At 43.6% G+C, this 143,050-nt stretch overlaps 4 protein-coding genes and 1 long non-coding RNA gene across 8 annotated transcripts in view; 2 read left to right on the plus strand and 3 right to left on the minus strand.

Annotated features, from left to right (window-relative positions):
• The first annotated feature begins 7,735 nt into the window (after positions 1-7,735).
• SESN3 (sestrin 3) lies at positions 7,736-53,291 on the plus strand. 3 transcript variants are annotated; one of them, XM_027677391.1, is made up of 10 exons: positions 7,736-7,869; positions 30,938-31,003; positions 34,066-34,263; positions 34,952-35,134; positions 35,545-35,781; positions 37,275-37,443; positions 39,693-39,808; positions 42,188-42,378; positions 43,651-43,795; positions 44,681-53,291. In XM_027677391.1, the coding sequence occupies exons 1-10, from the start codon at positions 7,774-7,776 to the stop codon at positions 44,765-44,767; spliced, it is 1,488 nt and encodes a 495-aa protein (XP_027533192.1). In that variant the 5' UTR covers positions 7,736-7,773; the 3' UTR covers positions 44,768-53,291. The 3 variants fall into 3 exon arrangements, with proteins under 3 accessions (XP_027533192.1, XP_027533193.1, XP_027533194.1); XM_027677392.1 differs by having other exon boundaries at positions 7,739-7,869; positions 37,296-37,443; XM_027677393.1 differs by lacking the exon at positions 7,736-7,869 and adding an exon at positions 28,972-29,007.
• On the minus strand, positions 53,061-70,433 carry ENDOD1 (endonuclease domain containing 1). Its single transcript, XM_027677394.1, has 2 exons — positions 69,614-70,433; positions 53,061-63,887 (listed from the first exon to the last, which is right to left on the minus strand). The coding sequence occupies exons 1-2, from the start codon at positions 69,905-69,907 to the stop codon at positions 62,754-62,756; spliced, it is 1,428 nt and encodes a 475-aa protein (XP_027533195.1). The 5' UTR covers positions 69,908-70,433; the 3' UTR covers positions 53,061-62,753.
• Positions 70,434-74,274: 3,841 nt separating this feature from the next.
• LOC113964753 lies at positions 74,275-82,759 on the minus strand. The gene is made up of 2 exons (XR_003533283.1): positions 78,077-82,759; positions 74,275-77,496 (listed from the first exon to the last, which is right to left on the minus strand). It is a non-coding gene; the product is annotated as an uncharacterized LOC113964753 (long non-coding RNA).
• Positions 82,760-82,784: 25 nt separating this feature from the next.
• CWC15 (CWC15 spliceosome associated protein homolog) lies at positions 82,785-101,264 on the plus strand. 2 transcript variants are annotated; one of them, XM_027677395.1, is made up of 7 exons: positions 82,785-82,870; positions 85,616-85,754; positions 87,513-87,625; positions 88,528-88,616; positions 89,366-89,476; positions 100,168-100,286; positions 100,818-101,264. In XM_027677395.1, the coding sequence occupies exons 2-7, from the start codon at positions 85,624-85,626 to the stop codon at positions 100,945-100,947; spliced, it is 693 nt and encodes a 230-aa protein (XP_027533196.1). In that variant the 5' UTR covers positions 82,785-82,870; positions 85,616-85,623; the 3' UTR covers positions 100,948-101,264. The 2 variants fall into 2 exon arrangements, with proteins under 2 accessions (XP_027533196.1, XP_027533197.1); XM_027677396.1 differs by lacking the exon at positions 82,785-82,870 and adding an exon at positions 83,420-83,438.
• A 26,206-nt stretch (positions 101,265-127,470) lies between these two features.
• Positions 127,471-143,050, minus strand: part of AMOTL1 (angiomotin like 1) — a 52,457-nt gene continuing 36,877 nt past the window's right edge. Inside the window, exons 7-13 of the mRNA XM_027677397.1 lie at positions 141,848-141,993; positions 136,427-136,576; positions 132,731-132,921; positions 131,313-131,438; positions 129,641-129,867; positions 128,652-128,921; positions 127,471-127,698 (exon numbers count right to left, since the gene is read on the minus strand). Coding sequence (XP_027533198.1) covers positions 127,595-127,698; positions 128,652-128,921; positions 129,641-129,867; positions 131,313-131,438; positions 132,731-132,921; positions 136,427-136,576; positions 141,848-141,993 — 1,214 coding nt within the window. The 3' untranslated portion in view covers positions 127,471-127,594. The remainder of the gene's footprint in view (positions 127,699-128,651; positions 128,922-129,640; positions 129,868-131,312; positions 131,439-132,730; positions 132,922-136,426; positions 136,577-141,847; positions 141,994-143,050) is intronic.

Below are 143,050 nucleotides of genomic sequence, written 5' to 3' on the forward strand. Positions count from 1 at the left end.
TATGACTCCAGTGGTTATAGCAGAGTGGGTCTGAATGTATATTGACAAAACAGAGAGCGGGAATTTGGCCCAGCATTCTCAGAATAAGAGCACTAGGACTGGTTGTGCCAGGGAAGAATTTGGTCCATACTGTTTCTGAAACAAGAGAGCCAAATAATACAAAAAGGAAGCTGATCTGTAGCCTGTTTACAAGAAAATCCATAATCTCTAGTGATTTAAAGAGTCGAGATAGAAGAAGGTTAAGTTTCAAAAGCAATACCGCATTACTAAAATAAGTTATTTCTCCCTGTAAAAGGACATTTTAATAAAAATGAGAATAAATAAAATTCTTAAGACATGACCTTGCTGTGGAAATATAATCCTTTCATGTTTCCATCTCAGATCCTGCTCCTATGCTGTACAAAGACATCACTCCACTCATAAAGCAGTCATTCCTCTGCCTCTGCTGTTCAGGATTCTCCCAAATCTTTGTCAATATAAACGCTTCAGTGGCAATAGTAAGTAATCCAGTCTGTATGCCTGAGGTTCAGTTATACCAGATGGATCTGGCAGTTAGCAGAGCAAGATGCAATGACCCTTGTTATTATTCATTTATTTGCCTAAACAGCAGTTGGTTTCTGCCATTTCCAGCTTGGGAGTCCCAGTATTAAAGCAGTGACTGCCAGCACCGACAGAGCAAGGTGCATGGCTTAGACTCCTTTTTTTTCCTTCCAGACTGAGCCTCTCTTTTCCCTCTCCTAACATTATAAATAGAGCTCACATCTACTGCAACACCAGGCTGAAATAGGTCAGGAATTCTTCAAAGGAAAATCTACATGCAGGAGTCATGCATTTCCATCCAGCAGCAGGCTAGAGGAGACGGGAGCAGAAAGGAGTTGGCTGATGTTGGTCCAGGGGAACTGCTGCTCCTTTTCTCTTGCTCTGAAGTGCCAGATGGCTGGGTCCATCCTGCTTGCTGTATTTTGGTGTATCGCAGCAGGCACCACCTGGTTGTGCTGGAGGGAGGGAGGCAGAAGTGCCAAGGTTAGCAGGTTGCGTGGCTCAGCACAGGCGCACTGTGCTGCTGATTCAGTCAGTCAACTCATCTGCAGGGGTCTTTCTTTAAGGCTGAATCTCAGAATTTAGGACCTCTCCTGTCCAAAACATCCCCACCATCCAGATAGCGATCAATGAAAGAAGAAAACACACCATGCAAACAAGCCTTCAGCACTTCGCTGATTTTGCTGGGAAAGATTCCATGTGCTAACTGCCTCCACTCACGCCTAATTGCTTCTAAGTATGGTACCTTCTGAGAAAATCCCAGTTGCACTGACACTCTGGTTTTCCAGGGTGTAACCATCAGAAAAATAATGAAATAGAGTGAAAACATTTTTAAAATAAAAATAACCAAGTCAATAACAGATGCAAATCTTTCAGCACTTCAGCTCTTCTTTGTCTAGAAACAAAGAATAAAACTCTGCCATAATTCAGCCTGATCTTCCAACATGTTTATGTTCATATCTCATGGTCTTCAATGAGAAATGGACATAAACTATGTGCCATATCCCAAAAGTTGCTGAGTTTTGTATTTGTTTTTTTCTGTATTTGTATTTTGTATTTGAAAATAATGAAAGCCATAACTTTACCAGTGAACACAGGAAGCTAATTTCACCGATCAGCTCCATCCTTAATGTGTCATCATGCCGTACCAAGTGCTTAATTTTCAAAATACAAATAGACAAGTTCACTGCTTGAGAAATCTTAGGGTTTTTTAGTCAGACAAAGACATTTGTGTGCCTTGCACTGGCCGGGCACAGATCTGAGCCAAAGCAGTGGGAGGAAACAGGCAGCAAAACACCAGGTTCCAGTTCGCCTCCCCAGCCAGCAAGTAGCTGAACCAGCTGTGTCCTGCTTGCCTTCTTCTGTCTCCTTGGCTTTTGAACTCTTGGCCTCATGGTACCCTGTCTGCAAAAGGAAGGCTCGAGGTGCTGTACCCAGCCTGACATGGTTAGGTTGTATTCTTCAGTAATAGGTAATGTAGCCAAAGCAATGGAGCTAAGGCAGGAGCTCCACTTTCCAGCCAAAGGCCAGCAGCATTTCTGTCTTCTTGAGGAAATCTTGCTGCTTGGACCCAGGCCCACAGCACTGGAGGACACCTGCATCTCACAGAGATGTCGTAACTGCAGCTTTGATGCAGGCACACATGTCTAGGAGAGGGATGAAACCTCGGGCACATCCGTCCCAGTGCTGCAACTCATGCCTCGTGTTATGGTTGTGCAACCAGTGATGAGACCTAGACGTGTCCCTGCTCCATGTGTATGACCCCAGGCATCCATGTCCACCCTGTGAACTCCATCTCCAGTCCTGGAGGGGAGAGGCATTTCTGTCACCAAAGGTAGTCCTGCTGCTGTCATTAAATCTGCATGGTAGGATTACCTTCAATATGAATAGGAATACATTACAAGAGATTATTTGAAATTCTCCTTTTGCAGGGAGAAAGACCAGGCTACCTTTGTCCTGCTTTTCAGATACTTTTTTTTTATTTAGTGCATTTCCCCACTGTATCACTCCCAAAAATTCTACAGGCTGAAATACTTCTGAAGTTAACTTGAAGCATAACATATTTTTTTTCCAGATGATCCCTCTTTACAGACTCGCAGCATTGGCCAGTGTGGTCTCAGAAGGCTGAATTGAAGTAAACAACATGTTGAAATATATTTAGCGAATTGTCATTCAAACCACAGAAGAACATGAAGAGAGAGAGAGGAGAATAGGTTTCTTGGTTGTGTAGTGATTTCATATTTTTTTAGAGTTATTTAACTGTCAAAGAAATTAGCTATTAAAAAGGCATATTAGGTCAGTGAGAGCAGCTCTCCTGGGCCAGGCTATAATTGTTTTTTATGATAAACATAATTTGAAGTGCTTTCTCTAGTCAGGGTTTAAACTCTGCAAATGAAAAGGCATGTACCCCCACCCTCGAGGAAAAATTCCACAAATCATCCCATCTCCCTGTCTCACACAATTATCTGAACATCCATTTTGCAAATTAGGATGTGTAGTTGCAAGGATGGGAAGTCGTTTTGTAGTGGCAAAGTGTGCATAACATCACTCAGGGCATAAACTTCATCTGTTGCCCTTCCTCCTCATAAAAACACAATATAAATGCTGTGCAAATGATATTAAAACAGTGCAACAGAAATTATGATAATGACGGCAGGACTATCACTCAATTGACATCATGTCAAGGGGCTGGATTTCTTGCCTGGAGCAACTACATCTATTTTCCTGTGTATACCTGTTCAGTATGGCTTTACTGAATGACTCATGGAGTCAAGAAATGTAAGGCATGTGACATGTGTCAATCACCTCGTTAACCGATGCACTTTACTGTGGCGGTCAGACAGGGAGAGTGGTTAAGGCTCCAGAGCTAGGTGCTCAGGCACGCTCTCTCTTCCTGCTTCTGGGCAAAACTTGAAGATCTTTTAATTTCATGTGGGATTTCTAGTCTTGCAGCAGTCCAGTCAGAGCTATTGCATGGCAGCTGCCCCCTCCCATCCTTTCTCTCCTAGCTGCTGGATGCCTGTGTATCCCAAATGTTTTCACTGCATAACAAATTTGATTTTACAGCACTTGATCTTGTCAATCCAACCTTTTCAGGAAGCATCAAGCTGTTCGTTAATGTATGAACAACAAAAGCACTGCTCGCTTTTAGAGTAGGTGCATATCTTAGGGAAGCATCTTGTGGATTTTGCAAGCACTCACATTGCACCTGCACAGCACATTGCAGCTAGGCTGACTGTTCTGGGACACACAGCATGGTCAATACCGTACAGTCAATCTACAGAACATCTTTTTCCTCTTGAAATAAGTAGAAGTTTATCACTCTGTGCTTTCTCGCAGAATGGTTGTGCAGTGGATGGTTGTTGGATGCGATGCTTTCTGGAAGACAGCAGGGATGCGTTGTGTCCAAATTCCTGGTGGATATATTGCAAAAGTTAGAAGCTGGCATCTCACTGTTAAACAAACAGTATGAGTACTTGCTCTGAGGGAGGAAAGCGGCTCGATGTTCGGATGCACCTATGTCTCTGAGCTGATCCGTTTGAACCATGTTAGCTTGAAGGCTGCATAAGGTATTAGGAAAACTTTGACCTTCTAGCGAAGGCCATCACACCTCATCCACTCCTATGGCAAGGGCAGCAGTCCATGCTTGGCTGCAATGTGTCTACCAAAAATGTATCTGATGATTTCAGGAGGCAGAGAAATCCTTACTTCCTTTGGAAGTTTGTTCCTGCCTTGTTGTTTCATCATGGTGTTTGGTTTTTTAAACTTTGAAAAAGTTATGATCATTGATGATAAAAGTCTGTTTAAAACAGGATGTGATGGTCTCAAGCCAGTATGCTCCATATCATCAAGATGGAAAAAAAAATCTCCACCTTACCCATACACAGCAATAGCTCACAGCCTGTCTAAGTGACCTCAGCCAAGAGGACTGGTTTGGTCTACAGAATTGTTAATCTTCTTAAAATTTTGAGGCAGGTCAAGACACCATGCTGCTTGTAACTCAAATAGTTTTTAATTTCAGCATTCTACTTTCCTTAATGACTCAGTAGCTGGGAAAAAACTGAAGGAAATCCACAGCAGTGGATGGCGAGACGCAGTTGGATCATAAAAACTGCCAGACAATTGTAAAGAGAGCACTGGATATTTTTGCATACTTCTTTGAGAAATAAGTTTAAAAGGAGAACTTTCAAGAATGTTGATATGTTCACCAAGAAACCAGCTTGTACAAAGGCAGGCTTTTAATTCTGCAGTACTTATGCACATGTTTAACTCAAAATGGAATGATTCAAGAGCTCAAAATCAGGCCCACACATACAAGCCTTTGCAGGCAGCAGGACTCTGCAGATGGCACATACACAGTGTTTTACACGGTGTCACATGGATCACAACAGTTCATTTCCAAACACTGCATCTAGACAGAGTTCAGATGTTTTGAAAATTCTGATACTCTCTCTAGTTTATACACTAATTATCTGATACCAGGTAAGCACTGTGTCTGGCCCTGTTAGGTATACTTCTGATCTCTATTAGGCATTAAAACTCTTTGTAAAAATAAAATGCATTGGGAAAAATAAACTTCAGAAAAGATGTCCAAGAGAATTTTTGTTGGATGCAAGAAAGGATTTTAGGCAACTTCCATTTGCTGTATTGTTTCCAAAAACAATGAAACCCTTTCAAAGTTTATGCTTCTCTTGACATTTCTCAGATACAAAAGTACTGAAAGGCAAGACTGGGAGCCACAAAGGTACTTAAGTGTTTATTGTTTAAGTGAGGGTTACTCCACCAAATACTTCAAGCATCTGGGCATGCATGTCTCACTCTCTTTCACAAGACCTTTGAGGTACAACAGAGACTAGATATCACATTTTTTTAATTTTAAATTGCCTTACAAGTCAGCCTAACTTTCATGCCTGGCTAATGCCAAATTTTCCTGGGTTTAATGGACTTTGCTAAAGATCTGAAGTTGTCACTCAAGGTAGAAATAATTTCAGCAGGGGAATGGGACCCAACTACATTTCTGAGGACATCTAGTCATGTCTACTTGCCATTGCCAATATAAAATAAATGAATGGATGCTATTAATGAAATCTGAGTATTTGCCAATGTTCCAATGTTAAATGTAAGGAGTAACACAGCTAAAATCTCTCACTTATCTGTGTTTCAAACTTGCCTGCTACCATCCTTGCCAATGGGTTTGAGTTTTGAATCAGACGCTTTAACAGCAAATGATTCAAAGCGATCTTGCTTGAGCTGAAGAGTGAACTCTCCTTTGCTTGTGGCTTAATAACTCTAATCCTCCTCTGCTTCTTTTAAAAATTCTTATTTCAGATAACATTACAATGGACTTCAGCAAGAAATAAAAAGCCATTTACATCATATTGTTTACTTAAATTTTAGCATTACATTCATATTAGATGATGGAAACTAACCTGTTTGGCTACACGTCTTCCCTTGTTTAAATAGCACCATGCTGCAGTATGTGGGATTCAGACATGGCACAGCAAGTACCTCCACTCAAGCAAACTGTTTTCTCGTGTTGGGATACCATTTCTAGTACACTGCTTGGGGGGGGGGGGGGAAAAGACAACCCTTCTCCATTTATTCCTCTCCAAGCATTTTGTACGGCTGCCTGTGACTGTAACATTTGGATGCATTCCACACTGAATTCAATGGCAATAGCGGAGTCCACAGAGCGCCCGTCTGCTGAAGGCTTCATTGCCTGAGGAAAAGATCCCTTTGGAAACGCATAGAGGGGAAAGGATGGAGGAGAATGTTATTGTGGATGGGGTTTTGTTTACAGTGGCAAAGTCTGATCTGAGAAACGCTTCAAAGTTCTCAAAGAGAGATCTAGGTTCAATTAGTCTCCTTTAAGAGATGTAAATTACTAATTGCATTGTGCTCTTTTTAGCCAGTCAGTTGACTAAATTACACAACGCTTCGTTTTGCAAAAATACAAAGTATTCCCAGACAAAGCAGATCACAGTTCTCAAGCAGCTGATTTAAAATTGTTTTGCCGGGAGAAACCTTGAAAACAATATAACTGCAAATCTGCTCAGAAATTTCATAGGGTAATAGCATTCTGCTCCCGTAAAATACCCAAATCCTTCTATACCATCATGTTTCAAAATAGGAATTATATAACGCTCGACACTTAATGAACTTTTATTGACATCGGTGCGACTACTCATGTTAAAGCTCTTCTATGCGCATTTTAAAGCTGAAGAGCACACGGGCAAGGGAAACTGCAGCCATGCCGTGATGCAAAAGAGAGGTTTGTAGCATAGCTCTCCGAGCCTGCAGATTACAGATTTGCCTCTGTCCTAATTATACACTCCATCTCCGCGCATTAGCATGGAGCCCAGAAAACCTGACTCATCATTCCTAACAATCCCGGCGACCTGAGGCAAACACACACACACACACACTCGCATGCGTCCTCCCAGCTTCCCCTAGAGCAAACACCTCATCCTGCTCTGCCTGGCAGCAGGGCAGTCGTGTCCCTGCATGTGCAGCCCGCCGCCCCGGGAGTGCAGCCTGCCCCGCGCACAGGCAGCCCCCCGCCCGGGGGAGGGGGCACCCGGCAGGATGAGGATGGTGATGGCCCGGCACTGGATCTGGCCCCGGGGCCGGTAGGCAGGCCGGCAGGCAGGCCGGAGGGCCGGCAGGAGAGGCGAGGCGGGAAGCTGACCCCAGGCTAGGGATCCCTGGGGACCCTCCCGGAGGGAGCGGGAGCGGCGGGAGCGGGAGCGGCTCAAGGGAAGGTGCTGCCGCCACCGCGGCCCCTGCCCTAGGGGCGGGGCCTCCACCGCCTCGTTTGCATAGTGCCCACCCTATTGGCCGGGGGAAGGCACGCGCCGAGGCGCCGACCCTGCCCCGCTCTCCCGAAGGCTGCCCAGAGACGAGGCCGGCCCCGCCCCTCAGTAACTGAGGCCCCGCCCCTGGACCCGCCCCCTTTCGCAGGCTGCCCGGAGATGGGAGCCGGGCAGGGCGCTGCCCATTGGCCGGCGGCGGGCGACCCGTCGTGATTGGCCGGCAGCGTTGGCGCTGGGCGGGGAGGGCGTTGCGGATTGGCGGGGCCCGCGGGGGTGTGCGCGGGGGGCGGTGGCGCGGAGCGGGCGCTGGGGCCGCGGCCGGGGATGGGGGCGGCCGGCGGCGCGGGCAGCTGAGCGCCGCGGAGCCGGAGCCGTCCTGCGCCTCCCGTCCCGCCCGGCCCTCGCCGCCACCGCCGCCACCATGAACCGCCTCGGCTCCGGGCCCGTGGGCAGCGCCGCCGCCGCCGCCGCCGGGCAGTACCGGGTGTGCGGCAATTGCCGGAAGGTGCCGAGACAGGTACCGGAGGGCGCCCGCTGAGAGGCGGCGGGAGCTGCGAGGACTGTGGGAGAGGCTTCCAGGAGGGATCGGTGGAGCGGGCGGCGGTGGGACAGAGACTTGACGGGGGGGGGGGGAGAGGGGACACACGGACAGCGACAGTGGCGTGAGGAGAAATGGGCCGTAGGGCAGCGGTACGGCGGGGTGATGGAGGAGGGCAGTGGGAGAGCTGGGGGGCATCTCCCCAGTGGACTGGGAGCTCTGCCGGGAGGTGAGTGCCTGGGGAGCGTGGGGTGGGGGGCAGCGGAGGGGCGAGGAGGATGTAGCCCCAGGGGGTGCCCAGGGCTGCCAGGTCCGGGCCCCCATCGCCCCCGTCCCCCTCGGGACGGCTGTCACCGGCCCCTGCCCCGGGCGGCCCCCCCCCCATCCCGAAGGGTTGGAGGGCGCCCAGCCTCCCCGAAGGCTGGGATGGGGGGGGGTGTCATGGAGCCCAGCCGCGCTTAGAAAGTTTATTATCCACGTATTTCAACGGTGGAATTCACCACCGCGATCTCCGTCAAGTGGGGGGGGGCTCCGAGCTTAGAGCTTTAAAAAATATAAAAGCGCTGAAGAACCCCCCGCCCCCCAGTCCGCTAAGCCCCCATCCCTGCAGTGCCCAGCCGCTTCCCTGCGGACCCCCTGTGCCCCCGGAGGGGTAGGATGGCTGCAGGTCCTGCTCCCGACATCTGCCTCACGGGGAGCATTAGTGGAGGTGCTTTTTGTTTGTCCAGTGCAAATGAATTAAAATTGCTGAGCTGTTCAAACGCGCCGAGTCCCCGAGCGCCCAAGATGAACGCGATGCCGGTTTGGTTTTATTTTAATTCAATCTCTCCCAACACATTTTGCTCCAGGTTGGTTCTTGCAATTGCTAAGAAAGCCTGTAAGTCAATGAGCTCAAATATTTGCGCTCTTTGTCCAAAAACTGTTTTTCTTCCTCTGTGGGTCAGGCCAAGTGCCAATCAAAGTTGTTTTTCAAGCCTCTCTTCCCTGCAGTAGGACTGCTTTTTTTCTTTCTTCCTTTTTTTTTTTTCTTTAAGGGTTTGGTTTTTGGAAAGGAGGTGTGTATTTAGGGGAGGGGGAGGAGAAACGTTACAAATCGGTGGAAGAGAGAAGCAGATCTTAAAAATCATGTTTCTTGAATATTTTAATGGAAACAAAATCTTATTAAATGTGCATGCTTGGTATGTGCAGTTATTTTTTCCATAAACTCTTGGATCATATTACAGTTGATACTTGGTGCTCAGCTCTTAGCTCAGCTTGCGAGAAATGTAATGGATCAGAGAAGCACACATCAGCAGAGTCTGATTTTTAACCATTTCGTTGCAGGATCGAATCCCTTCTTGGCTTTAGCTTGCTGCTGTTACTGCTTTAAGAAAAACAAGTACTTAAAAGAGAGAAGTTCTGCAGGGTTAAAGCCTGAAACAGCTTCAGACTTGACATATGTCTAAAGACATACAAATTAACCGGTGCCAAATATGTCTGTGGAGAAAGCAGGGAGGGAGCTTGCTTTGTTCTGCCAAATAATCAAAATATTTTGTTGACAAATAAAGTGGTGCTTGGCAGCGCTTGTAGATCTAAAATTAAATTTAAATGATTGAATTTTTTGTGAAGCTGTAGTCCCATCCTGTTGGGTAGGACTTTTTTTGTATACTTCTTTAATATCAGTGGGAGGTGGGAGGGGGGGACAGGGCTAGATGGCATTTTTCTGGTAACAGGAAACTTGCTGCATTTGATTTTTTTTTAAATTTTATTTTATTTTAAAGTAATTTAGGGATGGTGGTGAAACATAGGTACCCAGCTGGGTCTGTTGAGGAAGGCAGCTTAGCACTGTCCTGCTTTGTCTGTGGTCATTTCAACCACTCTCATTGCAAAATTGAGGAAAGAATAAAGAAACTGAGTGACAGCCTGTAAAAACCTCCTGAAACATAGTTGTTCTGTGCTTTCAGTGGTTGTATTGGGACATTGTTGCATCTGTGTTGTAGGCTGAACAATAAACATAGAAGTACAAAGCTTCTGACTACATCTGTAATTATTTAAAAGTTGGTACAATAAAAATCATTGTAAATGTTAACCTTTTGCACTTCATTGGCAAGTATGCAAGTAGAAAACATGAGGGGAAAAAAAAGAAAAGGCTTGATGGAAGCGAGGTGCAAATTTGACGTGAGTCTCAGAGTAATAATCTTCAGATGAGTGCTGCCTCATCTGTTCTTTTGATGGTGTTGGGGGTTTTTTTAATGCTCATGTTATAGCATACTGGAAAAAAATGATTGGCCTTGAAATGTGTTGAATCTCTTCTGCCCTCCTCAGCCTTAAGTCTTTATTTGAAGCCACTTGAACACTCACAGTTTAGGTAGTGCTGTTGTCAAAATTATAAGGAGGAAAGTAAGCTTTCTACTCAGTGGAATGTAATGAAATTTGAAATAATCCCTAAGTTTTTGGATTCTCATGGGTGAAGGTAAGTTTCCCTTTCATCAGGGAAACAGGAAAAGCTAAATTCAGCACTTTAGGTTTTGGCCAATTTCAAACTAATCGAAGTTACATTTTATTCTGGAAAGTTCTATCAGGGTAGCACTAAGAGTATTGCTAAGGATTCAAGGGTTAAATTTGCCTACGAAGAAGGTTTTTCATATTAAAAAGATACCATTTCCGGTTGGGTTTATTGTTACAGGACACTTTAGATAACCAGATCTACTTGCAGAACAATTGCTGCTAATCAGAAGGGCTTAGGCAGTCATAGATACAACAGCTACATCATTATTTGATTTAGGGGGAAAAAAAAGTGCTTAAAATGGCATGTGAGTTCTGTCCCCAAGAATTTCCTAGAGGTGGCTGTGAGTTGCTGCCATTGCAGGAACCAGGGCAGCTCCAGCTCTTCCATTTGAAAATGTGATATGTAAGGGAGTCCCTGGGCAGGGGAAAGCTCCTGGGTGTAACCCTGGAGGGGATCTGGAGCCTTATGGAAACCCAAGGTTCTCCTGCCTAAACAAAGTCAATAGTCCAAGCAAGTGAGAAGAAAACACATAGGAAGGGCTCAGTATTTCTTTGGACAAATAACTGCTTCAGAAAGGCTTTTAGGAATAAGCAAAAAGTCCTTGGGGATGGAAAAAATCTGATATGTCAGGAAGGAGCAGGGAGGGTTTGCCAACTGTTCAAGCTTAGTTGCAAACTGCAAAGCATGTGAAGTAAAAGGTTCTTTTACATGTACATACAGGTCGGTAGGATAGAAAAGAAAATAAGTATAAACATGGTTCCAGGATTAAATATTTGGTTTGTGTTAGATTTCAGTGAAGGAGATAGAAGGGCAATGGTAAAATGGGTGATGTAGCCATGCAGTTTAAAAAAGCCAAACTGCATTGTTGGCAAGGCGGAAATGAACCTGGCTTAGCTGACCCTCCTGGCTTCAGCCAGTCTCTGTGCTGGAGTCCTCATAAAGATGTAAGAAATCTAGGATCTGTTCCTACCCAGTCAGGGTGATCCTGTGAGAGGGGGAATACCTCTCAATATGATGGACAAAATTTTCAGTGCTTCTCATCCTCCCATGCCAGTCTCCTTCTTTAGTATAAGCTGTACAAAGCTACTAAAGCAAATATGAAAAAAAATATGTATGACATGATACCACCAAAAGTAGGTTACGCTAGACTAATGTAGTGGTCTTTTGTTAATAAGACAGATGCATGAGTGTCCTCTTCTGAAAGCTTTGGATGGACTAAAACTAGACTTCTTTCATTAAATATCTGAAGTAACATCAAAGGTTGAACTCGTCACTGCAAGTCAGCTCAAATTAAACTCTGGGATGTACTAACACCAAATGTTCTATATACCAAAAGGTTTGACTGGGATTGAAAAATATTTGGGCAAATTCATAACAGAAAAATTAAACAAGACCTGTAATATGAAATAGCAACACCCCTCAGTATAGTTTCTGTATACTTTCCTGGCTGTTATATGTCTGCTACTGCCCCCTGGTAGGGAGAGGTTACTGGGCAAAATAATGGCCCATCTTCGCGAACGAAGATTTGGGGAAAGGTCTTTTACCTTTCCAGCCTGCGCAATGGATTTTTTAGGTGAGACACAGCCTGCGCTGAACTGAGCCCACCCTTTAATCCTAAGGTTCATCTGCCGGGGCCAAGCAAGCTTGGACAATGGCAGTGAGGTCCTCAGGATGTAGGTTTGTTTAGGGTGTCCTTCTCATAGATGGATGGCCTCACAGGGCTAACGACCTCCATCAGGCCAGGAGACCGGGGAATCGAACCCGTGGTCGCAGCAGTGAAAGTCCTGCACGCTAACCACTAGGCCTAGGGACCTTTGATCTGACACATTTTGTGTGTTTTGCTGTTCCTGTTAATTACAGTGATTGGAAACTGATGGGAATGGGAATGATGATGGGCTGTGCTGAAAGGAGAAGTCACTGTGCTGAGAGGAGAATGCCAGTGGGTTTTCAAAGGATCGCTTGAAACTAATCTGGTTTAACCCTGTTTAGAATCACAACGAGAGTGTGACTATCCCTAAAAGACACAGCAGAAGTGGTAAATGTTGTTGGTCCAGGGAGAGAGGGACATTTCATGGAAAGCTGGGATACCTTGAGCACTGGCATAGTTAAAGTGGTGTGAAATCCAATGGTGTGAAATGCGAGAGTTACAGATTTAGCTGTTTGATACCCATAACTTTTAATAAGAGCAGGTCCTTGGAAGAAGCAGGGAGAAGGATGTTGGTGCAGGAGGACTAGCAGCTTGTGTCACCCTGCAGGGCTGTGGTGTTGGGGAGTAGGGAAGCTGGGAAAGATGGACTCTAATTAAACAGACACAGAGGTCAGCTGTCCGAGTGCTGGGAGAAACAGAGTACTGGTTTTGCAGAAGGAGACTGAAAGTTTGCTTTTTTAATCCAGCAAAAACAAAAGCTGAGAGGGGATATGGTCCATGTCTATAAATACATCTGATGGTGAGAGCCAGTGAGAAGAAATTAGCTCAGGAGCAGATGGAAGTAAAATGGTCATTAATACATTTAGGCAGGAAAATTGAAGTGTCCAGAGGTGAGGTTCTGGAAAAATTTGTTCTGGGTCTGTTGCAGCCAAAAAAAGCACCTACTTTTAAGATAGAAAAATGTGTGAACGTCATTAAATGATGCAGCGCTTACAATAGCACTAGCCTAGGCTCAGGGAGTTGAGGTCATATCCAAAAAAAAAAATAAAAAAAGACACACTTTCATTCACTTTATTGTTCTGTGTGGGTGAGTAAGAAAGTAGCCCAAAAGTGAACCAAAAATAGTTTAATGTCAGGTCTCATAAGCCCGTGTAAGCTAATATATATGTGTCACCATGAGTCGTGAAAGTGTATGGAGATGCTGTTACCTGTGCTGTAGAAATCAAGAGGCCTTTCAAGGACTTTCCAACTATTTTGAGGGAAGTCAGTCTGGTTCGATCTATTCTGAGCATAGGCAAATCAAAGTTGCTTGGAAAACACCCTGGGTTTTCCACAATGCAGCATCTATTTTTTTTTTTTTGTTGAGTTGCACAGTGTAGTTGGCTTTGGAAATCAGACCAACAAGCCTTGGCTGTCACAGAAAATCTTAATTTGTAGAATCAAGTGATGTCTTCTGTAGTTTGATGCCTCTTAATAATAGTTTCCTCACAGTACAGTTGTGAGAGGTTGCCTAGATGGCTTTGAATCTCCAAGTGTGCCTTTTCCTAAAGGAGTTCTCAGAATAGTCATGAAAGCCTGTCATGAAAACCCAACTCTGTTTGCATTGGTTCTAATTTTAGCAACATTCTCTTGTGTAAAACATCATGTCTGCCTTCATTGTTTGTGTCTTCCAGTCCCCTGGAGCACTGGTGAAACATGGTGAAACCAGCTCGGGTCACTCCTTCAACTCCTCCTGCCTGCACAGCTGGGGGGAGAGGATGGGTCTTTTAGGATCCAAAAATGTAAAAATATAAACCAAGAGCAACAAATCCAACTGTTTAGGGCAGTTAAAATTGGCAGCAACAGGCCCCTCACTCATAATTCATTCTTACTTTTTCTTGAAAGATTTGGTTGAAAAAAACAAACAACTAAGAACAGGACTATATCCTGTGAAATAAATGCAGTGAAAATCCAGAGTTGACCTGTTTATCTCTTTCTTCATCCTAACAAGTGTTTCAGTAATTTATGTCTTTTCAGAATCTGACCTGTTTAAATAATTGTTCTCCCACCTCCTGTGTAATTATTGTCTTTGTGTCGTGGAATCGAAGCGCAGTTTTGCTCTTTGCACACATGGTCCTGAGGGTTCCTGGGTTCTTTGATTTTTGCCTTAAAAGCTAGTGTAAAGAAATTTCCTTGTGTCTTCCTAGTCTTACAGGCTGAAAATGAGATGGCAGAACTATTAAATTTTCATTAGACCTGTAATGAGAGTGTCATGAGTGAAATGAACCTCTGGTGAAGGACGCTGTTTTGCAATGAAAAGCTGTAAGAGGTGGCCTTGTAGGAACCACGCTCATTTAGAATAGTCACTTTTATTTAAAAAAACCCACAAACAGAAGCACAAACACAGTCTTCTCTGAATTATAGGAAGGGAATAGAGGTGAGAAAGGAAAGAAAGTGGGGAGGAGGATTTTCTTCAGAAGAAACTTTGGTGTTTAGTGTTGGGGAGTGGGTTAGCCAAGAGTGGAGGTTGTCCTCTGCTAAAATTTACTTCTGCTGGGAGGAGTGGAGTGTTGCATTAGCCAAATTGTCTGTAGTTTGGAGATATGGACTCTGTGCTTTAAATTTATGCATATGACTTAATTAGGGCTTCAAATCTCACATCTCTTTAAATGGCAGTGTTTTGAAATCTGAAAAACATAATATGGTTCGTTAAGCATCTTTGGTTTTTTCTTTCTCCCACATTGGCAAGGGAGCTGCTAATACTCATTTAGTTCTCTAATACTCATTTAGTTCTTTATTTGAACCTTTTTTTCCTGGCTAGGGAGATTTGACTGAGAGAAGATAGTGGTATAATTCTCCCTCAGCTGTGCGTAGCTAGGGGAGTTGGTCTGGAGATTTTATTATCAGATTTCCATTTGCAGGGCTGGAGAATAAGGTGGGATCTCAGGCATAGTTTGCATGGCCAGGCTGAATACTGGCTTTTATCTAAGTGGGTCAGCATACACTGGGGGGAAACGGGGCATTTTTAGTAGAAAAGAAATTTGTACTGTCAAGAGGGAGACCTCAGTTAATGAGAAATTGCACCTCATCAGCTTTGGAAAAACCTGCATGGAAATAATTTATGCTGTTTAATTTCTCTGTTCTTTGCAGGTGTTCCTGTTTGTATGCAGAGGTCCTTCCCATTGTTGTCTCTGCAGCCCAGCCTGATAGTCTTTGTGCTTTAAGTAGAAGCTATAGGGAACATCATGCAGACAAGTCAAATATCTTGTGAAATGCCATTACAGGGAGGTAGGGATACTCTTCACAAACAATTTTTTTCTGACTCTTTGCCTATCAGTCAGTCTATGAAATGCATTCACAATAGTTCAAGACATTTTATGGGGTTCTTGGTATGCCACCCTGGGCAAACTAGTGTTAGTGATAATAGGGGAGGCCATGATCAAAGTGCATTAATTTTAAATGTCTCTCTTAACCACTAGTTGCAGATTTTTATTACAGGATGCTTCTTGCATATCAGACGTTAGATAACTATCAGTTGGGGCAAAATACTGGTGTAGATGGTATTTAATTAATTAAATTAATTAATATTACATGTTTATGAAGCTGAGAAACTATTTTGTTCTTGCTACAGACCATATCAACCAGTGATTTATTGAAATATCTTCATTCTCACATCTTATTTAAATTGAAAGTAAAGTGCTTTGAATCATGGGCTTTTTTCTTTTAGGGCATAATCCGTGTGACAGTCAGAAACTTAAGTAAGGGTTGATCAGGGTGTAAGTGATGGTGCTCAGTGTAAGAGATAGAAGTCAGTGCTCTTAATCTAGCAAGATATCATGAATCTGTCCTGAAAGTCCCTGGTTACCCAAATTAGGGTAAGATAAATAAACAGATACAGCCTCCCAATTAAACACCTTTTTTTGTTGTTGTTGTTGATGATGCTCATATTTCTCTCAAGGTAAGCATCTTGTTTTGTTAGAGCAACAATGGATTTCTAATGGATTCCAAGCTAGTGAACTTGGTAATAATGTGAGGCTATGAGCAGTCCCTTTCCTCAGGGGATCAGGTGGGAAAAAATAATAATAATGGATTGGACTATGAAGTATTCCTAACTTCATATGTTCTGAGGAGGCTGAAACAGGAGTAATAAGTCTGCATCACACAAGAATATTGTGTGGTCAGTGTGTGGATCAGCCTTTGGGTTCTGGTTTAAGTCTTTCAACACATACAAATGTTAGGTTAACATGTATGGAAGCCAGGAGAAATTGCATTCTTGAGAATTCTTTGGAGCCATAGGCCTCTGTTATCTCTTCAAGTGCAAAATACATTTGGAAGAAAAGTAAAAGGTGACCTGAAAATCAGGTTTTCATCTATTCAGAATGAGCAATAAAATCATAAATACAGTCAATATGTCTCAATTGCTGCACTTTGGAATCAAAATGTGTAATTGTGTATCAGTTTTAAAGCATATGAAATTCAAACTTAGTTTTGACATGAAACTAGAGAGAATTGTAAATTCTTTTAGAGTCATTTGACACTATAAAGGATCAAGTAAATTGTTCCTTAGAAGGGAAGCGTGGTTGCAACGACTCCTCACTTAACATTTTCAAAATAAGAATTCATGCTTCTGAGCAAATCCGCATAACCTCAGTAAAACAGAGATATGTCGATGACAGTGAAGAAGTACTAGCTGTCTCGGTGTAACCTATTCTTAGAGCAGTACAGAGCTGGTTACTCAAATTCATCTTTTATCTGTCTCTGGGCAGTTTAGTATTGCATTGGATTTGCTCTGGCTGATACTAACCAAACAATTGAAAGCCAGCATATGTTCTCTCCTCTGTATGAATTGCGCAGTTAAAAATTATTTAATAAGACAGTATCTTAACAGTGTTGAACCTAACTTAATAGCACGTGCTTGTAAATATGTTGAATGTCTCCTGCTTTAATATGTGGTGAAGGGAATATAGTTACATTATTGTCTAAATGTATCTGGAGGGGTTTTGGCCATATGGTTCTAAATCTGTTTTAAAGTAATTATGCCTATTAACTAAAAAAATAAAAAATATTCCCTCTGAGTTGATTGACATTCCTCTCTCTAAAGCACTCTCATTGCTGATTAGAGGTGTGGAAATAGTAATTTGTTCTAGCATTTAGAAATTTCATTAGACCTCTAATGAAATGGAGCGCCTACACGCTGTCTAAATATTCTACCTGACACCAGTTGGATCTCATCCAGCATGGAAGAACACTTGAAATGTTGCTTTACTACAATTTGTGTCTTGAAGTCAACCGTGCTGCCTGCATGCGAATACTCACTGGCTGTTCAGCAGGCAGAGCAAACCTTGACCCTTCCTGGAAATCAGCATCAGGATTTGATTATTCCATTGAGCAGTTACTGCAATAACTGGCTTACAGTTAGAAAATTAAGGCAACTGTTTATGGGGAAGCACCTAGACTTCTAACTCTGTCAGTCGGACTTCAGAGTGGCTGTGCACATGCATTACGCACAGCATATGTATATGAGGTAGGAACATGCTGAAGCTCACAATTTGTCACTGTTGTTGTCTAGTAATAAGGTGACAACAACACACTATAAATAAAAACTTAAAGCACCACATCTCTCCCTGTTATGAGCTGGTTCTTTTCCCTCCAAAAGCTAATTGAAACGCCCATTGGGTGCAGTGGCAGCTGTTTGAGCACCCATGTTTTTAAGTCCTCTTTCATTCAGTTGCAGCCATTTTCACTCCAGACCACTACTGCTAGAAAACTCTGAATCAGGACTCTGTTAGTACCCTGTGGTGGAAATTTCCAGTCGCTAGTGGTAGGAGACATTAAAACACTTGAGGGACACTAGAGGTGGATGATGTTCATTAATCAAAAGTTCATTTTGACTGGTTAGGTTTTCCCTCTGAAATTCAGAAGACAGGCTCTAATGCATCTACACTAGAATGAGACATGGCCTTTTGTGTTCTTCCTTATGGTTTTGTTTTGTTTTTTTTTGTTCTGTTTCTCCATCATATTTAATATTTTTACATTTTGCAGTCTCCACATTTAAACAAATGCAGTAGTAGAGTTGAACCAGAAAAACTCCCAACTACTTTATGCCATATTAATGCTTCAGAAAGTATTTTCATCTTCTGTTCCCTCCAGAAAACCCAAACAAAATATTCAATTACATTAATACTTCAAATTTTGCGTTACTGGATGAGGCAGTAATATCAGGGGTCAATCGGGTAGAATCTGCTTTGAAATAAGTGACTCTTATTGGAGCAATTTAAAACTTGTCTCGCTTCTGTGCTGGCGCTTCACAGGTAGTTAGGAGGAAAGGTGTGTTGGTCGAAAAGGTCAACTTAACGTAATTAAAGGTTGAAGGAGCCTGCAGCCAGCATTGTAGTTCTTCAGGGGAGATGGAGCTTGGGGCTTGTGCCAACCGAGCAGAGGATAAGTGTAAAGAGAGCAGGCTGCACCCACAGAGGGTATGGTGGAATAGTCTTTCATACATGGCTTAATAAAGCAAAAGAGGAATAGAGGTGGAAGGAAAGTGTCCCTCCATGCCTCTTCTCTTTAGGCCACTTATGCAAAAGGTATTAGATAAAGGTGTAGTTACTTGACCTATTTATCCAACAGAAACTTGTTGTACAAGCAAAAGCAGTTTGACTATCCAGTGCTGTTGCTGTTTTGTATGGGACACTCCTTTGGGTTAAGTTGTGTCTCATGAATACATAGAGGCAACATTCAGCCCTCCAACATGATTAATTTGTCTTGTTTGAGAAGGTAGGTCTATGGTGTTGGTTCTTCAGAACTTTTTTCTTCAGAAAAGTTGGAATAATCATTGCATGGATTAACCTTTGTCTGTACAGAGCTAAGCTGGTTGCAAGTGTAGGTTGTGAACTTACTCTGATGAAAAGGTCTCAGTTTGGGTTTGGTGACTTCATGAGAAGGAAGGACAAGTAAACTAGAACGCAGTGGAGAACCTCATTAGGCAGTGCAGGTTATTCACTCTTCCATAGCTACAGAAGTCTTTATTCAGGCAGGGTATAAAATAAGTGGGTTTATTATTTCTGTAGTACTTGCTGGTGCTTTTCTTGTAGAGTTGTTAATTCACCAAAATATAGCAAAAACCCTCTAAATAAAAGTGTAGGCAATAATCTGAGGGGGTGGTAGCACCATCAGCTCTGAGGTTGGAGGTAAATCTGAAATTCCGTCAGTCTGCTGGCCTGGGTGGCTGGAGAGAGCAGGAATAGCTGATCTGTCTCTGGACAAGTTTTTTTATTTACATACAATAAATCTTCTCTAACAGTTATGAGTCTTCATTTTTGAAAATCAGCATGTCTTTTAAGCTCTATGAGGAAAACACATTTGTACCTTAGGTCTTCGCTACCACCAGCTCAGCTACATTAAGTCAACATGTTTTGGAGATTGTGTCTTACTAGCGACTCACTTTGGTAAGATGTCACTTAAGATGCAAAATGTTCTTTAAAAAAAAAAAAAGAAGAAGAAAGAGGAAGAAACTGCCAGACTGCAAGTATTCTTATGTTCATTCCAGATTGTGAATGTGCTACCGAGATGAAGCTGTTCCTCTGTCTGTCTCTTGCCCAGACCTCTCCCAGACTAATCAAATATAAAACACTTAGTGTGTCAGCTCCCTGCTCATTGTACAACAGTCTCCAGCCTTTGCAAACAAGACTCCTTGGAGAAATAATTTTCTCTGATTGGTGACCGTTTTAGGATTTCCTATCAGGTGAAGAAGCAAAATGGCTCACCCGTGGTTTTCCATCTGTTGCCCTAGCACCCATACGATTTTTATGGACTTCTTTCAAGGAGACTGTGTAAGGAGACTTATTTCAGTAAACTCAGTGGTGTGGATGCCACCTCCTTCTGAAAAATGCTTACGAGTCAACTAATCAAAAGAGGCTTAAACTCCTGGCTTAGACAGCAAGGCGCTAGCTCTTGGAAATTGTACCTTTAGGCTAGAGGTAAAGCGTGTTAGTCAGGGAGATTTTATTTTTTGTCTGGCACGTTCTTTCTGTTTGAGTCATCGACCAAGGAAAGATGGCAAAAAAAGATGTTTCTCTTAAAGCAGGAGGACATTGGTCCTTTTGGATGTGCAGGAGGACTATCCCTTTCCAGGCAGAGCTAGGAGAACAGCATCAGCATTCCTTGCATTATTTGAACTGTAGCAAAGATGGTCAGTGGTCATCAGTTGTATACGAGCATTTGTCCAAGAAACTTGTGCCAAGGGTGCTTCTCATTTTCTTTTAAAAGTTTTTCAATGGATTAACTTAAAATTTAAGGAACATTGACCACAAATTTTGTTTGCTATAAATTAGAAACCTTATATCAGCCTCGTGTTTTAATATTTTGATGTTGTCTTGAATGTTAACATGAACAGCTTAGCTAAAGTTCTTCATGGTAGGGTAGCATAGCCAATATGTGCTTATTTTCTTCCAGTTAGATAGTATCCATCTAAACAAACATCACCTGCCCATCAGGTGAGTAGGGATGGTTTGTAAGTATATTGTCTTCACGTTTTAACACTTTGGGGTTTTTTTTCCTTCACCTTTTTCAGATATAATTTGATGGAACTTCTGGTGAGGTGCATTCAGAAAAGGGGAAGAATAACACTTGCTTCCTAAAACCAGTGCTAGTAAAGAATTGAAGTGTAATGTAGTAAAGATTCTGAAGTAAATTGTATAATACCAGCTGTGTTGAACAGACAGTGTATGAATGGGCTCACCCAGGCACTAAGGAGCTCCATAACATGTGCTGCATCTTCTAGACTGGATTAGCACAATGCTTATTTCTACAATGGTCCAGTTTAGCTAAAATATATCCTTGTTTGGGGAATGCCAATTCCTATCCCTATTAGAAAATAGGTTCCACTTTAAAATAGGATTTATAGAATAAGTAGTATTCTCGAACCAATCAGCTGCAGATATATGACAGCATTAGGGCAGATATAGTGGGTCAGGTTGAAACTCAGTGTCCTGTCTCTGACAGTGCCCAAGGGAAGATATTGAAGGAAGAGGACACAAAATGGAGTGGTTTGTCATGACACTTCCACAGCTCTGTCTCCCAGTCTCCCAAGTATTTGCAACTTGTAAACTTCCTGAGCTGGAGGTGATTTCACCATATTTAATAAACATTCTTGTAATTCTCTTCCATGAACTGGAACACTTTTAAACACGCTGACTTCAGGTGTCTGCAGCATCTTACAGCAAGGATTTTCACAGCTTAGTTGCACATTGTGGAAAAGGTTAAGTACCTCTGCTTGAGTTTGTCACCTGCTGGTTGGTTCCTAATCCTTTTATTGGAGGTGGTAAAAGCACACTATGCATGGACTGTGACAGCCAGGAGGCAATCAATTAAAATTTCTTGACATGCTTATGACAGCAAGCTCAGCAGTTCAGAGTTGCTTTCCAAGACTCAAGCGACTGTGTTTCACAATCCTATGTGAAAAAGATGGCAGAAAACTAGCTGGGGGAGCTTTAGTACTGAGGGGAGCACATTTCCCTCCTTAATCTGTGTGACAGGATTTGGTTTTCTGAATTTTGGCAAGTTACTTCCATGACACTTAAGATAGTTCCTGCACACAGATTTAAAATAACTGCTATGATCATTTTGTACATAAAGTATGTGGGAAAAACAGTTTGAAAACCCATGCTTGTGCCATTTGCTTGACTTTCTTATGTCTCAGAATAGAATCTGGTTGTATATAGTAGTTGGTAAGTGAAAGGTGCTTGAGAGGATGTTTCTTGTATCAGCTGTACCAGCAAATAGATAGTGTCCTAAAAGTTTTTATCGAGCTGAAAACATTACAAGGATACAGACTTATCAAAGGGAGTGTTGGCTGGGACACCTGCTAAGTTTATTTCTGGAGTGTGGGGCTTCTGTCCCTATTCTGTCCCTTTTGTCCCTATTCCTTGAGATGCAATGAAGAAGCACCTGTGATGTGCTCCCGATAATGAAATGCGCTTCTGCAGCAGGTTTGCTGCTCTTGATAAAATTCAGACTTTCCACCTAAATATCCTGGTTCAATGGCTGATCAGGGAAGCAGGCCGAGGGCGTCTCATCCAGAATTTTAGGAGAACAGCTGCAAGAGGAGAGAGCTGTAACCATATAGTGACACTGCTTGGTGAAAAGTAGTGGAAGTGCCTGGGAAACGGGGCTGTATGATCTGAGATCTCATAGCTACAGATCAAACAGCTTTTCACATTGGAAAACTCAAACTTTGCCTTCTTGAGTTAAACTCTGTGGTAGATTTCCACGCTTTACTAATGAATATTTTTCAGTGTCTGGTAGTTAATAAACAAGCAGAGGCCATTCACTCAAGAGCTGGGCTTAATGATCCTTGTGGGACCCTTCCAACTCTGAATTGTCTGTGACTCTATGTAGTGTTTGACATTAGTCACAAACATTGCTTGACTAACACATCAGCCAGCAAAATACCTTGTGTGGCCGGGACACCAGTGCAGCCTTGTTGCTTCTGCCAGCCTATCATGCAGGTAGTTGAAGCTGGGAAAGAAACAATTTTAGAGAGCTGGTGCAGGGGTCAGAGCCCAACTTCCTCCTGATATGCTAATCAGAGGAGGATATTGTTATTATTTTTTGCATTAAAGTGCAAAGGCAGGACTCCATACTCGTGAGCAGCTCTCTTTATGGTACTGTTCACTTCAGACTGTCAAGCTTCACCATTTCAACTGAAAACTCGGCAGTGGCTGACTTAACATTTGTATGGTTTCTCAAGCTGGTTGTGCAGCTGAGTTTCATGTGCTCACCTGATTTAAGAACTGTTAAAAAAAAACAAAAAACCTCCATACCCTAGACCACTTTCTTAACTGTAGGAGGATGCCATTAGACATTTACGGTATGGATGAATACCATTCTATTTTGCTTGCTTACAAGGCATGTATTTTCAGACAATACTTCTATTAAAAATTCGGTAGAGCATTCTTGGGAGACAGTTCTGCCAGGGATACATGATGGATTTGCATAACCCTAGGGGTCGTTCTCTCTTTTTGTTTTTTAATCTCCACCAGTTAGGCCTCTCCAATTGGCAGTATGCCCAATAAATCAAATGTGTGTTTGATGAATTGAAGTATTTAACCATTCAATTACTATATTGTAAAGAGGCTGTGCTCTCAGTGGTTAATTTAGGTATTAATTCAGGCCTGTCAAAGCAGCTGCTGCTCTATCTGCACTTTTTAGCAAACGTTTGTTGTACCTGTTGGTTTGCTGCATGGATCGAATGGGGAAGTCAATGCGATCTCTCCGTAGAAGAGGATGGAGGCCACACGCTTGACGACACAGTTGCTGCCCTTACCCACACTGAGCCTACAGCCTCCTGTGCACATGGGACCCCACTGTCAGAGCGAAACCAGGCTTGGTTAGATGTGCTGTGCTCAGTCAGGACAAGGTAGCCCTCTGCATGGGAGGCAGTGGATTAAAGGATATGCCATGCTGCTTCCGAGACTCTTCATTAACACACAGCACTATTGTCCTGGCTGATGAGGAGGCAGATTAACTCAGTGCAGTTTTTCCAAGTTAATGGCTAAAGGCTGTGTTCTCTAAACTAGATTATATTGGTCGGTCTAGTGTATTGTCAGATTTGGACTAAACCCGAAGGTGGAAGGGAGCCAAGGTACAGATAAAACAAGTCCCAGCTAAAACCACTGAAGTTTTCTGCTGTAACTTTTGCTCTTAATATCTGATGCTGTTGAAAAATAGAAAATGCTGTTCTGCTGTGCTTGTAGTATATTGAGTCATCTAGACACTCACTCACAAGATCTTCTGTCCTGAGGGCATTTGTTAGGGAGCACACAAGCTCCAGTGTTACTGTTGGGTGTGTGGGGAGGGAAGGAGGTGAAGTTCTCCAGGGACAGATGACAGAAGGATTGTTTCTCACTTTTTAATTACTTTTTCCCTGTTGAGGTTTTTGTTGGTTGGTTGGTTGGTTGGTTGGTTTTGGTGGTTTTTTTTTTTTTAATTTTTGTTTTTTGAATCCTGAAGTAGACCAGAAGACCATTTGTTGTCTGCTGGTGGTACATGCCTTGCCTAGCTTCAGATCACTACCTGCTTAGCCATGGATTCCTGTTAGTCTATGGAGGAAATTCAGGCCTTTCCATGGCACAGCTGATCTCATTCTGAGTTAGACATCACTTTTCTTTTTTGGTTGTAACCAGAATCCATCTGGCTTACTCTGATTTGGGTGTCTGATTCAGGTCAGTTGAGTTTCAGCCTTGGTATCTGATAAGGATTGGGGCATGAATACGAACTCAGATTTTGAGGTTTGGCTTAAATTAAATGGAAGTGATTCTCGAGCAACAAGAAAGTAGAAGAAGTAACTATTTGTCTCTCATCCTTTTTATGTGTTAAGAATCAATATTCAAGTTTGACTCGGCACCATTATTTGAGCAAATTTCCTTGAGGTCTTTTCATTTTTCCAGTCAGGAGCCTCAGCCTTACTTTCCCAGTTATATGTACTCCGTACTTCAGTTACTTCAGTCAATACTGAGATACAGGTGTGTCTTTTACTTGATATATTTAGGTCTATTCTGACAAAAATGCAAAATGCAGTTCGGGTTTCTTAAATAAAGAGTGTTTTTCAGATCATTTGTTACTCTGACATTTGACTTGCAGTCCTTACCTGCCTGCTCCCAGCTGAAGGTTGGTTTTGCTCCACAGAAATTATCTCCAAGACAAAGAGAGCAATACAGCAGTGGGAATAATAAGGATGCAGATGTAGACTTTCTTTATGAAAAAGGGGATAGGCTTTTCTGCCAGTAACTTCATGTTCAGTTCTGAGTTTTTCTTCTGTATGTCCAAGTGTACCGGATATCTTTCAAAGAACGAGGAACTGCTGTGGGACTTCGGCTGCCTGGCCATCCATCTTGAGTTGGGTAGAAATTGCTAGCCTTTGGTTTCTAATTAGTGTGAATTGTGTTCTTAATAGCTGGTGGAGGGATGGGAACTTGGGATAGGCTTCCTTTTATTGTGTGAAATCCAAAAGGTCTGTAACCTGTTAATAAAGCAAAAGCTCCCATCAATTGTACTACACTGGCTCTCTTCCCGGCTCTTTGCACCACTTCATCAGCTGTGAGGCACAAAAATGCCAAATTCTTAATGTTAAAAGTGACTGTTTAAGTATTTTGAAATGCTGTTCCATAAAAAAGATTTCCTGCTGTTTGACTTCCTCTGCTTATTTTCATCTTTATGGCTTAGTTTGCATTTTTGGAGTTGTACAGGCTGTTAAGAGGAAGAAACTGTTGCAAAATCACTTGAAATACCCCTAACAAATGACTGTAGGCAAGACTTTTACTTTGTGAACTCTTAACATTTTGACATAGTTTGTTCTGAACATCTCTCTTATTGCTTCTGGAGATATGTCCAGGGTTTAATTATAGGAACGGATCAGTCGTAAAGACGAGTTCTGGATTGTCATCAAATAAAGTGTTGTGCATCATTCAGATTATTTCTCTTCAAATTTTTGGGGTTTGGCTTTTCTTTCTCAACAGAAATGGTTTTGAGTAACAGCACATTGAAGTTTACCCTTCAAATGTGTATCCAAATTTTTGAGGTTGCAATGCAAACTTCATTTGAAATGAATTGCAGATATATTCTGAAGCTATAAAGCTCCCAATTTTATTACATTATCTGCCATAAACAGATTTTTTTTCTTAAAAAAAATGATGCATCAATAAATGTTTGTCAATAAATGTCGAAATTTCACAGCTTTGTTGAATACAGTTTTTTGTTCTTGTCAATCAGAGCCTCACAGGAGTACTGACATGTGAAGACAGGTAAATTGTGACTATTTAGTTTTCTTTTTAGTCAGCAAGATTACGTGTATCTTTACCTTTTATACTAATCCTCTGTAAATTTATGAAAAGTATTAAAGTTTCCACTTAAAATGAATTGGATGCATCCTAAGCTTTTTGCAAAGCATTTCTTCTGCCTAAACATTTCTATACTCTTCTTTCTCTGCCAAAATGCAACTTGGATGCATAAACAAAATCCCTCCTGCATCGTAAGGAAGGATTTGAATAAAAGTAGAAGCTAAGACAAAATCAGTGTTCAGACAACTTTATTTTTTTTCATGCTTTCTTCTGTCTTCATTGAGGATGGAATGAACAGATGGTCCAGACTGTAAAATTGTGTTATAATTTACTGAAACCTGGAGCATTTCACTGTGATCAGAGCCAGTGAAGGTAGACCCTGCTCCACAATCTAAGAACTGAAAGTGAAAATGTGTTCAGTGAGCAACAGTGGGAGTAGGAGAAACCAGTTTGTACGTAGGGTTTTAACCAGCATCAATAGCAAATAACGCTGCCTGTACTGTGTGAACCAAAACACAAGGCATTTGTGTCTGTCACGCTGAAAACCAAAAGTGGGCTCTGCAGCATTAAATCTGTGAGATTGAACTGGTGTATTTTGAGTTTGAAGAACTATAAGATAAAGGTGGGAAACTGGGAAAACCAGATGCCTTTGGGGAGATTTAGCCCCAGACAGGGAGTCCTATACCTAGTTCTCCACTCCCATCCAGGTGTCTCAGTGACAGACTTGATTCAGATTATTGCTGCAGATGATCATGTGTATTAAAAAGAGATAGAGCACTGAATTTAAATAACAAAGATCCTTATAAATGCTGGATCGTAGCAAAGTTGCTTGTAGATTATAATATAAGAAAAAGTGTAATAAATAATTTGTACTTACTACCTTACCCACAAAAAACATTCCTTCTTGTTTAAGAAAGAGTTTTTTCCTCAGGAAAAGCTAATTTTGTGATGCCTTTAGGGTTTATATGTGATCTGGTGCTGTTTGTTATCCTGATGTCTTTGTAGCGGTGGCAGGTTTTGTCAGAGGGGAGGCTCTGAGCCCCTTTATGAGTGTTTCTTGGAACTGCCCTGGGAGTTCAGGGACAAAAGTGGCAACATTGCCACAGCTTACAAAATTCTGTCTTGATGTGCAAAATGATTTTCTTTTCCCTAGAAGCATGACCACCTTGATGTCAATTTCAGGATGAATCAGTTTTTATGTGCCACATGTGTGAGAAGTGCCTGTGCACCTGCAGCAGTGTGACCACTTGCTTCTTGCCTATGTTTTCTGCATTCATAGGCATTCAGAAGTACTTCCTAAACCAGCTCTTTGATCAGCCCTGCCACCTAGCACCTCTATTCTCAAATAAAACAGCTTCCTTTTACAGCTTGCTAAAAATAGCCATTTTTTTAAAGCCTGAGGACACAGTGATTCATGTGATAGCAAAGAGGAAGAAGGGTTATTTCTTTTGCTTTAGGCTTTGGAAGGAAAGCTGTCGTGCTTGTTCCTGTGCCAACTGGGCTCTTGCTTGCTCCCACTTGGACTTCATGGCCGCATCGCCAACCAAGTGGCTCTGGCATCCCTTGATCTGCCATGGCAGCCCAGCAGCTATTTGAGATGCAGGTGCCATGTCCCAGTGCCCATCTTGGCTCTGGAGAGAGGGTGCGCAGTCACTGCCATAATTGAAAATAAACCCTTGAGATGGCAAGTTGCAGCTTTTGTCTCTGTGGGGTTTGTGCAGAGCTCACCCAAGGATGAAGGTATTTCTTGCAATTTATAGACAGGGAAAGGGGAAATACTTCTACTTTGTCACTGTTAAAATTCCTGATGAAGCTCCTGACACCATTGCAAGTGCAGTGTAAGGACAGGAAGAAGTCACAGATAGAGCTTACATAGGCCTGTTTTTTCATGAATTCCTGTAGCAGCTCTGCAGAGGTCTCATTCTGCTGTCTGATGCCACAGTGTATGACTGCTAAACCTGCTTCTAGGCTCTGGCTTGCAGCGGCCCCTCTCTCAATAACCTGCCCAGGTGCAGGTTTTTTTGCTTGGAAGCTCTTCATCTTTTCTTTTCTCCTGAAGAAACAGCCCCCACAAAGGCACTAGTCTTAATGTAAATGGAATTGGTTGCAAACCTTTTAAGATAATTATTCCTACTCTGGCAATGCATTTCTGGAGGACCATGACGCAGAAAATGGCTGGTATATGTGCATACAGCATTTTAGTTGCTGAGCAACCTCTTTCTTGCTTCAGCCACTTAGCATAAGAATCCCATTTCAAATAAGATACTTGGGACCCTGGCTGACTTAGTGATAGCTAGTGTAACCTGCAAAGACTACTTGGACAGGAAAACAAAACCACTTTCTTGAAAAACAAGAAGCTTTGCAAGAACTTTCGCCATAAAGGACCATATATCTGCAGTTTTGCTTTCTAATTCCCATACACAGTTTTTTATATTTGGGTTCTTGAGTAGACCTTAAATCACTGTTCTAGATAAAGCATGCCCAGAAGCAGTGGTTCTTATCTACAGCTCAACAAAGTTATCTTTCTTAATGCTTATAAGTTTACCATGTTTTTATTAATAGCATCCTGAGAACTTGTGCAACCAGATGATGTTTGCTCCTTTTCTCCTGACAAGCTTGTTTTAACCAGTTTTAATAGAATAAAAGCTTTGGCATGAAGGCAAAATAATCTTTTGTGTTGATGGAAGGGGGAAGAGTATACACTTCTAATATTGAAAAAACCAAGGTCCCTGGAAGTGTGCAGTGATAAGACTCACCAACTTGAATAATCATGTTTGGGCTTTTGTTTTTTTGTTCTTGTTTTGGTTGTTTGTCTTTTTTTTTTCTTTTCCAGGCTTGTGTTTGTTAGAATTGCCACCACCCAAAAGGCACTGGGTTTGTTCTTTTTGTAAAAGATTTAACACACATTTTTCATGTCTGACTATCTTCTTGGCTTTCTGTCATCATTCACAGGAATTAATTGTTGATACTTGCCTATATTCATCTACCCAAGTACCATTTCCTCCTTTCCTTCTCAGCAATAGCTTATCTGCAGGGTCAAAGGAGTAATACCAGTCACATTGAATGGGAAAACAAGGGAATGGAGCCCAGATCCTGCTAGAAGCAACATATGGATTTTTTTTGCCTTGGTCTGCCTCAAGGACCAGCTTTTGCAGAGCCTGAAGAAGGTACAGATCAGAGAGCAAGATGGAGAATTCAGTGGTTCAGCTCTGCTTTAGACCTGTGCTTCAGTGAGAGCTGACAGTGCGCAGATGTCCAAGTTGTGTCACTTGCGCAAGCTGCTTCCTCCAGGTTATTCAATATGAAATGAAGGTTTTAAACTTTAATTTTCAGATAACCTTTACAAACCAAGCAAAATGCAACCTTACTAGCAATCTTGGAAAGCATTTCTTTTTTTTCAGTGTTGGCAGAAATGACTGGCTGCTGGCAAGATTGTGTATTTAAAGTGAGAAGATGTCTTCCTTTGCCTTGTGTAACTGTGTGAAGAAGGGGTTGCATGTGCAGTACCCGGTATCTCTACATCCTACTTCAGATTGAGTACATTTTATACGTAACAAGTATTTTACAGGATTTTTGTTGATGTGACAGCAGGCAGCAGATGCAGTAAGTTGTCTCCTGGCTGCTAGGTTTCACTCAATTGATCCAGCTTGTTTCTGCATCTTTTAGCAGCTAATTGTTCCAAAGTCACAAACTCAATTGTCCTGCAAGAGTTTGCTTTGGAACATCTTTCCTGAATAATCACTGTTGATTTTTGCATGTTATTTTTTAATCTAATTCAGAAAGGACAGAATGTTTTTAAGGATCAGGACAATGATTATGCAGCTCCAGTGGCTTGATTTTCCTTTGTGGAAATCAGTGGCACATTCATTCTGGGACCGGCACTGCTGTTTGTGCACATGGTGGTTAAGCTTAAACCTCCCCGGTAGAGGTATTTAAGGGTCATTTGTTATGGAAAACCTCAGACTTTATGTTAGAGGCATGAAATATTTAGTATGCAAATCCAATACTGCTGTTTATGGATAACATATTAAGAGTCACCAATGCTGTAGTGCAATTAGGGACTTGAGACAAATGTGCAGTCACCCAGATAGGTGGAAAGTAACCATAAAGAGGAAAAGAAGAAAAGACAACAAGGAACTGCTTTAAATTACTGCAAGGGAAATTCAGGTTAGGCGTTAGGAAAACGTTTGAACAATCTGAGGGGTTAGTCACTGAAATAAATGACCCATGGAGACGGAGGAACCTCCAGGAGGATTACACCAACATTGGTCAGGAATGACGTGGACAGTGCTGGTCCTGCCTCTGGTGATCCAGAGGAGCAGGCAGCCTCCCCAGGTCCCGTTCACTCCTCCGGCTGACAGCAGCCATGCTGTAAAAGGCTCCAGACTTTATCTTAGTTCAGTTTCTTATCCCTAATAAATCTAAAAAGTCCTCTGGCTCTTGTTACATTATCAGCTTGTTCTGTACTAAATATATCCTCATGCCTCGTAGCTGGGGTTTGCACACTGAGGCTTGTGCTGCATGCATTTTTCTACAGGCTCGGCGGTGAGCAAGGTGGCCATTTCATCAGGTTTCTAGAACAAGCCTGTAATTAGGTCTTGCTAGTTTGCTTGGACTGTGCTTTTCTTGCCAATGTTTGACACAAAAAGTGTTTATGCTCTTCACAACACTAAAGATCTCATCAGATGCTGATATTGAAAAAAAACAGCATCTGGCTTATAATTTCCTGAGTGTGGCTTTTTTTCCCCTCAGTTTTCAAACTTCCATTCAGTCCAGTAAATGGCTAATTTTAGCATTGTGCCAGATGTTCTGTTGCTATTGTCTGTGTATCTTCAAGCTGGTCTGTAAACCAACTGGGATTAGATTTTTTGAGGTTTTTTCCTGCCTTATCCCTTGCCAAAATTGGTGCCGTTCCTTCATGCAAAGTACAGGGGATGCAAAGCTGATTTAAATGCGGTGTGGTGGCATCACCTCCTCAGTGGGCTGTAAAACACCCAAAAGGTGGCTTTGGGAAGAGAACTGAATCCAGACCTTGTGAGATAAAGCGAGTTAGTATGTTATTCCTGATGCTGACTGAATTATGTGACTGTTTTACAGGAAAAGAGAGTACAAGTCTCCCCGCCACTGACAAGAGGACCAAGTGCCTTTATACCAGAGAATGAAGTAAGTTTGCAGTTAGCTGGGCCAGGCGGGTGGTAGCTTTTAAAATAGCAATACTGAAAGACAGTTCTACGATCCTGCTTGTTCCATGGTACCCAGATGAGCTCCCTTGAGAGCAAAAGTGATGGTTTCTCTGGAGCAGGTTCCAGTGGGTAAGACCCACCCTGTCCTTGCACACAAGTGGTGCTGTTTGACATCTTTTCAGTCACCAGCACTCCTGGGGACAGCCACGAGTGACAGCTCTGCTCGTCTCAGGCAGCAGTTGAACACATTACTCATAATGCCAGACCTGAGGGGAGGCCTGTCCAGTATTGCAGCAGTACAATTATACAGCTCTCAGAGCAGTGTCTGACCTTCAGTTTGAGAGAGTTTGCAAGTATGACTTCACTCCTCAGACTGTAGCTGTGGCTCTTGAGAGAATTTATGGTTGAAAGGTATGGTTGGATTTCAGATTCAAGATTTCTGCCAATGACTGAATATTCGAGGTAAGCCCTGATTTGCAGTTTGCTGGAGTAGGTAGAAAATTTGCTATGGTGGTGTTCTCCCGTGATCTCAATCTTCACAGTCTTATTTATTAATTAGTTAATTATTTGGGGTGATTGACTGTAAAACCAGGACCTTTTGTTTTAAGTAGTTGCTAAAGACAGATAATTCACATGCCAGAAGGGCCAAAAAGACATTGTGAAAGATGAGATAGCTGCTGTTCTCTGAGTCTCTCTCCATTTATACACCAGCAAGGTTTGAATTTAAAACCAAACGGAGAGGGTGTAAAGGATGCCAAAAAGAAAACATAATTAAGCAAAAAGGAAGAGAGGTCAAAAAGAGTCTTTTAAACTTGGGAAGAGAGGAGTAGAATGAGTTCCAGCCAGTCAAACTTGTGGAGAAAACACCACCCTTTCGCATGAAATACAAGATGAAATTGAGATGCCAAATTTTGTAATGACCTAGTTTTTCTCATAAAGCCAATAATTATATTAAAAGTAGAAAAATAAATGTAGTTAAAATTGTAACATATTTTGAGAGAATTATTAATGAGTTTATTTCAAAGCTGAGAAGCTGAGACACTTGGTACAGGCACTAGCCAAGGGTGCAGGAGAAATCTCAGAAAGGAGTAACCCAAGCGGTTGCTCAGTACAAGCAGGGACCCTCCAGCTGTATGGATAAAACAGTTATTCAGTATCACCAACAAATGCTAACTGTGGTTTGTTAAGCAAATTACTACCTTTTTCCCTCACTCCTTGTCATGAAATAATGGAGCAAATAGGGAGGATTTAGTTAGAGATTAGTAACACACTGAATGTCTCACAAATCTTGATAATAACACTGCTGGTGTCAAAGCCTGCTTTATTGTTGTAATGGAAGGAATATGGGCAGAGCAATAACAACTTCATTGTAAAGGTTCCTTTAAAACTGTTAAAGTGCCATAAGGCTTTAAAAGCAGAGTAAAAAAATATGTTTATGGATGGTAATAAATCAGGAGGAAATACATGCACAGTGTGAAGAGGATAGTAATAGAGGTAAAGATAAATCTTAGAAATAATAATGTGGCATATTGCTATGCCTAATATAGCAACAGTGCAGTCCTATCTGACTATATTTTGATGCTGTCAGCAGAATTTCTATCCATAATTTATACTGTTACAAGGAAAATCCCTGGCAAGCTGAAGAAGATTAGAAGCCTATGTTTGAAAAGTATGATTTCCCCAAGAAAGCACTAAATGAGACAAAGATCTCTTAAATATACTTGCTGAAGAATAAGGGGGACTCCTTGCAGTAGAGCAAGGGATGTACAGTAGTAAGTGAGATAAAATGATCTCTAATGTGTGAATAAACTTCTGACAGTAAAAACATTATTAAGGAAAACCGAGAAGTCGTTGTTTTGAGTACAAAACACAGAAAAGTTGTCATAATGAAGATGCACATGTAAAAATGATGGAGCTGCCTAACTGCATAGCTGTTCCTCCCTTTCTTTCTGGGCTCATGAATTAAAATAGGAAAGTACACCGGTGAGAAGTGAAAATGTAGTATTTTGTTGGTGTTTCTTTATATGTAACTTCTATATGAGATCCGATAGAAAAATATTTGAGACACAGTCCACTCATCATCCCATCACAAAGAAAGAAAATATATTTGAAATAGAATATTTCAGCAAAAGCATTGTATCTTGGTGGGTTTGGGCACTTTCTAGCTTCACATGCAGTAAGCTATCTAAAATGTGTTCTCATGTCATGGTGTTTGCAATAGTAAACTGGCTGGTTTATTACTATGCAGTGTCAGAATAAATACTGGGTACTCTAGTCTTGTGCTTGTAACTTCAGTAGTGAACATGTTGAGAGTGGTTGTTCTTGGTGATAAACACTGAGTAATGGCAGTAATACTGTGTCAGGGCTTGCAATGCAAGAGCTACTTATTCTTCTACTGTTTCATTTCATCTTGTGCCCGAGGTTTGGATTGGTTGGAATAATTAAAGAACAGCTTTTGTTTAAAGAAAGCATTAAATTCCTATTCTAAATAATACTTCCATGTTATGGACAAATTAGCATTTGATCTCCTCTTCAATTATGCAAGCACAGAAGGGGTAGATTGCCAGGCTGTTTCTATAAGTTAGTTACATAACCTAGTTCCTCTCCATTAATTTTGAAATTGGTTTTGGAGCTGAATGCTCGGGCAGTATGTGTCTATACAGGCTATCTTCCACAAAGAATTTACTTTCCATTTAGTTCTTACTTACTTCCAGCTCTCTATACAGGTTTGACTTTAAGCGTCTGTGACTTTAGCTGTTTTGGAAAGATCTACAGAAAAATGTTTTTGGTTTTTGTAGAAACATTAAAATAACAGAGGTTCTGTATAAAGTGCTCTTCAGTTCTCAGTATACAAGTAGGATCTGTATGTGTGTATTTGCATGCATGCAAGCATGTATGTTTATAAATATACATCCAGATCTCCATCATTGCCTTTAAATCTGTACACAAGGAAACCTTTCATACCACAGTATGTTTCTCTCTGGGACTAAAGCTAAAGAAAATCTCTCTCTCTCTGCTAAAATGTGTCCATCTTATTTTTAGGTTATGCAAGCAAATGGTTTGGATGAACGTACTAATCTTCTTGTGGAAGAATATTCTACGTCTGGTCGCCTGGACAACATCACACAGGTCATGAGTATCCATACTCAGTACCTGGAGTCTTTCCTCCGCAGCCAATTCTATATGCTGCGCATGGATGGGCCCCTTCCTTTGCCCTATAGGCACTACATTGCTATAATGGTATGTACCAACAGCCTGTGTATCTTCTCCTGCAACCTTCACTTTTGTATTTAGAAAAGGAAGAAAAAGGGAAGACTTTAGAGAGGAGAGATTAGTGTGATACTTTGACAGGGGGTGAATTTTTGTAGCAGATTTTTATCAGAATAAAGCATGCCTAGCCAGAAAGTTTTCAGTGAGAAAGGAAAATAGGCAATGTACCTTATTCCCTGTTTCCCACAGTGATACACTTCTCACATGCCGACATCACTGTGCAGCAGTAAGATGAGATGCAGTGGACTCAAGTCACGACAAATTCCAGGTAGACACTAGGAGAGCAATTTTTACTGTGAGGATGTTGAGACATTGCAGTGGGGACCACGACAGGTTCTGTGATCTCCAAAGCTGGAGATCTTGTCTGGACAAGGCTCTGAGCAACCTGTCTTAAGTCAGCCCTACTGTGAGCAGAGGGTTCTCCTCTAGTGTTCTTTTCCAACCTAAATTATATTCTGCAATTCAGAGTAATCAAATGTATTTTTATTAGAGAATCCTCCGTACTGTATAGAAATGCACTGCAATATAACACAAGGCCCTTAGGAATGAAATTGTACTTAAAACATTGGTTTATGTTAGTAACCTGTCTTCTACCCTCAGCGAAATCAGATTACGTGATAATGTGCTGCAGTTTTCCCTCTGTGTTTAATTATTCCAGGCTGCTGCCAGACATCAGTGTTCCTACCTAATAAATATGCACGTTGATGAGTTTCTGAAGACTGGTGGGATTGCTGAGTGGTTGAATGGTTTGGAATACATTCCCCAAAGACTGAAAAATCTGAACGAAATAAACAAACTCCTTGCACACCGGCCCTGGCTAATCACAAAAGAGCACATTCAGGTACTTCTTCAGTCATGCCCTGTAAATAGCAATAACTGTGTGGTAAAAAGGACTGCCAAGCACTATGTGGGTGTCTGGTTAGGCTCCATTACCCTGAGTTAGAAAACTCAGGGAAGTACTAGTGCATCGAACAAGCTAATAAATTCTCCTGTGTGACAGGAGAATTTGTGTGACAAAGCAAACAAGATTTTCTTTCTAGGAATAGCATTGGCTAAAATGGTCCTGAAGGAAAAGAGGTAATCTGTTAGTTGTCTCTTTGGTTTTTTCATCCAGTGAGAGTTTGTGTCCAAGAGGAATACGGTATTATTGGAAGAAAATAATTGATCCCTTTTTAAAATGCATAGTGTTTTATAGAAAAGCTGGAGGCCAAAGGAAATTGTATATTTACACATTTTTTATTCTCATTTCAGAAACTTGTCAAGACTGGCGAAAATAATTGGTCTCTTCCTGAACTGGTGCATGCTGTTGTCCTGTTGGCACATTATCATGCCTTGGCAAGTTTTGTATTTGGTAGTGGCATTAATCCAGAGAGAGATCCGGATACATCTAATGGAGTCAGACTTATAGCAGTCAATAACTTCTGTGTCTGTGATCTTGCCAATGACAACAACATAGAAAATGCATCCCTCACAAGTAGTAACTTTGGGGTTAGTGTTGCACAGAAATTCTTTTGCTTGCCTCTGTTTTGCATTAGAAAACTTTCTTCCTTTCTTTCCTGCTTAAATTTCACGGTAGTTTGAAAGTTTTTGTCTACTTTACGGGAGTGCTCGAGTCTGGTAATTCTTACATTCACTCTGGCAATTTTCTGTATAATCCATGGAAAACCAGGATTGTGGATGGTAGTCAGAGGAATGTGATTTTGATAGTTAATCTCACAACTCATTTGGCAAGACTAAAACTTTGCTTTCAGCAGAAAGCTTCAAGTTCCAGTTTCTTCAGACAGTGTGGCATTGACTGGAGCATGGTGGCATCCATTTCCTAACGTGGAATAAAAAAAAGAAATGGAAAAAATAGTAGTAGTAGTAATAATAATAATTTTAACTTCAAGGCCTACAATCACAAAACAGGTCAGTTCTAAAACACTTACATGTAGATGGGAGGAAATGTCTGAAATAAAATTACTTAATTCTTCATGCTGGTGTTTCAGTCTTGAATCAACAGTTGATTACTAGTTAATTAACTTAAATGTGAACTTTTTTCCCTGAAAGGGGCTCTATAATGCTTTTGAAGACATGTCCTTGAATTAATGCCGACTGATTAATTAGCCTCATTGCCTTTGATGGAAGATCAGGACTATGAGAGACTCGCTAGATATAATTTTTACAATTAGCAGAAGAACGTGAACATGTGATCACTCAGTTCAGTTGCTGTGTCTTGAACTTCTAGCCTGTAAGATATGTAGCTCATACAACGAGGGTGTCTTACTCCCCATTTGTACTGGGCCGAGGGTTGCTGCTGAGTCTGTGCTGCTGGTTAAGCACTGAGCAGCATACTAGAAAACAATTATAGCTATGGGCAGAAGAACAGACTCGAAAAGATGGAAAAAACCCACCCAAACAATTTATCTTATGAAAAATCTGAATGATAAGTACATTTCAGAGCACCCAAAACTTTGATGTATTTCTAGGAAAAAGTGGTCTGTTTTCCTCACCAAAGTAAGAAAAAGGGTCAACATAATAGTTATTTTGATCATACATAATGAAAAGCACTGATTTGCCATCTGAGGTTGTGTTTCTGTATTGCAGTATTGCACTGTATCTCTTCAGAAACATATTTTCATTACCAATAGACTGAAAAAAGTTACCTTCATATTAAAAGTTGTTTTCTGATAGATGTAGGGCCCGCAGATGGATTTTCCTGAGCTATCTACATGAGGGAATGTATAAGTGACTGTGGTTCCTACATTCAAACACCATCTCTATGCTGTTAATCCCACTGCAGAAATTACTGCAACAGGTTACATTAACGCTTCCCAGCTCCTGTCTTCTTGCTGTCTGAAAGCTGTTGTCTGTGCTGTATGTGACAAAATGCATTCTGGCTTCAGTTTTTGTGTTTGCTGCTGCCGTCTGGTTTTGAGAGCACTTCTTGTCAAGCATGAAATCTGAAGATGACACACATTGTCTATCTTCTAATTTTGCAGAATGTCATGGTGTTTTTGCAGATTGCAGATTCTTTAAGTGAGCTGGAGGCCTTGATGGAAAGGATGAAGAGACTACAAGAAGATAAAGAGGATGAAGAAGCCTCTCAGGAAGAAATGGCAACTCGCTTTGAAAAGGAGAAGAAGGAGAGTCTGCTAGTAATTAGTGGAGGTATTTGTGCTTTTCCAGTTCCGTTTTGTTAATGCTTTGTAAGAAAAAAATAGTTGAGGGTAGTTCAGTGACTGAAACTTTTTCTGTTTCTTTATTCTGGCTCTTCATGAAGTAGGAGTGCATTAGGTGGTCTTGTCACTTGCTTCATCTGCTTAAGATTTCTTGATTGTCAAATAACACCATCCTTTTTACTACTTGAAATTTAGCTTTTGTATATTAAAAAAAAGACTGTAGGCTTCTTTAAAAAGTAGTGACTAAATTTCTCTTTCTGTATATGCTCTATATCTTCAAAATAATTCATTCATATAAATATTCACTAATACTTCAAAGGTTTACCTTCTACAGCACTTAGAACTTCAATGACACTCCTAAGTAGCCTTCAGATATGACATTTAGTTTAGGAATTAGATTGGAATGAGACTCAACTTCTTCACCATTTACTGCCCAGCTGGAAAGGACATTCATAACTTGCCGTTCTGAGTGATCATACTGCTGTGCTGTTCCACTGCCTGTGTTGTGATAGAGATTCATAGCACTTTTTTATTTTTAAATAATGTTCAAAATTCTGAGCTGAAACCTTCTTTTCCATATTCTTCATATGCTCTGGAGGCTGCCATCTCTAACAAACCACAAAACAAACTCTGCTTCCTGTAGACAGGAAGATGGGGTTTTGTTTGCAAAGAAAGTGTTAGAAGAAAGAATACTATTAAGGCAAACAGAATCTCCAGCTATTTCCTCATAGTAGAGGCTACTTGAAGGTGATTGCTTGTATCATTTTGAGAAGCGACCCATAAAATGCTTCACATTTTACTGTACTGTTCTTAGCGAATTTAGTTCTCAGTAGCTTTAGACCAAATGTGTTTTAAGGTATCAGTGTCTTTGTGCAATGAGCACAAAAGGGAAGAAGGATGTGTTGCGGATCAGCAGAGAGATTGTTTTGTGGATCTCTAGGAACATGTAAAGTCTCTGAAAGAAGATACATCCAAACAACATTGTGGCTGGATTTTTAGAAATGGTCATTGTATATTCTTGCTCTGTTTTCCTTTGGTCAGGCAGTGTCAGCAGTGCAGATAAACAGGCAGCCATTGCAGCTGCATTATCAAATCAGGACTTCCATGAGTCTCTGCAACTTCAGGCATATGAGGAAGAGGACTGAAGGGTTTTTTGGATGAGGTTGCTAATAGTTTTGTTGACTTTCCTCCCCCTTTGCCTTTTGCTGGTTTTAGTTGAGGAGTCTGTATGTGTTGGGCCTTTACCCTTCCATGAAATTCAGTGCTTGTCAGGGGAGAGGAGTGTATGTATACAGGTTTTTTTATTCTTTGCTGAGAATTTACTGTGGCAGATGTTGTGCAAGTTTCTTCCTACGCAGTTATGTTTTGATTGTTTAATGAGGCAAAGAGGAGATAAAGCACTTCTGCAATTCTTAGATTAACTGACTTTTCAAGGTGCTAACAGGGGACATATGGCAACTGTTCTGTCAATGCATGTGGAAGCGAGTCATGGTTTTAACATCAGGGTCAAATGCAGTCAGCTATGCAGTAGTCAACTTCTGCAGAGGTAGTTACACAATCAAGCCACCTGTTTATTCGTGAGGGAAATATTGATTCCTGATAGAGAACCTGCGCTTGCTTAGTGATATGTTTTGGAGCTCTTTGAAGATGCTTAGTTACTAGAGCTTCTGGCAGAATTTCACCCTGATGTACTGTAGAGCTCTTTGCTTTCATATAATCTTCATCTGATATTTACAAGTGGAGTGTTGCATTGCTGTCTGGTTGCTCATACTCCGGATTATGGAACAAAGCTGGTGTGATTCCTGACACCATACTTGCTCAGTGTAGCAATCCTGGGTACATTTTTCTGTTTCTTAGCTTTCTTAGCCAAACACAATGACCTTACTAATGGGATTCACCTTCCTAATTTAAGATATCTAGCCTCCCTCAGAAGTCAGCAGAGAGAAAAACAAACCACCTGTCTGAAGTTTAGCCCATCTCTTCCCTTTTTGTAGCAGTATGTTAAGATATCTGGTATAGGCTGACATTTAGTGGGCTCAGTGAAAGCGATGGATCCCATACAAGCAGATTAGGATTGAAATGTTTCTTTCCTTTGTACCACTATTCTCCTTTGTATCACTCTTCTCCTTTGCACAACTTCTAAAATTGTCCCCTAGTCCTGTCATAGAGTAGTAGTTGGAAGTCGGCGCTAAATCACATGCTTGCCTAAAGCAAAGCATTTTGCTGTTTTATTCACAGCATTTGATGATGAAATAGTTTCTACAGATGTCTCCCGTTATATTGAAGATCCTGGGTTTGGGTACAAAGACTTTGCAAGGCGAGGAGAAGACCATCTGCCAACATTCAGAGCTCAGGTACCATCTCTTTAAAGCACATTCACTCAAAGATGTTCATATATCTCACTACAGTAGCATAAAAGAGGTTGTAGTGGGGCATGTTTTTTTCATGCTCCTTTTCTTGTCCTCATCCATTAAATAACTCACAAGCTTCCAGAGATGTCCCTGAGATGAAGTCTTTTACTATTTTTAAATCTCAGACAAGGTAGTACATGGCTTTATGTCTTATGTCCGTTATTGCCAGTATTAGTGTTTTAAAACTGTAAAGCATATCGCTGCATCTGGAATAAAAGTGAAAGGCAGAAAAGAAACAATTTCTTTCCCATGCCTCTAGATGTTGTATTAAAAATAATCCACTGGAGGAACTCTTTATTCCTGTCATTTTTTTAATCTAGTATTCTCTGCCCAGTGGTTATCAGTACCTGTATATATATATGTCTGTGAGAGCAATTTAGTGAGTATTGTTCTCATATGTGCACCATATCACTGGATTTTGGATGCTGGGAAAGGAGTTCCTAAAAATGATTACTGAAGTTTTTTATATATTTTAATACATCTTTTTCAGTGCTATTGAAAGAACAGCATGTACATTTTACCTGTATATTTTCTTATATATTGGCATCTTTTTCCATGACCAGAATCCTGAGCTTTATAAAATATATAACAGGAGGGACATTCTAAGTTGTTCTGTTCTATCTTATAAAGTACATTAATGAGCAGTCTAGTAATAAATTGAAAGCAATGAAAGAAACCTTAAACCAAATCAGACAACTTCAATTAAAACAACAGTGGGTGCAGGAAAACTTCATGGTCAGAAGATGTATCTAAGACTGTAAAATACAGAATCCATGATTACTCTCAGAAAATGTATTTATCTGTATAGCAGTCTCTGCCTACCTGGATAATTTACTCTGTAGTCTTTATATGAGCCTGAAGTAGCTTGTTACTGCCAAAAAGAATAAGGCAAAGTCTGTGCCTCTAAATCAAACGTTCTGCTTAACTACTTTAGGAGCAGCAGGCTCCCTTGGATAAAAGCTCCAGAGAAGCTGAAACTGGAACGAAAACATCTCTGCTCTTAAATAAACCGAAGAGTTTCTGGCCTACATTCGAAGGAGTCACCTTGATAATTTAACTTTATTATGTCCTGCTCTTAACAATTAGGTGTATATACCCACAGCCTCACAAATGCTCTGCTGCTAATGGTATTTAAATTGCAGTAGTATCCCAAACTCCTGCAAAAAAATCTAATCTTTATTCTGGTAAAGCAAGACTGCTTTATCTCTGTGGTTTTAAATTCAGTAATAGAAAAAAGTATTCTATACACAGCAGAATGTGTTTAAACTTGGGGTTTTTTTTTGTTTTTCATTGTTAGTGAACAGCACTTTACCGCTTCTGGGCCTTTTGGCTTTCAGAGGCTTTTGTGATGCCCGAGGTGTCCTGGACATCTCTCCAGGGCTGTGTAGGTAAGGCATATTTCTCACATGCCTTTTGGTCTTCTGTACTGGCAGCCAGAGGCCCAGTGTGATGTTGTGGCATGTTTCAGATGTCACTGAATGCCTCTGTTAGGCAACCGCGTAATATCCTACATGCTCTTCCCCACTATCCTAATCAGGGGGACAGTAGAGTAGACATGCTCCAAAGTGCCTGGGAGAAGACCCTTGCCCAACAGTACCTTTTGAAAACAGCTAGGTACAGGAAGGACATGGAGAAGATGCCCGTGATTGTTAAAGTTTCCATCAGTGATTGAATGATCGAACACTTGCCAAGGATGTGGGCAAACTAACATGTTCTGTGTGACCACAGCACGAACTGTGGTTGCACTCTGCTCTGAAGCAGAGTGGTTCTCCACTGCCGATACCATGCAGTCTGCAAAGATTTACCATTCCTGATAGGAGCAAGCGAGCAAGCAAGCAAGCAGTCCAGGTGATTGTCTAAGACCAAAGCAGCCTGGATTTTATCAGTTTTTTCAGGGACAGTTCAGCGCTTTACCCAATGGTTTTACATCCTATCTGGAAGTAAATACTCCATCTGTCCTCAGAGCTAAGCATCAAAGCCTCCAAGAGACATAAGTTTTTAAACTTACAGGCCAATCCCAATGATACTTTTCAGAGTGACAAAGCAGAAGAAAATTCCTTCAGCACTTCAGGAGAACCTTGGGGTTTTTTCTACTGTAGGCTAATGACATCCAGCTGGAGATAGGGTGTTGCAATATGATATTCATTGCCAAGAAGTCTGGGGGAATGGAGCAGGTGATGTGGATGAAGAATTCAAAATGCAAACTTTTGGAAGAGAATTAAGTTATTATTATCAAACAACAAAAACTGTTGAGCCATAGAAAGGATCAGATAGGGAATTCACTTCATTTGTACATTTATATATTTCCTTCTCTTCCTGCAGGACTATACTTGGGAGAATCATGGCTTTTCCCTTGTAAACAGGCTTTATTCTGATATTGGGCATCTTCTGGACGAGAAATTTCGGATGGTATATAACCTCACATATAACACTATGGCAACACATGAAGATGTTGATACAACGATGCTAAGAAGAGCTTTATTTAACTATGTCCACTGTATGTATGGAATCAGGTATGGAGAAAAATCCCCTGGCTTAGGAATATACCTTAAAACTCTGTAAACAGAAAAATGAACCATGTGAAAAGCATCATTTTAGACTCTGAGTGTTTAAAGTGAAGACAATACCTCAGTGTGGAAGTTAGAGTGGGTTTGCTGGCATATCAGTATAACTTTTCCTTCCAGTGCACAAAAGAACTATCAGGATATCAGGATAGAAATTATTACAGAAATGTCTTCTCTGAAGCCAGTCTGAAACCTTTGTTCAGGAAAAACAACATCTCAAAGCAAGTTCACAAACAACACCAAGTTGGGCAGGGAGGGTAGGAAGGCTCTGCAGAGGGATCTGGACAGGCTGGATCGATGGGCCGAGGCCAATTGTATGAGGTTCCACAAGGCCAAGTGCCGGGTCCTGCACTTGAGCCACAACAACCCCAGGCAGTGCTACAGGATGGGGGAAGAGAGGCTGGAAAACTGCCTGGTGGAAAAGGACCTGGGGGTGCTGGTCCGCAGTGGCTGAACATGAGGCAGCAGTGTGCCCAGGTGGCCAAGAAGGCCAATGGCATCCTGGCCAGTATCAGCAATAGTGTGGCCAGCAGGAACAGGGCAGCGATCGTCCCCCCCTATACTTGGCACTGGTGAGGCCACACCTCGAATCCTGTGTTCAGTTTTGGGCCCCTCACAACAAGAAAGGCACTGAGGTGCTGGAGCGTGTCCAGAGACAGGCAGCAGAGCTGGTGAGGGGCCTGGAGCACAAGGTCTATGAGGAGTGGCTGAGGGAGCTGGGGGTGTTTAGTCTGGAGGCTCAGGGGGGACCTTCTCACACTCTACAACTACCTGAAAGGAGGTTGTAGCCAGGTGGGTGTCACTGTCTTCTCTCAGGTAACAAGTGACAGGATGAGAGCAAATAGCCCCAAGTTGAACCAGGGGAGGTTTAGATTGGATATTAAATGTCTTCACAGAAAGGGTTGTGAAGTACTGGAACAGACTACCTAGGGAAGTGGTGAAATCACCATCTCTGGAAGTGTCCATGTGGATATGGCACCTTGACATGATTTAGTGTTTATCATGGTGGTAGTGCTGACTAAACAGTGGACTTGATGGTCTTAAAGGTCTTTTCCAACCTTAACAATTCTATGATTCTGCTAAGCCTTTCAGATGTTAGCAGGTGGTTTTCTGTCATGTATAATAAGTGCTCCAATTCCCAGGCTTAAGAACATAATGCTGCAAAAGACAATGCTTTTAAAAACTTATATCAAACAGAGTGATTGCCTGTGTTATTTTTAGGTATGATGACTATGATTATGGGGAAGTTAATCAGCTACTTGAACGCAGCCTGAAGGTTTACATAAAGACAGTGACCTGCTACCCAGAGAGAACTACCAAGCGCATGTATGATAGTTACTGGCGTCAGTTCAAGCACTCGGAGAAGGTATGTATCTCAAAGCCAAAGTGGCTTCACAGAAACCCCTGTGCTGTTAGAAATGAAAATATGGGGACACCTAAAAACGGCAGTATCTATCAAATGAACTGTTTTAAATCAGAGAAAACCAAATGAGATTAATTCATTGAGTGTTAGTTACCAATTTTACAAAAATACTTCTTAATGTACTGGAAATACTTTCATTTTTTTATTATTATAATTTTGAATGGCTTCTTTATAAAATGGACAACTGTAAAAGAAAAGTAGATAAACTTGGGAATGCAGAAGTGATGAACTATGCCAATACTTGGGATTTAGAAATAAAAAAATACTTAAATTCATATATATATATATAATATATATATATATTTATATATATATATATATAAGAGTGTATATATATATGTATATATATATACATATACTCTTCATGGTGTTTTTTAGCAATAAAGATGTCAACATGCCTTCAGATATCCCCATGAAATGCTTCCTGACAAGGGTTCAGTGCTTATGTGCCTGCTAGCCTATCTGGCATGGAAACTGTTCCTTTTTCCGTGTTCCTATAGTGCTCAAAGGTGCTAGTAAAGAAAACAAAATACAATTCAGGAAGAACTAATGCCATTAAGATTTAAAAAAGGTTTATTGGGAATTCTCAGATGGAAGATTGCTTAAAGCAGCAGTTGAGGCTAGTTTCTTGCAGTCTTGAGATGTTGTCCATATTGGCATACTACACAACTGTCTCAAGAGGAGCTGCAGTACTGCAGGAGAATACGGGAGGAAAAGACATAGTTTTCTTCAGCAATACTTTACTAAAGGTAGGAAATTTTAGCCTAAACAAATAATGATGTTGCATTCAGAGCTGAGCTAAATGGCTGATTTAATTTTTTTTAACAGGTTCATGTCAATCTACTTCTAATGGAAGCTCGGATGCAAGCCGAACTTCTGTATGCCCTTCGTGCCATAACTCGTCACTTAACCTGAAGGATTTGCTGGGCAGGAGTAAAGAAGTTTTTACTGAGTATGTAAAGACCTTTTGAAATAGATACACACCAGAAGCTGTTTGTGATGTAGCATCAGGTTATTCAATTCTCTAGTGTCAAAGTTTAGCCGTGCTTCTTGGCGGCTGTAATGTGCAATGACGTATTTTATTTTCTTGATGCTTAACATTACTAATGATAACAAAAGTAACACTGAGGAGCACTACTCTGCATTGTTTCCGCCTGGATTTCTGCGCAGTGGTCAGGATCCTGAAACTGTTTTTATTATATCCAATCCTAGCGCTTTGTTCTTTAAGCACTGGAGTGAAGTGCTTAGAGACTTCTTTTTCCAAGCAATCATTTTTCAGATTAGTGGAGTCCAGCAGAAGATCAGTTCTGCCTGTCCTGAGAACGTACCACCATGTTGTGACTCGTGACAGAGACACGCAGGCTGTGTTGCATTGAAATGCCCACTGGATTCTTCTGTGTCTCCCGGAGACTGCTGCCAGTCACTGTCTTACTACAGCAATTGGAGGTGATGCGAGATGTGGATGCAAACATCGAGCACACTTTAATGTGAAATTAATCTTGATAAATCCTACAGCATGCTACTGAAGTGCGAAATTCATCTGCTTTGTCATGCCCCTTCCCAAGAGAAGAGGCCTCATGATTTGCCATTTCAGTCACGCTTACTGTGTTTCAATCATGCATAACCTTGTTTTACTGACAGTCACCCTCAGTTGTCCTGACAATATCCATGCTCATCACATGTTGCAATTTTTTTAGTTGGCACCTATAAAATTAATACGCAGGCTGACCAAAAATACAGTTGTGGGGTTTTTTGCACTCTCTCCTTTATCAATGTTGTAACTAAGGAAAGTAAAGGAAGGCTAGCATATCTGTTCTTTCATATTGGATGTATAGAAATTTTCTTCCCATAACTTTTTCATAGCATGAAATTGTAATATTCAAAGTTTAAAAAGTTTCTATGCATTAGTGTGAGTGAACAAAAGAAAAGTGCAATATTTGAAAAGAAAGCAAGCTTTTTTCCCTGACATGCCACTGCTAAAGTGTCCTTCTTATATAGCCATAAAGAAATTTTAAAACCAAATTTCTTTATTGTCTAAGGCCTAGCAGTTTTGTTTTAGCTTTTACGGCTTAAGACAACCTGATACTGAGATGCCAAAGCATCCCCAAAACAAAGCATTTTTGGACAACCAGTAATATTGGGGAAGGGAAGAAATAAGCTGCCAAAAATGTCACACTTTTGTGCTGGTTTTTGTTGCTTTTGACTAATTTTTAAGAGCACAAAATGTTGATATTTATAGCTTTATTTTGTATTGCATTAATGAACCAGTGAAGTGCCTAAAGAGATGCTTAAACTTACCCAGTAGAACACAAGTTGTCACTGCTTCAACTTTTATCTGTTGGTTTGGACTTTTCATATTTCTTTTGAGGAGGGTGACCTTTATTTCTGTGGCATACATTCAAAACTAACTAGACAGGTTTGTTTTTAATGTTCCGTTGGATTGTAGAAATTAATACAGAGTTTTTTTTTCATTGGTGATTGCAGAATAGTTAAAAAAATACTACCAGTCATATTTTGACACTTTTCATTTACAAAATCCTGGACCAGTACTCTTCTAAAGTTAGTTTTCTCTTTTCTTCCCTTTTATGATCCTTGCTGTGACTTCGCATGTTGGTTTTTCCACTTTATCTATCTGTTCCAGATTGGAAAGCTAAATGATTGTACACTTTTCTGCACTTTCAGACTGCAGACTCTGCATGTGAAAACCTTTTGAGGAAGAAATCAGTAATTAATTTTTTTAATGTCATGTTGGCTATTTAGAAAACTACCCAACAGACAGCATCAGACTGTCTTCTAGAGAGAGCATTGGATAGAACATCAGATTTATTTATCTTGTATAGCTAACTGCAAAGATTTCTCAGAATTATTGAGATGCTCATATGTATGAACTTAGATTAACTTTCTAAGTTGTTATGATTCTTTTTCCTCCCTCTTGTGATTGTAGTGGCCATACATAATGGCTTTTGTGCATAGAACAGTTCTGCTGAGAGAAGTTTTCATGCAATACTTTTGCTTTTTTCAAGTGATGCAAACTGTTCGGTACTATTTTAAATTCTTTTGTTTTGAAAAATCAAGTAGTTCTCAAGAAGCACAGCTGAGCTCTGGAAAGGAGGTGAAACTAGATTTGGGTAACTAATATGATGGCTTAGTTTCCCTTCAGAAATGCAAAGACTTCTTGGGTAGGTTGAGTTTTACATTTGGAATCATGAGTGCCTTTACTTCTTTCATATGAAATATACTTGCCAGCTCAAATGCCTTCTGAGCAAAGTACATGAGCAGATTTGAAATACAGAAACCATAAATGGATTGCTTCATAAAATTTGTAGTAAACCAGTGTTTTGTTTTGGTTTTTTTAAGGTGCCATATCAAGTCACATATGGCCTGCAAGACATTCTGTCATAGGAAATGTCATTGTACAACTAGTTTGCTATTTCAATTTTTTTTTAAATATTAAATGCAAACTTGAAACATCTGGTAAAGTTTTCCACGTGACATTTTTTTTTCCAAGGTATTGCATTTACAGTGCAACAATTTATAGCCTAGTTTTTATAATCAAATTTTGGGGTTTTAATAGATGTTTGTTCAGAATAGGTGTTCAAAGTCAGATAGTGCTACCATACTCTTTTTGCACGCTTTAGGTTCACACTGTGCCAAATTTTAATGTGCAAGTGTTTTTGGATTTTTTTTGCATTTTTAAGCACTCGTGATTGTGAATCTTCACACTTCATTCATTAATATTTTTCTTAAGAGTACGGTAATCATTGGAAGCATAGATACTCTCCCTCTGTGTTCCTTTATTGAAATTGGCAATTACCAGCATTAATGTTAGTCTACAAAATCCCATCCATGACCAACATAAAAACAAAGTGTACAGTCTCCTGTCTACTGAAGAGAAAGCTTGGTAGGTACAAATTAACCAACTAGCACAGGGAACACTGTAAGTAGGGAACAGAGCTTTTGAGTATGGACAGCTTCTTATCATTGCAGAGTCACTTTAAAATGTGTGTTGCGATAGAGTACATCCTTGATGAAATCGCTACATTCTTTTTTGTAATGAAGAGAAGTGAAAAAGGTGCCAATTGGAGAAAGCATTTACATTTTCCAGAACACTCTACCCACAGCTGAACATCACGAGACTGTCATCATACAAGAACAGAAATAATTTTTAAAACAGAAATAATAATTTTAAACTTGGATGCAGTTTGTGCAGATAGGTGCTACAGCTACTATTGTATGGGAATTTTGGTGAGCTGTAGATGGATTTATTTTCATCAAGGCTGAACTGAAACATATATCCTTGGCCCTAAAGCCTTCATTAAAATGAAAATCATAGAATCATAGAATATACTGAGTTGGAAGGGACCTATCAACATCGAGTCCAACTCCTGGTCCTGCACAGGACCATCCCCAAGAGTCACACCATGTGCCTGAGGGCACTGTCCAAACACTTCCTGAATTCTGTAAGGCTTGATGCTGCGACCACTTCCCTGGTGAGCCTGTTCCAGTGACCAACCACCTTCTGAGTGAAAAACCTTTCCCTGATATCCAACTTAAACCTCCCCAGACACAGCTTCATGCCATTCCCTCGAGTCTTGTCACTGGTCATTGGTCCCAAGACTGAAGAGATTGGTGAGGTCTCCCCTCAATCTCCTTGAGGCTGAACAGACAAGTGACCTCAGCCGCTCCTCATATGACTTCCCGTCCGGATCCTTCACCACCTTTGTTGTCCTCCTTTGGACACTCTCTTAATAGTTTAATGTCTTTTTTATATTGTGGTGCCCCAAACTGCACACAGAACTCAAAGTGAAGCTGCACCAATGCAGGGTAGAGCAGGACAATCATCTCCTTTGACCAGCACCTTGATCCTTGAAAAGGATGTACTTTCAGCTGTAAGAGTTAAAGAATTGCCACTATCAGCTCTTCCTATGTATTAAAAAAGCCTTTAAGGACAGGAAAATCAGTGATTGTAAACAATTATATATGTGGGTCTCTATAAATGTAAAACAGATCAGAACAGAACAAAAAGGAAAACATTTTGCTGCTCTGTTACTTGAGTGCAGAAGTTCAAAGCACCAAATTCTTCAAAAGTATTTTTGTTTGTAGTGATGCTGATAGATATTTTCATGGGTTTGGAAAAAGCAGCTAGCTGCCTAAATTTCAGTAAACATTTAAGCACCCAGGCACTCAGCAAAATCCTAGCAGGTGCCCACTTGCATTTTTGAGTCAGATTTTTAAAGAAACTTAGTCATCTAAATTCAACAGAATACAATTAGTTTCCATAGAGATTAAAAGAATAATGTGTACCAGATCCATGTGATTTGCAGCAATTGTTAATGAAATGGGTTGTTTTGGGGACTTAATGTAGGCTTACAGAAATCTCTCCCAAAGCAGTTAAACTGTAAGCTGCTGCTCTTGCAGAACAGGTTCTCAATGTTTCTCATACATGTGTGTTTTCCATGAACATAGGCATGCATTTCAGGCTCATGTTCCAGAATTTGGACTCCCTTTCAGAAGAGCTGGATTATTTAACTTCTACTTGCAGAAAAGATTCATTTGAGGTAGTAAGTGGATAACTTGTGCCTGGGCTAAAAAGTTTTGGCTAGAAAGAAATACTGAAGTCTTCTTGATCTCAAGTGATGTTCTTTCAGTTACTTTCCTTAGAGGTTTGGATCCTTCTCCCCTAAGGGGTGATGTTGCACAAAATAAAGGAAGAGGGGAGTGGATTCATTGTAAATGAACTTTTCCAGAGCAGATCTGAATATAAAGGTGTAAGAATTAATTTTCTGTTAATGATCATTCCAAGAGCTGGACAAAAATGTCAGTTTTCACTATCTGAACTTCAGATTTACGGTCCCTAATATTCCCCAGCACTATGTCAGTCTGAAGAGATGCATCCACCAGCTTTTCTATATCTAGGAATTGTAAGTGAAAGTTTTTATCTCCAAATGAAAATTAATTTAGCATTTCATACCTACTGCATAGATCACCGGTGTGGGAGACGGACAGAGCACAGTAGTATGAGGAAACTTTAGGAGCATCTTGATCAGTGTTAATTTATCCCGTAGAGCACATTCCCTGTCATGTGGTCATGCTGCTGCTCCCCCAACACACATCAGGTCTGTTTTGCAGACATTTAATCCTTCTGCCACTCATTAGGGGCAAAAATTGTCATTTTCCAACCTATCACCACCCCCGTCCTCCATCAAGTGCTTCCTGTCTTCCCAATTCACAGCCCTGAGCAACCATGCAGGGACAACCTCCCAGCCTTAACTTTGAAAAAACAAGATTGAGTTGAGTGCAGAGGCTCTTTCTTATGTTTAGAAACACTTAATCGCCATATTAGGTTATTTCTGGACAGGAAAATTCTATATGTGGTTTGAAAGGACAAAACTCAGTATATGTAGGTAGCATTTGCCAGTAGCATATCAGAGCCCATCTCTGGAGTTACAGTAAAAATCCAGTGGATCCACTAAGGAAACACTTTCTTCGGTGAAGCACCCCATGCTTGAGCTATTCAGCTGTGCAGGTTTCTCTGAGGGACCGCTAATGGAGGATTTGAGGTCCCCTTGTGCCAGGCAGGCTTACAGGGCCATTGGGTCAGCATCCCCTCAGGTGTCTTGCAGCCTGGCAGGCTGCATCCAGCCTCTGGAACAAGAGGATTTGGGTTTTTCACTTACCAATGGGAAAAAATCCAAATGCATGCTGTGGAGTGGCTGCTGGAGACAGCAGCAGGGTTGGGTGTTTCTGTGGGTACTGAGCATCATCAGGACTTGTGGAAAATAGAAACCTGAATTCTGCCCTTGTTCCTGACGGCAGTTAGAGGTGGTACTGAAGATGCCAATTATTGTACTAATTGTGGGGAGCAAGCTGTGCTATCAGCATCAGGAGGTACAGGTCACAAGCATTCTTGAGAGGACACAGCCAGAACAGGAGGAGTTGATGTGTTGGTCAGTTGCAGAAACTTCATTGATGTGTCCAAGAGGTTCTTTTCTATGCCTGTGCATAGGGGAGATGGTGGAAGATGCCTCCTTCCAAGGTGTCCAGAGGGCTGCTTTGGGAAAAGAGCTGGGACCCTTTGCTTACTCCACAGGTGGAGCAGGGGAAGGGAACCAGTCACTTCTGCCCAAGAAAAACTTGCCATGTTGAATTGCATTTTCTTGCCCCCATCAGGCATTTGACGGGAGTTTTCAGGCAAAATGGGTGAATCACCAAGCATTGTGTCTCCAGCTGAGGGGTCTGAGGGGCAGCGACAGCAGCAGGTCTGAACATGCACTGTCCAAAACTGTTTCTCATTCCTCACTTCATGCTCATGTCGTGCCACCAGACCCAAACCTCGTCCCTCCAACCCGGCTGCCACATGCCCAGGTGCCTGCAGGAGCAGCCCACTCAGGGTGGTGAGTAATGCAGCCACTTTTAGGGAAAAAATAATAATAATTAGGCTACAGCCCTTGGACTCTGCAAGGCAATGCAGTCAGAGATCTTTCAACAGCTGTGACCGGAACTGGATATAAACTGTAGCTTAAAAAAATAGGAATTTTGTAAACTTGAAATCTCTTGGTTTTATCCTCTTCTCCTTTTGCTGGAAAGCCACACGATGAATGTATATGCTTTATCTTTCTATCCGACATAACTGAAAATCAGACTGCCAACTCCTTGTTTTGTATTAGCCTTTTTTAAAAAAAAAAAGAAAAGTTTGTGAGCAATATATGTAGCATGCTGTGAACGTCTGTTTTGATCTTTATAGTTACTCTTTAATCCATCAGTATTAACACCAGTTCTTTTTTGTGTTCCCCTTGGTACTTCGTATGCAGTGTAAGCAGAAACTGTGATCGGCTTTGCAGTCCTGTGCCATGTTACTGTAACTCCTTGATTTTTTAGGAAGCACCTGACTGTGGGCCACCCTGGGGCAGGTAGCGTGCCCGTACACGACTGCCACTTTTCGGTCTCTTGTACTATGTATAGTTTTAAGTAGAATAAGCTTTTTAACAGAATATTGATGCAGTTTATGAGTCACGCAGGCTGCAAGTGTCTGGTGTGTGAGAGTCTTTGTATTTATAGTTGTTGGGGTTTGGTTTTTTGTTTCGTTGTTGTTTTTTGTTTTGTTTGTTTTTTTTTTTAAATTCATAAAGTAGCAAACTTGATAAACATAGCCACTTTAAACTGCTCTTGCTAAACAGACCCTGCTGTAGATAAAATACCACTGTAGATACAGGGAGGAGTGCCAGCTGTTCTCTCTGGACTGTGGGTGAGCTGAGCCCCTCTCTGCAAAAAGCACGATCCGAGCTGCATGGCCACCCTGTGTTTGACTACATTTGGACCCAAACACTGGGAATGCTTGGGTCTGGCATGTGTTTCAGCCCCCTGTGCCCGTAAGCCTGCCGCTGGCTGTCCCCCCACAGTCTGCTCACCAGTGCTTAGGGGGAACGTGAGCCTTGCTGGTGTGAGAGGGATGGATGGACAAGCCGCTGGACCACAGATGTGGTCACGGTGTTCTGCAGCTGAAAAGATTCAAAGCCTCTCTTGAGTGCAAAAATTAGACCTTGGTTTGCTGTCTGCAGAGCCTGGCACGTCGGAGAAAGAAGCAGTGCTGGCTCTCTGTTGGCAGCCGTGGGTCTGAGCCCCCTTGGCTGGTGTGACAGGCAGGCCAGGGCAGGGCAGGGCAGGGCAGGGCAGTGCTGTGCCCGGGGAGGGGTGTTTCATTGCATCTCCCACCTCTGACCCTCTGGACAGGGGGTAAACTGTACCCAGCCAAGCAGCTCTCAGCTTCTTGCCTCCTTCTGCCACAGCCATGCGGGTGTTTCAGGATGGAGGGTTAAGGACAAAGCTCTGATCCTGCTGCTCCCTCCCACCATCACAAAGTGGGGAAGCGTGGTAGCTCTATGGGTCCCACAGTCCCTACAGCATCCTGCAGGCAGGTGGCACATCATCTGTCCTGCCTCCCGGGCCACCTGCCCTGAGCTCTGGAGACAGGCTACAGGCTCCATACTTTCACAGGAGGTTTGCCTGCAAGGTGAGGCAGCTGCTAGGAGCTCACTGTGGGTTCCCAGAGCAGCTTTTATCTTTTTTTTTTTCTGTTGTTGCTGGTTGGGTTTGTTTTTTTTCTGCAGAGGACAGACTGACCTAGTGGGATGGATTTTTTTTTGTGTGTGACTTCTGTTAGTTTTTAAGTTACCCGACTTGAATTTATCTGAACAGATGCAGAAGGAACTTTTTTTTTGTGAGTTAAGAGACAAAAACACATTTTTAAACAAAGGAATCATGTATTAACATTTTAACAGCAATTCATAAATCTGCACTTTTTATGAGGTTTTGAAAAATCTATTTATAGGTACGGAACAATGGGGTTTGTTTAAAACTGTATCGCATTTATACTTGCTGAAATTACTTTCATTGTTATCAGTAGGAATTTCATTGGTTAAATAAAATGGATAAAACCTGTTTCCTGTTGGAGCCATCATTTACCACATGCTGGGGAACACCTCTCTGGAGCAGAACATCCTGTGTTTTGGGACAAAATCCAGTCCTTGAAGTGTCTTTCCCCTCCATGCCCTTGTTGTGGGGTTTAATCTATGTATTATTTAACACAGAGGTTATTTAATTCCTCTTCTAGGGTGCCCAGAGTGAACTCCAGAGCAGCAGTGGGTGAGATCCATAAAACCATGAAGGAAATGAGAAGGAGAGAGGAAATGTGTGCTGACAGTGCTGGCTCAGGACAGTGCCAAGCTTATCTAGCAGCCAAATTGCCCCTAAGTCACCCAGTCCTGCCCTCTGCCCCATCCAGCCCCCAGGGAAGGGTGACTTAGAGCTGAGGGATCACCAGTTGGTTTGTCCTGGGAAAGGTGCTCAACTCCCCTCCAAAGAGACAAAACTAGTTAACACAAGCTGCAGACCTGGGGTGTTTTGGGTATATCTTATCCTCCAGCTACAGGATGCTCAGCTGGCCTATCTTCACAATGGAAATAACTCCCTTAGTTATTTAAAGTTCAGAGATACTGTGTGTGCTCCGAGGAGGGCTGTGACCGATGGCCATTACCTGCTTGGATCTCTGGCTGGTTCAGCTTCATCCTGCCCTGAAAAATGCACTGATCACAATAAAATAATTACATATATAATACATATTCTTTATATAGAGAGAGAGAGTATATATATATATATACACATATATATATATACACACATAAAGTGCTTATTTATTTACTTTCAGTGGGAATTTCAAAACACTGAAAATATCTGTCATCTTGGGTCCAGGCAGAGCTTTCAGTCCCCTTACAGGTGCTGTGGCTGTCACCTCCAGGCGCCAGCACCATTGTGAAAAAGATAATAAACTTTCAGTATTCCTCAAAAACAAGGGCTGCTGTGGAATTCCTGCTTTAGTTCCTAGAAATCTCAGAGGACAGGTGAGCAGCAGGGCAGGACGGTGCTCTCCTCAAGTGAGCCCTGCCCTGATTTTAGTCCTTGCACCTTCCCCCAGCACGTGGTGTGAGTGCTCAGACGGGGGTACCCAGCACAGGCAGAGGATAGCCCCATTCCCCCACACTCTGTCCTCACCTCTCCATATGGTTCCCCCAGGAAATCCAAAGCCAAAGAATATCTCTGTGTGTTGGTGATTTCCCAGAACTTCTCCTTGACCATCCACCTGGCTGCCATGGCTCTGCTGCCATCTACCCACTGCCTGCTGCACCCGCACTGCTCACCCTGGAACCAGCCCAAGGCCGGAGACCCCAGAGACCAGAGAGCACTGGCAGACCAAGTACCATGTCACAGGGATGCTTATGTGATCATGCTGGTGGCTGCAGGACAGTTTCCCTGCAGCCCATAGGTGACCCTGTGGGATGCCCCTGGGATCTGGGAAAGGGCCATGGCTGGGATAAGGGTGGGCAGCCATGGGCTGTTAATTGGCTGAACGTCCCTGGGGAGACACCTGGCTGGGCTGACCCCAAGCTGCACCGAGTCCCTCCACTTCTCACAAAGCATAGGGAGACACCCTGGTGTGCCCCATGACCAGCATCAGCTGGGAGTGCAGCCACGTGCATGCTCCCAGATGGATCCAAGAAGGCACGAGCAGCAGCAGGCTGGGCAGCAGCAGTAGTGTGCCATCACAACCAGAGATCGGCTCCCCACTCATGGCCCGAGTAAGCCCACATCTGTAGGGATGGATTTCCACTTGTGCTGGGGTCTCCTTTGCTTCTTCCCATCATTGCCTCAGGCTCCTCGTGCCTCCATGGCATTGGGAAGAAATAGTGATCAGCCCTGGACCCCTGTACAAAACTATCAGTGGATGTATATTCTCCAGAGTGTACATGAACTGCTACTGAAGTGCACCCACCAGCATGACTTCATTTCAGCCACACACACTAAATGAGCCCAAATTATAGGCAAAAGGGGAACATGCAAACTCCCCCAAAAAACTTCTAATGGGATCATGATGGAGCAATCTGGTAAGGCACCTGGCCAGCAGAGCAGAGGCTTTACAAACCTGAGCTAGAATTATAGAGGTTATAAGTGACATCACTCATCATGCTAATAAGTTCATTTAAATATCATTGATTTTTGTACTCTTTTCAATATATAAAAGAACATAATCACTGGATTTGTATTTCCTTCTAAATTAAAACCTACCCCCTGTGTCCTCTGCATGTGTTTTTTGTCACTGGGCTTTCTTCAGACCCTTAGAGCAAAACTGGAACATTTCTGACCTGCAGGAAAGTGCTTTTGCAGAAGGGAAGTTCTCCTCCTCCTCCTGTCTGGAACTGGTGTTCAGAGTATCAACATATCTAGCCAATAAAATGTTGCCAAAAACTGGATACAGAAAATACAACAAAATATGTGATTTCATCAAAAATGGAAGCATTTTGGCAGTCCTGACCTGTGACATTCAGTTTTGACTTGCCTAGGAAGGAGTTCCCCAGTAGTTACCGCTGCATGTGACCCCACCAAGAAGGGTTTAGCTTCAGCCCAGACCCCCTTTCCCATGCTGACCTTGTGGTGCCGTGTCTCTCATGATGCACTGAAAGCACCAGGACAAGAGATGGGCTGGGGAGATGGTGCTGCCTCAATACAGGCACTTAATTTGCCTTGCTAAATTGCCTAGCTAGTCTCATTTGGCTTCCTCTACAGCCCATGGAGAGAGGGAGAGACTCCACCAGAGGGTGACATCTGCCCTGAATTATCTCCTGGGAGACTCTCCATAGGGTTGGCATGCAGTGTTCAGCTCACAGAAGATTAAACCGCAGCTTACATCTGCAATACAGCACAGTGATTTGAAAAAATCAGCTGAGAACACAGTATTAGATTTCAGCTAACTCCTAGGCTTTTTCTTTTCTAGTTTTTTCCTGCCAAAAAATAAAAACAAAACAAGAAAAACACAATTTTTGGAAAAAGAATTAACAGAAGCAGCTCAGCTGGAGGCATCATTACCAGCTCTAATTAGTAGACCTCAATGCAGAATCCCCACAACAACAAGAGGTCCAGAACCTCAGTGTTGTGTCCCCGTGAGTCCCTGCAGTGCCAGTAGAGTACACTGGGGGAATGTGCTCTGTGAGGAACACCTGCATCTACTCTCAGCTGGGAATGGAAGATGGAGAAAGAATGAGACTTTGAATACACTTCTGAGAGAAATTAAAAAAACAAGTACCAGGTTCCCAGATAGATCCCACACCACTAAATCTCCCTTGAGGATCCCCCCCATGGGAGGATGATTTGAAGCATTACAGGATCTGGGGACAGAACTGTCTTTAATCACTGGAACCTGAGCACTTGTTCCCTTGTCCTTGATGACACTTGAAAGGAGGTTATAGCAAGGTGGGGGTCTGTCTCTTCTCTCATGTAACAAGTGACAAGATGAGAGGAAATGGCCTCAAATTGCACCAGGGGAGGTTTAGATTAGAGATTAGGAAAAATTGGTCAGGAATTGGAACAGAGTGCCCAGAGAAGTGGTGGAGTCACCTACCCCGGGAAGTGTTCAGGAAACGTGTGGATGTGGCACTTGGGGACATGGTTTAGTGGTGCATTTGGCAGTGCTGGGTTAACAGTTTGACTCAATGATCTTACAGGTCCCTTTCAACCTTAATGATTCTATGATTCTATCTGAGTTGTCATCCTCCTTAACTGGTGGGATGATGAGCCTCAGATACCATTTGCACCCCTCTGACACCAGGATGCCCACTGTTACCATTAAAACCTCTTCTGCAGCCACGGGCTCCATGCTCTCACAGATCCTTGAGAGGGCAGCCCCTTTGCTCCACATCAGATACTCATCTCATTTTTGAAAAGTGCAATGGTGTTTTCAAGTGCAGGCTGTTGCCTACAGTGCAAAGGTGTACAGTTACACCCCACGGATGCCTGAGGGTGAAGGATGAACTCAGCCACCCCACAAATGCGCATGATTTCCATGAACTCAAAAAACTGTGAGCCAAGTTCTCTGGGGTCTGGAATCATTCCACACAGGTCAGGCCAACTCATGTGGTTGAGGTGCACACAGGGCTTAATCCCATCTGTTTCAGTGGGACCACACACAAATCCCTACCCCCACCCAAATGTGGCTGCAAGCACTGTGGGTCATTTCAAGCAGCACTCGGGAGGCATCAGACCCTGGTATCAGTCCTGCCTGTACGGAAGGACTTAGTGACCCAGGAGCCTTACACAGGACTGTGGGAAAGATCATTCCACCTGTACCATCATTTGGGTGAACCACATACATGGACATCTCAAAGGTCTTCATGGGTGGAACAAACCCCATCAGCCACCAACTCCAGCTAAGATTCATCAGCCCCAGCTTTAGGCATCCAGATGAGGTGCCCAGGTAAAAGCCTGGTGAGATATTTATACTGAATGGAAGGACTCTGGTCCCTGCAGAGAAGAAATTTTAAATTACTGCATTTGGGTGGCATAAATCCAGAAAGTGATGTCTCCATGAGTCCATCCCTCTGGAGCTCCTCCACTTATCTCAGCAGCTTTTTGATGTCAGGACCAAGCAGAGAACTGCTGCAGCTCCTGGCTTTGGTCCGTAGCTGTCTTCTACCAGTAGGTACTGGGGGTTTGGAAAAGTCACACAGTGGCATCTGCTCCAGATGTCCATTCCTCACCATGTTAAATTAGTTTAAAACATCAAGTTATTAATAAAGATGATACTGCAGAGAATTTTGAAGCCTCTGCTTCAGTTTTGCAGACAATTTTGCTTGTGGCTTAGTAGAAAATGGCTTCTACCTCCCAGGAATATTGTCACAATTTCAGTATTTTTGGAAAGGACACAGGGTTTTTTCTGCCCTTACAAATGGAAGAAATTACATATATGCTAAGGTGGGCCATGGCCGAAGGATACTCCTCTGAGATGGAGACAGCCATATTCACATGCCAAACCTACTGTTAGGCAGAAGTGGGTGCTGAATGCCCGCATCCAAATCTCTAATCCAGACCCTGGGCTGCTCTTGGATGATTCTCGGCCTTGCTTGTTCCAGCCTGGACCTGAAAAGTCTTTTCCACTAAAAATGGTAAATTGCCATGAAAAGAACTCTGTTCGATAAACCACTCCATTCTGACAGGATATCTTTCCTTGGAGATTTTCCAAATAGCTGTAACACTAACACCACTGGAAAGTCTTTAGGCATTTCTGCTTGGCTAAAAACACCAGTTCTGTGGAAATCAATGGCAGATGTTACCCAGTGAATCCATTCCCAAATCAAAGTAAGTCCAACAGCCCAGGAGACTGTGCAGCAAAGAGAAATCGTCCCATGCCAAACCCACAGTATTGCAACCTCACTAACACGCACACCCTGGACACACCTCACCCTCCGTGCTCCCAGACAATCCCTGCTGGCCAAACGAGTTACACTGGTATTTATTTTCCAATATCTTTCACATTTTCTGGCACGACTATGCTGGAGAGATAACCTGTGAACAAGCATGGCTCGATTCCCTGCCGAACAGGAGCAGCTCCCTAGCCGGAGGGAGGGACGGATCTTGTGATGGAGCTCCACACAGAGGTGAGGAGCTCCAAAACATGCAATGGCAGCAGAGGTGTGACCCAGAGGGCCTGAGCCCAGGGCTGTGCTGCTGGGGTTGCTGAGTCCCTCTTCCATTATCAATGCCTGGTCCCAGGGTGGATGCAGCAGAGACTAGGGTCACCTCGAGGTGCAGAGACCCGTGTGTCAAAGCTTTGGGTGACCTGGTTGAGGCAGGGACACCTTCCACTAGACCGTGTTGCTGAAAGTTCCACACAACCTGCCAACCTGATCTCGACTGTTTCCAAAGACGGGCAGGCACAGCTTCTCCAGGCAACCTGTGCCTGTGCCAGTGCCTCATCATCTCCTACACACCTGAGACAGATACAGACTCAGCTGCAGGGGTTCGTCTGCCCAAAGACAGGTATTTGCAAAATGTAGGTGTCAACATTTGGTTTACTCGTCCCAGGATCTCTATACTGTCAGACGAGGAAAATTGCCACTTTCAGAGAGTACTTGTTCTCCTTCTAAAGAAGTTGTGATAATAGGCCGGTCAAAGGAACAGCACCATACAAGAGGAGCTTCTCTCTGTCAGCTGCAAAGAACCATGCTGCTGTGATGTGATTTCTGTATCAAACTGGCCATCATGCTGCACCCCAGTTGCATCTCATTACATCTCACAAGAATCAAAGCATCCCCTCTCCTGGCACATGCAGAGCTAAATTTGTTGCATGCAACTCCTCAGCTTTTACCTACATATTCTGCAGCTTAATCAATTGAGTCTTAGAGTGCTTTGAGAGAGGAAAGGTGTTTTAAAAGCACTAAAAGCACAAAAAGGCCATTAATATCAGATGTCAAGCTGTTACAAAGAACAACTGTGCTGCTGATGCTTTCTCGATTAGTCAGGGCACCCTGGATTACATTACCTCATTTGCAACTACCACAGAAAGTTATACCAGCCCCACTTTGGAAAAGTAATTTTATTTTGTTGAAGCCATATGTTTCCAAGGATAGAGTAAAGCTCTGGAACCATAAATCATGCCTAGATAAGAATAATCTCAAACAGCGTTTTGTAGCAGGATGTTGCTTGTTCCGTGATAATTGCTCAGCATTTGAGGCAGATTTCCCATCACCTGCCCAGACATGTAGCCAGGAAGAAAAATGCCCCATGACAGTTACAGTTCTTAGCATTTGAAATCTGAGTGTGTTAAGACAATTTTAATAACACTGTTACACATCTGCCCAAATCCTACAGAGCTGCAGTGCCTTAGATTTCAGGGACTGTCCACTTGCAGTCAGAAGTCATAGATGCAGCAGAGACCTGGGGGCCTGACCCTAGCTAGACTGGGGAGTGACTGTGATGGGGATACAACAATCCAGACCTCTTGATGTTCCCCAGCTTTGCTGTCTCTCAGCACATGAGCTCCCATATCACTGTGACTGGGCACTGCACTGGAGATGCTGGTGGAGCTGGGATGCAGTGGTTGCTGCGTTAAGGTGTGGGGAAGCTGCTCTGGGTGAAGAAACCCTAAGAAGTGCACCCCTGGCCACTGAGCAACACTTCACAGCTAAGATGGGTCAGAGACAAGGCCAAACAGAAGGCACAAGACAGGCAGCTGTGGTGGGCAGCTCCTCCCAAGCTGGGTGCTTGGGTTGCATTTGAGAGCTACTGCCACAACACGTGCCTTCAGAGGCTGCTGGGGATCCTGGGTCCCCCAGGCTGGGGCCCCGGTCACCCCACTCTGGCATCTCCTGGGACCTGACCTGGATGCCTTGACAGTTGCCATGCAGCCCAAGAGAAGTGGTGGGGTTGAGACAGGGTCTCGTGAAGGAGTGGGAAACCAGCTCCACCCCTGTCTCGGCAGCAGAAAAGGCATATTTGAGTGGACTCAGATGCAAAGTTTGGTTTGGAGAGCATTAGCAGGCTGCTGTTGGCCTGCTGGGAGCAGTGACCTGGACCTTGCCCTTTGCACCCAAAATCCCTGAAGTAAAACACTGCTGACTCTACCCACTATAGCCATATTGGCATACAAAAGCTGCCTTTCCTCTTGAACAAAGCCAGCACTGATTGCAGATGGCCTCTCTCCATAAACCAGCTGTGCCCCACGAAGGGTGAGACAAGGAGTCATCCTTTTTTACCACTGATCCCACAGCCTTCCCACTTCATCCCCATTTTTGGCACCCCCAACTTTGCCATTTGCACCACTGCTGAACAGGGTGCCACCTGGTCAGGGTGTGCTGATCTGGGGCACGCACACACATCTGCTTGCCTTGGACACAGCCTCTGAGCTAAGGAAGCAACTCTCTGTCCCATCATGAACTAGGCAAATCTCCTTTTCCCTTTTAATCCAACCACCCCCAGCTCAGCCTTGCTGCAGGCAGCATGACACAGGTAAAGCTGCCGTGTTAATAACTGGGTTTTCTTCAACCCAGGACTGGCCACTACCAACAGAGCACCAGTGGGTCCCCTATGGGATGGCAGCACCTGCTTGCTCACTCCCGGGACTCATTATGGGATGCTATGGCAGATCAGAGGTCCACACCAACACGGTCCTGAAGAGAGGGACAGAGATGGGGATGAAGGGACAGAGAGGGACAGAGATGGGGATGTAGGACTCCCAAATGCCTCTTGGAGTCCAGCAAAAGTAAATACTGCTGAGACATAGAGCCTCCCTCCTGCAGGCAACTGCACCAAGAGATCCGAAGCCCTGGGGAAGGGCAGCGACCCTGTGCCCTCCTCCAGCAGCAGCAAATGTCCCTGTGCACCTCATGTGGCTGCAAACCACTGATGGTCCCCTGCAAATCCCCCGTGTGTGCCCCAGCTCCAGTATCCCAGATGTCGGGGGACACGGCTCATGCTGTCAGGGAGAAGGGGTGAAGAGTGAGAAGAGATGATGAGCAGTGCAGAAGAAGGGTTGGTTCTGCCTCCGACATTAAGATGTCTGCTTGTGCATGGGCTCACCTGGCAGGTGTTTACACAGCAAAATAAGCGCTGCACCCCGGGACCCCCTCCTGCCTCTCCTCCCACCTGACAGTCTGTAGTCCCCCGTGTGCTTCAGGAGCAGTCAGCTCTCAACGGAGGCAAGGCAGGTGCAACAGATTTGAAGCCAAAAGTGCGATTCCTGGATGCCGCTGAGCTTTGGAGCAGGCACAAGGGCTTCCACACTCAGACATTCAGGGGCTTAGACCTTCAAAGAACATCACATCTTGAAGCTTCAGGGATTAGACATTCAGTGGTCACCAAGAGAGCAAGGAAGGGTTGGGGGAAGATGGCTTTGGTATGGCTAAGGGAAAATGCTTTCCCACTATGCAAAAAATTGGGCAGTGGGTCTTTCCTTGCAGCAAGATCCACTCCATTTCAGATGTCTGGAAAGGCCTGAGGACCACGAGATGCACCCAGTTGCACTCCCTCCACCAGTGGGACCCCAGTGCAATGAGTAATGCAATCAACATCAGGACCTTGCCCTCATTCCACCCTGCTCCCTGCTGTTTCCCAGCCCCAAGTCCTTGCACTTTTGTCTCCTTCTCTTTTCTTCAAGTCCCAGAAAACCCTCTGTAACTAAAATCCTTCTCTGACCACCATCACCTTCTTAGCAGGGATGGGGTCCTGCAGAGCTCACTGCCACTGTGTAAGTCTCAGTGTCATCAAAGCCGGAAAGAAATAACCTCGTACCACATTTAGTGAGCATTTCCCAGAGGAAGCATCTTGACACCTTCAAGTCACAGAAACTTTGTTGCCTGCACCAATAAAACCCGAACAGTTTACAACAGGCAGAATTTGAGTTACAATGGTGGCGGCCCCCAGAGACATGGCCTCTGCCCTCCCTGTTATTCCCCAGTCAGTTCATAATGTCACTACAATAAATACCAGAACAAAATTGACAGCATTTGTCCATGTATCTTAAAGCATTGCCCCGCTACTCCTTCACTCCATGTATTTGCAGCCTTGGTTTCCATCCTTATCAGTCATCAGAGGAGCCTTTAGGGACAAACCGTTTGACTATGTGAGCAGCCAGGTAATAAAAGCCATGCAGAACTGCAGCTGTGGCATCGATGACCAGAGAGAAGGTGCCCCCAATCCCAGTGGCTATGTCTTTAAGGACAGACGGAATGGCACAGATGGAGTGGTAGGGGAAAGCAGCGAGGTGAAGGACAAACCCCACTGGGATGCTCAGGATCCTGTAGGTGAGGGACACCACATCTTGAACAATTTGCAGAAAGCCCAGGAAGATGTTGACGATGACCCTCCCCACATCATAGGGGATGCTTATGAGCACCATGCTGATGGCTTTTAGGTAGGACACCAACCCACTCCACAAGCTGTAGAGTCCATCCAGAACTGTACCACAAACTCGCTTGACAACAAGCCACAGGAAATAAAACACAAATTTCACCAGCTCCACAAAGACATAGATGGAGAGTTCCAGAAGTTTGATGAAAGGGGTAGCAATGATGCCAGCCGCTTTTCTCACCCAGCCACTGTCTTTGGTCTCCTGGTTGTCAGTTGTTTCTACTTGCTCCCCAGAGCGGATCTGACTGACAGCTTGCAATACTGCTTCTCTTTTCTCCTGGTTTTGTTTGTCTTTCCCACAGTTGCCCTTGAACAAGTGAACTTCTGCTAGAAGCTGCTTCTCCAGCTCTCCCACTGTGAGGTCCGCCAGGCTGTTTTCATCATTAACCTTTTTCACTAGTCCCAGGGACCATCCCTCCGGAGCATCACAGCAGGCTGCCAGCCACAGGCTGTCTGGTACTGACACCTTGCCTTTAACTCGGACACTGGAAGGAATTGCACCCGCAAGGAGATACAGATGATCCTTCTTGGAGCAGTGAGGGATCAGAGCTTGCTCCACTACCTTCCTGATGTCTCTGTGCCAGTTTTTGCTCAGAGACGGGCTTAGAGGGACGGCATTCGTGAGTGTGTAAGTGGCCATCTGGAAATCCTCCTCATGAAGCAAGCTGGGATTGAGCAGCCCTCTCTCATAGCCAGAGCCCACATAGTCTGAGGTCAGGGCTTGATTTGCACCAAGGTTGGTCACAGTGCCAATGATATCAGCTTCATGCACCATCTCATGCAAGTCATTTTCTGGATCATCTATCTGAAACAACAGAAAGAAGAGTTATTGGATGCAATTCACCTTTCTAGAAAGCAATGTATAAAATGGGCCTTCAAATGTACTTTTCATAATGACTGCTACTACATGTCATACCTTGGATTAAAATCCTGCACCGCCTCCTTACTTTTCTTGCAGTGCTTGAGAGGAGTATATTCTCTACTTAGCTTCCCTGTCAAACACATCGGTTTAGGCTGCAAAGGATACTTGCAGCTCTCCAGTCTGGTCCACAGAATAGCCTCCAGAATCTCACCAGCCACCTACTTTGGCTTTTTTCTAGAAGAGATTTGAATAGAGGGCTTGATTCAGTACCATGTTCTCACCTCCTATGATGGTGGTACATGAAGTTCATTAAGAAGCTACCATGCCACCTTAATTCAGTCCCTCTGAACTATCAAATCCAAGCCATGGGGGGAAAAAACAACCCATGGTACCTAGGATGCCTAGAGAAGGCATTTACCTCTCATCACTTACTGTGTAAGAAGCCAGAATGAAGACAGGCACCATGTCAGGTGACCTGAACTTCCCTCCCTTGAACAAGAGACACAGCAGTGAGTTCCTAGGGCTCTCGCTGGGCTGATCATTAGTAGTCTGATCCTCCTGTCATTAATAGTCTGAAACTCATCCTTAGTAACCACACAGCTCCTGGCATAACATGGATGAGGGTGCCATCGCCACAGGTCCTCGATGGAATCTGTGCTACCTGCTTGTGTCTGGAGTGTAGCAGAGCCAGAGGTAGCAATTACTACAGTGGGAATTTGTCCTGGAGTCATGCACAAAGGGAGGGGGCAGGGGAGGGGGGAGGCAGTTACAGCAGTGGGAGGAGAAGCATTAAATGTCAGGGTGTGTTCAGGTCTTTCTCAGAAGCCTTAAATGTCAGGGTGTGTCCGGTCTTCCCCAGGTGGCTGCAGCCATATCTCCTCCATAGTCACTCCCATTGACACTGCCTGTAGCCGCTCCAGAGGGCTGTGCCACATTGTCATTTTCATCCCCAAATTAGAGGGTGAACATGTTGGTAGAAGCTCGGGAGTGCCAGACGATCTCCAGCAGTCACTGCCTCCAGCAGTCTCTGTTTCAGAGGCTGTGGCCCTCAGCTTCCAGCACTGTACTGGCCCAATTAAACCTGCTGCCTTTGTCCCTGGCCTATAAACTGTTTACTGCACTAATATGTACTTCTGAGACATCTATGTCAGTCAGCTCATAGTCTACCTTGAATCACTGCCCAGTCATTCCCTGTCCCCTGATCACCCTGCAGTGCACTTGGACAGACATCCAACTACATCCTTGCAACCTTACACAGAGTTTGCATCCACATTACCTTCTCAGAGTTCGCCAGCCTGTGCTGAGAGTGAGGGTGAAAGGGCCAGGGCCAGCAAGTGTCAGCAGCTGTCCATCACTCTCGCCTGGGAACTGCAGCTCTGGCTGGCCTCCTGCATCAGCCAAACCCCTGCAGTCAAGGCACAGGGCTCCCTCTGCACCAAGCCTGGTCATACTGCCAAGACTGGCCATTGCAGAGGGCTGCATTGCCTCCACTTCCGGCTAAAGGATGTTTCTTGCTCTTCATTTTGAAGCATCTGATTCTTCTTGCTTCAGGACTGGAAGGACACAGTGAGTCCCATGTGCTGATGCACAAGTCATAGCTTTTTTAAAATGTACCATTTAAAAAAGACTTATTCTGCACTACTGCTGACTTATGCTGCTCCTCTTGCTCAGGCATGTCAAACTCACAACCTGCAGCTGGCTGATGAGGCCTGACATTTTGCATTCAACAAAATCACTCTCTTCTCCTGCCCACTCCCACCCCCCCATTCTCCCTGTTCTGATGAGATGATGGTGTGCCATGGGACAAGAGATGCACCTACTGTGTTTAATTCCATAGTACAGGTGAGGGGGAGAGGGCACAGGTGTGAGGCTGTGCCCAGGAACTGCCCTCAGTGCTATGACCCTTTGGAACTTTACACCCTCGCAGAGACACTCATCCCATCTCACTCCCATGGCGAATGCTGCCATACCACAAGGACACAAAGCCCCAAGACAGATCAGCTCTGCTTCCTGGCAGAGATTCCCAGCCTACACTAAACAGATGGTATAAACTTAATTTTTCTCTCTTTATGAGCTATTGCATACAAATCTTGCAGTGCCTATCAAGAAAATATGTCCCTGGTTACCTGTCCAGCTTCAGGCTTTTGTACATACCATTGGGATTGTTTAGGTCCAATTAAAAAAGAACATGATAAAAATGCAGCTGTGTGCTGTTTATGTGTAAGGCTCTGACATCATCTAGTTATGCTTATAATAACTCATATTATGGTTTGTAATAACTCATGCATAACTGAGGTTTTTATGCCTCCTCCAGCTCAGCCCCAAAGGCAAGCTGTCTCCTGCACTGCATTTAATCTGCATTGTAAGCTACCTTTCCTCACTGCTTCAAAAAGTTTTTGGCTTGTGTCACTCCAAAGCATATCTGCATTCATGGAGTCAGCCACGAAGCCACCTGTCCAAATAACCTGGAACAGCTCAGGGCAAGATCCAAGCAAACAGGTAAACATCTCATTTATAGGATGGGGATTTAAAAAAAATTATGACCTGAACATCTGTATGGATGTTAGCACATAACAATATTGATGTGTCACTAAGTGGGGGGTGCAGTATCACAAATGGGGCACAGGCAGAGGGGGATTAAAAGTATGGCAACACAGTTATTAGGGCAGGCAACTTCCATTGTGTTTGGTCATTTAACAAGGCAGGATAATGCTACCTCCCACCTTCCCCACCCGAGCGAACTTCAGCATCCCACTGCCCTTGCTACTGACTCAGGCATGCTTATACCTTTGATTGCAGTGGAAATATTTCATCCAAATTTAGTGTAGGATTCATTTCTTAGGGAGGAGGCAAAGTGCGTCTTATGCCAAGGTTTCTGCAGAAAGACATTGCTCTAGAAGTACCTGTTTCTCTTGACTCTACCAAGAGAGATGGCAAGAGCTGCAATTGAGCCAGCTATCGCTGTCTTGGCAAGGAAATTGCCCAGGAAATCAGCAATATAACCTCATTGGACTATGCTGCAGAGCAGGTGTTGCTAAGCTGCACAATGCCACCTTGGTCATCTGCCTGGTGGTAGTCACCAACCAAATGAAAACACAAGGTGATTCATCCAGCCCCTCATATACGAGGATGGAAAAATCAACTCCAGAGTTTTCCATGTCTCTCTAAGCTACAGAGAGAATCAAATACAGAGATTTTCAGACAACCAAAACGATATAAGGTAAAAGACACCTAAGTGACTTGCTCTCAACCTCTAGGAAATCTTTGGCAGAGCAGGCTTTCAGACCTGCGCCCGGGGGAGTCCCATCAGTACCCCACTCATCAGCCTACCCTTCCTGCTCTCTAATTTTTCACTAATTGCTGAATTAATTTGCTGTTTCCAGCTGCCAGTTGGCAGTGGGTGGCACTGACATTCCTCACACTTCTCACCCAATTACTGCCTCTGTGCTACATTTGGCATTTGTTTCTCAGGCAGACATTCCTGAGGAGGTAGGCATGCAGGGAGTGAGACGGTTTCCTCACCACTTACATCATTGTCCAAAAGAAAAACATATGACAAGCCTGAGGCCCTCATCAAACTGCTGAGTGTGTTTCTATCGCCATTTCTTTCTGTTTGCTATGTTTCCGCATCTCCATGTGCGTGCACATACCACCGTGAAATTGAGCCAGCTATCGCTGTCTTGACAAGGAAATTGCCCAGGAAATCAACAATATAACCTTATTGGACTATGCTACAGAGTAGGTGTTGGTAAGGATTCCCTTCAGAAGCCATTTGACCTAGCCTTGATAGAACATACATAATGGGTATGAAAGCTCTTCCCCAATTTGTCATCCCATTTGTGGTAGTGCCTGAGAAGGGTGTATGTACTTATTTCTCGAGTTATAGGAATTTTTCATAGTCCAGTTTTCTTCCCCTTACAGTTTCTTCTGCAGACTTTTTTCCTAATAGTTTTCTGTCTCAGATGGAGGTTCCTGCAGTGAACTGCAGAGCTGCTACCTTCTATCTCTGAGACACCTGCATTTCAGCAATGGGTGAAGGGGACCCGCTAGTGTCAACTAAGAATATAAACCTGCGAGGATGCTTTGGAGAAGGCAGAGCAACTAAAAGTAGCACCAGACCAATTTTTTCTAAGGCTGTAGTAGGTTTTGGTGGCATGATACACAAGATTTGGGGCTCCAGAGTGCTGGTAGGAACAAAGACAAGGTGAAGGATAAAGAGGGAGGGAGTAGGGAAGGGCAGAGAAGCCAGATGGAGCAAGGAGCAGGAGAAACAAAGTTGCTGTGGAAGGTCTGCCCACTGCTCCATGGCAGGAACAGCTTTTGAGCCTGCCTGGGCAGGTCTGGAGAGTCAGACCACAAGGAGGAGGAGTAAATATGGGGTCTAGAGGTTAAAGAAAGTGTCAGTGCCCAAAGCAAGTGAGGAAGGATCTCATCTCAGCAGCTTTACCTTACTGCCTCCATGGCATTGACCAAAAATCCTTGCTCACCTAGGTCCCCTCTTTGTGCTTTAAAAATTCATCACCCTTCTTTAACTCAATAACGGTAGAGTATGCAAAACACTTCCCTCTTTTTTAAATGGGCAAGCAGGCACTTCCCACAGCTGCCTGTGAAGTGGAAGGAGAGAAAATCAAAAGGCCAGTAGAAACTCCTGCAACTCAAAAACCAGCCAAGAGAGCAGGGAGACAGTCCAAGGTGAGGACAGGGGTGTAGGATCTCCTGTCTTCACTACCTGTGGCCTTAGTATCTTATCACCCAGCATGAGGAAAAATAAGCACAGCAGACACTCTCCTGGTAGACGGGTGAGCCTTGATTCTGGCAACATCCAGCACCTGAAGGCTGCACTCCCAACACAGCCATTCCTGCCCCAACAAAGCACCCTTGTACACTGACAATCTTTCCTGAGCTTAACAGACGGGGTAGCTTGATGTTTGCTATAAAATTCCCCAGGATCACCACTGAAAAATCTGAAACACAGCAAAAAAGAAAAGCAGAGGTAAACAGTACATGCTCTCCTAGGGCATCAGCAATTTTTTAAGGATTTCCTTTAAATTTAACATCCCGAAGGCCTTGCTTAAACATGCCAAGTGTCAGGGGAGACAAAAACCACAGAGGTTCTAGCAAAATTCATTTTTTACTGCATACTTCTGACCTGACTGAAGCCTGCACGCTCCAGGACACAGCAAGTCATTTCCCTACAACAGTCTGCAACACAGAGACACACCAAAAAGCTGCAGCATCAACTTGGTGAACCACAAATGGATGTTTTATCTCAGCTCAGTGAAGCTAAAGAACTCCTATCAACACTGCGATCACAATGGCAACAGAATAAACTTCAACTTGACACTGCGATGTTTAACCCACCGGCAGTTCTCCCTGCCCCCGAGAGCTGGCTCGGCAAGACAGACACATCAGCTGGTGTAAAAGGGGACTTTCCTCTCCCCTGGCATTGCAGCAGCCTCACATTTTTCATTATAAGCAACCTGGGACAAGGAACTATTTGTTTGCTTAGTTCCAAGCACAAAAATAAGTTCCGTTCATGTTAAATTCATACCAACAGAAGTTCAACAAGCAGAGTTCCTGCCTCCTTAGCAGAATCCTAGCCCAGCTTCACCCCAGAGGAAATGTTCACCAGGAACATTTGCTTTACAGCAAAGGAAAAGCTGACTTACCTGCGGTTCAACCAGCCAGTTCTCCTCCTCGCTTTGGGCTGGCTTTGTAAACTTAAAAGCTGAATAAAGGGGGATTTTGTCCTTAGTACTGTAGAGGGTTGCAAAGCGTGGCTCTTTGTTGTACTGCTGACAGATTTTCACATGGAACGGCTCCGTAAATCCTTCGGGTGGGGCTTGTCCAGGGAAGAACACGTTACACTCAGCAAACCCAGTTTCATCCTCTCTAACAACTCTGCCCTGGGAAAAGCCTGGGAAAACTGAGATGCAAAGCAAAAATACAACTGACGTCTTCATGGTCCACTCCCCGGCGCTGAGGGAAGCCCCGTCTGCCTCCGCTGGGTATGGTAAAGGACCTATGCTCTAAGTCCATGCAGCAGCGAAGCCAGAAAGCGTCTGGAATTCGGGTGTAGCGTGCGAGGGAAATGAAATATGAAACCACAGCCGATCCCTTCGGGAAGCCAGCGCGTTCTGCAGGCAGCACGTTGAGAAACCGACCGTGCGCCAGGCTGCTCTGACACACGCTGCGGACGCCAACTGCCCGCGGGAGGTAACGCCAAGCAACCTGAAATCATCAGGCTCGTTGGGAAGAGGAGGAGGGAAGCCTATGGCAGTGCAGGGCTGGAGCTGAGCAGCACCGGCTGTCCAGGCTGGGGCTCAGTGCCGGCGGGGGTGTGGTGTGCTGCATTGCAGCAGTCCCCGGCAGGAATTTTGGCTGACACAGCCAGAAATGTTCCTGGGGCTGTCAAGGGGGATGCTGCAAAGTCAGATTCACCGCCCCAAAGAAGGTACTAGTTGTCCTCTCCAGCTGCAAGCCTGGACAAGGGAGAGGGAGAGGAAGAAGAGAGGTGGCAGATATTGGAGCTGCTGGGAATCCACTTTTCCTCTTTTTGGGGTGACTGTAATCGCTACTGCTGCCAGTCACATGCTGCTTAGATGCCTGGGAAAGACATTCACCTCTCTCTCTCCTGGCATTGTATGGGGCATTCAAAACCCTCCAGTATCACCTCACCATGACCGATCCTCTCTCAGAAGAGATTAAAAAGAAGCAGAAGAATGAAGACCCTCAGATCACATACCGCTCTGAACATTTTGACCAAACCTGTAGAACTGGCAAAAAAAAGGAATGAAACTGCTCCTCTGAGTTTATGTTCAGCAGAGCAACCATCTGCCCAGTGAACAGCTGCCTATGATACCTTGGCTACTGCTGAGTAAAAGGCTGTATTCTTTCAGTGACTGGGAAAATTGGTGTTTTCAGGATAGTGGGGATGGAAAGGAGATTACAGGGCAGTTCCTCAGAGTCAAGAAATGGCATTTTCCCACCCATGAAGTGAAATGTGATCAGCTGTGTTGCCAACAATTTAAAAAATCCTGGGTGCCAATAGGGCACAAGTTCCTTTTGAAATGTGTTTTCCAAGCAAAAAAGTCCAAGTGCTACCATTCCACAAGTGATTCTACAATGTAGGAGTAGTCCATATTACAAGTGATGAAATGGGACAGTGAGTGCTTGAATTGCCTGCCCAAGGTCAGAGAAGGAGCCTGTAAAAGGCTAAAAATAGACTGCACTCTATAATTCCTCTACTCAGGGATGACTTCTGGAAGTATCAAGACAAAGAAATACGTCAGCATCTCTTAGTGTGGTGATATCATCTGGGGAGACAAAAGCAGGCTGGACAGGATGGGGAACAGCAGGAAATGTAGTAAGTGGGCTTGATTTTGGTCCAGGCAGATGACTGGTCACCCAGGCCTGACAGAAAGAGTTAGTCATGTTCAGAAAGGCGACAGAAAGGAAAGTACAGACACAAAATTTCATTTTCCTGGATGTAAAAAGGCTCTTGGGAAATCAAGAACTGAAGCTAAACCTTAGCTATTAGATGTTTTTCTGATCCCAGACTTGAAATTACCTGAGCAGCAGAAGAAAATATCTTCTCAGTTGGTCAGAGGTTTTGATGACTCAGTGCTGCAGTAGCTTATCTGCTATCAGGTGCTTTTATGGGCACAACAGGGAGTGATGCCTATAGGTAGGGATAGGGAATGAGGCCTATAGGGACTGATGCCAAAAGGAGTATTAAGATCAGAACCAAAACAGCCCTAAGGCTGTTGATCTGAGCAGAAGGGCTCTGGCAAAATACTCTTTGGGTTGGCAGCGGGCAGTGTCAGCTGGTGGTGACAGTGTGAGCTGGTGGCAGCAGCGAGGGCTCATAGGATCTGGAGCTGCCTCCTCCAAACCCATTGAGGGGTGAGAATACAACAAGTCAGGCAGTACCAGCACTGCAGGCAAGTACCCAATGCTTAATGTGATGGAGCATTGGGAGCCTGAGGAAGATGCAAAGAGGCAGATGATGTGGTCAAAGGGACATGTGAGAAAAGCAATCATAGAATCATAGCATATTCTAAGTTAGAAGGGACCCACAAAGATCATTGAGCCCAATTCTTGGCCCTGCACAGGACCACACCAAGAGTCACACCGTGTGCCGGAGAGCGTTGTCCAAATGTTTCTTGAAATCTGGGGGGCTTGGTTCTGTGACCACTTCCCTGGGGAGCCTGTTCCAGTGCCCAACCACCCTCTGGGTGAAGAACCTTTTCCTGATATCCAACCTAAAACCTCTCCTGACACAACTTCAGGCAATTCTTTTGGGTCTTGTCACTGGTCACCACATAGGAGAGATCAGTGCCTGCCCCTCCACTTCCCCTTGTGAGGAAGCTGATCTCTCAGTGGCAGACAGGGGTGTGTAGGAGGCAGGAGAGGCTGTAGGCAGGCAGCAGACTGTATGTACACAGAGTTTGCAAGGCATAACAGAGATAAAGTGTGTTGGGGAAAATAAAGACCAAGAGACTGGAGAGAGGGAAGGGCAAGAGAGGTAAAGACCTAGAATATGGTGTTGACCAGGAGGAAAAGGAGGATATTGGGCAAAAATTGAAAAAAACTGAGGTACTAAGGAGAGGTTAAGGAGGAAAAGAAAAGGAAATAGGTGTGAGGAAGCACAGGAGGCAGATTGTGATAGGTCAAGTGAAAAGATGAGGGCATTTTGAGAAAAGTCACCTGTGATAAGAAAATAAGGAGAAAGTATTAGGAGGAAGACAGGAAAAGGAGAATGAAAGGAGGTTTTCATCCACTTTCATTGACCTGACATGGATGACCAATCTTCCTCTTCCCCAAGAGTCTGAAGCATCAAGACCAATGTCTCAATGAAAAGAATACCTCCCTGCAAAACAAACCTGAAAAGCATGCCAGCATCCAAACCCTTTAGCCACTAAGAAGCTGCTAGGCTTGTCTGCCTGCTTTCCCACACTGCTCCTCCAGCCCTGTCTCTGTTCACACGGCTGACACTGGATTTGCTACAAATAGAAGATCTATCTCCTCACATGCCTGACCCCTCTACTCTAGTCTTTCAAAACATTCTTGACTCCAAATATTTTTCCAGACTAGATCTCCTGTCTCCTACCATGACCTCTGGGAGAGACTCCAGTGCTGTATGGGACTGTCCCTTTCTTCTGAGAGGGAAGGGAAAAAGAAAGTGTCTGCAAGGGTAAGCACTCTCACTGGAGAGACACCATTTTATTCAGCAGACATACCAAGACTTGGCTTGGAGCACAACAGTGCCAGCAAACATGATGTGGCATGTCAGAGAGCATATCTGCCTCCTCACTGTCTCATGGGGAAACAGTCTCTTTTTAAAATTAGTTTAAAAACTTGGTCTGGGAAAGGAGCCCAGCGCTGAGCTAGAGAAAAGCAAGAGTGAAACAATTTTCCTATTATAACTGGGAGATCCAAAGGCTAAAGGAGGGGGTGGGCAGAAGAACAATAAACTCTTTAAGAAAGATCTTAGAAAAACTTTGTTGGGATTTTGATTCCCACCTTAAACCAGGCCTTGATGCCAATCTCTGCTACCTTTTGTCTTCACAACTTCCCCACAGTGTCACTGGAGCCGGTGAGGAATGGCCTTCCACTGACTGTGCTGCTTTGTTGCTCACCTCTGCCGTGATGCTCACAAGCAAGGATGGGGCAGTGAGAGGCCGTTAACTGCCTCAGACTGCCGAGGATGCTGATCTGGGTCCTCTGCTTCCTCACCTGCCTTTTCTCCTGTCCAGACTCACAGCCTCAACCCACAGCAGCCAGTGGATGCCTCAAAGTAGTGTCACAGCCAAATCAGAGGAGAAAAAGATGGGGAGATTTAAAACATAAAATTATGGAGGACGTTGTCCATGGTGCACAGCCAGAGAAAGAGGGTGGCAACTGGGAACATTGAAGCACCCAAACATACTGCTCTCTGCTCACCATTAGGGCAGGGACATATTCTGTTTTGTACAAAACCTTGCACTCTGGGAGCCTGACAGGGACCTTGTAAACCATGAAGTAAAAATGCTTTGCATAAATACTGACTAACATTAATACAATCCAAAGGCTACATCCTTTAGCACTTTATCACAGCCTTCAGACTCAAGAGATCTCTGTTAAGCTTCAGGCTGCTTGAAACAGGCACAATGACAATCCCATGCTAGACAGCAGAATTAGGATAGACTTAGATTAGCAATATAAGGCAATATTTTCAATAGTGCAAATGATTTACTGTCAGAATGAGTTATTTAGAGATGTGCTCCAATACTTTTATTCTTTAAATTAGGAGATGCTTTTAAACACAATAACAACTACAATAAAAGAGTTGATGTTTCAACTGCAATGGCCTTTATTTTGCAGATTGTCAATTGGTCAGAGCCACAACAGTTCTTACACACGTTAAATCTGTTTTGGACAGGAAAGTTACCCACTTACATGCTTTTTTTTCTAGGCATTAACACTGATTTTTTATTATGTGATTTGTTTTATTTTTTCCAAAGTATGGTGTGATTCAGTCAATGCTGAGAGCTCGCCGTGCTACATGCTGCCTGAAAACAAGGTGTGAGACAGCTCCTGACAGTCTGCATTGACAGAAGTCTGATGGGTGGGAACAAAATTAGAGGTACAGACTTGTTAGGCTTGCATCACCTCAGAGGAGGGAAGGAGAAAGGCATAATCCTTGTGAAAGCTAAACCTACTGACGGGATCCAGAACCTTTAATCAAGAGACAAGATAGTAGCCACACCCAGTAACACCACTGTCTCCAGTAACAGCACTGTGTTTTGGAACCAAGGAGTGGGAGGAGGAGCAAGATATTCTGCATTAAAGGTTTGGCCAGACCTGACAGATGCAGGTGAGCTGCTTCCCAGCTCCAATGTCCTCTATGCCACTCAGATCGGCAGTGGAGATGCCCATATGGAGCCCACTTATCCCAACAGAGAGGCAAGCACTGCAAGGGTGTGACTTGCATCATCCTACATGTCCAGGGGAAGACAAGATAGCATCTTCCAGATGTGTCTCTGTCTCTGCACTGGCTTTAAAGTAAGCCCAGGATGTTCACATCTGGTCAGACAAACCTCACGCAGGACCTAACGTACTCCTGCCACCACAGGAATTTAGCCCAAGAAAAAATAAAGTGTGTTGGCTGTGTGAGATGAGTGAGTACCTCTTTCTCCATTCTCATTTCAGGCCTTGGCCTTCCTACTGAAATACATATTGCAACTGCTGCTAGGTATAAACATAATATCATATTTTCCACATATATTGCTTCTTTTCCAGTAGTGCCTGGGGAGAGAGTCAGATGTGAAAAACAGTCACCAGTCCCAGGATCCTGTCACTGCCATGAGTACAGGGCTCAGATTCTGCCCTTAGAGTTCACAGAATAGCACTGGTGCACCACAGCCAGGACAAGGTATTTCCTCTAAAGTAAAAAAGCAGCAGTGCTTTTAGTCACACTGACAGTAGGATGGAAGGAAGTACTGGCCTCAAATTAGAGCTCTAAACAAAGAGGTGGCTATTGGAACTGCAGGTTAAATTACAAGAGCAAAACCCAAAGCCTCTGAAGAGCAGACCTGGGAGCCTCCTGATTTTGGGAATAGCTCAGAAGAATCAGGTTTTGCAGTGCCTGCTGGGATCTGCTGTGTAACTGCTGACTTGACTTTCTTGGGCGTTGGTATTAACGTGTCTGTGTAACACTTGTCATATACCAGGCTGAGGAGCAGCCAGTCCCCAGACACATGGTTCATCAGGTGATATTCAGGGTGCACTAGTCTTCAGTGCTGTAGAGTCTCATGTCAAGATCTCCTTCCATGCAGTAAAACTCAGGATCTCAGGATAGGATCCCCACAGGATGCAATAGAACAGTAGTCATAGAAGCCAGCACATTACACAGGGACCCTCTTAAGCTACATGGTCACTATGACACAGTATATGGTTTTGGCACTGCTTTGTAAAGAAAATTGAAAGCCTGCACAGGTCATGACCATCACCTCTGTGCAGCACCAAATGAACCAGAACTCCCTTGAGAGCACCCCAGCCTTCTAACATCCCTCCAGCACAAGCCAGTGTATAACAACTCCACGTGTTTATAACTGAACATCCTGACACCTGATGGGAAGTGCTTTGAGGCCTACCAAGCATGGACTACAGAGCTCATAGCTGGTAAAGACTGCAGGAATTGGAGTTGTTGGAGTAGGCAGGCTCCAGCACAATGAAAACTAGAAGGGGAGAGAGATGTAAACAGTGCAGAAAGCACATTCATCACACGCCAAACATTCCTGTGCAAGCCCTACCCCCACAGGCACCATCTCTATCAGTCTTCCCCCCACGGCTGCTCACAGAACTGCTGTGAGTGGGACTCCCTACTACTGGGATGCAGCACCTTGCACAAGACCAGGACTCCTCCCTCTATTCCTGTTTAAAATTTTGCCTTCAAGGATGGCAAAACAAAGTTACTAGGGGCACAGTAAGGTAGCATGGATGGGAGCAATGAGATCAAGCTGCTCAATGTGCATGTTTTTGCAGGGACAGATGTGAGATGTGGCTGCTTGCACCATGCTCATGGCAGGTAACTGGCCAAGGAGAACCGGAAAAGGGAGGGGAATGTAAAATTTGTTTTCAGTTACTAATCCTCAGCAGCGATGATACAGAAACAGGCAGGGTCTTGCCAAGATGAGACATGTCTGCAGAGGTGTTTGCAGCACACACACCTTCTTGATGTGCCCTGAGTCTTCAGGGGAGCAAGCAATGCTGTGTTCAGAAGGCCTCCTGCTTCTGCAGGTAGGGCTTTGCTTCCACCCACTGTGAAGCTCCATGTTCAGCTGAAGGAACTGGCCACCACAAACTCTGAACCAACCAACTCTGATAATCAGGTTTTGACACTCCTAACCATTACTAACCACTTAAACTTCAGCTGAGCACCTCCTGCCCCTCTGCACAAATCCCAAAACAGAGGTCAAAACCCAGGAAGGGAAAAAATTCTGCCAGGCTCATCTCATCCATGAAGGGTTCATTCAGGGCTACTGATCTTGTAGGAGAAGCCTGCCTTATCGGTAGTCCGAGTTCCACAGAAGGACTCAGTTTACTAGTCTACCTCAAATAGAGGTGACGGTTCTGATGGTAAAATTACACATCAAACCCCTCTAGGCTTTGTAATACAAGAAATCAAATTTCATAGCCTGCTCTTACATTGGACGTTGCAGCTATAGGTCAGAGAGCAAATGCCTTTGGTCCATTATTCCTAGTTTTATAAAGAGGGACATGCAAAAGACTTGAGGAGAGGGGATCATTGTGTCGAGGTCCCCTGGCTAGTGACAGTGGTAAGAAGAAAAGAGCAGTTTCCTGGGTGCCAGCCCTTTGCACTGACACAGTTCCACATATGCAAAAGGCTCCCTTGAGGCCCCAGCAGCTAAAATACTGTGAATTTGCAATCAAGAGCTAAAAGGAAAACAACCTGGTTGATCCCACTTCTGGGTCAAGAGTTCGTTGTTTTCCAAGCTGTTGTTCTTTGTTTCCATCTGAATCAGAGTAAGCTCGCTTCTGCCTACGTCTGAAAGAAACAATGCAAGTGGTTAAAACTCTTCCAACGCCAGAGTTGCCTCTCTACTGAGCAAACCCTTTGCACACTGTGCTAGTCCAGTAACTAAAGGATAACTAAAAGTTATCACAGTGGTTAACAGAACTCACTGCTGGCTGATACTAGCTGCAATCCTCTTAGGTAGGAAAATGTGTTACATTCATGTGCCATCTTTGGAGGTAGTGGAAATTGATCCTATGGCTGACCTTCTGTTCAATGAGTTTGAGGACTGCACTACTGAGATGTTCCTGAAAAGGAACCTAAATTGTGTTTTAACTTGGTCAGAATGACATATAGCTGTTTTACTCTTCTTATAAACTCTTCCTTGTACTCCTGGTTTGGAGACTTGAGATAAATTAGGAGATTCTGTGCTTTCACACTGGCTGCTCTATTTCTTACAACCCTGTTTATGAAAAGTACTTAGCTGCATCTTGAAGCTTTCAGTAACTGAAATTTTAAATCCAGATGGATCACATCTAACTTAATCTCCTCTTTGGAACAAAACTATTGATTGAACAAATATTGATAAAGAACTAAATCAGAAAAATCTTACAGAGCAATATGGGTACCAGCTCCTGATGTTATTGCTAAAAGTCACAGCTGTAGCTGGCTCTTACAGAGAGCGGTGCACCTTCACTCCACCCTGACTGACAATCTCATTTGTGGTATACTTCACTGGTTTCTTGTTCCACATCTACACCAAGAAGACAGAGGGAAAGTGAGCAGGGCCAAAGCCAGAGCCACAGGGGTGCATGGACAGCCAGTTTTTCAGAGTCTGGGCACTGCGCTACTGAGAATCCTCCCAGCCAGACTGGGTCACCATCACTAAGGAAAGGATAAAATTAGCTTAGCTATTAGAGATGTTTGGCTAATAAATAAAACAGTGGAACAGTTTTGCGTAACAGTGGATGCAACCATAGACAGAGGTATGTTCTGGCTGCTTGCCTGGATGTAAATACTGCATGACTAAAATTATTTGCTTTGCCCAAGCTCAAAAACAATCAATTCAGTAGAAACAAGACAGATTCCATGGAGCTGAGCGTGTATTCAAAGCTGTGAGTCCAGAAAGCGTGAACTGTGTGTGTCTTGGGGCACCATTCCTTCCTCCAGCACTCTCCTTCGCCAGGTCCCTGAGTGCCTTTTGGTTGATATCTCATCTCATGTTGAAAAAGCACTGGGATCCCAGCGGAGAGGCGTGTGCATCGGGAAGTAGATGGGGAAAGACACAATAAACAGAAGACTTATCCAAAACCAGTGTGTCGGACCTGCAGCACTGGTCCAGCTCGTTTAATGTCTGGCAAAGGAACGACAGTCTGTGGTATCTGATGAATGTCATGACTGCCTTGGGTAGGATCCAGATCAGGTCCTCATCCTGTGTCTTTTTTTGCGGAGAATTACTGCTGACTCCTAGGATTTTCCCTCTGTGGTGAATAGGTCACAATGTCTCTCTGTTACTGCAAAGCAGGAGTTCACAGCTGCTCAATCCACCCAGAACTGGAGCACTGAAGGCACAAAAACAAACAGCAGCCCAGGGGATGAGATGGAGCACAGAAGCAGAAAGTTGGAGAGACAATGAAGTGGGAGGCGTCAGGGAAGAGGTTAAGGGTCAGGATGACTTCATGAGCAAAGAGAACCAGTAGTAAAAGGTTTTTACTGTCCCATGGCAGCAGGGAAGGTGTGATGGAGAGCTAAAGAGCAAAGATGGCCTCATCGGAAAGCAACCCCTGCTGACTCACTGACTGAGTCACAGCCTTGCCCAGCCTCTGTTCTTTTTCCAATCAAGGAAACAGCAACTTCCCACAAACTTCTTTAAAGGCTGCCATTTGGATGCTGATCATTCCCGAACCAAGTTTCCACTCTTGAACAATCCCCTGTGCCCTTCCATGTCTGTTACCCAGCAGGAGGCACAATCCTTCAAAGTACACAGTGTCCTGAGGGAGGAAATGGTGATGTGGCCTCTCCAAAGCAGAAAAGGGATTTTCTTCTGATCAGCCCATGCAAGCTGTGCCTCAGATGGCAAAAGACAGGCTCTCACAGGAAGAAAGGCAAGGGGAAAATTCAAGCTGGGAGATTTCCACTCTGACGCTGAACCTCTGCCCTGCTGGGGAAAATGCTCACCTTCACAGTACCACATTGCTTTGAAAGAGGAGATTGCACACCCTGCTGCTATACTTTTAGGGTGGGCAGAAGATGGCCTACAGTGAGAGACACAAAACTCAGGAATGACAATTGCCTCAAATAAATTCCTGTCTGGATTCAGAAAAAAAATCCGTGAAAATCAACAAGAGTAATGTTACAGATGGAAGAAAGGGGAACCAGATAGCAAAGAGTATACACGAGGAGATTTCAAGAATAGGAAAATGACACAGGAAATAGGGAAAACCCTCTACACTGGCAAGGCTAAAAGGGAGTTTTTAAAGTCCATTAGGAACATAAGCAATCTTCATTACACTACAGGTCAAGAAGTAGATGAGAAAAACATTATTAAGGCTCCTAAGAGGCACGAGATCTTTATAAATGTTTTTGTTCTCTTTCAGGACGCAATGTCTTTTGGGATCTTGCCATAATCTCAGAGAATGACCAGCACTTAGGTGAGATCAACACCCTAGAGCACTGGGATAACCAAAGAATGTTAGTCTCCTGGTACAATCCACAGGCAACTATAAAATTGCACTGAGAATACGTGCGGGTACCATAAAGAATTTGGGACCATAACTAAGAGGCTATGCCAGGGACACCAGCAAGGGATTTATTTTTGAGACAGAAGCCTTTAACACAGCCAAATATGTTTATTTGTCTCAGCTCAAAAACTACATGGAGTTTTCTAATCCAGAGAACAACAACTCTGAGAAGAACTCAAGAGTCACCATGGACATGTATCTGGACTCAAGCACCCAAGGCAGTGGTGTGGATAAAAATGCCAGTGTGGTTCTCAGACAAACAACCATGTAGAAAGCTGGGGGAGAAAAGTGGTTATATCTCTCTAGTTTATGTTGATGGAGCAGATGCTGAAACTGTTCTTATATTTTTGTTGTTCATAAATTGGATAGGGAGCAAGAAAAAGCCCTCAAATAATTGGTTGGAGGAAAGAAACAATCATAAGACTAGAAGAGCCCAGGCTGCTTACCTTATCCAAAGGCAGTGGCAAGACTAGATTACAAAGTATGTCAGGTGAGAAAACAGGCTTTTAAAATTGCTGCAGAAAGGCACAACAGGCACCTATGGTTGGAAACACAGCCAACTGAAATTAAAAATAAGGTGCAGTTTTAAACTGTGAGGGTAATTAATCACTGGAGGAAATGATCAAGGGAAGCGGTGACTTCTCCTGCTTTTCATGTTTTCCATGCAGTACACAATACGTTTCTAAGGGCTGCTAGAGCCAAATTGCTCAGCAAAGATTAGAGCAGACATGGGAAAAGGGATTTGTTATTGTCTGGTTGTTTACACTGTCTGATGACATTTTAATGCATCATCTGCAATACAGGAATTCACACTTGTCACCTTTGCCATTGAACTTGAGTGGTGCTCCCTTCTACATCCATGCTCTTTTTCTTGATGGATCTTTAATCCCTTCCCTTATGCTTGGCTAATCAACTTCAAAAACACAGGGAGAACATCCCTAAATGGCAAAGCAACCTGGAGCTGGCCAGCCTGGTGGGGCAATTATTCCCCACATGTGGAATCAGCCCTGCTTGGGAAAGAGCTACAGGATGTGCCCTGGAGGGATTGAGAGACTGATGGCGACATCGAAGAGTGCAGACATGATCTGAGAATCATTACTGGATGAAAGCTCCCTGAGCACCTGAGTGGGAAAGAGATCTGCTAAGGCCCCAGAGAAAGCACGATGCTAAACTTCTTAGACCTAAACTGAGTCCAAACAAGGTCAAGATTGGGCAAAAATCTGTATGTTCAGAGATCTTTAAACCCAAAAGTTGTGGGCCTGTGAAGGTTAGGTGCCTCTGCAACAAGACTTTCAGGGGTCTGGTCTCAGGCACCTCCACTCCACCAATATCCATCTTTAGTGTTCAAGTCTTCCAAGGAAACAAAACCTTGGACTATAAAACACATCTGTAAATACTTGTACTTCACAGTGATACACACAAGGTGGGGGAAGGAAAGCCGCTTGGGGAACAATTTTGGCCAAAAACACTAGGCCATTCCTTTGCTATTTAAAGAATCTTCCAATCTGTTCAGAGCAGGGACTGTGCCAGTTTTTAGCACACACAGAATGTTTGCCTTTTCCTCTAACACAACAGCACAAGAAGTCCCTTTGGTTCTTGAGGTCTGTAATAGAGACTTGATACCTTCTTCCAGATAGCTGTTACAACTGAACAGTAGGCACTGCCTTCAGGACATATTACTGAGAAAAATACAACATTCTGCTGTACCACAACAGTCAAGTTAGCGAAACAGCTCCTCCACAGATTCGTAGTCTAGGAATAACACCCACTATCATAGGATGATACACTGATTTCAGGCTTCTGTGATCTATAGCCCAACAGTACCAAATTCACAAAGCCAGACTTCTCTATGATCTTGTGTCTAAATTGCCTGTAGTGGAAGAAATCATAAACCCATTTCACGGGGTGCAGATTGAGGCTTGCAGATGAGAAAGTGTGATGGTGGATACTTGGTTACTGACAGGTGTAGCTCTTAGGAAATGACACAGTTGTTATTGTTACTATTTACCCGACTTCGGAGTGAAGCTAAACATTTTTGAAAAACTGCTTAAAATAATTGGTTTCTTTCTATACTAAAGGCCCACTTCTTCCAAGTGCTTTCTCTGATGGCTTGCTGCCCCAAAGGGTGCACTTTCCATCATTGCTGCATAGCAGCTCCCTGGATGGCAATATCTGTGGGACCTCTTGTGGGCTCTCTTCTAAATTGCATGTTGGCTGCAGAACGCTAGGGAAAAATGTTTCCGTGTTAATTTGTAGATACATCAAAGAGCCTTTTACTTCACATGCCTTCGTGTGGATTCGCAGAAGTTTGACAGTAAAGTGCAATCTCCAGGGAACGGTAAAAACAAGGAAGGAATTACATTTTAAGAGGGGAAATTTAATCCCCGACTGACGCTCGTTCATTCTTTGGCTTCTTTACAGAGACAGCAGTGAATATAAAATCAAAGAATGGTTAAGGTTGGAAGTGACCTTACAGACGGCCTAGTTTCAGCCCCCTGCCACGGGCACGGACACCTCCCACTAGTCCCAGTTGCTCAGAGCCGCCATGGCGGACGCGCTCCCGCCCCTCTCTATGGTCCGCGCTCCCGCCGCGCTGCATTGTGGGCGCGTGGCGGACCTATGGCGGCGGTGTAGGGCCTGGTGCGCAGGGCAGAGGAGGCCGCGCTGTGAGTGCCCGGGAGGGCGGAGGGTGGGCGGCCTGGGGAGGCTGCGGGGGGAGCCCTGAGGGTGAAAAGGCGGCCGTGAGGCAGGAGGTGCAGGGGGAGAGCTTTCCCAGTGAGGGGACGGGCTGTGGCCCGGCGCTGCGATTCGGGCCCCCCGGGAGGGCGCAGCCCGGCGAGGCCGAGGCAGTTCAGCTTCAGGCCGAGCCGGTCACTTTCTCTTGGCCCATACTAAAGAGGCTTTTTCAGACCTGCGTTTCTGAAACCTCAGAAGTTGGTGTGACGGTTCCCGAGTGGTTTCAGGTGGGGTTTGGGTCCTTTTAGGGCAAGGTGAACACAGACTGACTTAGTCCTGCGAGGAGCGGCTGAGGGAGCTGGGGATGTTTAGCCTGGATTAAAGGTGGCTTAGGGGGAACCTTGTCACTGTCTGCAACCACCTGAAAGGAGGTTATAGCCCGGTGGGGGTCGGTCTCTTCTCCGAGACAATTAGTGACAGGACGAGAGAGAACACAGTCTTAAGCCACAACAGTGGAGGTTGAGGTTGGATATTAGGAGGAATTTCTTCACAGAAAGGGTGAGTAGACATTGAAGCGGGCTGCCCAGGGAGGTGGTGGAGTCACTGTCCCTGGAGATGTTTAAGGAAAGACTGAACATGGCATTTAGTGCCATGGTCTGGTTGGCAAGGTGGTGATCAGTTGTGGCTTGGGCTCCATGATCTCAGAGGTCATTTCCAACCTAATTGATTCTGTGATTCTGTGACTTAAGCGAACCAGGGGCACTTGCCAGACAGTTTGTTAATGCTTCATGAAACTAATGCAGCCACATTGGATCCCATTCTTCACCTGAATTCATGGATCCATCGTGTTACATATAATTAGCATAGGTAAGTTACAAGGCCAAGTGACTTTCTTGGATCATGGGTCTGGCAGAGTCTGTGCCAAGGCAGAGCTAAAATGTTTCTCTGAGCTTCAGCCGACTTGCAAAGCGTCAGTGAAATGTGTCAGCTGTCCTTGATTAACAAGTCAAGCCTACTTACTGTCTCACTTATTTTTGAAGGTTTTTCCTTCTGCTAATTTTGTTTTTTCAGTGTGTGACCCGCTCAGTGGGTCAGTGGCAGTAACTGTGTTCTGCCTGATGGGATGTTACTTTCAGCCACACATTCTATTGTACTTTTGACACTGAAGTTGTGTGCTTTGTGCTCTTGTTAAAAGTGACTAAATAGCAAATAATGTAAGTAGAGCATAAGTATTTGTATACCACAAAAGCATACAAAGCAATGTCATGGGTTTTTTCTTTGCTTTTTAATATTTTTAGTAGGTTCTCTTGTTACCCTTCAATGTTCAACCTTCTGGTTGGTAGGACTAGTGCCTTTATATTCTCTGCAGGTCTCTGTGTCCTTAATATCTTTAGGCTGTGGTTAGTGGATGTGTGTGTCTTGGTGAAGCAGGAATAAGAATTGTTTCAGATAGATTTAAGATCACAGAATTATAGAATAACCTGAGTTGGAAGGGACCCACCCTCATCAAAGTCCAGCTCCTGGCTCTGCACAGGACAGCCCCAAGAGTCACACTGTGTGTCTCAGAGCTTTGTCCAAACACTTCTTGAACTCTGTCAGGCTTGGTGCTGTGACCACTTCCCTGGGGAGCCTGTTCCAGTGCCCAACCACCCTCTGGGTGAAGAACCTTTTCCTGATATCCAGTCCAAACCTCCCCTGACACACCTTCATGCTGTTACCTCAGTCCTCATGGTGCCGGTTGATCACGCAGGGTTTTCTGGTGTTAGTTAATCTCCTCCAACTCTTGGCTGGCATAGTGGTTTGGGGTTGCAGGGTCTCTGGGTCCCCTCCGACAGCACTGAACACAGTGAGTGCTGACAGGGTGTCTACATGGCTGAGGCTGGCTGCGTCTTTTTCACTCCTTTGCCACAGAATAATTGATAGGAGCAATTTTGCGGCATCAGCCAGTTTGTTTTTTAGGACATGCTGGCAATACGTGAGTTCCTGCAGTTTCTCATGGAGAGCTGGTTACAACTTCTCCATTTGTCCAAGCTTTTTTACTTACCTTTTGTTTACTAAGGGTGAAGCTGTCACCCTTGTGCCACCAGGAAAACATTGATCCCAGCCCTTCAGAAGGTGCTGCTGGCCAGCTGGAGCTCTGCACGGGTGGGTCCCAAAGGACTGTGCCCCAGCATTCATAACGGGGTTGTGCCTGCACTGGAGAATGGAGCAGGGCCGTGACCAGGACTGGAGCGCTGAGATTGTGTGATCTTCATCAGTATTTAACAACTGGCACCATCCTGGGTGTGCTGTGCTATGTGTCCACCAGCATTTCTGGTGATGGTACCTAGATATGGTTTGTGGAATAATAAAGGGATCATTCCCTGCAGGCAGTCATTTTTGACTGCAGTTTTTCAGGAGGAGAAAAAGTTCAGTTGCAAGACTGAGCTGCTTGTTTTAAGGATTGGAGACCAGCTCCTGGGCAGTTTTATTTACTTTACAAAGGTGTCTTCATATTCTTGTTAGAATCTGTGTGTTGTCTTTCAAGCATGTTGGCAAAGATTTTATTTTGAAAATCTAGATAAATTCTGTTCAATAAAAAGCTCCTTAAATTTCAAGGATCAGGAGCCGAGTGATAGCTGGTGTTCTGTGGTGGGACTTGTCACTGCTTTTACAGTTCAGGAGCAAAGTAGCTTCTGATGAATGTCTTTCACTACACGTTTAGTAACAACTGGGTTTATCGCTTGATTGTGTAGGAGTTAAAATGACGACAGCAGCAAGGCCAACGTTTGAACCTGCAAGAGGAGGAAGAGGAAAAGGTGAAGGAGATTTAAGCCAGCTATCCAAACAATATTCCAGCAGAGATCTTCCTTCTCATACTAAAATCAAATACAGGTCAGTATTGGGGTTTTGGGTCTTAGGGCAAAACAGGGTGGGAAAGATATTTTTGTTATGAAATTTTCATGGTAGATGTTCATGTGCTTGACAGTGAGCAGGGTCCAGAGCTTGTGCAGCAATGCTGAACAAGTGGGCTGAAAAGTGAGTCTCAAAAGCAGACCTAGGAGATCAAATGCAGTGCAGGTGATTGGAGAGTTTTAGTTTTAGTGATATTTGTTACTGCTTGTGGATGTGAAACATCAGAAGGAGAATATGAGCGTTGGAGACTGAGCATTTTGGGCAGTGTAGTTGAAAGGAAGCCACTGAAAGTGCTGTCACTTGCAGAGCAAGATGGGATGGGAGAAACCAAGTTGAGCATGTCTTAAAAGTGGGAAAACCACGTCATGTTCCTACCACTTGGTAATTGCATTAAAAGGAGGCAGGAAAATCACGGAATAGCACTCAGGCAGTAGTATGTATTGGAAGAGCTGATGTTAAACACTGCAGGTGGTTCATGCAGGTCCTATGAGAGGAAATTGCTTTAGCCACCGAGAAAGATAATGGGATCTTAGGAATATTTTCCTCTGTTTGAAATGCATAAAAATCTTTGTTATTTTTCTGAAAGATTAAATAAAATCTGGAGTCAATGTGATACATAGAATTTCTATTAAATGTGACAATCTAAAAATGTTTGTTTTATCTAACTGATGTTGCTCTTTTCCATGAAATTACTGTCAAGGTTTTACTTCTGTGCTTTTTTGTGTAGATGTTTACCCTGTCACCTCTTCCCTCCTGGCCCTTTGGTTTTTAAGAATACATATTCATAAGGGAGTTGGAGTGTTTTGGAGAATACCAAAATCAACAGCACAAAAAGTGCTGTCAAATGTGTTTTACTGGTGCTTTGTTTTTTAAACAAAAGTAGGATTTGGAACACCAGTCTGTTGCTTTGAAAGAAGCGTGTAGGGACAGGTATGTACAGGAATAAACAGTGTATGTTTTAACAAATCTATCTGTTCATGTGAGAGGGAGAGATGGAGGGAGCATTAAGTGTCTTCTATTCTTTCTTCCAAATACCTAATACAAAGTTGTCTTTGTTAAATTGCCAGGACTGCATCATTGCAGGAAAAGTTCAGTGTTTCAGTCCCACTCATGTTCGCCTGAATAACACAGGGTTTGGGGGGATTTTGCAGCTCTAACAGGAATTCCAAGTTCAGGTTTTTAACTACAAAAGCAAATTAAATACTTCATCATAAAGACAGACTGTGCACACAATGTGTTTATAATGGCTCAAGTCTGGGTTTCTTCCAGGCACTCTTATTTCCAGCACTGGGTTCACAGAGAGGTGAAAGGAATTGCTGCTTGTTTTTATTCCTTAGTTCTTTTCAAGATTTCCACAGTAATTTCAGCACTCTCTAGGTGGAACTTGGTATGACTCAGATATACATAGTTCATTGCTTTTGATCAGTGTGTTGTTATATAAAAGAGGGACAAACATGTTTCAAGACGTTTCACTAAAGCTCGTGTTTTGCTTGTTCTCCCAACCTTTTTTTTAGTGATCATGATCTATGAAGGTTTATGAAAAGGATGTTCTAGTCTTGGTATTGTCTGTAATCTTCAGAGACTGGGTTTGCAGCAGCAACTTCGGGGAAGAAAATGGTGAAGAAAGGTCACCATAGTGCTGTTCACCCCAGGATTTATTGGCCTCCTTGGAAAAATTGCTCCCAGATGCAGACTGTCAAAATTCAGGCTTTCTTTCCCCCTTGTTTGTTATTTTAGACAGACCACTCAGGATGCTCCTGAAGAGGTGCGTAACCGTGATTTCAGAAGGGAGCTGGAGGAGAGAGAACGTGTCGCTGCAAGAGAGAAGAACAGAGACAGACCAACCAGAGGTAAAAACAGAGAAACAAAAATCTCAATGGCTTTGTGTGACACTGCTCTTGCATGAAGCTTAGTGTTGTAAGAAGTTTGCAGGTTGCAGACAGCATGTCATGGGAGTAGAATTTAGGGTATTGGTCTGATAGTTCAGAGCTGTTGACCTGCAAGGGAATGTCTGCTGGCTTTCATTCTGGCTTCATGCTAGCAGGAATCTAGGCCAGCCAGTAGAAAAGCCTAGGCCATCATGCAGGCCAGCTGATAGTGTGGTTGTAATGAATTGGCAACAAGTATGTACAGCTAATAAAGGGCTTTTTCTTGTACTTGGACAAGCGAGACAGGAAGGAGAAGGGGGAGTGACTCATCTTCTGGTGTTCACAGCACCAGCGTAACAATAAATCTGTTTTGAAAGTACACAGTTCTGTTCAGATACAGGGAAGTAATAATTAAAATCAAAGAGCATTTTGAGAAATACTCATTTTTAGCACTAAGCTTGGCAGACTTTAAGCACTTTAAGTTTAGGTGTAAAAGTATTGCATGGCTTTCAAATTTCAAATTTTGGTTTGGGCAAAAGTAGCCAACAGTAATGCTTTGGGGTGGTCCTAAATGGGAATCCTCCAGTTGGATATATAGAGTGAGGATATTTTTTCCACAGCTATTTCTTCTGCTATTCTTTCTGTCTCAAATAATGACTTAAAAAAATTCTGGAGGCCAAATCGTAATTTGGGATGTTATCGCTTCTGTTGAGGATATCTTAGGGGAGGAATTAGCATGGGCATTAAGACTGAGAAGTGAAGGAAAAGTGAGCATAAGCTTTTTCTCTTACTGTAATGCAAGAAAAATATTTTGTGAAGATTTTTGCTTTCTGACGTTAGATGCTGTTGAATGAAGTGACTTACTTTTAACTCTTCTGCCATAGAACATACAACATCATCTTCTGTGTCTAAGAAGCCTCGGCTAGACCAGATTCCTGCAGCAAATCTTGATGCAGATGATCCGCTTACGGATGTATGTGTCTTTTGTCTATCTTCTTTCCTTTTATTGTCCTGCCTTCAGGATTTGCTCTTAATGGAATATGTAGTTTTACGTTTGCTAAAGATTTAAGACAGGTTCCAATGTGTCTTCATTTTACAGTTTCTGTACTGTGGTAAAAGTCCAGAGCGGTTCAGAGGATTCTGGTCCATGCTGTTCTTGGAAAGCACACAAAAACTAGGGAACTGAAAATACCACTTAAAGTGTGGGTAATGGGTGACTTTTGTCAACTACTGGGTTAGTTAGAATTCCCCAAAGGTAGAACTGCTGGGATATATGCAAGTGACTGTCTACATGAGCAAAAGATGCTTACCCTTGGCTCTTTTCCTTATGCTGACATCTAGGAGCTAGGTCAAAGGTTTGACAATAAGCTCAGGGTTTTTTAATCCTGTGATACTGAGTCCCAGCAGTATTGGACGGATTATTCAGGCACAATGTTGTAATGACTTATGTCACAGTGATTAGAGAGTGTCTGAGGACGGCCATTCTCTAGGGTCTATCAGTTACACCGCATTTTTAATTGCAGTCATCCTGAAAGCACAAACATATTTTTTGTCTTGACTTTACTGTACAAGAGCAACCAGCCATTTGTGTTGTGTTTTCTACTACTACAAGCACCCACATACTTCAGAAATCAGCAAATTACAGCCTTAGCTGGGCAGATCAGGATTGTTTTTATTAAATGAAATGAATGAGCTAATTCTTACTTTATTTGTTGCTATTAGGAAGATGATGAAGATGAGGACTTGGAAGACAGCGATGATGATGACACTGCAGCTCTTCTGGCTGAACTGGAAAAAATCAAGAAAGAACGAGCTGAGGAACAGGCTCGAAAGGTAAAATCTCACCTGTTTAAGAGCACCTGGTTTTTTTTGCAAACTGGTGTTCATTAAAACTGGTGTGCCTTAAGTACTTAGGGCAAGTAAGAGCTGCTAAACACAGTGCCGTTCAAGTATGATGTATTTGTTCTTCTATCTAATAATTGTCAAGAATATAGATACTGAATGTTTTACTCACAGAAACATTTTATTCACTTCTCCTACAGTTTGTAGAGGCAGTCAGTCAAGATAATCTTGCTTTTCATGTGCAAGTCATCTGAAGACAGCTCTCCTGCCAAATTGTATAAGTGGCATTAGTGAGCTGCATACTATCCAGTGTAATTTAATTTGTTAATTAGCTTTTATGAAACAAACAAAAAAATTATTTCTGAAATAAAGAGATGTGCTTTTTGATGCTGCTTCTTATGGCACCAGTTTTAACTGTAAGACTGAAACTATTTCCATGTGGTTATACACAGGCAAATTCATTTGAAAAATGTCTCTGCAAAAATGAACAATAATACAGCAGTCTTTTCAGAACTGAGAAACTCAATGCACATGTAGCTTTCACACCTCCCTATAATCTCTGTCTACAGACAGAAACATCATTTTCTGCCCTGAAAGGGAAGTCCCTGTAGTTACGGATGTTTTCCTGTGGTGGGATTAAAACCTTTGCTTTTGGCTCCTTTGTGCGAGAGAGATTGTTGGGTTGGAGTGCATTAGCAAAATCCCTGATTGATTAATGGACTTCCTGGGACTGTTTCTGGGGATAGTCTGTGTTGTCAAACTGATCAGGATTTAGAATTGTATTGGGTACTGGCTATAGCATTGTATTGCAATAGAGTTTAGAGTCCAGGTATTTAATCTTTCTTCTGAAACACTCTGTCTTTGGGGGTGCAACAGAAGTGGATACGTGTAGCATTCCCTCATCTCCTTTTACCAAGTGCTTTATTTTTTTGAATAGGGCTTAAATTATCTTAGTGCATTTGTAAAATGTTGCTTCCTTCAGCTGGAGTAGTTTTGTACATTTTTATAAGTATATTCTCCTTTAGAGTAAACCAAACCAAAACAAAAACCCCAAAGCAAACAAACAAAAAAAATCTGTCAGAAAACCAAGCCATCTGTCACCTTTTTATAAACTAATCTGAGATGTTTTTTAGAACATGCTGAATAAACACATTAAATGCTGAACAGGAGGCTAATCAAAGGCTGCTCTGTCAACTTAATGTTTTGAAGCCACTGAACTACCCCGACCTTTCCTGTAGCTTAACACACATATTCATAGTTTAGTGTTTTTCATGAATGCTTAGTTGGCAGTGAACAGGGCATAGCTTCTAGCAGACACTAGAAAGAGCTAGGAGAGAATAATGTTTTAATTGCTGTAGGCAGCAAAGTAGCGCATGCCTGTTCTTGCCTAAAAATATAGAAATGTACCTTTAGAATCAACAAGGCCTGTAAAAACCAATGAGCTCTGCAATTTTGGAGTTAAGTCATATGGAAGGCTAAAAGCTGTACCATGCTGCTTCAGTGCAGAAATTTTGCTGTAGAAGACTGTTGATACTTGATTCTCCATCTGGCCTGTGAGTGGTCTCATGCATTAAAGTATGTCTGAAGACGTGTCTCGTCTCTTTATCTGGGCATTTGAGGCACATCACACAGAAATGAAATTTGCGGTAACAACATGGTGAAAATGACTTTAAAACACTGGCAACAATTCCTCCATGTATTCCTGTGTGAAATGTATAAAACTGCAAGTAAGGTGTAGACATGTGTAGGGAAGACTTTGACTTCAGCTGTCCTTGCACAGTGCTTAAAATGAAATCTTAGGTCTGTGTGGATTTTTCATTTTGCCTGATGGTTGAAATTATACATCTCGATTAAACAGCATAACTTGTCACATTTCAGTGCAGAGAACTTGCATTAGAAAAATAATGGTAGTAAATTGCAACTTAGACAACCAAGTGTGTGCTTCTCTTTTCATGTGTGGAAAGTAGGAATCTCCATGAAATTCTAATTTTGTCACTAGAGGGTGCTAAAAGCCATGAAGTATTTAGGATAGCACTTGTTTTATTTTCCTTTCTTAACTGGTATCATGTTTTACCGTCATGGACATTCTCTTTCCCCCAGAAGCAGAGTTTATAATGTCCAATGCTATGTGCATACTCAATATTCGCATGTTTACGTGAAATGAATATTTGTTTCTTCCTAAAAATTAGTATGTTATTTATTTGCAATAGTGCCCACTATTGCACACTCACTGTCTAGACCTACACTGTTCATCCTTTCACTAGTTGGTGGCAGGTAGGCTCTCTTTAAAACTGGCATCTTCAGTAAATAGAGGGTGCTCTACAGATTCTTGGAATTTTATTTTATTGGGGTTTTTTGAGAGTAGGAAACTCTATGTTGATGAAAAAAGTAAAAACCAGGGTGGGGCTCAGTCTTGGAAAGAGTCTTTTAAAGGTAAGTAAGAGTCTCCTTCAGAAAGATTGCTTATGTATGTTGGCTTTAAGTGGTACAGTCTCTTTAGATTATGCCTCGTTTTCCATGGCATTAAAATAAGGTGGTACTGGCAAAGGATTTTATAGTTAAAAAAAAAAATATATAAATATATATATTTATATATATATATATATATAAAAATTCCTTTTCCCTTCAGATATGGGGGATTTCATATAGCTATGTATTGCAAGCCGTAATTTAAACATAATTTTGTCAGTAACCTTGTATTAATCAATCAGCTGACGTCAGGATAACATCTCATGTGAAGTCTTAATTGTGTACTTGCTGCTAATCCTAATCCTTGTACAGGAATGCTTTATCTGCTGAAATGCTGTTGTCCATAGCAGGCAGTGTGGGTAAAACAATGTCCAAGCAGAGGGAAACTGCAGAGTGAATGCCCGTTCTCTCTTCACTCTGCAGATCATTCTTGAATTTCGTTATATGGACAGATTATTGTCTTTTCTTCTCATCTTCTTGGAACATCTCAGGGTCTTAATAAGATTAAGTGGGTAAAATAAGTAATATATCCCAAACCTGTGCGATATGTAATTTTCCCCAGATACTTAAGTTATTTTGATTTATTAAAATGCTAGTCCAATTATTTCTGAGACTTCAGTTAGAGTAAACTGTATTTTTGTTAACTGTTTTCACTCGTCACTTTGGTGTCCGTTACTTGCATTGCCATGAAAGAAGGACTGCTCCTTTCAAAATGCATATCTGGTGAGACAGCAGTTGAAAAGAAAATATGAGAATCTGCTTTTTTCAGGTCATTGTGTTCTCTGTTAACTGCCCTTATGTGGTAATAACAATTTCTGTAGAAATCCTCTAAATCTAATTTTGACAATGTTAGTTGTAAGAGGTTGTAATAGTTTGCCAGCCAAATAAGCAATTCCTTTCAAAGCTTGTTAACTTCTCAAAATCTTAAATTCTCTTGAATTACGTAGAATCATTAAACAAATACCATGAATGTTTTTTAAAAACTGAGCATGGGAGTCCTCCTGACTTTTTTCACACCATCCACAATTGTAATCTAAGGTTGTTTCTAGTAGACACTAAACTAACCAGGAAATTCTACTTTTGAAAGCCTCTTCTGTGGAATAATTCTTGGTCTTTATAAAGCTGTACAAGTGCTGGGTCTGTATCTGTGTTAACCAGATAGGCTTCATGGAAGCATTTCAGTGTTCTAAATTCAGTTTTACAATGCTCTTGATTTTCAATTTGCAAGTGCTTCCCTAAAAGGTAAATTGAAATAATTAAAAACAAACTTCAAATCAGTGAGCAGCTGAATGTACATGTGTAGTTCCAGCAAAGCTGTTTGAACATCCAGTCATTTTTTGCTTAGTTGAGGGCAGACTTAAAGTTTTTGATATGTTTTTGTAACAGTTTTATTTCGCCAAATGTTTCTCTGTAACTGAATATATTACTTTACCAGTGGCCACAGTAGATCTTAGCTCTGCCCTGTGTCTTAGCCATGTCACAGGCATTATAATAAAACATCAGAAAATGAGTCTTGATAAATATTAACCTTTTCCCTTAAATCTTAAGGGTCTGACTAAAACTAGAATATCAAATTGGTGATATAGGAAAGAATTTCAGTAAAGAGGCAGAAGCAGTTTCATTCAGTTATTTGAATCGCTGTGTTGCACAGAGTTAGTAATTTGCACAGGATCAAATAACTGGGGTGGATCTCTGCATTACTGAGTTTCGTTCCCTGCTGCTAAGGGCAGGGCTGTCAAAGTCTGTCATTCAAAAATTAGCATTCAAATCAGGTTATGTGATTTTTTTTTTTAAATTATTATTATTTTTTTTTTCGGCCTTCAGTGAAATGTGGGTATTTCAGGTTTCCTTTCAGCTACTCAACATCTATGAAAACAAAGTAGGGTAACTGACTTTAATACAATGGAGTAGTTTCAGGAATTTCAGCACTTTCTGTAAAAGTAATCTTGCTCTGTGCTAAGGGTAGGGACTATACTAAAAAAAAATAACCATAGTAACAATACTGTTTGTCTTTCCTTTGCTGTCAGAAACAAATATGCCCAGGGACTGTTAAATCTTAAAGCAAGATAAGGAATAATTGTTTAGTTAAGGTTAATATAGTTCTGTCCACTCTTTTCCCCCCAGCTGTGCTGCTGCATGGTGAGTGCAGTCGTGCAGCGAAGGCTTGCTGTGAGATCTAATTTACATAGCAGCATGTCTATCTGCTTGCTCGGGGTATGGGGCTCCCTCTGCCAGTCCAGTTGTATTCCCCACCCCACAATGTTTGTGTATTGTTGCCTCTGCCCCTAACACGGTGGTTACAACGTGGCTGATGTCTGATGGATCTCTGCAGAGAGTTGGTGCAGCACACTGCCTCTGAACAGCACAGCGTTGCTGGCTGTAGTGAGGGAATAAATCCATAGCATGTTTTTTTTGCTAAAATGGCCTAGGAAAAGCGTTATAAACCGCCTCGTGTTGCAGGACAGAAAGGCAGGCAAAGAGGCATTATTTTAGAAAGGGTGGAGTAAATACAGATGTATTGTTTTCCCCCTTAGGCTTTTCTTCTGTTGTGGGTTTGTTGTATTGCTAGTGCTGTAGCTTAATAAGCCTTTGTTCCACCACACACAAGAACAATAGAGGCACTAGGAGCCGCTTATTTTGTGAACAGCTGTGCTTGATTGTGCCTCAGAGGTGTGAAGCTCAGACAGCTATGAAGGTTATGTCTGGTCCGTTTGATTTGATACAACCCATGCTCCAGCACCTGCAGTGTCCCAGCTTTCAGTGGAGGAGTGGGCAGTGGAAGATTTATGTGGAAAATTTTGAAACATAATGAAAACCTCTTTTGGCTGGAAATGAGGGATTTTGTATCTCTGGCCAAAATATATCACTTAGCTTAAGTGTAAATGTCAACTTTACAACGCTGTGAATTATACCTAGTATTTTCTCCACGTCATGTCTCTAAGATACAAAACTTAGTAAATTATCTTTTTTTTTTTTTCTCAAATACCTTCTTTGGGAGATTTTAGTGAAGCTAAATAATGCAAAAAAAATCTTTGAGACCAGTCTTTAGAATTAGCCTGTTTCCTGAAAATCGTAGCAAATATATTGAAATGTTATCCAACCTAGAGGAGCTTTGAATAACTGAATTCCATAAATAAATTACCATACATGCTGAGTCTTCTTTGTAAAGTGACTAAAACTGGCGATGCCTTAGTCAACATATCTGCTTCCTTCTGTTCTGAAAAATATATCTATTTCTGCCATTATGAACCTCAAAAATATCCCAGAGACAGAGGAGCTAACTAAAACTTTTATTCAAATAAAAGGGAGAGTTCCCTAGACAATCCTCAGTGAGGTCTCTCCACTTGATAGAGGTCGCAGCATCTTTTATCCCCTTGCCTGAAACCCAGGTCCCTCCCGGTTTCCCCAGTGGCTGAGGTACTCCAGGGTTACAGGCTTTCTGACACACCTACAATTCCATGGTCACCCCATTCCATGGTCATTAGAGAAGAGGTCTCCAGCATTTTCAAAATGGAGGTTACTGATCTTTTGCTGTTGATAGATCTCCTTGTTTCTGGGCAAACTACAGCTTTCTGTGACTGACAACTGAACAACCAGTAACTTGTCACTTCCCACCACCAAATGCAACCAGACTACAAACTTTGCAAGAACACCTATTTATCCCTAATACTTCTTTGCTTTCACACTCTAAATCTTTTGATTTTTAATGACAAAGATGAGCTTATGCAGTTTGTTAGTACTTAGTTGTTCTGCCTCTGCAGGTGTAAAAGACAGCAGAGCCGTGTTTGTGAACAGAGCTGAGAAGCAGTGAAGGGTCACACAATGTGCCCATGGGCTCTGCAACATCTTATACTGCAAATACAGAAAACTTTTTTTTCTGTATTTTCTGATTTTTTTTCTATAATTATTGTCACTATAAAATGACATCTGACAGTTTCTGTTAATGTTATGTTCATAATTGTTTTTATTAATTTAATAGGTGCAAAAGTAAAATGTAATCATATGAAATTCCCAAGATTGCTGCTACCACTTCTTTCAATTATAAGACAGTTTTTGCCACACTCCAGTCCTCTGCAATTGTAATTCATTTAAGTCAATGCAATATTTTGCTAGCAATAACCAGCTTTAGACAGAATTCAGTTGAGCCTGAAAGGCCAAGTTGTTGGGGGCAATGTACAGGTTATGTATCCCAGCCTCCACGGTGGTGCCATGGAGATGCAGTCAGTAGAGCCTGGAGTGTCGCTGGTCTCCTGTGTGAGTAGTTTAGTATGAGCAGAAGGCCCATCTTGACTTCATATTATATCCTCTTGACCTCTGCGGAGATGTGAGCTCAGGTGCCTGTGGGCCCATATCTAGCTGTAAGTGTCTTAACCCAGACCTCAATCCCTCTTTTGGTCTTATACAATTGCCTGTAGTGTAATACATCTTAAAAGTGTTATTTCGGTTTTGGGTTTTTTTTTTATCACCACGTTTTATCACTTCAGTCTGATAATACTTTTCTTTGTTATCAGAAAGCAAGCTATGTCAAGCTAATTGAGCCTGAAAGATATTACAAGGGTTATGTCAAGCAGATAGAAGTTAGGATGAAGTGTAACATGCCTTTTAAAAATCTTATTATAGGAAATTTGAGTGTGCATCTTTACGTAATAAGAACACTGGAGTACTGTATGCATATTTTTTATGATTCTTAATATTGGCTTTATAATTCCCTAGTGATTCTCAATGTTTACAATTCAAATGACTGAATGCTTTTCACTTCTCTTCATGCAGGGTAGAGAGTGCTGGAAGCATCAGCTTTGTAGGAACTGTTGAAATTAAATCTGAAATGGGGAAGGGAGGGAAGAACTGTAATTCCCACCAAAAGGTGCTGGCTGACTCCAGTTGACCTTTGATCATTAAAAAACCACTGTGTGTGGAGAGCATTGTAGTTCTGTATTTGTCAGTGGTGTGTGGATGCGTTTTCATGCATCATAAAAACCCAGTCTAAGATAGTAATGTCTGCCCCAGATAAAGTAATGTGTGATGCAGAGGTTTAGTAACTTTGGGTCACGGCTGAGGTTACTGTCTTGGAAGTTTGAGGGCAAGATTGTGCTGTGGTCGACATGCCACCTTCAGAAGAGTTCACCTGGAGTTCAGCTCTGAAATGGAAAACTGCTGTGTCTGTTTGCATATATAGGACTTGGAAGAAGTTCTTTCCACAGAAGCATTTTTCAACAGAGGACTATTATTTTCTTACAATGGTCTTATTAGTGCTACCTTCTCTTGAGTATGAATTTTTGGTATGCAACTTTCTTATTTGCTTTCGAGGTTTGTCCCAGGCTTCTTGTGTTTTCAGAGTCTCACTTTTAATGGAGCATTGAAGATTAAAGTTAATGATGCAGAGCCCACCTCGCTTTGGACAACACAGAGAACACTTCACATGCTTGCATCCTGTTGTAAATTTGCTTAATGGTCTTAAAGAGAATGTGATCGCCTCCCAGTAGACACCTGAAGATCAAAGCTCGTACCAGTATCCTAGATTTTGCTTGGTTTCAAATCAGTGCTTTGCATGCATGAGCTGTACAATAGTCTGAGGGCTGCTGGACTTCTGGTGGGAAGACATGACACAGAGTGCAGTAAATTGTATTTCACTGCTGTTGGCTCCTCCATGTTACAGGGAAAGAAGATGGTAAATCAAAGGTTGACATACTGTGCAGAGAAGCTGCATACATTTCTTTTCTCTTATCCACAGAGAAAAGTATAATGTGAGTTTATATTTCAAATATGGGGAGAAATTGTTGTTCCATATCAAATATTTTTGATCTCTGTGTTTCCTTATTTACTGTGGTGGTAATAATTGAAGTTGGAATGCAAATGTTGGATTTAGAGCTATGTTTGAAAATGAAAACTTTAGTTGATTTATGTTAATAACTTTTAACTGCTGTGGTTTGTGTTAAAGCTCCATGGATACAACAGCAAAGGCAAGTTTTGCCTATGCATGTGGTTTAATAAGGGCATTACAGCACTTATAATGGCCCATCTTCGCGAACGAAGATTTGGGGAAAGGTCTTTTTACCTTTCCAGCCTGCGCAATGGATTTTTTTAGGTGAGACACAGCCTGCGCTGAACTGAGCCCACCCTTTAATCCTAAGGTTCATCTGCCGGGGCCAAGCAAGCTTGGACAATGGCAGTGAGGTCCTCAGGACGTAGGTTTGTTTAGAGTGACCTTCTCATAGATGGATGGCCACACAGGGCTAACGGGTTCCATCTACCCGGGAGACCGAGGAATCGAACCCGGGTTGCAGCAGTGAGAGTCCTGCATGCTAACCACTAGGCCACCAGGGGTCTCCTGGTGGCCTAGTGGTTAGCGTGCAGGACTTTCACTGCTGCGACCACGGGTTCAAGTCCCCGGTCTCCTGGCCTGATGGAGGTCGTTAGCCCTGTGTGGCCATCCATCTATGAGAAGGACACTCTAAACAAACCTACGTCCTGAGGACCTCACTGCCATTGTCCAAGCTCGCTTGGCCCCGGCAGATGAACCTTAGGATTAAAGGGTGGGCTCAGTTCAGCGCAGGCTGTGTCTCACCTAAAAAATCCATTGCGCAGGCTGGAAAGGTAAAAAGACCTTTCCCCAGATCTTCATTCGTGAAGACTGGCCATTATTATTATTTACAGCACTTATCCTGAAGCTGTGCCCTGGTTTTAAGCAATATGCCCTTTTGGGGAGCTTTTGTCATCCCACTGGCAATTAATTGCAGCTGGTTCTACATTTTATTTGTGAGAAGCAGCGTAATGGTGGGTGTTTTTTCATAACTAAAACTTGAGTAGATTTTGGAAGGTAAAGTCTTTACCAGTGATCCTGCATCATCTGGTATTCGTAAGTATGTGAAATCCGTGGTGTTCTTAGGAGAGTTGAGGTATTTTAAAAGAAAATTTCATAGAATCACGAAATGGTTTGAGTTGTAAGGGACCTTGAAGATCATCTAGTTCCAACCCCCCTGCCATGGGCAGGGACACCTTCCACTAGACCAGGTTGCTTACAGCTCCATCCAGCCTGACCTTTAACACTTCTAGGGATGGGGCATCCATCCAGAATTTCACATACTCGATCAATTTAATTGAAAAATATTGTAAGTTGTGGATGGTAATAAATCACTTAGTATTGATTAAATATTTAAAGCTAGAGAGCTCTGGCTAACATGAGCATCGAGTTTAGCACTTAAACCTGATAAACACTTGCTTCAAGGAAATTGTTTCTTCTTTTGGGATCCCGTAAAAGTCCTCAGGCGTGAATTTTCTGCAATTTGGAGAAAAAAACCTCACCAATCTTGTGGTTTCTTTGCCTTTAGTTTATATAATTTTTAAAAGCCCTGGTTTGATTCTCCTGCAGTGCTAATGAGACTTCATTTTTTAACTAGAATGTCTTCAGACCTGGTTAGTCATCCAAATTTAAATTTTTCTTTTTCCTTCTGATTCTTTCCTCAGAGATCACTCCTGGCAATATTTGTGAAAGCTTGTGGAAAAATACGGTGACATAAAATGAATATTACACATCAATTCTGAAGTCTGTGAACATTTAAGGCACTAGATATGTTAATAGAGCTTGGAAGCGTGGGCAGTGAAATTGCTTTGTGTTGCTTGTAGTGCATTGCTTCACTTAGGCTTAAGTTACATTCATTTAACAATACAAGGAGAAGGAAATTTTTCTGCTCCTTAATATTGGAACTGTTAAATAGTCTTATGACATCTTTTGTTCAGTTTCACCGAGGAATTCTCAATATTCTTTTTAATTGGTCCTGAGGGAAGTTTTAGTTGTGAAACCCGAACAGCTGCTGAAAACAGAGAAGTTTCAACATGCTGTAAGGTTTCTTCTACCTAGTGAATATTGTATGATGTACTCTCTTTTCTCATGAGGATAAAGTCTTTTAAGCTGTATACAATTTTTAATAAATATGTAAATGGTAAAGCTAGAATTTAAATGAACATTTGATGGAGCATCACAGCTAAGTAGAGCAGATATGAGTGTTTCTAGTTTGACAGTTTATTAGCAAAGTTAAGCTCTTTAGAGGATCTCTGCTTTTATCCTCATAAGCAAGTGCCAAACACTCTGAAAAGTCTGAGCTAGAAATTAAAGCTCCATCTGTGCAAGTGTTCACAATTAAATAATGGTTATCTCTACCAACTAGAAGAGAAAAGTGGCCTAGAAAAGTAATATATCCTCTTCTGGTTCTCAGGAACAAGAGCAAAAGGCTGAAGAAGAAAGAATTCGGATGGAGAACATTCTGAGTGGTAACCCACTGCTGAACCTTACCGGCCCAGCACAGCCTCAGGCAAACTTCAAAGTGAAGAGGAGGTACTGTGCAGTTTGTTTTCTGATACCCATCCCCTTGCTCCCTCTCTCTATTCAGTCAGAAAATGTTATCACTGCTACTAGTTTTTGTTTCCTTCCTCAGATCTTGTCACAAGCGGTGTAATGTAGGATTGGGATAGTGATGCAGGTAGTGATTGTCTTGTGCCTATTAAAATTAATAAATACCAGCCTTTTTCTCAACACAGTTCTTGTTTGCAGGTATTCCAGTTACTGTTGGGTTTATCAAAAATTAGGCCCATCAGATTAAAGGGTTTTTTTCTGCTCTGTTCAAATTGTCATTAATTTCTGTAAAGATAACCTTTAATCTACTGATACTCACCTTGCTTCTAACTCATGAGTATGTAGGAGATGCCTTAGAATAGAAAAATAGATCTTCTTTTCTGAAAGACTAAAGTCTAGTCCTAATGACTAGTTGTTCTTTAAATAGGAGCATCAAACTCCATTTGTATGTTTTTTGTAAATTGCACCTAATTTTCATACAAACTTACTGAAGATAAAAACTTTTGTTTTCAGGTGGGATGATGACGTTGTCTTCAAGAATTGTGCCAAGGGGATAGACGAAACAAAAAAGGACAAAAGATTCGTGAATGATACTCTGCGATCAGAATTTCACAAAAAGTTCATGGAAAAATATATCAAGTAGTACAGTTTTATGTAGAGTGGTGCAGAAGGACTTGGAAGGTCATGGTCGTTTCCTCCCTTTCCCTCAGAATTTAAGTCTGAATATTTGGTCATGGATTCCCAAACAATTTTCCAAGATCATCAGCATCTTCACAATTAATAATTGCTGTGTATCTGGAGTTTTTATTTCTGCATTATGTGTTTTCCTTTTCAGTTTTAATTAAACCAGTTTGTGTTTCATGAATGTTTTTATGTTCACGTGTGCTTACTTTTACTGGCCACCTTGTAAATGGTAGAAGAGAGAAGCTGGTTTGCAATAAACACTGCAGATCGTTTAAATTGCTTTCCAAAATGCCCTGTATTTGTAGTGATAGTGTTTCGTGTGTTACTTGCACAATGTAGATAAATGTCAGTATTATCAGGGATGGGGACGAGCCGAGTATGGTAAGCAGTGTGAACTGAAAAGAGCTATACTTGCTTTAGCAAACTAGACTTCCTCTTAATAGCTAGTTAGAAACTTAATCTTTGGGGTTTGTTTCTTCCTACAGTCAAGCGAGTTAAGATTTGGCAAGATAGCTCCAAGTTCTTAGCAGCTTTCCTGCTTTTTGGGCTCTCTTGTCTCAGCACATCTGGAGCAATGCTGTGTAATGCCAAGGGGAGCCTTGAGTGGGGAATGCTCTGTGGAACTGTAGGGTTTTTTCCCTCCTTAATAAACCACTGCAGTGCTCAATCCCTCAACCCCGTGGCCACAAGGTTCAGTCTGTGTGTGTGTGTCCTTCAGTGGTAATAACAGCGCTGACAGAAACTTGCAAGTGTTCTTATCAAACAAGTGATCTCAACGTACCATAGTACACTTTATTCCTTAAATGTCCATTTTAGCACTTTAAAGGACAGTATAAAATATGAATGACTGCAAAAAAAATTTCTACTGTGAAGGACTTTATTTTTTCCTGCTCTTCTGTCATCTTCAGTTGCATTTGAAATCTTGGCCAAGTGATGCACTGGATATGAACATAAGTTTTTCAAACTAGTAGTTACCTCTCTGCCTAGGGGGTTACAGTGGCAGAACTTGAATGTGCTTATGGAAAATTCTAGCCCTTTTCCTTGCCTGTGTTATGCTCAGTCAAGTTCATTCTTACAGACACTGTGGTTTAGTATTATTTTCAAGCTCTTAATTTGAAAATGTATTTGATTTTCTTTTTAAGAGAGTAAATGTAGAGCACAATGTTTTAGATTTTTGTTGGGCATGACTGGTATCCTGTAAAAGCTTTCCTTAGCTTTAGCTGTATTTGCCACCCTTTCATTAAGCTATGCATAGCGTACTAATGCCAGCAGCTAATACCCATATTTACTTGGAAACGAGATTTTCAGCATGCTTAAGGTCATGTGAGCTCCCACAGCTACCAGAGGAATATGTGTTTGTGTTACTTCTGCTCCCTGCCTCATGATACAGACAATTCTTGGGAGGCAAAAAAATGGGTGTAGTTTGTAATTCTCTTCAAATTAAAGCTACTAAAACCTTAGCATATAGGCAACATACTTGAAGGGGGGGGTGTTGAAGTTCAGAGCTGTACTTATCAGGGTCTGGAGAAGCCAGCTGCTGCTTTAGGTCTGACCTAACAGCATAGTTGTCATGGCAACAGCAAAAAAAAATACATCGGTCTCGCAGTATTCCAAGATATAATCACTGTGCCGAAGTGAGCGAGTGAGCATACAGTTTTATTGGAGAGGGGAGACATAGTTGAAACACCACTTCAATACCCTCACGGAAATCATAAGTGCATAATGCCGTTGTTTGTGTTCCTGAAGTAACGTAACTTTTCTTGGAGAAAATAATACTTCAAAGAAGTCGGGTGGCTGGGGTTGGATGAGGCCTCAGGCATGCAGGCAGTTTTCTCCACACCTGCAGGAATATCCCGTTCTTAAACTTCTGTATAACACATAGGTGTGCTCAGTCATTTTTCCCAAAAGCTCTCTCTCCCTCCCTGGTTCTGGTGAAAGAGCCATAGGGACGGTGTAGCTCCGGGCTGCAGCTTCGTTTGCCGTTTTTGGTTGGCATTGTTCTTCTGCTCCACCACAGAATTTGCAGATCCTATCTCTGATCTCCCCCCTCAAAGCTTTTGTATTTTAGCCTCCTGCAGTGTAAGCTGACCCACAATCTGAGACTCAGCAATACAACAACACAGTATGATAATTAAGGAGTCTCAAGCCTTATCTCTTGGTGGGTTTTGCATCATTAACTACTGAGTTTTCTTCACCAGTCCTGGAAAATCTAAAGCGCGCTGTGCTTTTTGTTGGGGACCTGCTTTCAGTATGGATACTATACGGACGTTTAATTTTCTACTGTGTTCCTTGTACTGATCTGAGAAAAAACAAAGCAGATCATTTGTTTTTGTAAAGCTGCAGTGTGACTGAGTTCTTAGAAAAAAAATTAGACTGATATTCTACACCTCCGCTCCCAGCAGAGGTTTGTTTTTTTTCCAGGACCCCCTGTTCAGTATGACAAATAGCTTTCAACAAGGACGGTGGACCTGGCAAAGGCAACTTGTTTCAAGAGATGCAGTGAACGAAGGTTAATATTCAGCATTTCAAGGAAGGCAGTATTTTGCAGTTCCTAATGGTCAGGATTGTTTAATCCTGTGTTTTTGTAAGCAACACCTGGACTCACTGTAACTGGCAGCTTGAAACAAAGCCACTTGCTTTATTAACAGTTTTCCCGTTGTTTATGGCTGTCTTTGCAGTAGCAGTGCAACTGAAAACCAGGATCTATTTTCCGTAGGGACTAGCAGTTAACTTCTAAGGTTTTTTAAAAAGCTTTGTCTTTGAAAATTATTCTTGGAATATGTTTTAGAATTCTGAAGGGATTAATAGTATGAGGAATAAAGCTTAATGATAGTCCTACAGCTGGAAATAATTGTGCTGTGTGTATACAGGGTTCTGAAATGTTTAGGTCTTATTCGTCTTCCTCGAGTAGATGGTTGAATATTACAGGCTTCACATTGCAACCAGCAGAATTATTACCTACATTTTTCAGGATTCCACGTTATTAAAGGTACCATGTAGGCACTCTATGAATGCCTGGAAAGAGTTTTGGAGTTTTTTAATTAAAAAAAAAAAAAAAGAAAGAGCCTTTTTAGTGAGTTCCAGTTCCTCTGTTCACTTGTATTTTGTCTGAAATAAAATCCCGGAGCAGTGGTGATCTGGTACTTGCTCTGTTTGCCTTTGAGTGCCTCCTGGGCAGCCCAGCTGATGCCTACCTGGTGTCTCCTTTCAGCTGTGCAGTTATCAGTTCCCACTGAGCTGCTGAAATTTCTCTCTACAACTACAAATATCTGAAAGTCTTTTATGCTGGAGGAGAGATCTGAGCACAAGGTCAAACCATCAAATCGAAGTTGCCTTCAAGCGCTTCACTTGAAAGAAGTTCTCTGGGATTCAAGCCTTGAAGGGATGTGCTGATGCTCAGAAGGTGCTTCAGATTCAAGTGTTTATTCATATCTGCAGCCAGGGCTAGTTGGAGCCTGGAGCCTGAAGCCTTAAGTTTTTTAAGGAAAGTCAGAATCACATGTAGGGGCTTCTCTGATTTTATTTCTTTCTTGTTTCTTAGTGCTCTGGGATATGGATTCAGGGAAAGGAAATGCCCACAGAAATGTTTCCATCCGTGCAAGTCCTCATTTCATCTCCTGTCAACTTTTGGAATGAAGTTTAGTTAGTTGTTAGTCAAGAACAAAACTTCCTGTCTAATTTTGTCATGCTTGTTTGGGTGAAAAATTTTAGGATGCTTTTTCCAGAGAAATAAAGTCTGTGTTTTGGTGTAAGTTCAGCTACACCTTCCCTGGGAAGGCAGTGACACATCATGTTCAATCATAGATACATTTTACCATTGTGCTGCTTCCCTTCTTTGACTGAGGGAATACAGGTTGGCCTTTATGAGTTTCAGACTTTGTTTTCTTGGCATAAGTGGGCATATCATGGGATGTAATTCAAGAATGACCATGGTACTGTGCCTGCTGGGGAAATAAAATTGAAGATGAAATAGTGACTATGTCTGTTTTTTAAATTGCTTTAGTTCAGAGAGTTGGAATATACCGAAGGGATGTGATAAAAATATCTATGCAGTATGTTTTTCTTTCCCCTTTGTAGCATCTGACCAGCAGTTCAGGAGCAGAAGCTTAATATCACCAATCTTACCAAAATTTGTCATTTCAAGTGGGAAACTGCAGCTTTGATAATTTTAAAAAAAACCAACAAAACCCCAAAACTAACCAAGCACAAAATTAGTTGTGTGTGCAAGTGCAGCTCTAATGAGAAGAAAGAGTCATCTAGATCTAAACAAATTATGTCTCCTAATCCAAATCCCAGTTTGCCACCAAGCCTAAGAAATACTTTCTGAAGTAAAGGGAAGCAGAACTGTACAGGAGGTGGAAAAATTCAACAGAGAAATCTGATTGCTCTCTGTTGAAATCAGTATCATCTAGATCGGAAAGATTACTTCTAAGTTGTACTAGGGTATCATTTTAAAGATCACAATGGAAATCTGTTATTTATGGAAACATATGTTCTTGCTGAATTTGTCCATCTGGTGCAGACCAACATCACGAAAATGTCATGGTCCTTCTGAGGACAACTATGATCTTGAACAAAATCAGTTGTCGCCTAATTCACTACCTAGTTTGCAAAGACTGATAGTCCTGTGTGCTGTTTGCCAGCCCTCAAGCTTAGTGTGTGGTAATCTTGGTCTCCTCCCTTGCTCTGAAGAGGTACTGCAGCTGGAGGCTGCAGCTGGGGGTTGTCAACACCAGACAGAGAGTGGAAGAAGTTTGGGTCCTGTTGGGTTTCTTTCTTCTGGTGAAGTGAAATGTCCCTTGCACCTCTGGAAGGACTGTTAAACCAACTTCCCCCATTAAAACCTACTCCTGCTAGCAATACATGGATTCATGACATTTATTAGTGCAAGACTTGTTTAGGGCAGTGCAGCATTGTTATTTATTTTAGAAGATGAGACTTCAATGGAACTTCTTTCCGGTTTAAAACTTTTAGGGCTGAACTCATTTCAGTTGGAGGCACAGATAGGCTGATGATAATGACAATAAATCATGTTTTCTGAGAGCTTTAGAAATTATTCAGAAATGTGGAAATCTATAGCTGTTTTATGCCCACCTCCTCTTTTAATTTATGCTTGCTTTTCAAACACCAGTTTTTTTAAAAATGTATGTTCTCTCAATGCAGACAGTGAGAGAAGGAATAATTTTAGGAAATTCCAGAGCCAAATAATTAAAAAAGAAAAAAAAGCAAATTAAAGTCCTTCTTTATGTAATACCCCTTTCTGCCATTTGTTCCAGTAAAGAATAAAAGCAAGATGGTGCTATGTAGGCGTTAGAACAGGGGATTGTAATCAGGACTTTGGAGTCTATTTCCAGCCACTAACCTAGGATGGTGGCCTGGATTTTATTCCCTTTGATGGACTTCTGCTGCAGAACTTGTTATATTTGTGGGGTCAGACGTGAAGCTAAGGAGTGAAGCAGTGATTTCAGCACTGCTCTGAGATGGAACGAAAGCAGGATTCAGGTTTTTTCTCTGCTTCAGTTTGAGTGAATTTACAGGAGTGGCTCAGGCATGTAAAGCCTTCTAGTCCCAACCCTGAGCAGAGATCAGGGTGCTGGCATCCCAGCTCTTACCAGCTCTGTTCCTCGTGGAAGTCGGTGTACATACCTTTACCCCTGCAGTGCTGGACTATGGGGAACAAGGCAAGGACCCACCTTAGAGCATGAGGTGGTCACAACAGAGATGCAGGAGGTCTGAGGCAGGGGATAGAGAGAGAAGTGCTCAACGTTGGTCTCTTGGGTAAGTTCACACTTTCCAGGTCAGACTCCTGCAGGAGGATGGAGCTTGGGACATGCCTTTGTCTGCTGAGATGCCTGTTAGCTCATCCATAGCTGCAGAGGACAAAGACCGTGTCTGGATTTAGGCTGAGAGTGCCTTTGGCATTAAGATTTTATTAAAATTACACATTGTCTAAGGCAACATCTTTGGTCAATTAGCAGTGATCTGTCTCAGAAACATATTTTTAATTTTACTCTTCCTTTTAATAGAAAGCTACTAGCAGCTGCTGATTGCATATGGGAACATTTATGGATAAAGCCTTTCCTTTCCATAATCCTGCAGCCTGGCTGGCTCCTCTTCAGCATTTGTTGGTTTGGAGTGGGTTTGTTATCTAATTTCATCCATTTTTTTCCATGATGTTACTCCCTGCCAAGAATATAAAATCTGAGAACTGGAGCAAGCGTGTTGCAAGGAAATGGAGAAATGCCATGAAATGCCTTGGTACAAGGGATTGCGAGGAGAGACTTGACAGAAGAGCTGGAGGGTGCTTGGATTGCACTCAACTGAAGGTGGATGCAGTGCAGAACTAGCAGATGCAGAAAGTTAAAGAAAAAACAATAAAATGATGAAATTAAGTGAAGGAAACAGATAAGGAGATTGGAGGGAGTGTGATGGATGAACAGGAAAGATGAGCAGAGTAACACAAAGAAGCTCTTCCCATTCCTGCAATGTGGCTTAGCTGCAGAGGTGGGACTCACCAAGTGGGACCAGATGGGCTCCTTTGTCTGCTGTCAACAGTTCAGCAGCACTTGTTTCAGCTGCCCCAAAAGATGAGTTTCAGAGTCCCAGCACAGATTGTTGCTCTTTTGAGAACCAGTTCAGGGGCCTGTCAACAGGTTTTCCAAAGCACTCAGTGTCTTTGAGAAAATGCTGAGCAATGTCTGTGATTGTGGTCAGTTAAGAGGCATCTGAAAGGGAGCTGGAAGCTTTTGAAGCTCTAATTTCTATCCCAGAATGCTCAAAATCCAGTGCTCTGAGACATTAATCCTGTGACTGGCATGATTCTGGTTTTATCCCAGCGTTACACCACTGGCTGTGGTGGAGTTATTCTTGGTCCTTGATGCAGTAAATAGGAGAGCAAGACCAAGATGTTTCTAAATACTTGGAATTCCTTTTTGGGTGAAATGTGTTTTCTAGGTGGAAATAACAATAAACCAAAGACTTTTTTTGAGTATCCTGGACATCCTAAGAGTCAGCCACATCTTGTCCTGCCAAGTGCAGGGAGTCTGGTGGGATGAGCTGCCCCCACCAGCCACAGGGACAGTTAATAACTGTGTCTGAGAGTACCAGCTGCAAATCAGAGGTGACAAGCTGAGCTTAGGAGGAGTGGGTTGAAGCCGAATAGCATTATTATGGACTAACCCAGCAGCTGCTTTTCCTAAGGAAAGAGATTTGTCAGCAAGTTGAAAACTCCCTGCAAGTTTTCTTTGCTGATGCAGCAGAAAGAGAGGAGACATGGGGACAGTAGAGTGGGGGCGTGAAGAATGCGGTGGGACCAGCACTGGATCTTCAGCTAAGCCAACTTCTGCCAGCAGGGGAGTGAGTCCAGGGCTTGCTGGGGGTTTTTTTGGGTTGTTTTGTTTTTTATATTCAGCATTCACTAGGACAGAATATAGCTGATTTTTTAAAGTAATATTCAGGGGAATCAGAAAGTATGAAGATGCTCCCAAGCATTCTCTTCCTTTTTATTGTGATCTGGGAAAGGCAAAAAGGTTGACATCTGCAGTTCCCCAGGAGCGTGACTGCACCACTGGCACACAAGTGAGTATCAGGTGGGACAAGGCAGCTGTGTTACCATGCAAGCTTATGCCTCAGATATAGGAGTATTCACACAATGTTGGTCTGGTCCTAGTAGAGTCTCTGGAAACTGCTGAGACACCCATTGGTTTTGGTAGGGCAGCACTGCTGGCTTCACACTTCACACTTGGAGATTTACCTTAATGCAGCATTCAAACCCAGTTCCAAGAGCTAGCTTTTCCTGAAAGGTAAATGGGCTAGAAACAGAAATCCTCTCCTCCCATCTCTGAAAAAAGGTTCAGGCTAATTATAAAACTTCTTGATTGCCCTCAAATGCGAGGACTGTGTGGTGGCTGTGTTGTGAAGGAATCATGATGTCTTCATTCGGTAGAGCAGCAAGCGGAGCTTACGGGCCTGGTGGTTGGTGGTTGTGTTCTCTGCCTGAGGAGCAAATGAGGGTGCCAATGGCAGCTGGCTTACTCGGTGCCAGTAAAGCTGCAAAATGGGTATAGTTTGACTGCAGTGCTGTTGATTGTCAGGTCAAACATTTGGACCTCATGATAAGTGGTGTATAGGCATTGGAGCACTCTGGACAGTGAGCTGCTGTCGGCTGGCGTGGCTCTGCAGTTGGCACGGGTTGCTTTCACTCTCTCTCCCTGCCTACCAGTACGGCGATAATACAGAGTGATGGAAAGCACTCACAGCTCTGAAAAACTTATTTACACTTGTTCTGGGAGGCAGCAAAAGGGGCAGCAGTTGTGATTTGGGTACAGAATGAGAGTTTCAAATACTGCATCTCTGAGGAAGGAGGACAGCCCCCCCTCAGACATGCCACGTGTGCTCCCCTCTGCTTCTTTTACGGAGTTTCTTTTGGGGGAGCTAAGCAGCTCTCATGGGGTTGGAGATCTGAAGGCAACACCCAAAAAGGGGGATGTTGAAGGAGAAGAGGAAGTACAGCGGTGCTTCTCACCCCAGAGACCTTCACTTCAGCAAGTGAAGACCTTTGAGTCATCACTTCAGCATCCAGAGGAGAGACCAGTCAAGCCACTTTCCAGGACACCCTGTACTATGGGGAACACCATTCCCTGGGGACGTATGCTGAAGCTTTTCAGCAGCGGTAGAACACTGCAACCAGTCTGTAGACCCTGCCTCCTCACCCACTGGGAGAACTCATTCCATGACATTTTAACAACTTTGGAGCTGTGGAGTTTGAATTCCTCCAAGTCCATGTGTTTGTTCTTTATTATGCCAACACCTTATTTCTTCTCCAAGCGTTTTCACCCAGGGCTACCCACTGGATGTCCATTAGCCAAAAGCTGGTCCCCACAAGGCTTCCACCAATGAGTGGGACTCACCAAGAGAGAGTTGGGGGAGAGAAAGCCCATGTGAAAGCCCTTCTCCTCAATATCAGGCACATGGAAGGAGCCCAGTGCTCATGAAAAGACCTCAACTTTTTTTTCTTGCTTTGAAGTATACCGATCCCAAAGCCAAACCTTGGCCTCACTCGGCTCCATCTTTGCAATCCCTTAATGCTACCCCAGGATGACGTGGAGACAACAGTGAAGACAAAACAACCTCACTTGTCTATCAGTGATATCTCTTGCAACAGCCTCTTTGTTGTTCCAGACCAGGGAACTCTTCCACATTGCAGGCTGAGACACCACACGACGGGTCAAGGCAAGGCCAGAGATCCCAAGAGAAAGAAATGAAAGCAATCTCCTTTAATATAAACTACATGTTTCCTTGTCCATGCTCAATTTACATTCTACATTTCTGATTCCTCTCTGGCAACCAGTGTTTATTTTGCAGGGGACAGGTCTCATTAGCAACAAAGAGCAACATCAGATTCTTCTGTGCCTTGTTTAAACTGTATTTTTGCTTGTGTTTTCCTTTCTAAATGATTGAGCAAATGACTCAAAAGTGGCAGCACCCTTCCCTCTTTCCACATACCTCCAACTATTTTAAAAGTTCAAGGAAAAATAAAACATTGAGTCAAGTAAAGCATTTCAACTCACTGATTCAGAAGGCTAAAAGAAAACCCATCTGCAGAGACAAAAAGAAGTGATCTTACTGCTTCTGCTGAAACTGCTGGCTGGCATTTGTTAAAGAGAAAAAAATGGTTCACAGTAACACAAACTAATATTTTAATAATATTTATAATAATCTCTGTTTACACAGAAGTCATGTCTTATTTGAAGGTCACTTCTATTAATTCTGTATCTTTTCCAGGAATAGGACCCTCTTTCTTTGGAAAACCAAAAGAAAAGTTCAAAAGCTGTTATTTGTATAAGACTGACCTGTTCAAGTACTCAAATGCAAGGGTGGCTGAGGGCTGGAGAGGCAGCAAGCAGGGCAACCATTGCCCCATTGCATTAACCCACGCTCAGCGCTAAACCTTCCTTTTACCTCCACAGGCCAAAGAAATGTTCTTTTTCCAACTAATTTCCTCTCCCTGCTTCCCTTTGATCACACTGTGGAGCCAAGCATCCCACCTCATACCAGCTAATTGAAAGGAAGATTTCATCATCATCATGGCTAGGCTTCGCGAACGAAGATTTGGGAAGGGCTCTACCCACTTTTCTTGCAAGCGCGTTGGTGGCTAAAAAGGCCAATACGAGAGAGGCAAGTCCGGTTGCAAAAGACACAGCAGAAAGACTCCTTAGATGGTATATTCTGCAAGGCATTGGAAATGAAGAGCCATTTTCAGAGCTGGCAGCCCTGGCCTCTCACCCAAGTACCACCACATCTACCAGAGGCAACTGTCTGCTCCCTCGGACCCCATCCCACACCACAGTCCCTCCTTGTCCATAGGAGAAGGCTCCGTCCCATGGCCTCCTCCCCTGTGCTGGGATGCTCTGGCTCAGCATCCCCATTGCGAAGGCACAATCTTCCTCCCACACAGCAGTGGCCGTACTCCGCCTTTGGGTCCAACTTTAAGGACCTTAGTTCAGTCTTTTCAGACTTCAGGAGCCTCCACCGCTCCTGTTTTTGGCACCGCATTTCCAGAATCACCTTGTGCGTTTAGAGCACTGAAAAATGTTCAGTGAAAGTTCATCACAAGTGTCTTGTCAGCCAGTGAGCAAGAAATCCCTCTCGTGCTTACGAGGTGCTTAAATAATGGCTTACCACCATTAACCAAAGGTTCCACAGTACTGTTCCTCTTCCATCTTCCTCCTCCTGCTCCCCTGGTGTCCCCTGTGTGGGCTGGAGTCTTGACTTCTCCCAAAGCTTCAATATTCCTTGGCCTCCCACAGCTCCCACAGCCTGTTGCTTTGCACTGGTCCCGCTGCAATCCTCACCTCCTCCACTTTATTGGATTATTTTAATAGCTCAGTCAAATGCCAACATGTGCTGGTGCTCCTGGATTTGGGGAGATGTGTCTAGAGCATATATCTCCCAGGTCATGTTCAGCACCTGCTTCCCACCATATTTCCTGACCAGGATGGTATGGCTGGACTAGTGCTATGGGATGGATGGATCCTTCCAGCCTAGCTTAGCAGAACCTCATTCATCCCTGGGGACTGTGTCAGGTGAAGGTGTGTGACTGGGACACTGGGTAAAGGCCAAGTAGGAGGGGGGCAGGTGCTGTGGATGCCCCTGCTCCCAGGGTTGCTCTCTTCTGTAAAGCCATGTCCCCACAACTCAGCGCTCAGGTCAGCTCTCCTCTACAGCACTGCTGGGGCTCACAGGCATTGTCAGTAGTTTGATGGTGAGGGGTTTTTTATTTTATGAAATTTCCACCATAAAGTGAGGGTTGTGCCTTAGCTGACTGGGTTGGGGTTTTCCTAGCACATAGACAAGGGGGATGGGTGCCTAGGTGGTGGGGTTACAAGCATATGTGGGTGTTGGAGAGTATATTGGGTTTCTGTGGCAAGGTTTTGGTAGCAGGGAGGCTGCAAGGGTGGCTTCTGTGAGAAGCTGCTAGAAGCTTCCAACACATCTGACAGAACCAATGCCAGCCAGCTCCAAGACAGACTTGCTGCTGCCCTAGGCTGAGCCCATCAGCAACAGTGGTAGCAACTCTGGGATAATATATTTAAGAAGGAAAAAAAAATATTGTGCAGAGGCAATTGCAGCCAAAGAAGAGAAGAGGGAGAATAAGTGAGAGAAACAGCTCTGCAGACACCAAAGTCAGTGAAAAAGGAAGGGGAAGAGGTGATCCAGGTGCCACAGCAGAGATTCCCCTGCAGAGCTGGCAGGATCTCACTGCTCCATGGAGGGCCAACAGGCAAATTTTGTGCTGTGGGGAACTAAAGGTCAAGAGTCTGAGCTTATATCCTCAACCACTTTTTTGGGGGGTGTAACATCCATGTAACATCCTAGGTGGGGCTGTTTTAGCTTTTGTACCCAGCTGGTGGTTGGGTAAGTGCCTGCTCATTTGGTGCAGAGGTACCTCCTGCATCCTGGCATGGAGCTATTGGTGGGACAAGGTCCCCAGGCTGCACTGGGTATGTGGTAGTGGGGGGACACCAAAGGGTGATGTGGCTGAGAGTTAAAAGGAGGGTCCCAACCCTGGAACCTCTCCAGGACCCTCCAGCTCCTCTGCATGGATTATTTTTATGACTTTCTGGATGAAAAATGAAAGGTTTGTGATTTATGCACAGCCTCAGACAAGCTGATGTGCTGATCTCCACTGGTGCTTTGGGCCAGTCTCAAGGACAGCAAGTAAATCCATTGAAGTGGTGGGCTTGTTTCCAGCCTTGCAGGCTGCTCTGATGTGTGTAGGTGTGCTAGCAGGAGTCAGGACCAATTTTGTGTCTCCAGGAGGACAGCATGGATTTCAAGGTCTGGCTCTGATCACCTTGCTCCCTGGGCATGACAGGGATCAGCCTCTTCAGGGTGCCGCAGGGCAAAGTCCCTTTGCTGTGGGGAAGTGGAGATTTCTGCTGTGAAAATATTAGATATCATGACACATTTCAGCTCCCTTTTCAATTCTTCTCCACACAGCATATTGCATTGCCATGTTGCCCATAGCAACTTGATGATCTCAGAGGTCTTTTCCAACCCAGCTGATTCTATGATTCTATGATCTTCTGATTGAAAATAAGCAACCTGTGACAAATGGATCACTTTGCTGGTGGATATGTAAGAATGGTTTATATTATTACTATTACTATTATTATTACTATTATTATTGCTATTACTATTATTACCACTATTATTTATAACTTTGGGGGCCTTGCAGCAACTGTTTTTGGTTAGGAATGCATAGGTGGCAATCCAAAACAACATCACCCAGCAGGTGCTTCCACAAGCCTCAGGGCACAGTGGTGTGGGGCCAAGGCCATAGCAAATCTGATTCTCTCTCCTTTATTTAACAACTGCTTTTCTTGGCAGGAATGTGGTGGGAAAAGGCCTACGGCATCACTAGGGAGTCCCTTTTCCCGGAAAAAATACATATGTGTCCAGGGAAGTTGGACAGTGCAGCGTGTCACCCATGCTCAGGCTGTGTGATGTGCTGCCAGTCTCCAGGGATGGTGCTGCTTGAGGAGGTTCCCTGTCACCAGCTCACGACCATTGCTACGCAACACACAAGTCAGAGGTTTTTGGCAGAAGGTATCTTCAGATGGACTGAGCTGAGCAGAAGTGACTCAAGGCTTTGGGTGCCTGGGTTCCTTGGTGACCCTGTTAGAGTTATTTCACTATACTGTAAGTTTTCGTTTTGTGTTTCAGGGAGCTTGTCAGAGCCTATGGCTCAATGCTCCAGGTGTGTGGTGGGAGAGGAATCTTCTTGTGAGCTCTGCATCTAGGCCACAGTGAGCTGACAAATAACAATTAATAACTTGTTTCAGAAGAAGTTGTTTTTGAGGAACAGTGCCTAGTGATTGGGGTGTGGACTTTGACCTCATAAGCTTTCACTTTTGATCATTTTTCTGTTGTTCTTTAAGCAATTTACTTTGCACTTTGAGGCTGAGGAAGGCTATGACTCATACATGGCTCCCTCTCTCTCCTCCCGAATGTTCAGCAGGCTCAGGCTTCCCAAGGTGGGCTCAGAAGTCATTACATCAATCCGCAGCTTTCCTGGGATTTCTGGTTAGCAGGACATTTTGCCCCAGTTCCCCCAGAGCCTTCTGGAAGGAGACTGGGAAAGCACCTTAATGTTCAAGGCACCATCTCCTGCTCCACTGCCCTGGGGCCTGTTGACCCACAGAGGGTGGACACAAGCATCCCACGGTTTCCATAATTTCAGTCCCCCACCTTGGATCCATGCTTGGTTATTTACTGACAGGTCCCCTTCAGACCCTGGGGACATCCTGACCAGGATGGTCCCAGGAGGGAGACAGGGTATTTACGGCTGAAAACACGGGGAGAAAATGTGCTCCCATGGTGTTTTCTCTAAGAGTAGCAAATCCCAGAGGTTTCTCCTGACCCTTCCTACTAGAAATGAGGTGAAGAGATGCTTAAATGAAATCCTGCTGGCTACAGCAGTGGATGCTCCTGACGGTTCTCTGTTGGAGAGCAGTGGCAGGGAAGCAGTTCCTGTCACCAGGACCGCCTGGGGCTCCACAGAGCACCACACGGTCCAAGCAAGGTGCATCCTCCAAGCCATTGCAGCAGCTTGGGCAGCTCAGTCGCACGAGAGGCTCAGCAGACATCTCGAGATCCAGTATGATGCAGGGTGGTAGCTGCGGGAATCCCTCAAGCCCTTGCAACCTCAAATTTCACTTAGTTCAGCATCTCTGGGCTTTAGTTGCTGCTATGTAACACATACATGACCAAATAAACTGGGGGACACACAGGAGTTCTACACAGGGGGACAGATCCATCCCTGAAGGAGGTTACTTCCAACCCTTCTGGAGTGAGCTGAGTTGTGAAATGGGATATCAGAGAAAAGGATGCCACAGCTGCCAGGCACCCATCCCAAGGGCAGTCTGGTAGTTCAGTGTCTCTCCAACCTTCCCTGGTAGAAGGCAAGAGCATCAATCCAGTCCCTGTCCTGCAAGCTGGAAATGCCAAGCTGCTACTTTTAGCACGCTCTGCATCACTTCACTCAGCCTGCCCACGTTTAGGCTCTTTTTCTGTCAAACATGGATGGGCCATGTTCCCCTCTCTTCAAGGCTGTCTCCTGCAAAAGCAGGAGGCTGCTCTTAAATGCTTGATACTCTTGTGAGGGTACTTGGATTTTCCAGGACACCACTGTGTTGGTGGTTCAGCATCATCATCTCCCTTCAGCATTTGAAACAAAGATATAGATATATATAAATATATTTTTATATATTATAATATTTATTATAATATATTTATATTTATAGGGGACATTGCCATAAATTCAGGCTTTTTGTCCTGTTAAACTTCATTGCATTTCTATTATTTTGCTCTATAAGTTTGTTCAGTTCCTCCAAAGTGACATATAAATCCTTTTTTTTGGTGGAAACTTTTATGTGTTTATGTTACCACAAATTCATCAGCACATTATTTTTTGTGCCACTGGCACAGCCAGAAATACTAACTGGTCAAGACTGATCTTTGAGGATCACCAGGAGTTATCTCTGTGCCGCCTGAGTAAACTCTTAGTGAGACAGAGCATTGGTATCTCTCTTAGTTCCTTTGCTACCCATTTCACAGTTTCTTCACACCAGCTATTGTCTTCTCCATTTTAAGCAAAAATTTCACATGAGACACTGTAGAAAAAAGGTACTAAAGTCCAGAAAAATGTGACTGAATGCCTTGTCTTTGACTAGAAAACTCAGTTACTCAGGAAAGCTTGAAGAATTCCCTAGCAAGGATTCCATTTGGCAGGCCTGCTGCAGACAGGCGGAGCTGCAGTTTCCCAGAGCATATTTCTTGCCTTCCTTAAATTACTATTTTCCGGTACTGCTTCTAAACCACTGTAGATTAATTTCAAATATTTGCTGCTGGACTTGCAATTTCATATCCATTTCTTCTCCGACTCTGGAGTGGAGCTGGTCCAGTTCCTCCAAATTGCGCTTTCTTTCCCCCTTAGATGTGGTTGTTTCCATATTCCGATGTCCATCCATCTTCAGTTTGGCAAGAGATTCAGCATTTTCATTCTTCCCAAAGCCTGACACCAAACAGCCACCTCGTTTGAGGGATGTAGTACTTAGGAGGGATTTAGTATCTTTAGCCACACCCTGGGCATGCAAAAGCTATGTTTCTTTCTTGGTTTATGATTCAGGAACTTTTTGTTATTGTTTTAATTTCTTTGGGAAGATCTAGCACAGCTTGACCTGGCAATTCTCATGTTACCCCTGCACTGCCTGAACTTTACCATAAACCTCTTTTGGCTGGTTAATCCCTTTTTCTGTCCATTTCAGGCTTGCAGTTATTCCTAATATTCTTTTTTTTTTTGTGGTAATTCATCCATTTAAGGATTTAGCTTTTCCCCTGAGAGGTCTCTTCTTCTTGCCTGGAATTGCACTCCAGATTGTTTTAAGTTAGTTGATTTCCCTGATTAATTCCCTTAATTTCTCAAAATTCCCTCTCTGAAAAAGTTAACAGCAAGCTAGCAACTCATTTTTAATTTAAATTGAAATACCATGGAGGCATTCAATCCAAGATATTTTCTATGACAAATTCCTTTGGTTCTTATCAAATGCCCTTGGTTTTTATCAAAGCCAAGCAAAAAAGTCTTCCCTCCTGTTGGATTAATCACAGTTCACCAAAGAAACCAGATGGTTGTGTCCAGGAGTAGCCACATCTCATCATTACTAGCAGTGTGATGGGAAATTAAAGTCTTCATTAAATACACCATTCCCACGCTTGACAGTCTCAACTCTATGACGAGACAGAAATCCCTGTCCACACCCACATCTGACCCTAATGATCATAGAATCAAAGAATGGTTTAGGTCGGCAAAGGACCTTAAAGATCACAGGTTTGAAAAGAGCTTTAAGATCATCGAGCCCACCTGTCAACCCAGCATCACCAGCATGTTCACCATTAAACATGTGTCATGTCCTCAAGTGTCATACCCACGTGTTTTTTTAACACTTCCGGTGATGGTGACTCCACCACTTCCCTAGGAAGCCTGTTCCAGTGCTTTACAACTGTTATTTCTGAACTGGACTTCTTTCTGTAAAGATATTTTCCCTAATATCCAATCTAAACCTCCCCAGGTGCAACTTCAGTCCATTTCCTCTCATCCTGTCACTTGTTACCTGGGAGAAGAGACTGACACCCACCTGGCTTCACCCTTCTTTCAGATTGTTGTAGCGAATGATAAGCTTCCTTTTCTCCAGACTAAACAATCCCAGCTCCTTCTGCTGCTCCTCATAAGACTGGTGCTCCAGACCCTTCCCCAGCTCTGCTGCCTTTCTCTGGATATGCTCCAGCACCTCAATATCTTTCTTATAGTAAGGGGCCCAAAACCAAACAGAGGATTCAAAGTGCAGCCTCACCAGTGCCAAGTACAGGGACAGAATCACTGCCCTGGTCCTGCTGGTCACACTGTTGCTGATACAGGCCAGGATGCCATTGGCCTTCTTGGCCACCTGGGCACACTGCTGGCTCATGTTCAGCCACTGTGGACCAGAACTCTCCCAGGTCCTTTTCCATCAGGCAGCTTCCAGCCACTCTTCCCCCAGCCTGTAGCACTGCCTGGGGTTGTTGTGATCCAAGTGCAGGACCCGGCACTTGGCCTCGTTGAACCTCATACAGCTGGCTTTGGCCCATCGATCCAGCCTGTCCAGATCGTTCTGCTCTGTTGGCTTTCTGGAGATAAGATCAGGTCCATAGACCATCTCTGTCCCATGTCTTGAAATCTGTAGGAATGTGGTTTGCCCACAGCAGGGCTGACTCCCCAGTCCCTTTTCTCAAACATGTGGCTCTCTTTACAGCTAAGGGGCACACTGCTAACTTGAGGCCCAAACAAGTATCAATATGACTGAGAACAATTTGCTTCACAGGTCTGTAAGGAAAGGTTTAGAAAAGACTGGAAGGGTTTGACAGAGATGTTTCACCAGCACAAGGGGGAATGGCTACAGTGCTCACCCCAGGAATGCTGCCCAACAGACAATGCGCGATCATACGTATTCCTTCCAATTATCCCTCTTTCTATAATGGTCTGCTAAGGGAAAACTTTGACACATACAGTAGCCAGTGGGATAATCCATGCAAATGCCTTTGGTGATGGCTAGAGACTCCACAGTTCTTCCCTGATGGTCCCCCACAGGGGAGATGTGGAGCTGGTGGGGTGAGGAGGAGATTGCCAAAAGGACTCCCAGGTGCTGGTCAGTGCCCAAGCAGCCCTTGCAATGTCCCACCAAAAAATGTCCAGGGCAGCGAAACTCTAGAGCTGCTCCTGAGGAAGGCCTCAAAACAGTGTTCCCCTCTCCAGTGAGCCAGGTGTGAGTTCCTGCATTTAAAAAAAGTCTCTTTTACTTAGGACTTCAAGCACATTTTTCACATGGGAAAAATCTTGCCACTGGTGAAAGATCCAAGGAGAAAGCCGACGTGTGCTGGGTGAAGGCTGTCAAGTGCTGGGAAATGTTTGCTCTTGAGAGGTATATGAAATTCCTCTCTAACCTGGCCTGTTACAGCTGTTTTGGGTCTGAAGAGTTCAACTGGATTATGATGCAAGGAGGATTTCAAACCCAGAGGCTATATAATAAAGAGTTTTCAAGTGCAGCCCAGTTCCCACGATCGCACAATTCCATTTTTTCCACAAAAACTCAAAGACCTGTGCTTAGATGGAGCTTTTTACCTGGAGAGGCCTATATTTGAACTGGCCTGGCCACTGTCAACAGACAATTTTCCTCTAGCATGAATGTGTAGTTCACTGTAGAATCAAATTCTTCACACTCAAACCTTTCTTTTGCCACTTGCAAATTTCTTTCTCTCCTTCTTCTTCCTCTTCTTCTTCTCTTCCTAATTTTCTTGTTCCCCATGATAAATTGAATTTTTTATTATGCTTTTACCTATTACTATTCTTTTTGGTTTTCTTATTTTCTTGTTCCAATTCCTATTCTTATTTATATTTTTATCATAGGATAATAGAATGGTTTGGGTTCCAGTGGACCTTTGAAGTTCACCTAGTCCAACCCACATGTAATGATGGGGGACATCAACTAGATCAGGTTCCTCCTGGTCTTAATCTTATTTCTCTTGCTCCATCTCTTCCTCTACTACTGCTGTTGCTATAGTTACTATTACTATAACACTTTTGATATTAGCATCATCATTACAGGCTGGAGTCACCCTTCAGAACAAAATCCATCTGTACTGTATGCTGCACAAACACACGATGTCCATGACCCCCATCCCAGAGCCTTCCTAGTTTAAGTGCCATGGAAGAGCAGGCAGGACAGGGCAGCATGGCTCCCATACTGTTCCAGCACAGAGGCAGACACCTTGCTGCCAGCTTGGCTTTGCCCAGGAGTTGGCACATGGTTGCTGGAGAATGGCACTGGGGACCTGTTGGTGGTAGATGGTGACAGGGACAAGGGATGCTGGTGCAGCCCCAGATAGGGTCAAGTGAGGCTTCAGGGCCCTGCAGGCAGAAGAGCCAGCACACACAGCCATGTGGGTAACACAATAAGGCACTCATGGCTTATCCATCTAAAAAAAGCCCTGTCATGGGGATAAGGCATTATTTAACACCTAAGTGAAAGGGCTCTGACTCGTGCACCAGATTTAGGCTTGGGGAACTTGTACAATGATTTCATGTTAAAAGCAGTGCACCGAGCTGCTGTGCAGATAATAATAATCATAATAATCAGCAACAAATACAATTATTTACAGCTTGAGACGAGGATTTGGGGCCACCACACATGGCCTCACTGCAAGGCACTGTACAAACACCTAGATAAGGGCATCCCCTTCCTAGCAGCTGTTCAATGTTAAAACTTAACAATGAAACATGGGGAACTGGTGGCCCATGAGAATCTGATTTCCCTGGGCTTTCTCTGCTTGTTTCTGGCAGGGTTGAGTTGGAAAAAGATGTTGGAGGCAGAAGGGTGAGAGGGGGGCAGTAAAAAGTCAGGGTGGGATGCATGCTGTGAAGATGAAAGCAAGAGCTACAAGAGGGATGCTACAAGGCCAGAGGGATGTTTTAGAAGGGTGTGTAGTGATAGGGCAAGGGGCAGTGGCTTTAAACTGAAAGAGGGTGGGTTTAGGTTGGGTATGAGGAAGATATCCTTTGCTATGAGGGTGCTGAGGCACTGGAACGGGTTGCACAGCGATGTTGGGGATGCAATGTTCAAGGCCAGGTTGGATGGGGCTCTGAGCAACCTGGTCTAGTGGAAGGTGTCCCTGCTTATGGCAGGAGAGTTGGAACTAGATGATTTTTAAGGTCTCTTCCAACCCAAACCATTCTATGATTCTATGATGAGCCTGCCAGCTCTGTAGCAGGGGTGATCAGGGCCAGGAGTGGGAACGCATCCCTACAGGGAAACAGGGCACGGATAAGAATGTATCTTTGCAAGAAAACAGGTCATGGCTGGGGGTGTTTCCCTGCAGAGGAGCAAGGCATGGATGATGATATGTCCCTGTGGAGGAGCATGGATGAGGATAGGCTGCTCTGCTCACCCACTCTCCCCCGCGGAGGGAGCAGACAGGTTACTGCTGCCCCTGGCATCATGCCCACCCCAGACATGGGTTTGTGCCGGTGGTGCTTCAGTCCCAAACCTGATTGGGGCCAAACCCACACAACATAGGTTCCCTGTGGGGTTGTGGTGAGCATGCCCTATAAACAGACCCCTCTCCAGCCCCTGTGAGAGGTGGCTGGACTCACAGGCTGCCCCATCCCTGCATCCTGCTTCACCCAGCAGCAAGGAAGGGAGGGGCTTCCCCATGACAGGGCTCTGTATGAACCTGGATGATGGGCTGATTCTGCTCCTTCAACAGTCCTGGGGCAACTCATTTGGGTGCTCCATGGAGTTACCAGGTCCCACCTTTGATGAGCTTGGGATTTAGCATCACAGCAAAGACATGGTGGCCACCAATCCTCCAGTAAGTGCAGAAAGCCATTGGATTTGGGTACTTAGCCTATCATTTCTGGGTGTGCTATGAATTCAGGTGGAATTCACACAAGCAGCAATTTTTTTTGAGCACCAAATTGCAGTGTGATTTTAAGAGCAAGCCTACCAGAAAGGGTTGTCTTAAAAATGCTCTGAATAACCTGCCAAGGGAGAGGACCTTCATCTCCTCATACCTTATGACACCTTTCTCCCTCCTGGAGCTTCCTCCCAGCAGGTTTTCCTACTTGGGTTAATCAAGTCCCAAACCAGGGACTGGCAGAGGGATGTGAGATGCCATCACAGTCTCTTGTCCTCATTCTGAGCCCAGCTGTCCAGCAGGAAGCTTCGCATGCCTGGAGGGTCACTGGCTGCCCACCCTGCTTCTGCAGAGGCCTGAGGGCACTCCCAGGCCATGCAGGAACTGGGGGAGCTATAAATGGGGAGTCAAAGACTCCACAAAGCAGCCAGGAAAGCCACTGATCAGTTGTGGGTATGACCTCCTGAGAGCTCCATCACTGCCTCATTATGTGGTAACTGGAAAAACAAGTCCCCATCCAGCACTGAGTTTTGCCAGAGGTCCTCAGCCCCCCACAAGATGGGGGGGCCATCATGGACCTGGGTCTCCTCTCTTACTACTGTCCTGCTTTGTGTCAAAGTGGAGGTCACTGGAATAGGACCGAGATCTGGGCTACAGCAGGGCCACGCAGGGTTACTCTGGAAAATATGCGCACTGATATTTTATTCATCTAAAGCTGAAGTGGTCGGTATGAAAGAAAATAGCTCGTGGTCTTCATACCTTGAGTCAATGAATTCCTGGGCCTTTTATAGCTCAGGAATGCTGGGCACTGGAGGGTGGTTTTACAAGGCTGCAAAACCACGGCTTAAGGTCTGGATGAACATTAATCACAGCGGGATGACAACAGCTGCTTGTGTTTTACCCGTCTCTCAGGTGGTATCGCACTTTGCACATTGTGCCCTGTTTTACCCATTTGCTTTGGTCAGCAGAGAGGGGGGTTACTACCTTCAGGCTTGTGGGGCCACTGCAATCACCAGTTTTGGTACTGGCATTCAAGGGGTGGGCCCATAACCAGCATGTTGACGCAGTGCCAGCACTGGCTTGGCACCGGCCTCAGGCACTTCCCTGCACTTTGCTTTCCCCCCAGGCTGCTGTTTGAACAACACTCTTGCACTATGGGGAAGAGGAGGAGTGTTTCTCAAATTTCCACAATCTCTGTATAGTAAGAGCTACCGATCTGTAAGAAGAGGGTTTTGGGGTTCACGTGTAATTGGCCTCCCAAGCCCCATCATTGCAGGCTGATGGTTGGGAGGGGCAGCCCAGCACCAACCTCACCAGGTACCACCGATCCACTGCAGCTCTCCCATGCCCATGCTGCTCTCTTTCTGGGTGAGCAGCTCATCTGCCACAGGGTATCCAAAAACCTAACTAAGGGTGGTCCCGGAACACAACACAGTGCTCAGGCCCAGTCCAGATTGTTGGGTTGCACCTAGACTCCAGACTGAGGATTCTGATGACAAGCAGATAGCTGGCAGCATCCTTCCTGCTGGAAACTGATGTCTGCACTTGTGCACGCTTCCCTGCAGCATACCCTAAGTCCTACCACAAGAGGCATTTAGCAACATGAGGAATCTCTTTCCCAAGAATGCACCTCACTGCTTTTTGTACACTTTCTCCTCTAAAACTTAGGGAGGAGAAAGTCTTGAACATGGTAACAAACCAGCGCAGAAGAGACATTGCAGCTGCACAGTGCACTGAATCCCAGTGAATACTGGAAAGGTCTCGTCATTTTGGATGGGGCTTGATTTTTGAATGCTTCTAAATGTCAATTTTGTTAATATTTTTGGCTCTTCTGAGCTCTCTCCCTCTATGTGGCAAGTAAGGAGATCCCTGTCTGTTACTTACTTTTGGGATCATGGATTTTAATGTTTAAACAAACTGACTCTGGAATTTGCTTCTTTGCATGTCTATGCCTGAGGTTAATATGCAAAACATACTTAACCTGCAGACTATGTTACAGTGATATTCTCTCTATTTTTGGCTGGAGTATCTGTGGTGAAGACACAACCCAAAAACGGAATAAGCCCCCTCTTTGTCATACCTGAACACAGATGGCCATGAGACTTTTCCCACCCTAGTACTGGTTTGGCCTTTGTTAGTTTCTTTTCTCCCATGACCTTCACAAAAACAAGATAAGCCCCAAATTTTGCTGTCAAATCTCAACAATCACCAAATTTTTGTTCTTGTTGGTAAAGAGCCAGGGCACAACAAATACTTTCAGCTGCCATGTCTTGAAGATGGGTGATCAGATGCGTCAGGCTGACCTGTGCTCACATGGGGAATATGAGGTGCTGGGATGGGGGTGAAGCAAAACTGCTGCTCAAGTTTCTGTAACCCCCCCCGGACCTTTGTTGACAACATGTGCAAGGATTTGGGGAGAGGAGGTTGAGACAGGCAGAGGAGAACTCATACAAAAGAGATGCCCTTAGTGGCATTCATGCCTTTCATGCCTGCAGCTCCCTGGGACCTGATTCAAGAATTTTCTAATAGATACTTTCAAGTGCATGTGAGAGCCTGCTGAGCAAACCTCCCTTACTGAAAGCCAGACACTTGGGTAACTTTTTCACCCCTCTCCCCATTTATTTCAATTGCATAAACAAACATACGAACAATATTTCCACCAGGCTGGAGCATTTCCTTTGCCCGCACAACAGCTTCAAATGAGATCTGATCTTTATTCCTTACTGAAGACATTATATATATCTATATCTACAAGGTGTTCAGGTACCTCACTCACACTGACCCAACACACCTGTCAAAAAAAGAAGCCCCAGACTCTGAAGAACAAACTAAAAAAATCAGTGGGAGTTCTATGCTTAGCAGGAATGTAGGGCTGAAGCACATTCAGATCTTCACCAAACTGTCTCATTAAGTTTCCACCCTCATTTCCTTCAGGTGAAGATAATCTCACTAAAATCCTACTTTTCGTGCTTGACCAAGCTCCCAGTTTGATCTGCTTTGGAGACCCACTGATTTCATGCCCACATACACCCACTGGCGGCACTTGCTGTGGGGCCTTTCATTAACAATGGTGAAAAACAGGAGATGCAACCTTTAAGTCCCCACAGTATCCCCACTTTGTCTTAGAACATTGTGTGCAAAGCTTAGAGAATTGTTTTAAAAGGTCTTTCTTCTTGTAGTCTGAATGTATTCACACTGGAAAAGTGAGAAAATAAACATGTTTATACATTTATTATATACAATAGTAAGGCACAAGTTTAAACAGCAAAGAATAAGAAATCTTTGGCTGACCAACAATATCAACATTTGCTGGGGGTGACACATAACGTTCTTCTTTTCCCCCCCTATGTACAAATAACCCTCCAGCTGTACAACACTGTACACAAACTTCTCTATACAACCAATGACAATAAAAAATGACAGTATTTTACAACTAGTTACCGACGTCACCTGGAATGGCTACAGCACAGTTTCCCAAAACCACAAAACAGTTCAAAGAGCTGGGAAAATCAGCACAAACGGACTGTACCGCTCTGCTGAGAGGGGCTGATCTATGGCAGTAGTACTTCACACAAGTCCTGCTAGTGCTCAGGCTGGGGGGCAACCTGCTGGTCCTCCAGACCTTCCCTTCAGGAAAACTGACATCTCTCGAGTTCAAAACAATTGAGGAGAATGAACCTTTGGGTTTATTTAAGCTGTTGCCTACAACAAGAGTTGCCTACACCACAGTATCTAACAGTTTCCTATATGTAACCATGAATCTGGGGCAGCATCAGCTGTAAACACAGCTTTGGAAACTGGAGGTATTGTGGTCTCCACAAGGAGAAGGAGGAATTCTGTACTCTAGCTGACTTGGAGAAGCTGAGCAGAACCACTACCAAACAACTGAAAGCCTTATCATGCACGCTGATCCAACAGTGTTTCTGCTGGACACCTTCCTGTCCACCTGCACACAACTTATTGAACAGTTTCATCAAAAGAAATAATACAGCTGGCAATAAAATACTTAGGGACTTACAAGCACGTGGGTATCCTTATTTCTTGGATAAAAAATGATGAAATGAAATATTCACCAACACTTTACTTGTATTCCCTTGCTTTGTCTTCCTCCCACCCCAGTCCTACCACAGACACTTGAGGAAGGGCCATGGAGGTGGGTCAGCAGTGATGTCATGTGCAGGCCTGGCTTTGATGCAAACAATTACAATGTTTAAATTAACTTTAGGGGAAAAAAAAATTATCTTACAAGGCATATATTAAGCTGCGTAACATCTTCCAAGGGCTTTACACATTTGGTTTCACAATGCAAAGCTGCTAATACTTAAAACACACAGTTTGCTTGCCCACACAACCTACCTACCACTACTGCATTTAACAAGTGCAAAAATCAGAAAGAGGGTGACAACAACACGTGTCTAATTCTATGTACACACAAAAATAAGTGCATAGCTTTAACATAGCAGGTTTTTTCTTTAAAAAAGGAAGGTATCAGCCAGGCAGTATTGACCACAAGGCTCTTGCCCGTGAAGGCTTTGAGTTCACAAGGTCTTCAGTTTTCAGCAAAAGCAGAGTTTAAAATGCCTGGTGTTCTCACGGTCAAGGGCTCTGATTTCATACCTACAGGAAGGGGTGATCTTGAGCCAGCCCTGAGCACACGATTACTACTAGCACCCATCACTCTTCCACTCTAGGCAGCTTCACATGAAATCCCATCAACCTTTTTCCCAAAGCCAAGTTCTTCTTAAAGTCATTACGGTGCACCACAAGGTTCAGGAACTGCAGAGCCAATACAAAAATACCTCACAGAGGAAAATTTCCCTATCAGCATGTGCAATGCACAAAGCGAATGGTATGTCATGATTAACATAGCTGGTGAGTTAACTGCCTTACAGTCAGTCGCCACCTCTTACTAAATTCAGAGACAAAGCTGAAAATGAGAAATGTTCCATCCTAGGTAAAATAAGGTGAAAAGAAACTGCAGCTCAGTGCAGAAAATACATGATGGTCACATACTGCTTTGCAGTTAAAGCCTTCCCGGCCTGATTCCACACCCCTTAATGCCCAGTCTCACATCAGCTTGAACAGCAGGCAAGGAAAGTAGGATTTGGCTGTAGGCATTGAAAAATCTTGTTCTTACCACAAGCACACTGATTCTTCTAATACTATGAACCAGTGCACATTAAGAGGCATCTTCTGATCTCACGCACTTAACACCTCTGAAAACACAACCATGCAGCCCCCCTCTGAAGGAACTTTGTAGTGCACAGCCCTTTAGGGAGCTGTTGGAATCCTTCCCTAACTTTCCCTCCTGAAACCTTCCTATGGTTACAACAGGGATTGCTTCAGCACGCTCCCCCTCCCCCTACATTTATCCTCCATGAGAATTCCAGCCAACAACTGCTCCTACCAAAAAAAGAAGTCTCAGCAAGCTCTGAGTTGTTGCAAGACACGAATATTTGCACTGTAAATCCAGCTACAAGAGCAACACTTGTCCAGCCAGGAAAGAGGCACCTGACTTGCCTGCCCAGGAAAACCACACCATGCCACTTCAAATAAATACTTACAAGAACCTGCCGTGTACACCTACAGAGCAATTATTCACAAAAACTAGGCAGTGAAATTTTTGAGACTTTGAAACTTTTGAGAAATGCATTGATACTGAGGAAGATGTAAGTTTTTCTGGGTTACTCAGAAACTCCCTCTGGCCTCAAAGGAGACAGGATTTCACTCCATGTCCTGGCTGCAGAGAGGCAAGAAAACAGAGCGGCAGTGTGCAACCAGTCTGTAACTTCACTACCTTCTCTTTATGCCAGAAAACCCAGTTTCTTTTTGCCTCAGTGATCCCCTTCTCATACCATCTTCCATTTTCAATGCCCCTCTCTGTTTAGAAAATCCCAGACATTCATTTCATCGCTCCTCTTCAGCGCTCTTGACTTCTCGCCTGGTCCAAAGTCTACACATAACAGACTCAAGCTTCATTTCGGGCAAAAACTTTCTCTTCCTTCAAACTGTAAGGGTTAGTTTTCAAGGCTGGCACACCGAGGACCATCTTGGACCTGGCTGTACACACACAAAACCCCAGAGATGTTGTCCTCTGCTCAGATGAGGACTTCCATCATGTCCTGATCTGGAAACTCAGGCTTGTGGAGCAAGCTGCTCACTCTGCCTTTGCTGTCAGGCAGCTTCGTGTGGCCGGAGCTCTCTGAAATGGAAAGAAGGGAAAGTTGGTCTTCAGCTCAAGTTCAACAGCAAGTTGTTCAAAGCAACTATCAACCCATTTTTGGGGAAGCAAAGGTGGGGCATGTCCTAACTGTATGTCCTACATCCTGAAACCCAATTTGTTCAGGACACTGAGAACATGTAATGCTTAATTCCCTGCACAATGAGAGCAGGTGTGTCAGTGTGCGCAGACCTCAAGGGCAGGCACAAAGATGGTATTTAAGAGATACAGACCAAAGTACCTCTTTAATTAAAATCATAGAATGGTCTGGGTTGGAAGGAGCCTTAAAGATCATCTAGTTCAGTGATAGTCAGCCCTTTAATGATACCATGGCATGTTTTTAGATCAAAAGCTTGCTTTTCAGAGGAGACGAATGTGTAGGAAATGAGTATTTTCAAAATAACATGCACAAAAGAGGGCTGCAAACCAGCAGTTTCCACCTTTCAAAAATAATTATAATTTAATTTTTTTATCCTCCCTAAAACAAGATCTCACTTTCTCCATACTATTCCCTCCAGCTTCCCTTTAAAAATTAGGGAGAAAATGGTACTTTCACTAACCATGGTTTTAGTCGAAAAAAAAGAGAAGAGTCTGAGTATGTGAGCAGGTGTGGAGTGTTTTCAAGGTGTGATCTCGGCAATTTTATATCTGGCAGCATGAATAATTGCATTTGCTGCAAACTCTGCCTGCCACAGGTGAGTGGAGCTTTACAGAAGCTGTTGAGCATGAAGCTCTGCAAAGCCAGACTGGGCAGCCTTGGAAAGTTCTCTCTATACAATTTTAGTTTCCCTGGAGAAACCTCCACTCTGCCTAACAAACTGTAATAGCATCACACACATATACACACCATCAATACTGAGGTGTCTCTGGGGATCTGCTGACAGACGGGGGGGTGCTGACATTTTGCACTGACATGAGGATCTGGCAGAACTCACCCATCTTCTCGCAGGCCACTCGTGTCCCCGGGCCCCGTGGAGCTGGGCTGTGTGATGGGGTGGTACCCAGCCGTCCCCGGCCGGGGAAGGAGGCAGTGCCGGGCCAGAAGAGCTCGGCAGCTTTGTCCGTCTGGGTGCTGCTGTCTTTGCTGGCCGTCTTCGCGTGGGAGGCTGCTGGCACTGGGACAGGCATGCACGACAAGGAGGGCAGAGGAGGAGGCAGCGAGGGGCCTGGTGGGTGGTCGTGGTGCTCCTTCCCCAAGAGCAGCCCTGAGAACACATAGAGGTCAGTCACATGCTGGCTCAAATGCAAGTGCTGTCCCTTTGCCCCACCCCTTAGCTACAAGGTGCTGGTCTGGGTATGTCTCCAGACCCTTAGCTTGGCTTAGCTTTTACCCTTGATGCTACCTGTTGCTCTTTTTCTGAAATACATATAGTACTTCCCTACAAGTAGCTTCTTGAAAGCAAGTTCCTCTTCCTGTGTTCCCTTCTGCACACTCATCCCAGTGGCACTTACTCCTGGCACAGCCTTGCACACCTCCGCACACCGATCCTATGCAGCCCCAACCCACAGGCAGTCCTACACTCATTTTCCCATTTAGCTGCCACATCATGCAGTCCTACACACATAGATGCTCACCCTTTTGATTAACTTTCATCAGGCTTTTTTTAATAGCCCAAACTTGTTATTTACTCCCAAAAAGTTGTAAACATTATGTTTTTGTATCTGGGAGGACTTCTTTCAACTCTGTCTTTCTATTATCAATGCAGAATTATTTAATATGATTAAAAGTATAATTAAGATACAATGCAAGGTTTAAAACTGACTAATTTTTGACTTAAGCCCAAGGACACACATTCTACCATGGAAAGTAATCTGGAAATGAGCTGTCAGGGCAATGTGTGCCGAGGCACTTTTGCTAAGCTCAAGCAGAAGGATCAGGATGAAGTGATGGATGAGCCAAAACTTAAACAAAAGCTGAACTCACCTATGCTTCCCTTCCAGAGCTTCTCTTCCTTCCTCTCCTCAGCTATCTGGTTGCTGGTGAGCGAGGTCTGGCGTGAATGCACCCCCGTAGCAGCGGCGATGGAGGGGACAGACCGAGCTGGTCGCAGGCTGGCACTGTCAGCTTTCCCTGGATCTTTTCGTGACCGTTGCTGAAGGACCTTGATCATGGCATCCTTCTCAATTATTTTGGCATGGAGATTCTTTATTCTGGCAAAATATGAACGCTCTGCTTACGGGAATGGAAAAGGCATTTACATGAGCAAGGCTCCACACCCTGGGGCGGCAGGGAGGTCCCAAGGTAAATGTCCTGCTGCTCTGTCCCCTCTGCTTTTGAGCTACTTGGACAAGGCAGCTCCCAGTAGTTCCTCCAAGGATAACCACACACTTCGAAACAGACAGCATTTCTAGCTATTAAGGCAAAACTTTTCTGCAAGGTTAACTGAACCCATCTATGCTGTCACTTTATCAATGCTCCAGCAGGAGCAATGAGGGTAGTATCCTAACTGGGCTGCAGGTTGCTACCTTCACCAAAATTGTTGTCAGCTGGAGTAAAGGCCTGCTGAAGCCAGGGGAAAGGTTCCTTTTCATTTATCTAACAGCTGGGCTGGGCTCTTGCTTCTCCCTCACTGCTGCAGAAACAATCAGCACATGGTGTGCAGAGCCGAGAAAAGCTCACTACTTCTCTCATACAGACCCTGAAGACTCAAATCACTCAAAAACGGGATTATCTGAGACTTTTCTCCAGGAATGATTAGCACCAAATCATACTGAAAGACTACAAAACTATATTTAAAAAAACTCCCGTACACTATGATAGTCAGATGACTATAGCTTGACTGTGCTGTACAATATATAGTACAATGCATCTGCATAGCTTTTGTGCAGCAGTGAAAGCTAAAATGCCACATTTGGAACACCTATATATACAAAGGAGACAGATAGTAACTTCACGTTGGCATTAGTTTTCATAATCAGATGTCTAATTTGCAATGAAAACACAAGATGCTAATCTATCTTTAATTAAGTCAATGGCAAAACTCCACTACTTCCCTGGAAGCAGGATTATCTTACATCTGTGAGTGGAAAACAAAAACCAAACGCAGTAAAAACAACCACTGGTACTTCCCACAAGCAACAAATACACCTTTTTTATTAAAGTGTCTGCAGACTTGTGTTTTTGTGGGGAAGCCAACACTGAAGAAACAACTTGAATGTGGAAAACTGAGTGTATCTAGAAAGAGGAATAAGCAGGCAAGGAGCGAAGAGCAAGGCAAAGGAATGCCCTCATGTTGCTGATTACATAGGAATGGGATTACAACTTCATCTTTTATGGCCAGATGTTCCTGCTTCCAGAGGGGGATTTTCACAGAGATTAAACAAGCACTCAGCTTCCTTGCATGCCAACCTACTTTTAATCGTAGAACAGCCTCTGTTTGGTAAGAATGTCAGTTTTGTCACAGGAAGTTAGGAAGGAAGTTATCTAACGACAACAACCCTTTAATCCCTGTTTTAACACTGAAGAGCAAAACTAAGTCAACGTAAAGCTAAGCTCATCCTTTCCAGGCATGCAGGAAGAAACAGAAGGGCATCCTGGTTTATCTGAACCCAGCCCAAACACCACAACAAGCAGGTATGGCACAAGGTCCCCTTACGTGTACTCCATGTCCTGGCAGCGCCGGTTGGCTTGCACGATCTCCTCCTCCTCCTGCCAGCCCCGCACCTCCAACGCCATCTCGCCGTAGCTGCCATTGCGTGAGTGGCTTGGGGCCGAGGCATCCCTGGCAAAGAGGGTCACCACAGTGAGTCAGGTTTCTGAGACCATGAGGGTGGCTTTTGCAAGTGAGATTGGCACTTGCAAAGAAAACCCCAAACCCATGTTCAAAGAGCAAGCTAGCGATGGTTGCCTGTCAAGTGGAGGGCTATCTGGCATTGGGTCATCTTGCTGCAGGCTACTCTTGGCTTGGGTTTGGTCATTAATGCCATTAACTTAACCAGGTTGAAGGAAGAGAGAGCACGCTGAAATCATGGGTGACCCATGCAGGGCTAACAACCATCCTGAGGAACAAGGCCAGACATCAGAGGGACTCACTCACTGGGTCCCAAGTCAGCAAGACTACATTGCAAACTAGCAACAAAGCTCTACACTTTGCTAGTTGAAAAAAAGCATGGGAATTGCTGCCTAAACTGAAGTGCAAAAGGAAAGGACCATCCTGAGTCATGCATTTAAAACTTATTTCAAAGGAAAAACTCTTTTTAGGATAATTTCTAAGGATTTGGTGTCTAAGAAACTGGGGGCAGAAGTTAATTATTCCATCCTCCTGATCGCTGGAAAGTCTCACTGCCTTTTGTGCTTTTGGGCACCATGCTTTGATGCAGACAAACTGGAGACAGATAGTCCAGACAAATGCAATGTGCGTGGGAAAGGGTTTACACTAGGACATGTCAGGAAGTAAGTTAGTTCAGACCAGGGAAGATACAAGAAGGAATATCTGCTTTCCAATATTTACAGGGCTGTTTGAACATCAACAGTGATCTGTTGGTCATCGTGTACATCTGGTAAGGACAAGAATCAATGGAGGTAATTTGCGGTATAGAAGTTTAGCTTAGCTATCAGGAAAACCATTTTAGTTTGAAGATTAATGAAGCAGTCAAAGAGGGGATTTAGGCCACAAAATTTCCCTCATAACAGGTTAAACAACTGTGTTGCAGGCCATGGAATGGATGCAGTCATATACCAACAGGCCCTTCTCACTCCATTGATGTGTTGGGAGGAGCTGACTTACCTGTCCTGTGTAATTTGGCACCCTGAGACTTTGCCATTGAGGCTATTGCTTGAATCAGGTGCTTAGACCTGATAAACTTTTGGACCTAGTCAGAAGAATAAATCCTGTCTTAACCAAATATTGTATATCACTGGCATGATACCACAGAGAGGTGCATTAACCCTGGTGACACAACTCAGCAGGGAAAGGCAAGCAACATCCAGCCTTAAGAAAATACCCACTTTGTATTGTTTCCCCATGATTTCCATGGTGAAGAGAGCTGCCTACTTTCAGCAAGGTCATCTTACCTCTCTGTTGCAGCTGTGGCTGCAGCATTCATGGCAAAGTGCCGGATCGTACTCTCCTCCAGGTACTTCTGCTCCCACTTGGTCATGTCAGCTTCCAGGGCCAAGATCCTCTCCTCCTTCTCCCGCACCAGCTCCATCAGGGCTGGGGCATTCTGCTCCGGAAGGCTGCTTGCCTGGTAGCTGCCCTGCCTCTGCCATTGGAAAGAGCAACAGACATTCATCCCCTGCCAAGCATGGGAGTTGCTGACCTGTTTTTCCCCAATTCCATGGAGCATGCAAAGACATCCCCATGTCTTTTGACAGGGGCAGGTGGAAACCCCAGGCTAAACCCCTTAGCCCGCAGGAGAACAGGAAAGTTGACCATATGTGCAACCACAGCACATGGCTCCCCAGACCATGCTGACAGGCTGCTCCCTGGATCTGCAGGGATTTATGGAATACCTCACACCAAGGAAAAAACAGGAAAAAAGCTGGTTGGAAAAAGAAGCAATGGAGCTTTGAAAGATATTTTTCTTGCTGCGACTTCATCCCATGGCTGAGCAGTGCTCACTATGGACAGTCAGTTACTACCTATACATAAAAGCTGAAAAAAAAGCGGCATGTAACCCATTTACAACAGCAGCTGGGAAAATACCCCAGACATGCATTTACACTGGCCTGTTCTGGTACATTAGTTCTCATGTGCCCTTAAGAGATGCTTTCTGTGGTACAGCAGCTAACTTTCTGATTGGAGGCACTGCGGGGTGGCTCCCATGGGATGCTGACAAGTAGCAATGGGTGAGTAACTCTTAGCATCTACGCTGAAAAGAAAGTGCTTACCCAGGCAGGATTTATCTCACCCAGTTATAGCACTTAATTAAGTCACCTAAGCAGCATGGGTAGCTGCCCTGAGCTCTTCTCACTGCAGAGAGAGAGTGGAGGCAGATGGAGATTAGGTCCTCAGTTCAGCAGAGGGATGAGCACGTGCCAAGGGGAAAGGTGTGAAGCTCCAGGAGAACTCAGTAGAAATAAATGAATTTTTAAATAAAAAATACAAGAGATTTGTTACACTGCATGGTGCACAATATTGTGCTAAACTGGAAATGGTGTCTCAGGAGTGCTGGCTTCTCATCCATGCTACATCATGAATGTGCACTGGCGGAGCTCTACCATCACACTGCAGTGAGGGCTGCAGCAACCATTTCCGTTTTCCAAACTACATTTCCTTCTTCTAGACACTTATTGCTTGCTTACGAGAAACTAGAGATACCAGAGAAAGGCTGCAGCCTTTGCCTCTGGTGCAGTAACAATGTGTTCGGAAGCTGCTTTCTGGAACTGCAATATGGAGCGGCCTTTGGGAGCAATGGCTGTGACTCTACTCCTGCAAAAATATTGTCAAATCTCTGGCAGGAAGGTAATATTTTGGAAGCATGGTCCTGGTCTACAAATGGCAACTTGGGACATCATGGATGCTTGTCGTCTTCTGAGTCAAAAGCTCTGCCAGCCCTGCATGCTCAGCCTGCAATGCCAACTCAAAGGGATTGTTTTTTGGGTCCAACTCCTTCATCAGTGATAATGAAGATTTGCCATTTGGACTCAGTTACCAGCAAGCCAGGGATAGAATAGACTCTGCCTCACTGTCTCCTTGTATCTCTTCTGCTGACTCCATTAAAAGTGAGAAAAAAATCCCCTTTTTTTCTCTGCAATGAGAAAATGTCTCAGTGGCTATAATTTTAATAACTCAGAGAAGATAGCTCTGAAGCAAAAAGCTGGGGTATTTTGATGCCACATGATTCATTGCAGCATTGTGGCTCATAAACGAAAAGTATAAATAACAACAGTAAAAAAACCCCCAAAGTCTTCTCTCAAAGCTGACAGGTGAGACAAGAAGTTAGAGTATCTTTCCTCTTAAAACTTACTAGACAGAATGGGTACAGGCATTTGAGAGCTGTGTCAACCCAAAATCCAAATGCTAGTTACAGTGCCAAAAAGGAATCTGTAAGTTACAGAGGAATTTTCTGCCAAAATGAACAGATGTAGCCTGAACTCCCAAGACAAGGACTGCAGCAACATCCATCACAAGTTACTTTACATATCAACTTGTCCCTATATTCCAGCCTTTCTTAGTTCTAGTTTTATCTTCACTTGAATTTTAATTGTATGTTTCTCAAGTGTTCTTTCATCTACACCAGCATTAGCATGTCATACCCCAAGTAATTAATTTGTTAAACTGGAGGAAAGCTGGCTAAGGGGGAACTGAAGAGCCACTGGAACAAGACTTGAACAGCAAGTCCATGGTGGACAGGGCAAGAAAGACTTAACACACTCAGATGGCAGCATGGAAGAGTCGAGATGAATGAGAAGGGTCTCCAGGAATCAGCTGTGAGAGCGGAAGGGTTCTGGGGGGATCTGCCCTGCCCTGGGGCTGCTGGCAAGAAGGGGATGCTCTCAGGTGTGGCCACCTGATGACTCTGCAAACCACTGACACTCACCGTAGAGCTATTTCCCAATCCCATCCTGTTGGCAGGATCAGCCCCTCTGTTTTCTGGCAGCACAAGCTCTGTGTAACAGCTGCTCTGGTTTCCACTAATGCCTTATAAATAAGGAAAGGTTATAGCAGCAGATGCCTGCGATGACAGATATGAGTGAGCCCTTCAGAATTGCAAGAGCATCATGCTTTGCTTATGTTGCTGGTTCTTCCCCAAGCTGTAGTTTGATACATTTAGCACATCTGCTCGCCCTCCTCCAGAGCCAATGCCCATGTATTTGGCACTCAGTGCGGGCTGCAGCCTGACAATTCTTCCTGCAACCTCCTTATGCTTTTTGTATTTTCCTTTTCACAGGTGACTGGAATTTGGGACTTAGGGATGGAGGAGTTATAACAAAGGAATGATTGTGCATAAAATACAAGCACAACACTACCCCTCTAAGGACATAGGGCTGCCAAAAACCAAGGGGGTACACAGAGAAATGCAAATCTACACTTATAGCCCATTCTGGACTGGACTGATAAATAAATAATTTATTGTCTGAAGATTATACCATTTGCCTCCAGATCTGTCACGGTCTGAGGTTTCTGTGAACCACATACATCAAGCTTTGCACAGAACAAATATAGCCCAAGGTCCTGCTCCTACCAAATCCCACATCATCCCACCTTGCTTTTCAATGAAAGATCAGCCAAAATCTGTGGGCTAAATCTCACACCCACATGTACTGCACCTTTCCTCTCCTTCTTCTATGGGAAGCTGATTTTTCACAATGTCATTGCTGGAGAGAAACCTGGAAGGATGTTTTCCCCACGCAAGGGTAGAGCCCTACCTGCAGGGAAACCAGGACCTCCCAGCCCTCCCAGCAGGCAGGGCTCGGCCGTGTCCAGCAGCCCCACAGCAGAGCTGCCCCATGCTCTGCTGAAGATCAGGAGTAAGAATCATAGAGTGGTTGGGGTTGGAAGGGACCTTCAAAGATCTTCTAAATCCAGTCCCTTCATCATGGCCAGGCAAAACTTCAGAAGATCAAGTGTCTCAAAGCCCCATGCAACATGACCTTGAACACTTGATCCACAACCCCATCCAAAGGAATGGTTTGGGAGGAAAGCCCAACAACCTGAACTCAAAAGCAAGGTGGCAGCTAGCAGGCCTGCAAGTGACCATCCCTCTTTAAAACCAACACCGAGGGCCCTGTGCTGGGGTACTGCACAGACCACCCCGTCCTCACCTGCTGCATCCTCAGTGAGTCCAGCTCCCGCTCCAGGCGTGTGCGCAGCCGCCGCTCCATCTGCTCCCTCTTCTCGCAGGCTGCCTGCAGCTGTGTCAGCGCCTGCTGCAGCTTTTCCACCTTCTCCACGTAGGCCTGTTTCCTGCGCAGCTGTGGGGTACAGAGGGTCATCAGTGCTGGAGGGCCCTGCACCCCCACCCTGGGCTGCTGGGACCCCTGTGCACTTTGCAGGCATGCACTGGGCTCAAGCCATTTGCTTCTGAGAGTTTCCCTTGGGGAAGCATGGTGCCTCTTTGATGAATGGGGAATGTGCACAGCAGGCATTGCTGGGGCAGTGCTACCCCTTTAGAAGGGAATGCTGCCCACACCTTCCAACCACTGGGAATCTGCTAACCATGAACTCCCCTGGCCATTTCTAAGCAAGAGACATCACATTGGTGGATACTCTTTGGACAAACACAGAGGTTGGACCAAGTTAAGAGAAATCCTGGTGGGTTTTACTAACTGGTGGCACTTGGCACATTGCCTGCACCCGAACAGAGAGGGTTTTTTTTTCAGTTCTGCATATTTGTTCAACATATGTGGAACAGAGTGCCAGCAGTCAGAAGTGCTCCACCTGCTCTATCCTGCTCACAGTCTTGTCCACGCTGATCTGTAGATGTCCTGGTAGTTGAAGTTGGGCCCTTGTTACGTATACAATGCAATTACTGAAGGAGTAAACATGACACAAGGATTTTCCAATACAGGGTTTTACAGCCAGAGATTGCTCAAGAAGCATACCCCAAAAGGGGTATGAATTCCTCTTCTGCCACTCTAAATCCATCCATGTCACAGCTGAAGTGAAATACAGGCTTGTTTGCAGCAAAAGCAAAGCTTGGCCTAAACAAACCTCACCAGGCAGAGCCAACAACTGGCAGTGTGACCTCTCTAGCTCTGTTGCAATCCAGGCTAATGCTTACAGCTCCTTGGGCTTTCCATGAAAATTAATGAGATTATAATCCCCACTAGTCTCTGGCAGCAGCACGAAGACTGCATTCCTCAGGAGCTCACGACTTGGCAAGACAGACACAGCAGTGATTTCTTGCTGAATGTGCAATTTTGGCAGTAGGAAGGTGTTTGTGTCACCTCCCAGCTGAACCGGCAGGGATTAGAGGGGGGTAGGGAGCTCCTCAGTGTCCCTCATCTGCTCTCCCATGTCCTGCCAGAAGTTGTAGGGTCCATCTGTATCACAGCAGCCACAATTTGGCTTTGGAGCGGCCCTCTGAGCCCCAGGGTTCACACACTCGCACATGAGTGCACCTCTGCCCATGTGGGTGAAGTGATGCTCATGTGTCCTCTGCTTTCAAAAACAATTTTGTAGGAGATATGCAACAAGACAGTTCTCACATTCATAAATTTACAGGGAGATTTTTGAGCCAATTCTTGACTTTTCTATCCTGCATGTAGATTCATAAGCAAAAAAATCACCCATGCATTAAAAAAATTAAGTACAAAATGTTGCTATTTGAATTAATGGGTTGTCAGTGAAGTGCGTATCCATAAGGAAGGAGGGACTACAATCAGAGATATGTGATACTAAGCTCTAACACCTCACAGACACGCAGACTCCAATAAAAAAAAGCTGGATGGCACCTGGAGAGGTACCAGTCCATCTTCCTGCTGCAAGGTAGGATCAACTGTACCTAAAACCTGGCACATGTCTATACAATCAGTTTACAAAACCCCCCGGGGGCAGGGACTCCACAACCTATCCCTGCAAACTACTTCACGGTTTATTTTCCTTTACTGCCAGAAAACTTTTACCCTAATGCCTAATCTGGATTTCTCTTATGCAATTTAAGCAAATTACTTCTTGTTCTGTTTCCAAACTGTGATCTGCTAGAGCGAGAAGCATTTAATTAAACAATTCTCTTATTCACAAGATCAGCAAACTTGCCTGAACAGCGCCCTTGTCCCAGGGATTAGAAAAATCAAGATGAAGAAGAGCTAAGGCTAAAAAGGGATGATCCAAGCAAATAAATCTGAGTAAAGATAAGTAGGTCTTGGAAAAATATCTACACTAGAAATGTGACTCCAGTTTGAGCAATAGAATTCTACAGTATGAGATTTGAGTGAAAGACTCTTACAGAGATGGAGAACCCACTATCACCTAAGTAGGTTGCTTCAGTGTTCATTACTCTAACTCTTTATTTCGAGCCTGATTTGCTCAGCTGCAGCCCCCAAACACTGCATCTCATTATTTCTTTTTATGTAGTTATATAGCAAAGTTTAATCTATCTACACAGCAATCCCTTCTTCATCCATCTCTGGATGGATGAAGGGAGAGCAGTGGATATTGTCTGCCTCAACTTCAGCAAGGCCTTTGACACTGTCTCTCACAATATCCTCAGAGGTAAACTCAGGAAGTGTGGACTGGATGAGTGGACAGTGATGTGGATTGCGAACTGGCTGAAAGGCAGATCCCAGAGGGTCATAATTAGTGGCACAAAGTCCGTTTGGAGACTTGTCACTAGTGGTGTCCTCCAGGGTTCAATACCGGGTCCATTATCGTTTAACTTATTCATCAGTGACTTGGATGAAGGGGCTGATGCCTCCTCAGCAAGTTCACTGTCAACACAAAGCTGGGAGGAGTTGCCAATACCCCAGAGGTCTCTGCAGCCCTTCAGAAGGACCTCGACAGGTTGGAGAGATGGGCACAGAAGAATGGTCTGAAATATGACAAAGGCAAATACAGGGTCCTGCACCTGGGGAAGAATAACCCCACGCACCAGCACAGTCTGGGGACTGACCTGCTGGAAAGCAGGTCTGTGGAGAAGGACCTTGGGGTCCTGGTGGACAACTAGTTGTCCATGAGCCAGCTGTGTGTCCTTGTGGCCAAGGCAGTCAATGGAATCCAGGGATGCATTAAGAAGAGCATTGCCTGCAGGTAGAGGGAGATGGTCCTGCCCCTCTACTCAGCCCTGGTGAAGCACACCTGGAGCACTATGTCCAGTTCTGGGCTCCTCAGTACAAGAGAGACATGGAGATCTTGGAGCAGGTCCAGTGGAAGGCTACAAAGATGATAAAGGGACTGGAGCATCTCTCTTACAAGGAATAGATGAGGGAGCTGGAGCTGTTCAGCCCCAAGAAGAGATGACTGAGAGTGGACCTCATCAATGTCTATAAGTATCTGAAGAGAGGGGGTCACGAGGATGGAGCCAAGGCTCTTCTTGGTGCCAAGCCATAGGAGAAGAGGCAACAGGCAGAAACTGATGCACAGGAAGTTCCAGTTGAATACGAGAAGAACGTCTTTACTGTGAGGGTCACTGTGCATTGGAGTAGATTGCCCAGAGAGATTGTGGAGTCTCCTCACTGGAGATACTTAAGAACCTTCTGGATGAAATCCTGTGCCATGCGTTCTACGATGACCCTGCTTGTGCAGGGAGGTTGGACCAGATGACCTTCTGTGCCCTTTTAACCTTATCCATTCTGTGATTCATGCTCATGTGCATGGACTGGAGCTCAGCCACCTCTACACTTTAATTGTTCACAGCAAAGAACAGTTTCTGGGCCCCAAATAAATTCTACAGCTGTTTTCTGAACCCTCTCCAATTATCCAGTCTTCTATCCAAAGCATGGATCAGACAACACAATTCCACCAGCAGTCTCCTAAATGACACGTGGCGTTAATGCCACCTACATATTTTTGAATTAAATCCTTCTACTAGCAGGCACTCAGGATAATGAAGATTTACACAGTACACTGTCTTATCTTGATTCAACCTAGTAGCTACTGCTTATTTCTCAAGGCTTGATTTAAAAAGCTGTTAAACTTAATTACATTCTGGTGATAGAAGAAATCTGTGTGGGTTTACCAAGCAGTGCATGAGCTAGAGCTCCGTTAACAATAAGTCATTGGATTTGAGTGATTTTGTGTTTCCTTCAATATATTCCCAATTATAGTAAAAATCCCTGGTTTAACTTGAAGGTTTAACATTACAGCTATATCTGCTGCATGTGTCAAATTATGATCCAGAAACACTGGAGACTGTTGAAAAGTTGCTCTAATTTAGCTATGAAACAGGACAAAAACAAGGGAAAGGGAGCACAGGCACTTGGGCACATGCCAGCAGCCTCAGATTAACTGCACTTCACCCAAGCTGCCTGATACTGCCTTGAACAATTAAAACATGGCAGCTGGGCTAAAATTCATTTGGACTCCCCTTAGAATGAAAAAAGCAATTAAAAACTATCATGTCAACATGGGTTTGTCCAGGCTGAGGGCTCTCTCAGACAAACTCTGGCAAATACTGTTGCGTCACTTTCATATATGTCACCTCTAAGATCTATCATGCCCCGGGCAGGAGGTTACCCCCTCTGTAACACATACAGTGCCCCGGGCAGGAAGTTACCACCTCCATAACATCTGCCACGCCCTGGCAGGAGGTTAGGAGCTCTCTAGAGGGGAAGCTTTAATCTCTCTTCAGCTCTGCCAGTCCACAATCCAGGATCCAGTAGAGGTACATTTATGTTGGATGACTAGACTAAACCCCGGCTACTGCCAAGCTCTTAGAGACAGAGCCTTAAGGCTGCAAACATATTTACTACAAGCCAGCAGGCACGAGGTAGATTTTTGCACCACCTGCATGGGAATCGGCATTTATGCTTCTGCCTTCGCTAGTGTGTACTCAGCAAGTCAATGTTACCTGCCAACACGACACTGACAGTCTATGGAGCAGATGGGAGCTAAATGTATTTCTTCCCATCCTCTGCATGATGTCATGACTGTAGGAGCATGCATTGCCACCTAAAACATTCCCTTATTCAGCCACTTTGTAATGACATGCTAGAATGCATAGACCTTGAACTAGGTACTAAATCCACACCTCCTGATTGAAGGTCCTTAAGGAATACAATAAATTGAGACATGGTATGATAGGTTTTCTTCAGCTCTCAAATAAAACCTCTAGCTCTCTGTACCTCTAAATCCTGGTCAGTCTGCCTCCAGCCAGATCTTTTAAGATGTAAAGTTACCAAGCCCTGCACTGCTGTGTTGCTGTGCACATCTCAAAAGCCTCCTGGTATTCTTTGGAGAGAAATGGGATGCACCAACATCACATGTCTGTATCACAGTCCCAGGTCAGATTTTTAATTAGATTTTTCTGTTAAGTTGTACCATTACCTCAGCCATCAATCAACTAAATGAGTTTGGTTACATGTTGAAGGCTCTGCTCTGGAAACGTCTATGGTTGTGGTCTCCTTTGCTTGCTTGTTTGTCTCAGTATTGTATAACTACATATTTTCTCTATAAGAGAGTCAGTTCAAACGAAACAGGAAGACCTACCACACTGTGGCTAGAAGAGAATCAGGACTTGGATGGAGAAAGGCCTAACTGCAAGCCACATCTACCCTCAGAGCACAGAAATGTTGTCCATGCCTCACCTCCTCTTCCAGTTTGATGACCTTGGCTTGCGCATTGTTTAGGGCCTGGTCAAGGATTTCAATGTGCCTCCGCTGGTCCTCATTGGCAGAACGCACAGCTGCCAGCTCCATCTCCAACTTTTCCTTCTCCTTCAAGTGCTCTTTGTCTGAAAGAAAGACAAGAACAAGAGCCACTCCATAAGGACAGCTCACAGGCCCAAGATCATATACCAGAGGTAAGCTGCCACCTTCCTAGAAAAGCAAAAATTATGTGAAGCAGCAGCGAGTAGGGCCATTACAATACAGAGCTGAGACATAGCGGCAAGGAGCTTCTACTGCCAGGGCTCAGCCCCTCAGTGCCCACCCCTACATGACAACCAGTAGCAGAGACGAGTGGCAGCTTGGGCTTCATCTGCACTAGCAGAGCTTGTGGACATGAGCACCGCCTCACAGCTTTCCATTCTGCTGAACTGCTAGCACGTTGCCCAGCAAAATTTTAGCTTGCACCAACTACTCCTTTCCCATACAACACCCAAGCCCTGCCTGAGAATAGCCTACATCAAGGGCTGCTTGTAGCTGTCAGCTTGGATGCTGCTGCCCTTCTGCAATGGGCAAGAAACCTCAGATCCACGGATGTGGGTTGTGCTGTGCCTGGTCCTTTTTATTTGCAAAGACAGAGATCACGACATACAGAAAATGTGAAAAAGCCAAATAATAAACACCAATCTGTGCTGGACAGCCTGAAAATGTAAAGAGGGGAAAGCAATAAGGAAGAGTAAGATAGAAGGCATCTGTACAGGCTTTCTCTGGGCATGCAGAGAAATGGAGGCTGTGGGAGACATTTCAGCTCCACAGGGGCCTGGGGTAACTTTCCAGACCAGCATGACCTAAGGATCCAGTGATCAGCGTTCCTCTCCTACTAAACACCTTAACACATCACAAGCAAGACTAAACCTCTGTGCCGAAAAATCATCCCTTTTTTGGGTAAGAGTTAAAACTACGCTAAAAAAACACAACTGGCTAAATTCAGTCAGCTTTGCTCACATCATTTTCTTCAGCAACAAACTGCAGGCCCACCGTTGACTTTGCTGGCAAGTTGCCTGGGGAAATGCTTGGCTCCATCTGCTTCTGCCCTGACAGTCCTGAGAAGCCATTTCAGGGAACATGAGTGTCACAGGCCAATCACTGGATCCCCCATGTTAGAATGCAAACAGTTAATGACTG

Source organism: Neopelma chrysocephalum, unplaced genomic scaffold (genome assembly GCF_003984885.1).
Source record: "Neopelma chrysocephalum unplaced genomic scaffold, ASM398488v2 Primary Assembly neopelma1_43, whole genome shotgun sequence".
Lineage (NCBI taxonomy): Eukaryota > Metazoa > Chordata > Aves > Passeriformes > Pipridae > Neopelma > Neopelma chrysocephalum.

Excerpts from the sequence above, each read along its gene's own strand:
- ENDOD1 (XM_027677394.1), bottom strand. The coding sequence starts at position 69,907 with ATGAAGACGTCAGTTGTATTTTTGCTTTGCATCTCAGTTTTCCCAGGC. Across the intron at positions 63,888-69,613 it reads ACTGGCTGGTTGAACCGCAG|ATAGATGATCCAGAAAATGA; the intron begins GTAAGTCAGCTT and ends CTGTTGTTTCAG.
- SESN3 (XM_027677391.1), top strand. The coding sequence starts at position 7,774 with ATGAACCGCCTCGGCTCCGGGCCCGTGGGCAGCGCCGCCGCCGCCGCC. Across the intron at positions 7,870-30,937 it reads GCCGGAAGGTGCCGAGACAG|GAAAAGAGAGTACAAGTCTC; the intron begins GTACCGGAGGGC and ends ACTGTTTTACAG. Across the intron at positions 43,796-44,680 it reads AGTTCAAGCACTCGGAGAAG|GTTCATGTCAATCTACTTCT; the intron begins GTATGTATCTCA and ends TTTTTTTAACAG.
- CWC15 (XM_027677395.1), top strand. The coding sequence starts at position 85,624 with ATGACGACAGCAGCAAGGCCAACGTTTGAACCTGCAAGAGGAGGAAGA. Across the intron at positions 88,617-89,365 it reads CAGATGATCCGCTTACGGAT|GAAGATGATGAAGATGAGGA; the intron begins GTATGTGTCTTT and ends TGTTGCTATTAG. Across the intron at positions 89,477-100,167 it reads CTGAGGAACAGGCTCGAAAG|GAACAAGAGCAAAAGGCTGA; the intron begins GTAAAATCTCAC and ends TCTGGTTCTCAG.